This window comes from Notothenia rossii, assembly GCF_949606895.1.
Source record: "Notothenia rossii genome assembly, chromosome: 6".
Taxonomy (NCBI): Eukaryota; Metazoa; Chordata; class Actinopteri; order Perciformes; family Nototheniidae; genus Notothenia; species Notothenia rossii.
The window spans coordinates 76185072-76327289 of record NC_136909.1 but is presented as its reverse complement, the minus strand read 5'-3'; the positions used below and the strand labels follow the sequence as shown (position 1 = coordinate 76327289).

The following is a 142218-nucleotide window of genomic DNA, read 5'->3' as shown; positions in this document are numbered from 1 at the left end:
CCAGCAGCTTCTACTGAAGTCAGTCCCCAACTCCGGGGACTTCCGGCCGGGGATTTTGGGCGGCAGTATACGCAGTGAAGTTGTTTGCGGCCTGCCAGTAAACCCAAAGCAGAAGAAGAAGAAGTGACGTCAGCGGCTTAATTTGCCTAATCCACCCCCAGGAACTAATTTCCGGTGTGAACGCGATCTGTACTTAGTTCATCAGAACTAAAGAGTTCTCACGAACCTTTGTGGGAAAAGTACTTGGTATGAACGCGCCTTATAAAACCACTAATTACCTACATTACATATTTTTTATAATTATTTAAGGCCGGAGGTCTGTAACTCACCCGTTGATCCTTTCTCTCCAGCCAGCCCCTGCAGACCCGGTATACCACCATCACCTGAGGAACGGGACGACTGGATTAGGAAACAGCACAGCCTAAACAACAATAAAGACTTCCAATATGCTATGCTGTACTGACCTTTCACACCTCTGGCGCCTGTATCACCAGTGTCACCTACAATTCACATTAATAAACTGCGGTTAGAAAGATTATCTGACCTCAATAGTCATATAAAAGCCTGATGTGGTTACAACAAACCTTTAAGTCCCTGGAATCCAGCAAGCCCTCTATCTCCTGCAGAGTGAGAAGTGTGACTGTGAGTAACATTATAATAAATGAAATAAATTAACTAAGTATTTCAGTGTGACCGACCTTTAGGCCCATGTGGTCCTGTCTCGCCACGGAAACCCTGAGAACCTGGTTGACCTATATAAAAAAGAAATCGAATTTAAACGCCGGGAATTAAGATAAGGCACTGTTAAAAATATTATCACACATTTTAGATAATATACAACTCAGCTGGTTTTTCTGGAGTGGTTGTAATCAATGAATAACAGGGAAAACTGACCTGGTGCTCCAAGAAGACCAGGAATTCCACTTGAGCCTTGGAAATAGATTTAAAATTATTAGAAAGTAAAAACACTGGTAAACAACAACATTATAATAGCATTTGGAAAATGTGATAATTAAGGAGTAAAAATGACAATTGAATTAAGGATTGACATAGACATTAGTGTAAATCTGGGAAGGATAAGATTTCAGTGTGTCTGAGTTAGTTACTTTTCCTATTAAAAACTGAAAAAATGGATCGGCAGAATAAAATCTAGTTTAGGAAAACGTTGAGAGTTAAACCCACGAGGTGGACACATAATGTTTTTTGCTGCAAAAGATGTGTGCTATTGAAGCAATGTGGTGTTGTCATTTAAGTGTGTGAGTGTAGTGTATTTTAATATTTGTTATGCCTTAAAAATGTTGTGATTTGTTGTTTTCCAAGCAGTATAAGTAGCAGAAACTCAATATAAGTTTGAATTCATCGTTCACAAAAAATGGCTGGGATTTTTGTAATCTTAACAACTGTATATATATTATATATCAACCTGAAGGAATATCTTGTTGCTTTCAGTGAATGATACTGTAGTCTTTATTCACAGACTGACTACGCTGCCACCTGGTGGTTGTCACAGTGCATACTGTTACAGATGTACCTTGTGTCAGCACATAAAACCAATAGTATTCTGATGTCAAAACACAAACATGTTTTTTTCTAAGGAACATTGAGTAATATTCAATAATCTCACCTTTAGGACCGACAGACCCAGGTTCCCCGGGAGAACCTGCAACAGAACAAGACATCCTGACGTGACACATTCAAGATAAACTGGCTGTTATTACTGTATTATAAAAACTAAAGTTATTTGTCTGCTGGGAATCTGAGCCCTACCTCTTTCACCTTTCGCTCCAAAGCCTGCAGGTCCTGTATCACCTCTGGGGCCCAACTGGCCCTCGCGACCCCTGACGCCAGGTGCCCCATCCAGCCCATGATCACCTGACCAGACAATTTACAGATAAAATGTCTCACTGTTATTAAGCTAAAGAACATACTTGCATCATGTTGTTTGAGCTGAAGCGCTCTCTGTACCTTGACCTCCTTTCTGTCCTTTCTGACCCTCAGGGCCTGCATGTCCCATGGAGCCCGGAGCACCTGAGGTCAAAGGTCATAGTCAGTAAAGTAAAGTAAATATAAAACACTGGTAAAGACTCAATGAAAAGTTAGCCATCATTCCTCACCTGGAATTCCAGGGAAACCAGAATCTCCTGTGAAGTAAAATATACATTTGATTATAACTACAGAATTAGAAATCTGAAAAAGATATGTAGCTGTAAGTAATATATTTCCAGGGTCCCTTAAAAAGAATAAAAAATAAATGCACATGCTAAAACACAAATAATGTTGGTGATCTTAAAAATTATTTTATATATATTTGTTTAAATGTCACCTTTAGGTCCAGGCAGTCCTCTCTCTCCCTGCACTGATGACACTAGAAAAGCTGAAACAGAAAAGAACAGTTCAATAAACATGTGTGTGTGTGTGTGTGTGTGTGTGTGTGTGTGTGTGTGTGTGTGTGTGTGTGTGTGTGTGTGTGTGTGTGTGTGTGTGTGTGTGTGTGTGTGTGTGTGTGTGTGTGTGTGTGTGTGTGTGTGTGTGTGTGTGTGTGTGTGTTTAATAGTTGTCACAATATATGTGCAGTACCTCTGTATGACTGGGAATGCATTTCAGTTCTTAACATCCTCTGGACCATGATCTGCACCGAAGCAGCATCCATGTGTCCTCCGCTCACTCCGGTCCCGAAGGCAGCACCGCCACTGTGGCCGGTACCAGCAGAACCGCCGGCACCGCCACTGAAATCAGAACCAGTGCTGCCGGCAGAGCCACTTAGAACGGTACCAGAACTACCAGAAGAGCCACTGAAAGAGGTTCCAGAAGAACTTCCACCACCGAGACGGGTACCAGAACCACCAGCACCGCCACTGAAACCACCACCAGTACCGCCACCAGTACCGCCACCAGTACCGCCACCAGTACCGCCACCTCTGCCACTGACGCTGGTACCGCCACCTCCAGCACTTGCCCCAGTCGTTCCACCGGCTCCAGCAGAACCAGCACCAATGCTGAGGTCAAAGCCGTTTCCACCTCCACCAGTAGAGTCGCTAGCACCAGTTGCAACACCGATTTGTGTTTTGGATCCTGCACTTCCCCCTCCACCTCCAGCGCCCATATATAGCGTGTTGTCGGTGTGGGAGGTACCACCACCTCCACCTACACCACCTCCAGCAACACCAGCCCCAGCTGCCGCTCCAGCCGCTCCTGCAGCGGCTCCGAAGTTGTTGATGTTATTTGAAGTTCCTGACAGCCGGCTGGTACGAGCGGAGGACTCCGATTCCAGCGTACCCACTCGACTCTTCAGCTTTCTCACGTCCTCAGCTGAGAAAAGGATTCAAATTTGGTGAGGTTTCATTAGTGAAGGGAAATGATTCTCTCTTTCCCACAGGTTACACCGTCTCTCCCACAAAGCCCTTGGGTCGGCATTTATTGAAAATTGTATTCGCATAATAATTATAATAAAAAATGATAATACAATTATTAAAAGCATAACATTATACTTATTAAAAGTTAACTCCTAAAAATAAACTTAATTAATAAATGGGGACATTGACTGACTCCTAAACACAATGTATCAAATAAAAAATATAAAAGAAAGTGAATAACTTTTCAAGTCAAATTGAAATGATTATGTGATTTATGTCTCTGAAAATATCTAACCTTAAAAATGTTTTGTATCTACCTTTAACAGATCAGTTCAACGTGATGCACTTTCTGACAATAATACATACTTCCCCTGTAGACAGTATATATACTGTATGTACTCTACAGGATCAGATTTCAGGTTCTCTTTCTTTAGCACATTTCTCTACAGGAAAAATCCTCATCAACAACTCTCCTGCTGCAGGAATACAAACTGGAGCCTCTGATGTCATCAAGCAACCATTTGCTGGAGCTGCTTCACTGACAATGAAAGCCAGACCCACTTTATGGTCTAAAGGTCAAATTTCCAGGGAGGGGATTGAATTACATTCAGTGTCTAAGCAGCACAGTGAAAGCGCTGTGAAGAAACGCTCAGTATCCTAAAGCTAAAACACACTTTTTATTGGTTTAAACTGCCAAGCTGCTCCACAGAGTATCCTGTTGTTCTAAATGCTTTAACTTTGGGGAAATTTTTATTGTCCCCGATTAAAATCTCATTATGTTGAACAACAGCCTTACCCAGTGCAATGAGCCCAAACAAGAGTCCCAGCAGGAGCAGGGAGAGGAGGAGAAGACCCAGCAGCCATTTCCACCAGGAGCAACACGCGTCCGAGCAGCAGCAGAATCCTCCTCCGCCTCCGAAGATCCCGCTGTCCCGGTCGATCTCTGAACACAGATGTCATTTTTAGTTGATTTACTTTATTCCTACTCATTTGTGTGCCCGTACATCACCTACAATTTGAACAATTCACTGTTGAAGAACGCTGTGAAATGTGAAGCTGTAATAGTATGTAAAACACTTTTAACTGGTTCAGCTTACCTATACATTATATCTAATAAATGTATATTACTATTAATAAAACACTCTCAATGTGTTCAGTAATAAATAGAAGGAGTCCTTAAATACCAACATATTCATCATTAATATAAATATCATCATACATGCAATCAAAAATACCTGCATAGGTTGATTTGTCTTTCATCACAACTCCAGATGTCCCAGATGACCCATCTGACGTAGGGATAAATAAACATCATATATTCATTTCTTTATTAATAATTCAAGTTTATTTTTACGTTTTTAAGTTTACGTTTTTGATTACCACTCACAGTAAGAGTTGCCACTCTCTGTCTTCAGTGGCGCCGTCTCAACGTAGCTTGAAATAAGCTTCTCTTTCTTCATTGAATCTCCTGACAGCGACCCTGAAAAGATAAGAAACTGAATATTGGTGATGCTATGGAAATCTCACTAATGCAAAGTCTTTCCCAGTGAGGCGGAAATTCAGTTAAGGTTGATTAGGCTTTTTCATTTAGAAACAGACAAAACACTTTATGTCCATTACTTGCCTCAAAATGACCAGAAAGCAGGAATGCACCATGGTGTGCTATTGTTTAAAATATGATGGGTGTATGCGCCACAACACGCTGTGGTCATCAGGAATTTAAGGATCCAAAATTGGTCCAAGAAAAGTTGAGAAACCTTGTTAAGTTTTGAAAGAAACCAGTGTTTCTCCAGCAGGATGTAGCAGTCTCACCTCCACTCATCTGAACACTGCTGGTGGTGAACTGCTTCCCGCTGTCTTTAGCCATGATCAGCATGTCAACGTCTCTCTTGACCGCCACGTTCTCCTTGTCAGAGATCAGGAACTTATAGTCTCTCTTATAGGAATCATCAACTGTGGTTCTAGTGGCTGGCAACGAAAGAAAGTCAGGATTAATTGAGGATTCAGAATTGTTAGATTTGATTTATAAAAGTATTGTGGACTTACTTGCAGAGACTCCAGTGCTGGTGACTCCCCCACCACTTGACAAATTCTTCTGAACGCCATAACCTTTAAAAAATAAACACCCAACAGATAAAAACTCTGATAAGAAATGTGCTATTTTATATTATTTTTAAATAAAGAACACTGTCAGATAACATGCTGCCGTACCTCCTAGGTTAGTAGTCACGTTTCCTCCACTGGTGGTGAGCACAGTGGAAGAGGCGGGAGCCAGGTTATTCTGGAAGCCGTAAACTAAACAGATACAAATGGTTTAAGTTGATTAGGTAACATAAACTCATTATAAAAACACACACTTGCTCACAGGACGCACAGGGATAATCAAAAACGCAATTGCTTACAACAAAACAAACTGAAAAAGTAGCACAGGAACATCTTTTAGTTTGCTCTTTTGTAATCATCTCCAAATACTATAGCTCTTTCATTTTCTAAGAAGTAAAGATATTCATGTTTAACAGGTGGAAAAAATAACACACTTAGAAAAATGTTCCTGGCAGAAAAAGAAATATTTTTACTTGGAAAGACTTTTTTTCCCGGTTGTTTCACACATGTCATTTTTTCAAAGGAATGCAGAGAGTAGGCTGGCATAACCTTTTTCTCACCTGTTTGACATCATAAGCACAGGGGGAAACTATTTAGATCAGACTTAGAAAATCGATCCCCGGAAAATGCTACACAGGAAAATCTCTCTCACTTACTGTACGTCGTCTTTAATAAGGCACCACAGAGAGAAAAAACATACGCAAAACATCCATTACTACCTACAGATGGGTCCATACTTCACCTGCAGGTAACGGGTAATATTCACTCTATGTTAAGTCTTACCGGAGAGGGAGGAGGGGGAGGTGAGACCAACTGGAGCCGTTCCTCCAGCCATGTTGTTGTTCCCGGCCTGGTAGGCGTAGCTGCTGGTGTTGGCAGCCATCACCGTGGTGGAGGCGGAGGGCAGCGTGGTGGTGGACCAGGAGAAAGTAGGAAGTGTGGCGTCCAGTGTGTCATACTGGCCTGATCTCACACTAGTATCATACTGGCCTGATCTCAGACTACCATCATACTGGCCTGATCTCACACTAGTATCATACTGGGCTGATCTCACACTAGTATCATATTGGGCTGATCTTATGCCGGTATCATACTGGGCTGATCTTATGCCGGTATCATACTGCCCTGATTTCAAACTCATGTCGTACTGTGATGACTTCACACCAGTATCAAACGGACCTGATTTTAAACCAACAGCATACGGGACAGATTTCACACCAGTATCATAGTGGTCTGATGTCACGGTGACATCATACTGGCTTGAGTTTACACCAGTATCAACCCGCCCGGATGTCAGACCGGCGTCATAAAAGCCTGATGTATCAATGGTGTGGAACCCGGTTGATCTAACACCAGAGCCAAAGGAAGTTGAACCTGCTGGAAAGAGACAAAAAGAAATGACAAACATTAAGAAAAAGCATCTCTTTTTTCCTGAATAATAAATGCATTCATATTTTGCTAGTGTGCATGGATGGTTCAATCCATTTAATCAGTGCATATTTATGTTGATTATGTATGTGTATATGTATATATATATATATATATATATATATACATGTTTTTATAGATATTTTTTAATATATTTGTATTTTTTTACTCCTCTGGATTGTGCGAAACAGTATTTTGATCTCTCTGTCTGTACACACAAACGGAAAGATTGACATTAAAGTTGACTTTGACTTCAATGAGAGGCCTACTGCCCACAGAGACTAAGTGTCCCAATGTCTTTCACATACAGTGGTGCTCAAAGAGAAACATACTCAATATAACCACAAAGAAATGCAAAAAAGCTACAAAACAACACAAAGAGACTCACAAAAAAAAAACGAAAACTGACCTAGAAAGAACTAAAAACACAAAACGACTACAAAGAGATAAAAATAACAACCAAACAAAAAGAGTTTAACTACAAAGTCTGTGTGTCTAGCTCCAACGTATCCTCCTGGGACCCAGCCCATTGAAAAATTTCCACTATAGTGGACATTTTGTCAACATGGATCTCCTTTTACTCTTTTGAGCTACTCTATCAATCCCTGATGTACTGTACAGAGGACATCCTGGTCTTTCCAGTGATATGTCATTGGTTAAAATTGCATGCTGGGAAGTTCCTCTTTCTTTTCATCCAAAATGGCTGGCATACCAAAAACAAAATTCTATAGAAGCAGGAGGAGAAGTCAAGTATTGTTGAATAATTGTAAAATCATATATGTTCTTGTTTATTAACATGTGAGGAACTATATAATTAGTTCTGAAAGCAATGAAATAATTCAAGTTTTCAAATTAAAGCTCTTTTATAAATGTCCATTCTAGTGGACGTCAGGACCGTCTTCATAGACTTCATGACTCAATATTGTTGCAGGAGACGGAACTGAAGCAGACATTTTCTGTACCAGATAGTTCAGGGAGAGTCAGATTTTGAGCTCTCAGATGATGAGAGAGATGAGGATTTCACACCTGGGATAGAAGAGGGTCAAGAGGAAGGGGGGGTGGGAAGATGCAGGAGGCTCCATGAGCGCACAGATACAGACAGAGAGACAGGGACGAGCGGGAAAGACACGTCCCTCTGTGGGCCAAGAGTAGCACGTATGTCTTATTGTTGTTTTTATTTTAAGTGGAGCCATGAAAAATGAGAATTGCCTCAGGAATGAAAGCTTTGTTTCTACGAGCTTGGTCAAATGGAGACCACATCCATAAAACTAGTCAAGATGACCCTACAGCCCGTGCCGACTGGAGTTAATAAGGTACTTTTCTCAGTACATCGACTACAAAGCCTTTGAAGATCTGGAAAGATTCACCAAAAACCAAATTAGTTTTTTAGTGGCCAAATAAACAGCAATGTTCAGATCAATTACTTATTCATGTTTTAAATAAAGCTGAATGTATTATTGTATTAATACCACTCTATAACCATAATACGTTACATAGTCTATCTGTTCCTTTTGGCTGTCTTTTCAAACTAATATGGTCCCGACGGCCTCTACAGTGGACATACTGTAACATTTAAAAATAAAATAAAAAAAGTCTAAATTGCAAGATGTTTTTTTAACCCTAAATAGGTAGGAAACCACAAAAAAAAGAAAAAAAAATAGAAATTGGAAGACACTTTTTTCCTCGGGTCCCAGGACAAATCTCAGGGAATTGTCTGTGACCAGGAGCTTACTGTATTATCATCCAACCATACCTGAGTGTTATTTGAAATGTGAAAAAAGGATACTGTATTTCTTTTTTTATTGTGCAGCAGAGAATAAGTATACTGGAAATATACAGTAACCTCTTAAGTGTTAAATGTCTGTCTTCGGAATGCATTTATCTTAAGGAGCTGTCACTTTCTAACACAGTACAGGCACACACTGAGGTCAGATTGGGAAGGAGACAAGGTGTCTGTGCATGTTAACTATGCGCATGTTTGTGATGCTTGTAAGAGTGTAAGGGTGTTTACCCGACTGAGAGGCCACTGAGATAGTCTTGGTTTCCACGCTGGCCTTTTTAGGGACCGGCAGGGTGATGGAGGCGTTGGAGCGAGTGGGGCTGACGCTGCAGGAGCGCCCCTTCAGAAGCTTCTTCACGTCGTCCAGCTCCGTCCCTGTAAACCACAACCAAAACAAACAATGTTATTACAAATATAATACTGCATTACAGTATCTCCAAGCAATACATTCTAGAGCATTACTCTAGTTAAATCTTTAAAAGTCAGAGTTGGAATGCATACTTACTCAAGTTGGCCAACCTTAATTTGGTCAAAGTTAAAAATGTGATGATGAAACATTGCACTTTTTATTTAATTACATGAACTGGACAAACATATCGCCCTGTATGCAGTATAATTGAGAAAAACATTTGTTTAGGGTGGACAGGAGACTGTAAAAGATATTGAGTTTGTTTGTAATGTGTTCATGTTTAGCATTTTACGATTATTTTACACCTGAAAAACATTGCCATAAAACCTAAATAATAACTTAAAATACAGATGGCCTACTGCACTCTGCCTTGTGCAAAAACAATATATCAACAAAACAATCTCTCAGCTTTCTTGTCCATTTGACTAAATAGATTAAGAAAATAACCTTAATTGTGATTTATTAGTACAGTTCATATAGAATTCAAATGTACTAGATATCTCTCTGTCTGATAACTCTTAATAATTATACTGAAATGTATCGAATACAAAAATGAACAATGCAATATGTGTTACCTCTACCACTAAAAGCAGTTCTTAGACCCCATTTTTTACTTTTACTACCTATATGTGGGTGTGGGGGGGGTGCTAGTGAATGGACGGAGCTGTTAGATTAACATTAACATGCTTGTTATAGTTCTGAGTGCAATGCCTTGCGGCCTGTAGCACCATCGTTGATGGAGCATATTCTATGTGTGGGCTGGACCAGGAAATGAGTGAGCAGAGGGTCGAGTTGTCGATTCTTGTTCTGTTTTTCTGTGACTATCTAGTTGCACATGCTACTAAAGAGACGCGCTACCATGGAAACCAAACAATGGTGTAGCTGTATTAAAGTCCGAGTGGAAACAGTCGTGTGTAAATCTCATTTAGTCAGAATTAGGGAGAAATGCGGGAGAGATATGACCCCGGGAGGAAACCGGGAGTGGGCTATGAAATCGGGAGTCTCCCGCGAAAATCGGGAGGGTTGGCAAGTATGTGTTAGAGTGATTTGATTAATGGTTTATTATAACGGATGCAATACATTTTATATCGTACCTTTTGTAGTGTAGTGGAAGTTTACTTTTTATATGGTTACTGCTGGGTAGTTTTTGTGTAAAAGGCATCACGTAGGGGGAATCCTGTGTGTTTCTAAGAGTTTAAGAGTAATTGTTGTTCGCCAATCAATTAATATTTCCCATTGAGAAGTAGTGAACTCGAAGTATAAAGGAGAATCAAATGGACTTTACAAATATTGTACGAAATGTACATTACTATTTAATTCCCAGGGGGCTGACATGTGTTGAATGAAGGTGTCACTGAATCACTAAACGTTAAAAACTGTGGATTAAAAGATCGCATTATGAATTTATGTCAGCAGGGGGAGCGATCAGCGTCTGTAGATTTCTCACTCTCCTCGGTTTAGCCTCAAACGGGCGGTACTGCAAACAGTGACTCATGTGTGCCATTGTTGCCACCACAAATCTGCGCTATGACTTCTTCCCCACATGAACACAATGCAAACAAACCCATGATCCTCCTTGTTTAAATCTAACTCTTTTCTTTGTGCTTCTGTATTGTACATTATCTGAGGGAAGGGCAGATGTGTTACTAATTGATATTTCATGGAGATAAAGGTGAAGGGTCGTGAGATCCTGTGTTGAGCCAAAGCATTTGACAGGAACGTAACCCAGAAAAAAATTCTGTTCTGAGAAACTGCAGTAAAAGTTTTTCACTACCCATGTGCTGCTTAGAGCGCATCAAATAAAGATGTTCTGTTGTTTTATGAGGGATTGCATAACGAACAGTGAATAGATGAATGTGTCTCAAGTGGTCTTACATCTGCTGGCACTGGGAGAGGCGCTCTGTAATCTGGCTCTGATCTCGCTTTCTGGAAAAAAAATCACACACACACACACAATGGACAAAGGAATCCTGATTCAATAAAACAGTAAGCCAGAACAATTCAGAGTCAGATGGTCCAGAAAATAATGAAGGGAAGAGGAGGGAAGAAATAAAACTATTATTAAATACCTCTGCTTTCGCTCCTCCCTCTTTGGGTGCTGGAGCCTGGAGAGAAAACACACAGAAGAAGGGGACAAAAAACATAAACACACACACACACACACACACAGACACGCCAAGAGGATGAAGCTGGAAAAATACTGTTATAAGAAAGTATATAATCCCATTCACTTACAATAGACTCCATAATCTTTGCGTGCAAACTCTGGGGAGGAATTAGCGCTGGAACTTCCTACAAGCAAACACAATGGCAGCAGAGATATTAACAGCGCCCTCGTGTACCTCAGTTTCCTTAAAACTTCTGTTTCAGACACCCCCAATGCCAAGCTTGTTCTATTAACAGGATCTCACCATCATAGCCTCCTGAGCGGCTGGATGTGACCTTCCTCTCCCGGGAAGATGGCGACAGGCCTCCTGATGAGCCTGCAGTTCTCCTGGTACCGCCAGACGAGCTCGACCTGACCTTTGACACCGAGCTCACGAGATAACTGCCGCCTCTGCCTCCACCTCCTCCACCTCCTCCAGTTCCTCCCCCTCCCCCCCCTCCTCCTCCTCCTCCTCCTCCTCCTCCTCCTCCTCCTCCTCCTCCTCCTCTTCTTCCATACCCCTCTCCGTCTATGAAGATCCCTCCTCCATCACCTCCCGAGGAGTCTCCCCCGAGGTAAACTCCCGAGGAGGAGCTGAAGCTGCTGGCGTTCACTCCTCCAGAGGCTGCAGGGATGAGGCATACAAGCTATTTTTATTTTTCCTGAAACTGAATCACCTCCACAGGACAGGAATGTGCCTGAGTCATGAAGGGTTAGGATTTTAAGTGCTTTTACATACTTGTGTTTGACATGAGAATTCCCCTTTAATGCTATTTTTTTTACTTAGCATCTTTTCCAACTCCAATACATGCCAGAGGGAAATATTTCTCTTGTACTGCCCTATACTGTATCTGAAGGGACTTTACCAATGTTCTCAAACAAAACAAAGCTTTTTTCGACTATTTTAGTTTTGTTCTCTGTTTTTTTAATTCTTCTACCTACCTTCCAAAGACCACAGGCAGAGAAAAGCAATTTGCTCAAACATGTTACAATACATCTCTACTTGTTTATTTAAGAGTAATGACATATGTGCGCCTTCCAAGTATAAAAGAAACCTAAAATGCGATATGATGGATTGCGCATTAAACTAACTAACACTGCAGTAGTTTAAAAGAGTGGTAAATGATTATAGGGGTGTCTAATTATAAGTGTTGCACTTGAAGTCTAGGTATTAAATCAGATGTAAGAAAGTTCACATGCTTAGACAAGACAGGGTCATAAAAGGGACCATGCTATGTATACCCCGTGCCACGAGATCAAATTGCACTGTTATTTGCTAACACTCTCATAGGAATTTCCCGGAAAGATCTAGTAGACACTTGTTTGTCTGAAACAACTTGATTCTGATTTGCATAGAAAATCTCATCTGGACCGGAAGCACTGATCCATATATCAAACTATTTAGTTGTTGATTTATTATGGGTAACTGTTCTATCCGTATGTATTTTATACTAACTTTATACTAACCTCTAGAAAAAAATTTAAATCATAATTTCCTTTTTAAATGATTGATGGGTTTATGTCTAACTATTGGAAAATCTAACACAACATTTAAAGAATATATAATAATAATAATAAAATAATAATAATAATGAAATAATACAAAGAAAAAAAGAAAAATAATAATTAAAAAAACAAAAATGTAATTAATAAAAAATAATAATGATAATAATGAAAAAATGGAAATTACATTTGACAAGCTGGTCTCATTTCTTGTTTTCCATACTTTTGCATTCAAACTGACCAAACTAATCATTAAAACTTTCCCTTAATCATATTTAATCTTCCGTCAGTGTAGTTTTTGGTTAATTAGCTAATTATTTACATACCGTCGGGTAGTGTAATTTATTTGAAAGATCTTTAGTGCTTGAAAACATAATTAAAATGTAAAACAACGGAAAGTGATATGAAACAAATCTAAATGAGTACTTCTCTTTCTTTTTGCTGGGGAAACAAAATAAAAACATTCAGCTTCTCAAAATGTGTCCCAAGACAAAACCCACAACTTCCCAGTTTTAAACCATGAGTGGAAATTTGCTCTCACATGAGGAGAAATAAGTTCCACTGCTGTTCTGGGTTAAGACATTCTTCTCCAAGCCCAGCCCTCCAGCACCGCTGGACATATTCCTGTGATTTGATCCGCTGATTCCCTCTAGCAACGAGAAGACACAAAGCAAAACATGAGGAAGCTGTTACTCAACGGGTAATTCCTTCAGAAATGCTGGGCTATAATTATAGTATTATGTGTTAAGTTTATCATCAAGGCAAGCATGACTGGAAGAAAGAGAGACTCACTTGGTGGCAGAGAAGACAGTCTGGTGGTTGAGGTTACTGTTTCTGTCACAACTGAGCACATGAGAGAAATTAGACATTATTTCTGTATAGAGAGAGTTATCAGCAGTAACCTAGTGGGCGGGTGTTGAGTGACTGGCATGGTGACGAGTTTAACGCCTCTGGAGGTTAACTAATGTGCCTTCGATTGATATGATGATACTCATATGATGACGGTGCTGACGGATTTACCGCCTTGTTGCGCTATAGTTCAACTTTAAATAACTTCTTCTAATAGAGTATAACATAATTACTAACAGCTTTAAAAAAAAAAGGTAACACATCTTTCCTTAAGAGTGCTAAATATATTAGTAAAGGCCATTAATATTGGTGTTTAGCCTCATACAGCAGGACAGTTGCTTTGGATAATTCAACCTCTAAACTATAGGATAACACTCAGTTTTATTCAGTTATTTACATATTTAAAAAAGAAAATGCTTAAAAAGTGAATAATATAATCCTTATAAGAACCCTTACTCAACAACAGTGATAAAGCCTAGTAGTAATGACTTACTAACTAGGTATTACTGCAGACTTGATGGATTATGAGAAAGTGAGACCTTCCTGGCCTAAAGTAACCTTGACTGTGAATGACTCACCAGACAGATTTTCAGTAACAGCGCAACCTAAAAAAATCCTCCTATCAATGGTCTATAACTATGAAATAAAGCATTAGTCCCGTATATAATTTATTATCCATTTAAAAGTCTTTCATCGCATATTTTTCAAGATTTGTATTCTTACTTCTCTTAACTTTGTAAAACACCAGAAAAATGTGTTTGCACATTCATGAATTGCCCTTTTCTATTTCAAAAATCTCCTTGTATTTATTTAATTTGAAATACTAATTTCAAAGTTTTGTATCATGTTTCCGTATTCTTTATTTCTGTTTCTGTAAAATCCCTTGTAAGTGAACACCTACTAATAAACTGGATTCTGATTCTTATCAAGCTTTTATAAAAAATGCTAATTAAAAAGCGGTACCGATGTTTCTGAATGTATTTAATAACGTTTTTCTGTTTTGAAAGAATAGTCTGTCATATTACATTTCAGGTTCATTTGGATGACTTAATACATTCTCTTGACAATAACTCATTAATCACAGTGTCTGTAACAGTAAAATTGTCTGATGTATCAGACTTTTCTGGGGGGGGGGGGTCAAAGGATGTTTTTACTTTAACCAAAAAGAAAAAACGTCCCTTTTCCTCAGAACGTAAGGCTTTATCTTGCTCCGCTGTCATGTAGATGGTTAATTTTTTATCACAAGACATGGAGCAACAGCTCAACAGTTTTAAAGAATGTCCTGGAACATCTCCAGTAAGTTGGTCTTTGTGCTGAGATACTATTTTAAAGGTCACTATCCTAAACTTAACTTTTTATTAGTGTATATGTTTGTTCCCTTCCTCTCAGAAGGCAGTTAAATCATTGACAACATATAAACAAAAGGCCTCAAATTCAACAAATAAAATGTGTGCTAATCATGTCATGTTTATAACGAAATGGGTACGAATAACACCTTCAGTCCACTAGGAGGCGTCTTGTTCTCAGCATGTTGAGTTTTAACGGTTGCACATAATGTCAATTCCAATACAATTTCATGCTGCCTAGCTCCTGTCCGCCCACTCCTCTTCCTTTGAATCCTTCCTTTTAGGGACTTGTGTGTGTTTCAGAGTCAAGGTTAAACACTACAGATGATCATGCTTTTGCTTCTGTTCTGTTGCTCCTCGACTTTGAAACACTCACCAAAGTCAGTGAAGCCAAATCGGGCCATAAAAGTGAAAATTAAATTGACTTGTTTTGGCTTTCTTTTAAATGATCTATCAACTTTGTATATTGTGTCCAAACCAAATTATTGTCATATCGCCGCCTTTTACCTCTGACCTTCAAATTCTTTTTTTAAGTACTTTGTACCAACTGGTTTGAAAAGTGACACATGTTCAAACTTAACTAACCTTCTTTTAGAAATGACATAAAACAGGAGAAGAACATGGGGACACCAGGATGGGTGATTATATGTTTCTCTGAGTTTCTCTGAGTCAGACATATAATCAAGCATTTTCTTGGCTTCACCATACCCCTCTGTGTCAAAAGTCATTAGGCCAAGAGGAGCCAGTTATAACTTTAGGAAAACCCAGAGGATGACTTACACCCTGAGAGCAAGGATCAGAAATGGAAACTGACACCAGGCAAGGCATGCCATTTTGTTAGTGATAGTAAGCCACCTAAAAAAGAAAGACAAAAGCATCACCCAAGAAAGTGCAGAGGGTTTTGGCCTTTAGAGGCAGAGTAACACATTGCCAATCTGTCTTTGAACTTTAATATTGTATCATTTTATTTGTATAAACCGTGTTGTTTATGGAAAAGTTTCCATTTTGTTTGCGTGGCCAGAGAAGTTGTGTGGCGTTTCTAAACTCTGTAAATAAAACCCCAAATGTCTGCTTACATCTGAAGCTACAGGTGTGGCATTCTTTTCTTTCTTTCTTTTGTGATTTTGATTAACCAACCCTTTACCTTGTGTTTTTCCGGTGGACTTGTTTCAAAAACTTCAGAAATAAATTCAGAAATCTCACCCCTTTCTCCTGACAAGCCTCCTGAGAAGTCGATCTGTCTTGTTAACTCGTCCATCCCATTTTATCTGGTGAGATGATAAAATGTTGACCACTGTCATGCATGTTCTCTGCCAACTGTCAATAAAAGTCTGTTCATTTCTTCACTGTGGTTTAAAGGATATTTAGCAAACATCTGATGGGGAAAGGAAAACGTTATTCTAGGAATGATTTGGGTTCAAGACCAGGCTGCTTGAGTTGAATGTTTACTGCATTAATTGGAAATGTCTTTCCACTGGAGACAGAAAAATGTCACATGATCATATTTTAGAAACCACAATCTAATAAGACAAAGTTTTCCTTTAAACATTCTGATTTGACTGATCTTAAAACATGAATTCCGTAGTAGGCGTACAATAGATCAGGTACACAACGTCATCTATACAGTATTTTAAAAGTGTTGTTTAACTTTGAATAGTGCATTATCACAATGAAGGATCAAGGAGCTATAAAGCATCGTCTATACATTTCAATAGATTTCAATCGGATTCACTTTGTGTCTTTGAAGACTAACAACAGGACAAAGGGGTCCGGTGAATCACTGCACAGCTCTGAAAGATCATCCTCTCACCACACCCTGCCAGCCAGGGACATTTGACAGCATGTGCTCTATTTACTGCACCATCTAACCTCACTTTTTCAAATTTAAAAAAACTTAAATAATCAGAAGAATGGCTTTTTTCCATTTTCTTCAAATCCTGAATCACCACAATGTACAAAGTTCAACAATCGCGAAAAACTTAAAGTTTCTTCCCTCGCAGAGAAAAGCAAAACATAAGTGAAAGTGGATAAAAACAACATGTGTCAAAAACACTTAGGCCTACTTCTTACCATAAACACATTTATTATTGTATATCCTGAAAGTAATCTGGTCAGCAAATATAAAAGCTTGGTGAAGCTGGTGTTGCAGCCAGGTCAGTTCCTGGCATATATTTTTAGAGGGATGTAAATAGCACAGCAAAAATAAATGTAAAAGTATCCTGAGATCACTATAACAGACTGATTCTATACCACAGGAAGAAAAGGGATCCTGTAAACTCCCTACAGCTTAACAGAAAACCTATGAAGTATTTGTAGCTTTCTTTATGGGACTTTGCGCAAATCCATCCAACAACTCAAATAACTATAAAGCCAAAAAAGTAGCTCGACAGCCCATCACCAAAGTCCCAGAGTGCAGTTAGTTAGAGCAGAGATGCAACAGCCAGGTGGGAAGAAACCCCCACACCATCAACAACTTTTTTTTATATAAAAAAAAAGTCTCCAGGATAGTCCAGTGTGAAATCCATACCTTCAGCCAACTCGAGAAACAAACAATCAAATCCGGGTTCCTCTCAAGATGGAGCGACTGTTCGCGTCCACGGGATAGATAATGTGTTTATACCAAGTTGACACGCGGGTGGGATGTCCTTCTCGATCCTCGGTCCCTTTGTGCCTTTTAGCTCAACTTTCCCAGGCAAGTCAAAACAGAGACTTGGGCATAGGTCCCAGCCGCGCCCATTGGCAGGCAGGTGTAGCAGACGGCATGAAAAGTTGAATTTGGAAGAAAAAAAACAACGCCTGGGGGAACCAATTAACTTCACTCGGCTCTGCTGACTCCTCTCGACAGATAGGCGACTTTGAAAAAGAAAAAGTGGTGAACTCCTCCCTTCCTGCAGCAGCCACCACTTTTCGAACTGGCAACGTTTTGTGAGGAGGTGGGAAGGAGTGATTTGGGAGGTGTGTTTTTTTTCTTTTTATGGACTGGCTGGCGTGCAACCATCTTTCAAGGTCCGCTGTTATTGTGTGCAGCAGATCCATGCAGCTTGAACACATCTGGGGCTCACAATGGAAGTGGAAACAGATTTAAACTACATGGTTTCACACACTGTGGTTCATAGCCAAAAACTGAACACATTTTCTGTGCAAAAGCATTCAAACACACAATGCTTTTTTTTAACTCACTTCCAGGTTTTTCAACAAAAGTCTGATCAGCATGTTTGTGCAGCTGTTGAAGGATCAGATTTCTTTACTCTGAGAATGAAAATAACACCCCCTCAGGAGCTGTTTTTAACTCTCTATGATCATTATAAAAGCTCCCTATCCATTCATTTGCATTTATGCAATTCAATTTTGAGCCAAATTGGATGCTTTATTCCTTTACTGGCAGCCACAAGCACCACCAAGATCCCTCACCCACCACACCCTGTGTAGACATTCACCCACTGTGCATGACTCACAGCCAGCATGACTCCAATCTGCTCAAATGATGGAAAACAAATGGCCCCAAGGACAGTGTAACGGAGGAGGAGCTGCTCTGCTCACATCTATGTGCAAGCTTAAATAATGCCAAATCTAACAGAAAGGGGCTGGTTTAAAAAAACAGATTCCAGGATGGTGATAAAAAAGGAGTTGACTGGCTTGTGCAGACCTTTTGTCCTGAAACACACTCGTGTTTGGGTTGAGGATAACAGCTCTCCCACATAAGGGCTTGTGTCTCTGGGACAAGGATGTGTTTGTTTAATATGTGCCAAAAATTAGTATACAGCAAGTGTGGTGCATAGCAAAGAACTTAATCATTCAAGGTTTGCAACATGAACACAGTTATTATGGATTGTGGAAGTGAACCTTGGCAGAACATGTAGTGTAAAGAAACCACAAGATCTTTACAGATGAACATGAAGACATCACTCATCATACTGCATTACAAAAACTGATGGAATAGATAACTTTTCTTCTGTGGTTTATAAAGGTATCTGTTAGCTTCATCTGTGTCTACTCAAACCTCCCGCGGGCAAAACTTCATGCCAGTTACGTTGCTTTTATTTATTGTAAACTGTGAAAGATAACGTATAGGAAAACTCTAGACTAACTCAACTTTATATTTTGTTTTGAGAGCTTTAAAGAGACAAAGCTGAGGTTCATTTTTTCATGGGACTCCTGTCTTGTTCCAAGTTAAGCTGGTTAAGATAACACATTCCAGGAAGGCCCTTTTTGTGTGGCCTCACAAAAGATTTCATCTGGATTTATTTACCTGAATACTTGGCTGAGAGAAAGTGATGCAGGCACATTTTTGGACAGCACATGTAAGGATTAATTTTTTTACTTCTTTTGTTCTTTTCTACTCTCCTGCTTATCTAACAGTTAACTCAACCTGAGCTAAAACAAGATTTGGGTACAGAAAGAAGTTATTGTACTATAAATGTTTTGAATGGCCTGTGTTTATATAGAATTATTCAAAACAATAAGCTCGTTCTTAAGACTACACTTGTTCTGTTTGTGTAAGTTTGCTTTGGTTTGTCACTATTTCCAACGTAATGAACTACTATTGTTGATTTATTTTTATTTGTGTGTTTGAGTTCACTTTACCATATCAACTCAGGCACATCCTGCAATATTAGATTCCAATAAGGCAGTTCAGAAAGGTCATGTGCAAAACATTATTTTACTGCTCTCTTTTATCATTATCCATTTAGAAACATTTTTGCAGAAAATAAATTGGCACCACATAAAAGGAACATTTCCAAAACAGACAGCAGATAGAGAAACAGGGGAAAAAATGACCTACTAACCCAGAATACAAAACACTCTTTCAGCTAAACCAAATCAAGGGACACCATCGCAGTCAACCTCATTAGTCCATGGTATAATCTCATCTATTTCAATAGCAAACTGAGTATCGAATTTAAAGGTTTAATAGTATGCAGCTGACCCTGATGTGCATCTTTAAAACATGATCAGCCTTCATAAAAACACAATGTGGATTTATATATCTGTGATAAGCAACACCTGCATTATGAAAAGCTGGCATCCTCACTCAGTGTCTCACATAGCCTCTAGCTTCTAACCCACACTGTGCTGGAGCAGTATTTCATGTCAACTATTCAAAAGTTGAAAAGCAAAGAAAACACTCTGCTGACTCACAGACATCAATTATCTTAAACTCCCCGCCCTGCAGGATTCACCCTTTTACAATGTAAAAAAAAAATCCCTGTTCCCTACGGTGTGGAATATCAGATAGCCAAGTACTGATGCTCAAGTATAGGCATGATTTCATTTTAAGCCATGTTTTTATTCACACCTTTTTGCTCAAGGCTACAGTAATGTAGGATATGGAGACTGTCTAAAAAACAAGCAGAGATTGGTCTGTGAGTTCTCCATTAATCCTTTAATAGAGATGAACACTGATGAGAAGAGCTGAATCACCACATGAGTCAACCCTGGTAACAAGGAGAAGTCAAACAAACACTGCTTCAACACTTAATCTGTCAATACACCTACAAAGAAATCACTTTTTATTTTTATATTGCATCTACATTGATTTATCTTAGTTTTTTTAATTTTCATTTAAGATACTATCATTGTCAACATTATTATTTATGTTAAACATTTATTTTCTTTATTATTATTCTTTATTATTATTATTATTATTATTATTATTATTATTATTATTATTATTATTATTATTATATACTGTAAGTGAACTACTCTAATACTATTATACATTATAATATACTACAGTAGTTTGAGTTTAGGTAAGATAAACTGTTTTATTCCATCCATCCAATTATTTAGCATGTATACAATGTACCAACCCAAAGAGAGGGATGTGATGAATTATTGTGTTTTAGGTTTTAGGTACAAGGAATAACATCGACATTTTGGGTTTGAAAAGCCGTGGTTTGCACTGTAAAGTATCAAGCCGGTATCAACTACAGTTCCCATGATCCTGTTCGCCAACGCGTAATCAAATTATGTCCAATCACTGACTTTGGAGGTTTTCTTGAGCAGCAACAGGAAACAGAAACAACTCACTCCGCGGTTAAAGTTTTGATTCGTAATTTAGCGTTTAGTAAAAAATATGTTCGTTGCTCGCTAGTTTTTAGGGAGGCGTTCATAAATTCGTAAGATTGAGTGTTCGTGTTAGTTTTTTTTGTACGTGTTTGTAGCTATAAGTACGCTAAATCTCGATAGGTTCTAATATACGCCATCTACTTCTAAAGTAAAAACAGTCAACGTTAGCCCACATGAGTTAAAGTACATTCCCAAGATGGAGGTCACTCCTAAAGCAGAGAAAATAAAATCAGTGTATTCTTCACCTTGTGATTCAGTGGAGTCAAGCCCGGGTGAATATAAAGAGGAAAAGGTAGGTGACAATAACATTTGCTGTCATGTTACTAGTTGTTACTATTACCCAATATTTCATCAAATTGATGTATGTCGAAATGTGTTGACAATGCAATCCAACATCTGCCATTATCACTGTGTGCCGGCCCTGTCATTCACTCACTGTCACCCCTACAGCATCTACAAAAGCTGAGCTCCTCTCTGAAGGAGAGGCTGAAGAGATCAAGGCGCTCCTTCACCTCGCCCGTCTCTGTAGCCAAACGCCTTTGTGTTGATGAGGAGGAGGAGGAGGAGGAGGAGGAGGATGGCCGACAAGTTCCAGCAGATTCCAGGGAGACAGTTAATAACTCTCCACTGATCGTAAACAGAAAAAATGAGAGATCAGCGAGGGAGAGGTTTTTTGGACCCAATCCCGAGCCAACACATTCTCTTTCCAAAGAAATGGCACAACAACCATACCAACTGAGGAAGGAGGTTAAAGAGAAGACGGAGACTCTGCGCAGACTCAAGATGGTTCACATGTACAGGAGCAAGGTATCAGCTGCCTTTAATCTGCTCCTAACGGGGATATTATCAACGGGACTTGTGGGTTATCTGTCACCACTTTTTAATAGCGGTGTAGCTGGCACCTCCACATTAACTTTTCTCAAAATAACAAACATTAATTCTAGGGGTTAGGGTTATTAAGAGAATCTGGAAAAAACAAAATAAGTGCGTATTTAGAGAGTCTGAAAGAACCCAAAAAGGTGTGACAGATAACCCACAAGTACCTTATCATGTATGTTGCTTAACTAGACTGATAGTGGTTATTCGTATATGACACGTTCCCTGTCTCTCCCCAGAATGATCTAACGCAGCTCAAAACCTTGATCGACAAGTGGAGGAGTTGTGCTCAGGCCGCACTCTATGAGCTCCAGACAGATGGCACCCAAGACAAACAAAAGATCAGCCTGTCGAGCCTCATTGACCACTTCGGCCTGGAAGACGGTATCCTGCACTTCGACCGCATAGAGGAGGACTTTACTACCTAAAAAAAAAAAAGCTTTAAAACCGTTCAGATTTCAAATATGTTTATTAAGTTCATTGTTTCATTTGTTGCTGCTGTTCTATTGTTATACGCAGCTTAAGTTGTACATTTCATGTTAAGTTGCTAAGAGAAGTGTAAATAAAAGTATTATTTGTTTAAGAGAAGGCTCCGCTCAGTTGTGTTTCAGCTGATCAAGTGAAGGAAAGCTCTTCATCCTCAAACGCTCGACCTCGGCCCAGAGGAACGCCAGCTCCTCCCCCTGCGCTCGGGCAAACTCCTCCAAGTTCTTCCTCTGAACGATTTCCTGGTAACGCTTCTGTTCTCTCGCTGCCAGGTTTGCCTCTGAAGCTAAACACCCAAACATGTCACAATGTCAGTGTGAAAATAGTCTAAAATCTCCGTTTGCAAAGATGATAAAATCTTGTTTTTATTACCTAGCCCTCCGTAGATGTGGCTCGTCTCTGCCATCGTCACCTGCATATTGGGTAGCTTCTCTTCTACAGTTGTGTTCTTCTCAGCTTTCATTGCTGCCTGCCTTTTAAGCTGTTCAATCTTTTTTATGCGATGCTGCACGCTCTGGCGATGAGTCTAAAAGTGGAACACAATATGTATATTAACGGTTAGGTATTTAAAGTACACAATGCAAAGCTTATTCATGAGGTTACATAGTAACTTTTGTGTTACCTTTTCCTGGAAAGCTACAGTTTTTTCCAGAATATGAACCTGGTGTGACACACGGCTGCCATGATCTGTCTTGTTGAGATACTGAAAGAAAGAAAGGCAATCACTGACTTGTATGGACAGGGAACTTCAAATGGCTGTCGTATAACTGCTTCATCATAAAATGTTCAAGATTCAAAGGATGGATTTGTTTATATTCAAAATTTGTCTTCCTCCCAAGGGTTCGGAGGCTTAAACAATGACAGGAAGCTGCATGCCAGGCCACAGCAGAGCTACCTGGACATGTTGCCAGGGGAAACTGGCATGCAGACATGAAAACATATTTCATACTTTTCGAAAAATAAAATACTGATTGACTTTGATTTATTATATCAACCACCTCTTATTTGTTGTATCACTAACTCTTGAAACAACTTATAAAAGTGTAAGAAGGGGTTAATGGATCGTAACCAGGAGCAAAGTTCCTGTCATTTCTTTGTGGTCTGTTTTTTATTATACGCCTTACGCCTTGCATTGACATCTGCTGCTAAATGAAGCAGAGAAAGTTCTCTGTTTACCAATTTTTTAAACATAGCTTGATTGTAAAAGCAGGAGTAAAGTAAACATTAATTTAGTGTATATTTAACCAGTCTCCACCTAATCCGTAATAGTTTCAAAAGATGCACAGATAAGAAGATTTGATAGCTTGCGTGATTATTGTGTGTGTCAGCGATGACAGACACACACACATCCATCTGTACACAGCCATGGTAACAATTTTCAGCTCACTAAACATTGGATGCTGCCAAAACCAAAATACCTGCCTTGATATCAGCGACTGAGGTTTGGCCATAAAAAGCACCATAAATGCATACCTCATTGCCACTTCCTGCTGATGTGTAACTTTTTGAATATTTTTGACATATAATTACCATGAGTTATATTCAAGATACAAATCCATTCACTATCCAGTAGCACTATTCCTCACAGAATGTTAGTTAATGCTTATTTCCATGGTATTTGAGAATAAATTAGGTCCCTGAACAACAGAATAAGGATATTTCAGTATCTAAATAACCGTACGTCCTGTTGCTCCTCAGAAAGCCGTAACATCTGGGCGTCTCTCGCCTTGTTGTTGAAGTCTTCTATCTGCATCGTCAACATCCTGTGCTCCCACTGCTGCCTGATGATCCCCTTACGGAAATCTTTACACTCCACCATGGAGGCAATCTTCTGATCTCCCAGTGTCTGTTCATAAATAAATCCATTTGACACACACAATTGTATTACTAATATATTTGACCACCATTTCAATTTCTGGCACCTTTTATCAAACAGAAAATGGTTTGTTAGTATTTCATTGATATTGTAATGAAGTGTTCCTCAAGCATTTTTGGTTATAGATCAATCCTAAGATCATACGAGTGTTGGTGTGTGCTGGTATGTGCTGACCCTGATGGTTCTGTTGAGGTCCTCCACTACGGTCCTGTGGAGATGCACACAGTCGGTGTAGTCGGGGGTCAGCTCGGTGGTGTACACCTCCACCTGGCCCTGTTTGAGCAGCACCTGCACCATGATGTCTGTCAGGGAGCGGTTCTTCTCCTCATGCAGACTAGAAGGGAGCAGGATAACATAAACCTTATAGAGAATCATTGTCCCTTAGAGAAATAGAACAAAATATACTGTATTTCCTTTTGTATTCAATATACTGTAACACTGTCTGCTACTGTTTCATGGTACACAAAAGACGTGTGGCTCAAGTGCCATCCTATCAGGTCTTCCATAAGTGAGAAATCAAAATATAAAACTTGTCATTCTCATATACAAATGATATTTTTGTCTCCACTACATTTGTCTGACAGCTTAAGTTGCTTTAAAAAAAAAAGTTAATTTCAAAACGTTTCCAGCGAAAGTTATTTCAGATATTCAGCTACTTTTGTACCCTCTTTTGCTGATAGCACTTTTACATGTAGTGCGTATTTATCAGCGTGGTATTTGTACTTTACTAAAGTAGAATCTGAATACTTATTCCACCACTGGTATTTAAAACAACTACTATAATCAGAACGACTGACACCATCACAGTCATACCTTTCCAGTCCTTCAGATAGATGTTTGATTTCCTGTTGAGTGGCGTGAACCTCATCTCTCCTCTTGTGAAGGAACGCCTGCATCTCGGCGAAAGTAAAAGCTTTTACTTTGACCTAAAAAGCACAGGACAAACAGTGAGTGGACAACTACACAAAAGACAGACAACATGTAGTACAGTGAGGTTCATGAATATATAAAGAATAAGATGAATGTGTTACTTCAATTGGGTTTGCAAACACAACATATTGGTATTGTCAAAAGCGTTTTATTGCCATACAGTATAGAAATGGCAATGAAAGTCTTCTGACCCGAGCTCCTCCAACAATGCAACATAAATAATAAAATACAAAAAAAAAGAAGTCTAGATACATGTAAATAGAGAGCAGAATATGAAATTAAATAATGTTCAATAGGACAAAATTAAATACGGTTTATTACGGTGATAACTATTTATATGGAATTCATCCACAAAAAACACACTGGACGCTGCACTAGGTCAGAAACCAGAGGAGACCCTGAAGTCCACCGTAGACGGACAACTTTTAGACAGAATGTACTCTCCATTAAAGGCAGCTCATTGTGGAATAGCCCCCCAACTGAGATACGGGATTGTCCCACTCTCAATAGTTTTAAAGGAAAGTATGGTTGAGCAACAAACAGACGTGTTCACAGGGGTATCTCCTCTTCCACTTTATATATCATAGCTGCTACATTGTACTGCCATGTGGTAAATGCTTGTGTGCTGCTCTTGCTCTTTCTGCATATCATGTATTTCTGTTTGCTATGTATATAAATGTCATGTTCTTATATGTTGTATGTGACGGGACTACGAATGGAAATGAGCTCAAAGCTAAAATCCGGCTCATTTACACTTGTAAGCATTATTTTGTTTTAAAGAGTTCATCTATGTGCACTGTCCCGGTTCAAATAAACGATAAAATGAAAATAAATAAATGATAAAGTAGATCGCAAGATGACAAACAGATTTGTGTTTATCGAGGCACTTAACAGAGCTCAGGTGTTTAGCAATCGTGTGGCCTGTGGGATAAAACTGGTGGTTTTTACTCCAGTACCTTATTATTCAAAATGGACTTTCAATGTGTTTTTGTATTTCCAACCCATAACCTCTGCTTGTTTTACCTTGTGCTCACTTTTGACTTTTGTGTTGCGGACAAGGCAGAACCTCTCCCAGACTGGTTGGCTCACGGCTTCTGGAATATTCTCCGGAGCATCCAGCTCCTCCATGGCCTTCAGCATTTTGCCGAGTGCATCTGGAGCCATAGAGCTGCAGAGACGCTGCTCTTTGAACAAACTCAAGTTGTTGTCGGTCTCTGTCCTCATCTTTTGAACTCTGAGGCATAAAAAAAAAACGGTGAACACTAACTGAGCAGATGATTAACAACTTCAAATGTGGATATCAAGGAAAGTGAGTCTTACCAACCTGGGTCTACGCTTGAATAACTTGTATAAAAGGTCAACCACATGGTTCGGTACATCGAAGAACTCTTTACTGAATTCTTTGTCAAGAACCTTGGGAGACATGGAGGATATTATATTATGTGTTATCACTTGCAGCCAATATGTTTTTTTTACCAGCTGGCTTACTTTATCCTCAGCTACAACGCTTTCATAAGTCTCCTGAAACAATTCTACGTCTTCCTCGTGTCTCTTTACCTCCTCCACAAGCTCATCCTGTCAGAGAAACACAGCTCCATTAAACCACAGCAACATGTAGTGACGATAATGACTGTTGGTCTAGAAATTTGCATATCACGCAGGTTGGCTCTTGCAAAATAAGCGCGATTGATGGATGAGATGTAATAACAAAATATGAAAGAACATCACTGCTATTAATTCAGGTCCCGTGGATCACAAATTACAGAATGTGAAGCTGCCAGTCATACATTCCTCCAGCATTACTGAGTATCGAGGTTTCTAACCTTGTACGCCAAGGTTTTTTCAAGTTTGAGCTTGAGCTCCAGCTCTCGATTTCTCATTTCGTCTTCTATGAGGACCGAATAAACCAGATAAGTATTCTTGAGCTCTTCCTGCAAAAAACCCATCAAAAGCATCAGTAAACAGGATTTTGTCAAGTTGTAACATACACAAGATATCATATCGCAGAATGATCTCAAGGAGGAAACCACAATGAGGGCAGAGGACCCTTCATCCTTGTGAGGGAAATGAGAACAAGAAGGAATGTGATACAGATTGACTGCACGTGACTGTATTCTTAGTCTGTGGCATACGTTGGTGGGTGGGTGTGTGTGTGTGTGTGTGTGTGTGTGTGTGTGTGTGTGTGTGTGTGTGTGTGTGTGTGTGTGTGTGTGTGTGTGTGTGTGTGTGTGTGTGTGTGTTGGCTCACCTGATATATAGCCATTTCACATTTTACTTTCTTCTCAAACAGCTTTGTCAAAGTTTCATCAAACCTTTCGGTCGCTTCCTTGTTGGATGCCTGCAGTTTTTTCATTTCAGTTTCCAATGACTGCAATTACAAATGATTTGTATTGATAAGCAACCAGATGTTAATCATAGTTTTTATTAGAGCAAAACAGAAGAATTGTGAATGTTTCTTCAAATGACCTTTTTGTATTTCTCCTTCTCCTCATTCAGTTCTTTGGTTTTCTTCTCATAGTCTTTATAGACTTTTTTCTCCTCCTCATTCCATTGAATTTCGGGTTTGGTCAAAACAAACTCAGGCGGAGGTATTTCCTGTGGAGTTCATTCAAAAGAAACTATGTGCACTTCATTTTGATTTGTCTAATTCAACTGACACTTCCTAGAAAAAAAATGAAGTAAAAATACCAACCCTAAGAATCAACACTTTCTTGTGTGAGTGTTAAGTATTTAATTTCAGCTGCAGTGAGATGTGTTTTTTTTTAAGTTTCATAAAAAAAAATCTGCAGGTGGTGGGGAAGTGTTTTCTTTTGCTCATAAGGGTTGCAAAAAAATGATAAAATTCGTAGAGTTATTGTTTACTCAATAAAATATCAGGAAACATATTCAGACTACTGTCATATATGAAATCATTGAATCTTCCCATCTGAGAGGCTGGAGCAAGGGAATGTTGGCAATAAATTGAAACAGTTGCAGATGGCCTATTCACTAATATGGCTTCCATTTTGTATATCATGTATATGAAATTATTCATTAGGGATCAATGTAAAACATTATAAATGCTTAAAGAAAAATTCTAATCTTTTGACCCACTATTTTCAAGATGTCCTCCTTTTTGACTTCCAGCACTCCCTCCATCATGTCATCGAGAGCTCTGTCTTTGTCATTATCGTCCTGCAATATAAAGATAGAACTGAACTGTGTTTATAGCTTTCGGAATGTATCACAAAGACGTAGGAGTTTTAAATGTAATCTTACTGTTGTCAATATCAATTTAAAAAAAGGTTTTGTCTATTGAATTTCGTCTACGGAATTTGTTGAAAAGCACAAAATAGACAGCAAAACAAAAACATGGCGGCATACTTTGGCAGCCAAACGTTTTTGCTCTTCCAACTTCTTCTTCTCCTTCTCCTTTTTCTGTTCTGGGGTGAGGTACCTTTCTGCTTTTATCTGCAGTGGGACACAAGTGCACATCTCCTTTGGTTTACTGTGAAAAGCATCTCATATAATGATGACAACAGGCTGCTTCACATTTCAGTAGGAAAACAACCAAACCACAGAGCAGCTCGTGTACTCTTTGTTTCTTGAACTTTCTGTGAACTGTTTAGCTGTTTCCCCGAGAGGACAGTCACCTCGGAGTCGTCCACGGTGAGCAGCCCCTCCGGCCGCTCGCTGCTGGTCAGGCTGGGCTCCCACAGCGTGTCCTTCAGGTCCAGCTCCAGCGTGATGTCCCTGATGTTCGTGTTCCTGTCCTTCAGTCGGTTCAGCTCCTGCACCTTCTGCCTGTGCACGGCCTCAAAGTCTGTGTTGAAAGCCGTCTTGATGCGATAAATCACGTCCTGCATTCAGAGGCGGGTGAAATTTGGCAAACAAAACAAAAAGATTTACGATCGGGTTGACAAAAAAACATGTATGAGTCACACGTTTCTTATAAATCACTTATTATTTTATTCTCTAATAAAAAATGTTACTTCGTATAGTTACAACACCAGGTTTTATCAAAACTAGTCAACATTTATAATATTTTCCATGACTATTTAAGACGAAAAATGCACATACATTTACCAGAATTTAGAAATGTTACATATGGCAGTGGTAATTATAAAAATGCAGGAGATGCACATTGCTTCAAGAAAATTGAATTATACAACAATTTAGTCAAAACCAGGCAAAACGGATATACGTTATTTTTTGTATTAATTTATTCGGCAGTGTGCATTTAACCTATATTAATATTATGAGCAGTGAGCAGCTCTTCTACAGCACCAAGGGAGCATTGTGGGTATGTAGTGCCTTGCTCAGGGGCACATTGGGAGGGCCCAGGAGGCGCACTGGCACCTCTCGAAGTACCAGTGCACTCTCTGTACTAGGTAGGTTCTTGAAATTGGCTAATATTTAATGCAGTTATTATTATATTTAAAAAAAAAAAAAAATGTATTACGAAATGTAGGACAATGGGTTTCCTGTTGCGTTCAAGCTGTCGCCACTTTTAATAAATGAAATACATGTAATAACATATGTTTGTGTTATCTCATAATGTTGTGTTGCAGGCACTGTTTTGCAAAAGTATTGTATAACACAAAGGCATCATTATCACACTTTTGCTTTGATCCAGCAGTTTTTGGAACAGGAGCCAACCTGTAGCAGAATGATCTGGTTGATCCTCTGCTCTGTGGTTTGCAGGCAGAACTGATCGTAGATGTACGGGTTTGAATATCCTAGCTGAGCGGAGAAGCTTCCCGTTACGACAGGAGTCTCTGCCTCGAGGCTTTCTTTCCCCGGCTCTCCCTCCTTCGGGCTGGTTGTGTCGGAGTTCTTCTTCAGGCTGCTCTGCTGCAGGGAGAAACACTTTTAACGAGGGAACTGAAATACACTGAATCTATGGCTATAAGATTATAAACTTCATCTAAAGATTATTGTAGTTAAGTTAACTACCTCTTGGCCACATAGCCATCAATCTAGAAAATTGTTGACACTGGCGGACTGGCACGTGTTCAAGCATTTAAAAAAGTAACAACATTGAGAGGTCAAACCTAGTACTGGGATTCCATGCATCAAATTAATTCGACTCGAATGGTTTCGCCATAAAATGTATTTCAAGAAAGTGAAAACCCACATACTAAGAAGTTTGCACCATCACAGCTTTTAGAAAATGTTTGCGTGCTGTTTTCAATTAAAAACAGTGAACAGATCATCTAATCTACTCATCACATCTGCTGCTAATTACAGCGCTAACAAGAATCCAAACCACAGAATGTTTGTAGATGCTTACGGTGCAAGCGGCCTTTTCAAGCTTCCTGATGTTCTCCACCCTGAGCAGGTCCTCCACCTCCTTCTCTGTCCGCTCTCTCAGAGGGTAGTTCTTCACCTCATGTTCAGAGTAAAAGGCCTGCGGTAGACAGCCAGAGGAGATGTCTAAGTACAGATCACATCATGCTGTGATTATTAAGACACTTGTTCCAGAGCCATCTCACCTTAATGGCTTTGCCTTTGACCTTCATTGAATCCCAGCATTCTCTCTTCAGAACATCACGGAGGTAACAGTTTGCTAGAATCTCCCATTCGACTTCATTTCTCACCTAAAATGAGTTAAGCACCACAATGACCACAAAGCTAAATTAAAGGTCACCTATTGTGAAAAATCCACGTTTTCCTCTCTTTCATACATCAACATGTGCCCCCTCTGAGTAAAGAGATTCTGAACGTTTCAGGAAAAAAGATTTGCTCTCTTTTTGTCCTGATCCATCTAAAAACCTATCTGAAAATGAGCTGATCAGATTTGGCCACTTTATGATGTCATAATGAATTTTTGGCTTGTGTAACCCTAACCCTAACCCTAACCCCCCCCCCCCCCACACACACACACACCTTATCACCTGAATCTCCTCCTAGAGCACATTGTGTTCTTTTTAACCAAATATCTCTCAGAGGGGCGTTGGTGGTGGCTCCATATTTTCATCTGTATTTGGAGCCAAACACTTCAGAGAAATGTTTTTGTATATATCTGAGACCTATAATATATTGATGAAAAAGAGTATAATAGAGGACCTTTAAAGCTGCATTGGTTTTGTGTTTGTGTTTTACCCGTTTAACTTCTTGCTCCACCATGGCCCCCAGTCTCTTCTGCTCCTCTGTAAACAGGTTGAACTCCTTTTGTGGCAAACGCTCGAGATCCGGGAGGTTTTCATTTTCACGCATCATCTCCTGGATCTAATAAATCGAGAAAGACGGTTTAGTTGTCATGTTTAGTTGGACAAACTTTTCATAAACATTTTTGAGCAAATCGAGGGGCTTGAAGCACACATGTGAAGGTTCAAAGTAAATCAATTAAAAAGCGAATCAGACAGATCATAAATGATGCTTTAAATACCATTTGATCACTTAATATAAAATATATATATATAAAAAGATATCAGATATAGTATAATTATAATGCTTATTATATCACAGCTAAGGGGCGTGGTTCGGTCCGACGCGAAGCCCAACGGTATACTGTTTTTCTCAGACGCGGAGGGATACTGACTTGTTGTGAAAAGTAACTTACAATTCTACCCGTGGTATACGCTCAGTATATCACGGCTAAGAACCAATCAGATTTCTTGATTTGACTTGTCCGTTTTATAACAAATCTTTTAGCATAATTCCACATGTTTAGCTAAACATGTCTAACGATCAAGTATTTGTGCTCACAGTAAACAAATATGTATAAAACTCACTTACATTGTCACGTAACTCTTTGAAAGTTTTCTTCATGTTGCTTTTTGCCTCAGAATATTGCTCATTGTCATCTTTTATAACCTGTTAAAAAAAATGCAGATTAAAAAACAAAAATATATTTATTGAATCATTTAGTATGAATGTGTTGATTACGATAAATATTACAACAACAACCAAAAAAGATTATTTATAGTGAAGAAGAATGATATGCTCTCCAACATTACATCACCTCATAACTCAATGTAATGCAGCCTCTTTTAAACCGTGCATACAGATCACAGACTGATAGGAATCATGTGTTGGCATAAAGCACGCTGCAAAGTGCATCTACCCGCTTCTCATGCGTGACTTTCAACGAGGTGTAAAATCCACAATTCAAAGTCTGCCACGCCTTCAGTATCAATTTATTGTTATCAACAAATCTTGACACAACGAGGTGTAAAATCCACAATTCAAAGTCTGCCGTGACTTCAGTATCAATTTATTGTTATCAAGAATCTTTGTAAGGCGGCACTTAGTGTACTCAACATTTGTTTACAAACCCTTATCTGCTTTATAATTGCTTGACTACTAACTCTATATGACGGGACGATAAATCAAGCTGTCACACAGAGAGGGCGGGCCAAAAGCAACACAGCAAGATATCACACACAGGTACGATGTGCACTTTCTAAATCCCTCACCTGGAACATTGTAGAGTCACAGGAGAAGTTTCTAAACATAGTAAACATGATCCAAATCTCAGGCCATAACCGCGCATTTTACAGCATGTTAGTCACTCACCGCTTCTCGCCTGCTTTCCAGCCAGGTGGGGTGTGAAGGTGGAGCAGACAGCAGGCTGCTATAACTCTCATCCTGCTCCGTCACATCCAAAGCCTCTACCCCACCACTGACCTGCAGTGGGTAGCAGCACGTATGGAAAAAATGACCAGATATACATACAAAAAAAAACATTTGCTTTGACACATTGCTGAAATGTTACTTTAGTTAATACCAGGCCTTCGCATAAGAAATAAATAAAAGGATTTAGTATCTATCAAATTGTGAAATATTCATACTAGATTTATACCACATGCTTTAATAAAGACCACAGGGCTGAGCTGTATATCACTGAAACAGCTCAGAAAGAAAAAAACATTCTTACAAACATTTTCCATTTAATCGTTATATTTTAAAATGTGCTGGGAATGCCGCACACTTTTTATTACATTAACATAATCTCTTGTTCAGTAAAGCTAGACTATTTAATCATTAATCTAAATCTGAGAGGCTTTGATTACATTTCCTGTTTATGTTTTAGGCTGTAGTTCCTGGTGCTGTTCAATTGTATTGCCTTATACTCAGACGTGTTTCTAATATTTTTTTTTTCGACCACATTTAAACAGTATAACATTACATAAGATATCATTTATTGCAGGGCTGCTGTATTACACTGCATTAGTTTGAGTTTCTGGGTGTTTTATGAAATTGCAGCGTACTGTGTGGTATTTCAAAAGCAACAAACTGTGGTTTACTGCAAACACCAAAAGAGAAGAATTTACCTCACTTTCCTCTGTTCTTTCAGCACCAGTGTGAATCCCTTGGCCCCACTCAGGCATGGCGATGAGAATGCGATTCTCTGTTCTGAATATATTCTTCAAGAAATTATCCAAACACTGACTGTACTGAGCAGCTCTATTCACCTTATCAGCGTCCACACCTTTAAATCTGCCATGAGAAACACATTATATACAGCATTACAGTATAGAGCAGATGTAGGATTGTTGTTGTTAAGGAGGTCTAGTGATGGTCAGTTGATCCACAAAATCCAAATAAATGTAGAAATCAACATGAACTGTTCATTGTTATTTTCTGCATCATCAGGTTGCCATTTACTTATTTGTAAAACACAATCAAGTTTAAAGGTAGAATAACCTTAAAGGATAAGAATTCTGATTGTCTACATTTTATATTACCATCAACAAATCTGATAAAAAAGCAGCAGTGAAATTAGTTTTATACTGTATCATTTCTGACTTCCCTATGTCTGCAGTTCTCTGAACCAAACCAATTTATTCTTACTGAAAACATAAAACTTTGAAAAAATTAAAACGTTTTAAAGCTATCTCATAAAACCTCGGGGCACATTTTCCCAGCCGATTGAATAGACATACAGTAAACCAATAATAAGAGGAACAATAAAACAGTGTTGTTGAGTCTTAAGGGCTAAAGAAAAGGCAGAAGACATTTTGAAGCTGCACCCAGCAGAGGAAGATGTGGAATGGGATGCATTTTTCTGTAAAGTTTATATGATCTTTGTTTCCTGCAGATGATGACCATGATCCCTCTCGACCTACCACTTCTGTTCTATTCATTAATATTGTCCTGAAGGCCGAGGTTAAGAAAGGAAAAATACAGCGAGTCTACATCAGACTGTAAGAGTGGCTTCACCGCTGAGAGCAACACCTCCCTCTGCTGTTCACAGCTGTGCATTATGTAAGCATGACCGACTGCTTGCTTCTCTACCTGAGATCGGTGCACAGGAGGGAGCCGTCTCTAAAGCCCGCAGTGAGGAGAGTCTGGCTGTCAGCAGAGAAGGAGACACTCTGAACTCCACCCAGACGCCTTGAGTGACTTTGCAGTTCAAGGCACTGCTCCTGTAGGTGCAGCAACAGCATCGTAACACACACCACAGACAAGGTTCAAACACAGAGCTGCAAAGTCACATTTACTCACTTACTGTTCCTAAATACAATTTTGAGGTAACTTACATGTGTATTTCCATGTTCTACTTCTTAATAATGTAGAAAACGTACATTTGTTAATTACATTTTAACATTTATTTGACCGTTTGATCAATAGTAACTTTGAAGCTTCAGATAAATAATATAAATATGAAATAAATTAAGATGTAATATTTTAGGTTAAGATAAAACTTTATTGACTCCAAGGGGGAGAGAATAATGTATAACAATGTAAAACAGCTGAAACATTAAAATAATGAACACATTCATATTTCAATAATTATGATCAAATAATATATTCTGAAATGAACCATTTAGCATGATGAGTACTTTTACTTCTGGTATTAATATATTGGTACTAATGGTACTAATATATTTAGATTTTGATGCCTGAAATGCAAATCCAAATGCCTTGCATGACAAATAATACATAGAATGCAATACTTTTATTATTGAGTATTTTTACACCATGGCATTTATTCATTCTGTAAGTACAACATCTGGGTATTTCTTCCACCAATGTTCAAACGTTTAAAATATTTTATAAGATTTTTAAAAAGTAAGCCCATACCATGTTAGTAGTTTCTCTGATGCGTAGGAGGCCATCTCGGCCCACAGAAGCCAACCACAGCTGGTTAGGAGACAGAGCGAGAGAGGTGGGACCCAGAGGGTGGCCCCCCACTTCCTGCTCTGGTTCAAGCTGGACCACCTGTTGACTGGAGAGACTCTCTGTGTCCTAGGGAGGAGGATAATGTGTTAATCACTGCCGCTGTTTCTTTATATCTTTCTACATTTTAGTTCCAATAATAGCTTTCTCTAATTGTATCAATGATATTTCAGGTGGATAAAGACAGAAGTAAACCTGTGGAAGTTGAAATCGCTGAAGAGTTTTCTTCTCGCGGCAGTTAGCAAAGACCTCACTGACTCCCAGAACACAGGAATCAAGAGGATGGGGCACTTCGTATCTGGATACTTTGAGGATGTGAGCGGATAGACAACCATGCCGGTCTACACAATCTGGACCTGTCAGGAGTGGCACATCATCAATATAGTAAAAAATAAACAATTGGAAACAGACTCCCTTACTTAGGACCGAAACAACTTTGTTTCTATAGGTAAATACAAATCTGAGTTGTCAAATATGACATGTGGGGTTCCTCAAGGCTCCATCTTGGGGCCTCTTCTCTTTAACATCTACATGCTACCACTGGCTCAGATAATGAAAAACAACAAAATAAGTTACCATAGCTATGCGGATGACACCCACATTTACATAACCATTTCACCAGGAGACTATGCTCCAATTCAAACACTGAGTAAGTGCATTGAACAAATCAATGACTGAATGTGTCAGAACTTTCTCTAATTAACCAAAGATAAAACTGAGGTAATGGTTTTTGGAGCCAAGGCAGAACGTATAAAAGTTAGCGCTGAGCTTCAGTCTGCAATGTTCAAAACAACAGATAAAGCCAGAAATCTAGGTGTAGTCATGGACTCTGAACTGTGTTTCAACAGTCGCATTAAAACAGTTACTAAATCAGCTTACTATCACCGAAAGAACATATCTAGGATTAAAAGACTAATGTCACAGCAGGATTTGGAAAACGTGTCCATGCTTTTATCTTCAGTAGACTGGACTACTGTAATGGTGTCTTTACAGGTCTCACGAAAAAATCTATTAGAAAGCTGCAGCTGATTCAGAACACCGCTGCTCGAGTCCTCACTGACACTAAGAAAGTGGATCACCTCACTCCTGTTCTGAAGTCTTAAGCTGGCTTCCTGTGTGTCAAAGAATATATTTCAAAATACTATTGCTGGTTTATAAAGCATTGAATGGTTTAGGCCCAAAATACATTTCTGATCTACTGCTAAATTATGAACCATCCAGATCTCTCAGGTCTTCAGGGACTGGTCAGCTTTCTGTCCCCAGAGTCAGAACTAAACATGGTAAAGCAGTGTTCAGTTACTATGCTCCAAATATCTGGAACAAACTCCCAGAAACCTGCAGGTCCGCTGCAACTCTTACTACTTTTAAATCCAAGCTGAAGACTTATCTTTTTGCCGCTGCTTTTAATTGAAACTGAGCGGTTGTGTTTCGTTTTTGGTTAATGAACATTTGGCGCTAGTAACCCCAGGGAATCAGTGTCTGGGGACTTTATCCTGGCTGGTTTTCTCTGTGTACGCTGCTCGGGACGTATGTGCCGTACGAGCGTACACGGCTCATGGTCGGAGAAACCTTAAAGAATGGCATCAGTAAAGTGGAACTTCTGTGTGAACTATTCATATCTTAAACTGCACTGTAACCTTTTATTCATGTATTTTTTTTTCTTTTAATGTTTAATTTTTATCTTTGCTTTTGAAATCCCTTTTTCTGAATGTCTTTCATTTGTGTAAAGCACCTTGAATTGCCTTGTGTTGAACAGTGCTATATAAATAAACTTGCCTTGCCTTACTGTGCTGTATTTTTGTATAGATTTACAGGAACATTATTCAGACGATCCTACTGCATTGTTCCACCTGCTTTTTTTAAAAAAGTCTATCCCTGATCATAAGAGTCAAACTCACACAGATAACCAATAACACTGCCAAGATAATTCATCTTCCCATAATTAACCTGGCAGAGCTAAACATTAACATTAAAAAACTTCACAAGCCTCACTCAATCACCACCACATATAATATCAATCACTAATCCTAATTAACATCAAACTCACTATCAACATTGTGTCCTGGCTCGAGAACTTTGGGAAGTACAATTACAGACTATAAACAAACCCAGCTGTCCTATCACCACAGCCATCCCTTGAGTCAGCACTTTCAGCTATTGCCCTTAAGAGTAAAAGGTACATGCAAAGAAATATCTACATAACATCGTTTGTCAATGTTGCAATAAAATGTTTAAATCCGCAAGGACACGTTTACTCCCTTACCACACAGCACGTTACATATAATTATTAAACCATTAATCAGTCATCACCATTGAGTACCTACTGCTGGTGTTAATTTGTCTTCTTTTGTGTAGAATGATGTATTATATATATTTTTTAAAAACACTTAATGTGTTTTAAGTGTCCTGTCATGTACATAGCACCTTAAAAATACACTTATAATCCATATAACTGCCGACTTTAATCTGCAGCCACACCCTAGTTAATGTTTTCACCCTCCTCTAGAGGCCCGTCTGTCTCATGGCTCGTCTTGTTCAACATAGTTTTACAGGCTGCGTAAACAATGGGTGTGTTCCTGTAAACCGCCCAGTCGTTTTTCTCTCTTTCCCAGTGTTTGGGGCAACATGTCTTAACAGTTTAATAAAAATGTCCAGTTTAGTGCTGATACTCGGATATGGATGAATAATGAGATTCCCATCATTCAAATGTTAAGACCAGAAGGCAAGTGGAAGTCTAGTTAACTTCGACTCCATTATTAACTGCTAAAAGATGTGACTGTGTAAACTGTCACATAAAGGAAGTTACAAACTACTATAATTTCTACCGACTAGCTCAATCCCTGTAAACCTTTCCTCACCTGTAGGAGATAATTTACTAACTGAAGGTTGCAAAGTTAATTTGTATCTTTTGTTCAAGGCTTGAACATCACTCCTCTCATGTTTGCAATGCATCTTGGTCCCTCAAAGACAGCAATGTAATACTAGACACTAGACATTAATCACATTTTCTATTATTTAAAGATTTCTCTTTCTGAACCGGATCATTTTAAGATGCTCAACAAGTGCTAACCAAAACAATACTTCTAAAAAAATATGTTACGAATTCCTTAATGAATCTACTCCATCAGTTCTGTACCTGCAAGGTTCTTGGCTGGCAGAGAGAACACTGTGAGCTCCTGTCCATTGCACAGTGCAAGAACCTTCACCTGCTCACAATCTCTGACGCACTGAGTGGAAAGTGACAAGATGGATCCAGGAACAACTAGAAAGGAAAATGAAATGAGAAAAAGGATGCGGGTTACCTCACTCCCTAATATTTAAACATAATATTACCAAATCCAATGTTCCTGTTCAAGTATGTTTGAACATACAGGACAGCATTAACATGTCAAATGATTAAATCAAGAGTATCTACCTGTGTATCCTATGACTGAAAATCTATTTGATGGTTTTGCATCAAGTACATAGATGTGTGAATCTGAGGCAGTGGTAAGAAGGTAGTGCCCCTCTTGATCAAAACTGCAAAAAAACACACATGCACAAACACATTCATCAAGTAAATGCACAAAAGAAGAAGCATCTGACCATTTAAACTGAGATTTTTGTTTGCTTTCCTGACCAAAAGTGGAATATCAGTTACCTAACAGATAACTCCTGGTTCTACTTTGTGACTATGATGACATACTTTGTTAAAATAAACTAAGATGAAACCTTATTGCCATTGCACAGAATAAAAGTGCTAAGAGAACGAAATGTAGTTTACATTCAACCAGAAGTGCAAAAAAGAAGTGCAAAACAGTAGTAAAGTGCATAGTGATCTTAAGTATAGTATAAATATATACATCTGACAGTATTTACATTACGTACACAGTATAAGGCAGTATTTGTTACAAGCAACTAAACTCGTCATCACAGGGATGGAGGATACCTACACTAGGTGATCCACAGGAGTAGGGTACAGATGAACCTGGTGCACCAGGCGAGGCAGATGCTCCATGTTCAGGTCAATGAAGAGGACATTTCCTGAAGCTGTTCCAACAGCTGCATAATGCGCAATAGGACAGCAGGCCATGCTTGTTACCTAAACAGAGACAGTTATTCTGATAAAAAAAGTACCTCTTCATTCTGATTAGCTTCAGATGACATTACTGATATAACATTACATAATTATATTAATGCACACAATGTTTTTCAGATTTTATTCCAATTCTATTTCTACGATTTCAATCATATGCAATGTAAATAATGCTATATTTTACTTTTTTTTTTTTAATGTTATTAGTTTTCTTCAAATAGTTTTCTATCTGTGTTTTTAACTTTTGTGTTAACTCATACAGTTAACCTACCTGGTAATAAACATATTTCTGATTCTGATTCTGATATGATCTAAATGGTCATGTTGTGACACTGACCTCAGTTTGAAGGGACAGAGAACCGAGGATAGTGCCATCTGCAGACCACAGCTGCAGTTCTCCAGAGTCTCTCACCGACTGAAAGCAACAAAAACATCACAGCTCAATAAAAGACATTGAGCAAAATTACACTTGCAATCACAACAAGGCACTTCTTGAGCAACACAAAGGTTTTACCACACAAATGTTCCCGCCAGTGTGTGACAAATGCGCAGCCACAAAGTTTCCGCAGAGAACATCCAGGACCTTCACAAAGTTGTCAGACTCAGTTGGGTTCAATACATATATTTGTCCCTGAAAGACAAAAACACTGTCAAGTTCCCAGTAGTTATTTTCAATATATCTAATGTAAAATGTGATTATAAGGTGAGTAAGTATCTATATGTGCAATAATTTACACTGTGGTACATGTAAGTGCTTACTGTATTAGAAGATAAAAGTAATATCTCATGGTCAGGAGAGTACATCACAGTTGTGACAGGTCCTTCTAATTGCCACGTATGTGTGATGTCGATTTGAGACCCTTTGATTTGCAGACAGTGCACAACACTCTCCTGTAAAACATAAGCATTTTACATTGGAGTAACTGCAAATTCATGATGCCTGAAATTAGAAATCAGATCACCAATTGGCAGAAGATTTCATTATTATATGTCATTACATATTTAATCATCAGTCACCAGATGTAAATGAGAGCATTGTACCTTTCCGACAGCAATCAAACCACTCTTGTCGAGGGTTAAACCTTGAAAGTTGCCATGTCTCAGTTCAGGTGTGGCATCAGCAGCTGTAAAGAACATATAAAGATGTAAATTGTGTTTTCTATTGCCAAATAAATTGGTTAAGTCTCTCTTTTGAATTTCTTCTACATCCAAGTGTCGTAGTGTGTGTGTTTGTTTACTTGTGGGGTTGAAGAGGACTGAGGCAGAGAGGCTGTCTGGGTCAACAAGGAGCAGGAAGCTTTCCTCACAGCCTACATAAAGCTCTGATGTGGCTGTCCAGCAGATGGCAGTAGGAGTGACTCTGGCTTTGGTGCACAGTTTAGTCTGTGTAAACACATGTGAAGTTGGGTAAAAGTTTAAATGTAGTCTTTGTTTTTTGTGCCTGAAAACAAAATAGTTTTTCCATCAAGTAGATTTTTTAAATCTAAGAATTACAGCTGTAATACCAACAAAAACATTAATTGGTGAGAGTGTACTTCTTTGGTCGATAGGTGTATTAATGACAGGACAGTACCACAATGCTTTCTGCTTTGTTTCCCTTGAGCCCTGAGATGGCTGTTGGAGGCATCTCCAGACCAAAATAGGGCAGTTTGTCACTGACAGTATGAGAGGGGGGCACCAATCTCTCAATAAAGGAACCATCATTTGCTGGAAGCTCTATCACACTGCAATGCAAAAAAAGTGTGATAAACATACATATTATTGTATGACACTTTATTATGTAGGTGCTGCTTGTGTTTTTCAGTCCACATTGAACTCGCTGCTTATGGTACGAACAGTAAAAATGCAGATAATGTATGTTAAGTTATCAGTTAAATCAACTTTACATCAAAAATGTAAAGAAAATCTCGTTAACATATATCAATTTGGATTTTTGAATACTTGCTTGTACAGCTAAGTCTGCTTTACCTTGGTTTGAGGACATGAAAGCTGTCACTCTTCTCAATATTCCAGACTGTGAGGGTTGTAGTGCCCAAAGCACAAAGCTGGAGCCAATTCAGGGGGTTGAACACCAAAGAAATGACATCCTGCCCAGCTTGTGGTTGTGTACAAAGTGGCTCAGCAATTTCCCAGTTCCTGGATCACAGTCATGATTACAGTAACAGAGCTGCTTAGCCTAAATAAACATAACGGAAAATATGAAGTGCACAATATAAAGAGTATTTATTAGCTCACCACACTGTTATGGTGTAGTCTGGAAAAGAGGAACAGCATCCCAAATAAGGACCGCTTTCACTTAATGTCAGAGATTTGTAGTCAGTTTGTGCAGCTCCTAGGAGAAAAATCAATGGGAATTATTTTGTGTTTATCTGAAACATATACATGTATTATTGATGCACAAACAAACAAACAAACATAACGCAATACTGTTGGTAAAATAATGTGATCTTAACTGGAGGGGAAATTCTTACCTTTTAATTCATTCTTCAACTGTAACTCTGGAAAAGAGTACACAAATATAGATGGGGATAGCTTTTCTTCTGAGAAAGCAAAAGTTCCATTTTTGCTATTAGCTGTCAAGGCACCAATGCCTCTGCCAGGACTCTGAAGCACACTTTGCTTTTTTGTCTCCAGGTTGAGGAAACAAATATGACTCCCACATGTATAACATACTGTCTTGTTGTCGACAAACTCGATACATTTGTTTGTAAAACCTTGTATCCACCTGGAGGGAGCAAGACAGCCAGGTATTAGCTAGCATACATACGGGGGTTAGCTCTTATATATCTGTGGCCCGTATGTACGCTAATGCGTGAGGCACAAACTAGAAAAGAGTGAATTAACAGTGAATATGCGACAGAGAAGAAATACGTAGATTTAAATTTGAAGTGGTGACATACCTGACATCTAAACTTCCAATGTCATCCATTTTAATACAGAAATAACATGACAGAGTTCAATTAAACTTGTTTCCCCACAGATACAACCGACAAAAGAAAGAGTGAGTCTTTGCGTATCCCTGGCAACCAAAAAACCTTTAACGCTATTGGCTGAAACGTTATGCGCGCCCATTCCGGAAGTACAGGAAACATTAAATAATACAGCCACATCACGCTTGACGAGTACACTCGTCTTTTACACACCTTTTCTGACGGTACTGAGGTTACCAGCTGCAGTGCAAACATGTCTACTGAAAAGAGTTTCGCCAAAGGTAAGATGAACAGCAATTATTCGGATAACTGACGGAACAAGTCATATTTTGTTAGCGATCTTTACTATCATTACCAAAACCCGTGTTAATTTTCACTTCCTTTAAAATGTCATATTTTCAACTGCATGCATTGCTAAATATCAGTCGTAAGTAACCGAGTACAGTTACTCAAGTAATCCAATTAAGACGTGCACTGTACTTTTTTGCTATTTTGTAAATCTACTATTGCAGTAAATGGTGCACTTTTACTGCACTACATTTATTTTATATTTAAACTCTCTTTGCGGATTTTTACATCCCGCCAGACGTTTGAGATCCCTTTCTTTACCTCCTCTCTGTGTAGACGGGCCGTAATGCTGTCATGCTTCAAAACTTGACAAGCAATAATGCTGTCATGCTTCAAAACTTGACAAGCAAGATGCGAAATGTCTGCAGAGTCATGATGACTATGCATTATACAATCTGATCATCTGAGCCCATAAAGCCGACAGTAGCTGTCAGGAATGCTTTACAAATGACAAAGTCCTTTCATTGAATTGTGTAATTCTTAATTGAAGACTGTATTATTACAGCGTATATATAGACTGTGATAATGAATCAAATGTCAGGAGTTCTTCGCCACTGATAGTCCCTCATACATGTGCCTATAAAAGGCCAAAAGGAAAAAGTGTATACAGACCAGTCTTACATTGGTGAAAGGAGTAAATATGTAAGATTCAATATTTAAAGTTGAAGTAGCAATACTAATATGTAAAAAGAATCTACTACTTTCAAAAAGAACAAAGGTATTATCAGGCATGTTTGCTTAGAGTATCAAAAGTAAGGCGACCATGGATGAAGCATTTTAATGTCTTTTAATTCGTAAGTATGTGTGTCGGGGTGGTGGGTTTGAAAATTATATTGGATCTTTAAAAAAAGGAGGGAAATAACCGACACCACCTGGGGCCTTGCACCCCAGGACATAGACACAACAAGACAATGCAATAAATCAGGACACAGGTTCAAGAACTGAGGGGCATGTTTCAAAATAAAGTAATTTTTATTAAATGTAATCCAAAAAAAAGGAGACTCAGGAATTGGTGCTGCAATATAAAAATCATTGATTAGAAACAAGAAATATTCAGTTAAAATGATCTTTATTCCACAAATGGATTCAAAATTAAAAAGTGGAATGAGGCCAGTTAACGGGGTGTATAGGCTACTGCAAAACAAGCTAAACTAATCAAAACAAACTAAAGAAAATATAATAAACAAAAACAAATAACAAAAACAAAAACAGTGTTAGACAAAAACAGGCAGAACCTGAATTGTTATACAAGAGGTTTTGTAACCCTACTGAGCTTCAGGACAAGAAGCAGCAAGTGAGCGTCAAATACTAGCAGAACTGAGACCAATGTATCCATATAATAACTTATGCAGCCTACCTGTACCAGTGACCATGACCAAAGAGCCACCAGGTCCTTTTTATACTCTGCTCTAATGAGGGGAGTGTTTGGGGAGGAGTTGGGCCTTGAGCTGCATTCAAGAGAATGACCCACTACATATGCATTATACGTTATAAAAGGATTATTTGTGTGGTAGGTAAAAACAAAGAAACGTGTTACTGTAGCTAGAAGATGAATCAGAGTATAAAGCACTTTGAGGTTGAAGTGCAAAGTACCATGAAATGGATACGTAAATGAAGTGTATGTAGGCCACAATCATTTAAGTACAAGACGGTAACAGAAGTTCAGATTCAATGTTAATTTTTACATCATAATATAAATGGTAGAATACATAAATTAACATGTTTCCCTAAGCACTTTGTCATGTTCTTGTTCTCACAGGAAGTGCTGCACCTGGTCCAGTCCCGGATGGCAAAATCAGACTTTACAGCATGAGATTCTGCCCTTTCGCCCAAAGGACCAGATTAGTGCTGGTTGCCAAAGGGATCAAGTAAAAAAACATTTTATGATGCTTTACTTTACATTTCCATAGATCTATAGATTGCCATTGTATTAAAATAAATACCTGTAATCCAAGCTTTTGATTAAAAATGCAAAACCTGTTTTCCCTCTCAGGCATGAAACCATGAACATCAACCTGAAGGACAAACCTGAGTGGTTTCTTAAGAAGAATCCTCTCGGGCTAGTCCCAACCCTGGAGAACCCTGCTGGGGAGGTGGTATATGATTCTCCCATCACCTGCGAGTACCTGGAGGAAGTTTACCCTGAGAAGAAGCTGCTTCCTCCCTCTCCTTTTGGTAAAGCCCAACAGAAGATGATGCTGGAGCATTTTTCCAAGGTATCTTATATAAGGACTTCTTAATCCTGTTCTTTTTTGTAGTGTACATGTCTACTGTTAGGACCATGAGATAGTAGAATAATGCTTTTGTTTTCCACAGGTAGTACCTTACTTCTACAAGATCCCAATGGGGAGAAAGAATGGCGAGGATGTCTCTGCACTGGAAGGAGAACTGAAAGAGAAGTTTGCCAAATTAAATGAGGTAGGTTGCAAAGTTGAGTGCTTCTTTACGCATTCACCAGACATGTGATGTGGTAGATTGTCACAAGGAAATAGTTTAAGCACAACTGATTCTTTATGGATCGTAAATAACCATCAAAGATAATAAGTGAGTTCACCCAAGTGTCTGTCTTCGATGTCTGTACCTGGCTAGTTTTCAGTGTTTTACAACATAAACATAATGGTGTTTTTTCAGGACCTAGTTAACAAGAAGACCGGGTTCTTTGGTGGTGACTCCATCACAATGATCGACTACATGATGTGGCCGTGGTTTGAGAGGCTGGAGCTTATGGAACTCAAACAGTAAGTAACAACTTCTCAGGACATACAAAAATAAATGCATTTTATTTGTGGAAGCATTCCGAAAACATTCAAGGTAACCATAGAGAAGAGCAAACTGTTCAAATATGAGGTAAAGTCCAGAAGTAAGACTTGAAGAGCAGGGAATCTCACCTGAACAGATTATATACATCTTGTGTTTTATATGTTGTGATTTAATTACTTATTCAATTCCCGTTGTCATTTCAGCTGCCTTGGTGGCACACCTGAGTTGAAGAAGTGGACAGAGCGCATGACTGAGGATGCAGCGGTCAAAGCCTGCATGCACAGTGCAGAAACCTACAAGGCCTTCTACAAGACTTACCAGGAGGGGAAGCCCGACTACGACTACGGCCTGTAGAACAGAAGTGATCAAATCTAAAACCGTCCATTTTTGTATTCATATCCAGGTTTGGGATCATGTCCGTGTTTACAACTTTGTCATAGGAAAGTATTTTGCAGCAGATATGATGAGTTAACATTAAATGGATACAGGAATTTTGTTTATTGGAAATAAGGTTTGATTTGTTATAAAATAAATATTAAATATAAACCTTAATGAGGTACGGAAAGGAAAATATGACTCAATGTTTTTTCAATAATGTGGAACTTTTTTTTGTAATAAAAAATGTAGATGATATGAGTTGTCTGTGTGATACACTAATAAACAAAAACGAAATAATGTTTTTACTCCTTGCTTATCAAGGTTGTCCAATTTAATAAATTGACAACACAGTAGAAATGTATATAACAATATAACAAACTTTGCTTTTATAAAAAAACATTGAACATCACAAAATGTAATAGCTGCCATGAGATTGAAATTGATATAAATGAAAAAAAAACACAGCTTTACTGTTAGGAAAAAGATTCCCTGGTTAGACCGGCATATTATCAGAGGTATTTCTGTAAAATGTTACCCCAACAAAAACAGCTATTTGGGTATTTTTTGTTAAATGGTGATAATTTAAAGCAGAGGGATATCTACTGAAAATCTCTCATCCAGGTTACATCTGTAAAACAAGCAATATGAATTAAGTGGGGCTGCATGATTTGTACAAAATAACAACTGACTGATATTGCAATTGCGATATGATTAAAAAAAACTGGAGGAATTGTTATTTTTAAATCATAGTTATCAATATTCATTGGAAAGTATATTGATTGTATAGACGATCCATACCTAACATAGGGCTGTAAGACGAGTAGGATTTGTTGGCTGGGATATCTCTTACAGCTGCACAATACTTTATTCAAAATTGTATACCAACACGTATTTAGAAAAATACTGTGCTTCCTGCAATTTGAATATTGCACTCGTCTATACTTTGCATTTTGATATAATTTCGAATAATTGTGCAGCCCTACCACCTTTAAGCTTCAGAAGCGATCCTGCAGACTTAATTTAACAAGGCAACAGCACATGATTTCAAGAGAACTGTTGTATGTCCACCTTTTCATTTGAGTACTCGTCTGGTGTAACTATTTATAACATTGTTCTTAGTAACATTGAATGATATTTAAAGATCAGTTGGTGGTTTAGTTTTGAAGAAACCCTGGCCTAAGCTCACAAACTTTCCTCTAGCCTGTGATGTAAACCTCCATTTGATAAGGGCGGTGTGAACTCCTGTATGAGCACAGGTGCGTTTCTCAACATCTCTTTGAAATGCCTGACTGTTGCGGCATAAAGCTCCCTCTGCAAAAATAAAGAACGGAACAGATTGATGGGCTCTGCTTTCCTAATAACCTCAGGCAGCTGAACTTCTTCCGGCACTTGACTGTTCCCAATCAGAGCGTGATGAAGTCTCTTCTCATGTAGGCTCCTCTGCAAGAAGCTGAGCACATCCCGAAGCCTTTGCTCAGTATCCTCAATGCCCCACACAGAGGGCCTTTTACTTAGCAACAAGTGCAACAGGGCAGTCTTGAGGTGGTAGTTAGTGAGGGCACTTTTCCCCGTGAGTACAGTTTGCTTTCTGTGTAGAAAAGTCACAATCTGAAGGCAGTGTAAATGACAGGAGTTTTGTGGAAGGCGTTGAGCAAAATGTTTCAGCAATCTCCTCTCGTAGACAGCGAGCGAGAGGGTCCAGTAAGGGTCGGGAGAGCTGGCATAATCTGATGGAAAGTGTGGGACAAAATAAGCATCCGTACCTTCCAGCTGAACAACGGGTATAATGTTCATTACGATGACTTTCCACGAACGGAATCGGATCTTGAGCGCACCGGCTGCATCCAGGTGGCCAAATGTAACCTCAAAGTCGTATTTGTGAGAGATGCGGCCCCACGCTTTGGTTAAAGAGATCTGAAACCACTTCATGACTTGATCTTTGGTTAACAAATGAGTGTTCCTGGAGCACAGCAGTTCCTCAGGACTATGTTCCACTTGGACTGTGTCTTCCCCCCCATGCAACAGACAGAGCATGTCCTCCCCCAGGTTAGCAGAGCCACATAGACATCCCTCCTTGTCCTCCCGAAAGCCGTCCACTTTTATCTTACCACAGCCCTGCATGTCTGGAGGCATGTCACAGGAGGGGCTGCACCACAAGTCAAACTGGAAGGAGTACGGATCTGGAGGTGAGAAAGGCACTATAAGGTCGCACGTCAGTGGCTTGCACACCTTCCAAGACTCAAACATGCTTCCAATCCCGACAAAGTCCCCAACTTCCATGTCTGCCTCCCCGTCACAGACACTCCTGAGCGACTCAAGCAAGTCATCGGTAAAACCCTCGACAAATTCCCTCACTCTCCAGTTTTCATGAGACGAAGTGTAGTTGGATTTGTCGCAGAAGTTGCTCAGGACAACCTTATCCAGCACCATCGTCCTGGGGGTGATGGCACCACTCTCTGATAATAGGTCTTCATCCTCAACCGGACGTATTTCTGCGTCAGAAAGATTCACCCTGCACATCTCAATCGTGAAGAAAATGACGAAAGACACGGTGCTCCACAAGTACCAACTGTATCCTTCCTCTGAGCTGGATTGTTCTTCCTGCTTTGAGTCCAACTGTGAAAGCTCATTCTCCAGCCTTGCCTGCTCTAGTTCCAGCCTCTCCTGGTGCTCCCGCATTCGAGCGATCACCTCATCTTCCTGCTCTGGAGGTGTGGTGTTCTCTTGGGGAAAGAGCAAGGGGTGGTTTAATATGGCAGCAGTCACCACCATACACACTCGTGCAATGGCCCCCTGCATCTTCAGCTTGTTTCTAACAAACACACATTGAAGCACATCGCAGATGTCTGGGCAGATGTAGCTCAGATCCTGAAACAAACACAGAAACAGTTGGATTTTATTGAGAAGACAAGTGGATTGAAGACAAATGCAAATGTTAGCATGCTGAATAAAACATAAAGAACACGATATATGAAAAAACAATCCAGCTATTTATGTAAAACACTCCATTGGGAAGCATAGATTGACACACCTCTAAATATAGAGGCAGTGGGCTGAGTCACGCACTCGTCCAGTATCAGAGTGTGAAACATGGGAGGAAAGAACATCGGGCCCTTTTTGTTGCCCTTCTCTGATAACCCTATTTTGTAACTAACTTTGTGCCTGTTAGCATTTACATCCTGTTAACATTTTGTCCCAGCAAAAGAAGAACAACACCCTCTTCCTGAAAAATATCCCCAAAAGACTATATATTACATATGGCTTATAAGTGAAACATTGTAGGGAACACTCGCCTTGACGTTATTATGTTCCTTCCTGAACGTCATCAAATAAGCAAGAAGTAATGCAATGAACTATCCAGAACAGGAAATGACACAAGTCTCTTGCTTAGGTTCCAAGCTCTTGGTAAAAGTTAAAGAGACAACTGCACACTGCTCTGTTAAGGACACACTGAATTCATTTTTACTATCATTACAGTATAATCTTAAAGTACTACATATAGTGCCCTCAAATGGGACTTCTAATAAGAAAAACAAGAAAAGGGAACATCATGATCTCACTGTACGATCATAAGATTATGAGCTGTTCTGTCAGAGTTGACATTTAAAATGACAGCAGAAGTGGCAGCGTGTGTGTGTGTGTGTGTGTGTGTGTGTGTGTGTGTGTGTGTGTGTGTGTGTGTGTGTGTGTGTGTGTGTGTGTGTGTGTGTGTTCACAGAGCACAGGAAACTTCCCATGACTAACTCACTGGCTGTTCTCCAACACCAACAGGGCTCAGTCCATCCAAACAAACATTAATCCAGACAGAGAGGACTGTACTGCATTTCATAAACAAATTATTTTAGAGGTATTTATTACAGAATATGTAGGCAATATAAAGCCTGAATCCTTAGCTAGTTTTTTGTTTCTGAGTTGAATACTCTTACCACTATATAAAAATAGTCTGGTTAAAGTAAAAAAAAAGTACAAGATTTGCCAACAAAATGTAGAGGAGTAAAAGTATCAAGTATCATCATGTGAAAGTTCTCAAGTAGGCCTAAAGTACAATTACCTTAATTGTCTATAGCCTAGTACTTGAGTAAATGTACTTAGTAACATTCCACCACTGTTAAATATACTTATTTACTCTCCACTGCGGCTTTGTAGCTACTTGAAGAACATATAGAACTTCTACAGTACCCTGCTGAGTAAGCAGCCCTGCTTTAGGCTGCTTAGTACTAAGCAGCCTAACTGTAACGTGTTTCCATCACACACTATGACGTGTCTGTGTACTTGTACAGTTATTGCACAGTGCCAAAGGTTACCTCCTTGGTTGTCTTAGCAACACAATAGTGACTGAGCTCGGCTCATCATGGAAACGTCGCGGCAAAATAAATAAAACACCAGAAACATGAGTCACTTTAAAGCTAAACAAACAGTACTCTGTGTAACGAAGTGTAAAGATTTGACGACCACGATAAAGTCAAGTTTCCCTTTTAGCAAACATACGCAACAGGCATCATCTGGGGGACTTAATTGCACGCTTGAACGCACACGATACTTTGTCGTTGTACCGTTTAGTAAAACATTAAGAATACTACTATGGTGTAGAAATAGTTGATTCAAACCTACCTTTATGCCGTTTTCCCGTTACGTCCATCCTGATAAACGTATGTTGGGCTCTCCGGTTTGCGCATCCTCACCAAACTCATAAGGGAGGGAAACGAGGGAAACCGTTACTCATTTCCTGACTTTGTGCTCCACCCATAAAGGGAGACACCGCCCAGCTTCCTCTCCTCAACCAAAATAGCCATCTTAAACTAAGAGGATGGTGTTGTGCCTGAACATTTCCATTCATTACCTGGTATTATCATATTATTTTCTGAGCTTTTGAAATGTCAAGATGTCTATTTACTTCATCGCATAGTGAACTAATACAACCTTTTTTCACTGTTGCCTGATTTATTTGGATGAAATTATGCATCTATTACTTGGAATTTGTCAGATCAATTCTTTATCAAAGTAACCATTTGAAGCCAAGCCAGTGTTGTAAAGAAACTAAGCAGGCTACATTTACTCATGTACAATTTTGACCTATTTGTACTTTACATGAGAGTACCTCCATTTTCTGCAACTTTGTACTTGTACCTACAATTCAGAGGTAAATATTTTTACTTTTACTCCATGACATGTACTTTAAACCTTCAGTTACTTTGCAGATATGGATTAATGATATAAAATGTGACATTAGTTACACCTGGATTGATTTCACAAGCTACCCAGCAGTAAATAAAGTAATTAAAATGAGTTCCACGTTTACCAGCTATGATAAACACATTAATACCTCCATAATTATAATAAATAAATTTGATTTGCACAGTATATGATTGTGAAATGGGGCAATTTGCATAGTAAGAACTTTGAGTACAATTTTGAATGCAGGACTTTTACTTGTAACAGAGTATTGCTACACTCTAGTTCAAGACTTAGTTCCCATAAAATAATACTTATTGGTAGACATTTAGACACAGGAACATGGATGTGGGTACAGGAGAGGAAAAGAGATATGAGAATAATCAGGATTTAGCGCACTTTAGCACAAATTACTTAATAATAATAATAATAATAAAACAATTGCGGGAAGCAGTGTTTTTATATTGAGAGAGTGCAATAGTGGATATAAGATGTACTGTGGTATTGCAGTTTTAAATTAGTTGGAGACAGTTTCTACGAAAAATCTATTATAATATCTCAAATAGCCATGTCATAATTTCACAACATATTACAAACCAAAATTGATGTAACACTTTGATAATAAAACTTGTATTGAGTTTTATTGCACAATATACACAAGTTGCTTGACCAGCATCATTACATCAACACTGTCAGAGAGGCACAATTCTGAGTAGGCAAAGTAATCTTTTTTGAACAATTTCATACCAACAACTGCTAATATTAGTGGTGCAAGACCTCTTAACTCATTATTGAATAAACTACTTATCTTATATTATGAATGTTCCCCTGTAATAACATGTTGCTCACAGGATTCCTCGAAACTTTAATGGCAAGGCAAAGCAAACCCAAAGTGCTTTACAAAATAAAATAAAAGACATTTAAGAACAAATACAGTGGAAGCACATTATACAAAGGCATTTAAAAACAAGCATTTAAAAAGCAAAGATAATAAAATCAACACAACAGGTATAAAATACATGGATAAAAAGCCATACTGCAGTTTGAATCCTCATCCAAATGCAGCCTCAAAAAGATACATTTTCCATCTCGATTTAAAAGTATCAACAGTTGCAGCTGACCTGCAGGATTCAGGCCGTTTGTTCCAGATTTTTGCAGGAGATCGTTAATATAATTTGGTCCTAAAACATTTAGTGCTTTAAAACCAGCAATGCTGTTGGAATAATATCGAGGCTGCAGGCGGAGGATTTCAGATGTTGAATAATGTCCGCCAGGTCTTTATAATTTATCAGACGGAATTGTGTCATGATGTCTGAATTGACTTTAGGTGGACACAGGGACAAAACATTTGCTGTACCTGGTACAGAGGCACTGACTGCTTGTCTGATTTTCATAATTTTGTTAGTGAAGAAGGAGGCAAATTCATTGCAGGCCCTGGTGGATAGAAATTCAGAGGCTACTGACACTGGGGGGTTTGTTAGTCTGTTGACGGTTGCAAACAGGGCGTGTGAGTTGTTTTTATTTTTAGTAATGATTTCACTCAGACAAGAAAGACTGTCGTGCCTTTTTTATTTCCTGATTATAGATGCATAGTCTCTCTTTATATCTTTCCAAGTGAACTTGGAGATTTGTTTTTCTCCACCTGCGTTTAGCTTTTCTACACTCTGTTTTTGCCGTTCTCACGGACATGGCTTTTCTCCATGGAGATATTTTCCTGCCAAATACTTCCTTTATTTAAATTCACCTTTTACAAAGTTCAACTAGAGACAGAAAGACTCGGGTTAGGAGGACACATACACTCTTACATCATGTAAACATCTACACTGATACAAAAAAAAATCCAACGCTTTAAATATTTAAAATGCTTACAAAAAACACATTCAAGCAGAAGAATTTAATTTAGCAACCACCCTCTCTGCTATTCGTCTTTTGCCACTATTTTTCAGGGTTTGGATCAAGGTAGTTCGGGCCTGACGGCCCTTAACCTCCACAAACTTGTTTAGAAGTTCGAGTGTCTGCTCCTGAGCGTTACCAACGTTGTTCAGCTTACAATTCTCAATAGTAGTGTCTAGCATACAGCTGCGTGTTGCAACATCCTTCATAACCGTCCATCCAATTATTTCTGCAATGTCAGGCAGGTCGCGCTTAAGAAGTGGTTCTAACGTGAAACAAAGGAAAAGGCACTTATTATAACAAATCACAACACACATCATCACAACTTTATTGAAATTGTATGGGCATTTTGATTTAAAGATTTAAAAGATTTAAAAGTATCAAAGTAAAACGGAAATCAAGCACAATTCATACTGCAATCCTTCCTGATTTCAGACCTCTCCAGTTACTCAGATAAGTCTGGTTTTGTACTAGTACACAGTGGTTAAAAAAAACACCCGTGGCAATCAGAGCTGCAGGATTGTGCAAGAGCCATAAAAAATAATACAACTATAGAAAACGCAACAGGTAAGTTACCAAAGAAATGGCAAAATAGCGTATATGAGATTTACAGGTTTTAGTTATTCGACCTACAGATTATACCAAGTGGGAATAAATTGACGTATCACTTCATTAGCCATGACAACTAATACATTGCGCTGCTTCCTGGATTTTAACACAATATCCGAGTGAATAATGATCAATGTCAGTCCAGTCTGATTAACCATCAAGCAGTTATTTCTTCTAACAAACTCAAAACATAGAGAAATAGCAATTATATCTCTAATATTGTTGTAATATTACGTTTTTCTTACCTTGAAGGGACAGAATCTCCTGAGAAACAGAAGAAGAATGAATGTTAAGAAACAAATTACAACTCTGATAAAATAACAAACCGATACAACTACAACTACAGATTTCAAATATTTCTATGTCACAATAGTACAGGCACAAAACAAGCACACTAACATGGACACCAAAGCTTTCAGAAAACTAACCTGCACCTCCTACAGAAAGGGGCAGCTTTGCCAACATTAGAAAAGAGACAGAAAATTGTTCATCATACGTGCTACACATGTGTGCTGAGGTGAGTTAAAACAGGACAAAGCCAAAACATCTCATGAATGGACAAAAAGAGATCACATTGATGAATAACTTACCAAATCATTTCTTCCTTCCTCTGGGGTATTATTTCCTTTCAATTGTGAGAGAAATAATTTTAAAAAACAAGACACATTGTTAAAAAGATACGAAAGCAGCAATTCAATCTGAAGGTTTCTTGATTTAAATTTGAAGTGCACTGGACTTAAAGACTCAAAACAATTATACAGAATAGAACATATCAAAGCAAATTAAGAAGGATATATTGTATCCAGTTATGATGGACTTGAAACAATGCTAGGATTTGAACTGGTGTGCTTGAAAAGTGAAAAAAGAAAAGAAGAAAAGCCCTTCTGTCAAGCACTTTGACAATGTTTAATATTATGCTGCTGATATACAAATATAAATAAATGTAAGAAATAGAATGTGAACATTAGTATTATTCCTTTGCTTTCCTATTTTTATTGAGAAACACACTGTTTTAGTGCCCTCTGCTGGTCTTTACATATAGTGGTAAAGTAGTAGAAATACTCACGGTTGCGTTTTCTTATACAGAAGAATGCAAGAGGTCCAAGAACAATTATTAAAACAAAGATGACAGTTAGGCCAACTATCAACCCAGTTTTATTCCCCCCTGAAAACACAAGACACAATGAATAAATGAGATGGCAATGTAATAATTGAAGCCCCCCCCTAATGCAATAATGCCTAACTATGGCATACCTTCAGTTTTCTCACTGCAGACTGTGTTATTGGTGGCTGTACAGGCTACTTTGACACCCTCAGTACATCTGGAACCAAAATAAAAGCAAGTATGAGAGACAAAAAAAAACATTAAAGGATTATGCTGTCAGCCTATTGTGAAAAAGGAATCCACCATGTGACAGGTTTTTGCAGACATTTCTTTTAAGAAGCTATTCGTAAATCTTATAGTTTACATTTGAAGGATCAGAACTTACTCTTTACAGGGGAAGCATAATATACAGGCTTCTTTACTGCCGCAAAAGTGATCCTTTTTGCATCGACACGTTGCATCTCTGGCCCGGGTGCAGGACACATCCAACTCTAGATTGGCTAACAGGAGCGTAAAACACATTAGACATTAGAAAGACTTTGACATAACTTTGCATTGCTTTCAAACAGTATATTCCCTGTGAAGTCCGGTGATGTCCCATTATGTCTTTACCATTGAGCTGTGAGCAGGATGTGCATGTCTCACAGGATTCCTGGGAATGAGGGTGACTGTTGTATGTCTTTTCTCTACAGCTTGTGCATTTTCCAACTGGAGTCGTAGCAGTGCAGTGCTTCTCCACGAACGTACCTACAACATTAACACACATGAGCCAGAAGAAAATATATGCGGCCAGCTTATGATTTACACACCCACTATATGCAAACCAAGTCTAAGTTAGTATTGTAGCTTCTTTGATGGCAAAACAGACACTAATACAATGAAATGTCCTTAGTTTAGCTTAAGGTGCTGTGTCCAACAACACAAGAACTATCATTACCCATCATACAATTGTATTTAACACACATTTTAGCAAATAACTGCCTATTTAAAAAAATACAACAGAAATAGAATTATGCCAAGAAATAATGTATAGGGGCCCCAGATAGAAAAAAAGGGCCTAATCTTTGTGGTGACATCTAAACAGTTGTCCTAATACAAGAGATTAGACAACTGCATTGGTTTCTTGTATGTCAAATAATTGATTTCAAAAGACAATGCTGGTTTCTAAAGTAAAGGGCCAAAATATATTTCTTCTCAGGGATGCTTTGTGTCTAGAGGCCAAAACTATCTGATACAGATTACAATAGTCATTTATTTAGATTCAAGGCAAACGACATTAGTTTGCATTGGTCTCATTGAAGATCAAAAATAAAAATAAACAATAAGGTCATACTTCCTGCTCTTTTTCTTGAGGCCCTATAATGTGAAAGTGACCTCAAAAACATTATTGATTTATTTATTCATTCAGGATCTTAAGTAGCTCAGTAAATATTAATCCTACATAGTCCTTCATTATATAATGAGCTATGAATCCAATTTAATCCAAGATAAACCACCTTCTTAAAAAAAGGAAACAGCTAAACCTTAACCTGATTATTATATTTCTATGAAGTGTACATATAGCCCCTGACACTTACCAGCACCACACTGACAACAGGTCACACCCTCGTGCTCATACGTGCCATCAACACACTGCTGGGTTTCCCTTAGAGCATAGGACAAGTCCCTGGAAAAAAAACACATACATCTGAAAATCATTTCTTAATTTTCACATTTTCTCATAGAACTGTTCTTAAAGCACTTTAATAAACAACATAAATAAGCGTTTGGAAAATGATGCAACGTTTCTCCCTGAAACCTCAGACTGTACGTGTTTATATCCAAGAACGTGGTCCACTTCCGTCTTTATATGTAGCCAAATTGTATTTTAACATTGGTGTTATAGGCTGTGTATATATATTGCGAACAGTGGTTCGGTATGGTCAACTGATTTTTGTTTTCCTTTTGACCTGGATATAAGACTGGGAAACCAAAAAACAAAACTGAAACTAAAGTTTTACAAAACAATATGTCTATCACAATTTCAAAACGGTATAACTATTATAACGTTTTAATAAAATCGCTTTCCTTAAAGATAGATTTTACGTATCTTGATCTCAGGTGTTGTGACACACATCGATTTGAACCTCTCCTTTTTATAGCGACTTAACGCCTGTATATCGGTGCATACATAAACGCCCTCTCTGTGGTAACTTACACAGATCGAAGAGAAACCAAACCGAAGATGAAAAACCACGAAGGAAACTTGCTTGAATCAGCTGTCTTCATGTTGTATCTTTATAAAATGTTGTGACCAAATTAAAAAGTAAACGCCTGCTTACATTTACCGCCCTACTACCTACTGTGAAACTATGGAGGCGGGATTCAGTGTTTGCTTTCGGTTGAAGCTTTTTGTGAAGAATATATCGAGGCTTGTATCGTTTTGGGCCAGTGACGTAATCGATGACAAACGAAGCCTCGCTGCCTGTCGATACCACGTGACTGCTTCAGGAAGCGATTCCGATCGGTTGAACCGTTGAACCTTCATACCCTGCCATGAATGTATAATAAGAACCATGGAATGGAATGGAATTAAAAGACCTCAGACCCTCACTTATATAGAGGTCGGAACATGTCATAAGTATAAATAGATACAAGCATAAATAAATGTAGGAATAAAAACATGAATAAATAAATGAATAAATACAGGAATAAATATCGTAGAGTGTTTCAGTGTGCTGTGGCTCAACTAGGAAGCAGTTGACTCACGAACGCAGGGTCCCTGGTTCAACGACTGAACAATACGTCTTTTTTGTTGTTTATAAAGCTACAGCTAAATGAGATAATGTAGTTAATAAATGTATTCTTTGATATGGTTTAGCCTTTCTCAGGCTACAACATGGTTAAGTTTATGAATATTATTAAGGATTACAAATCCCTCTTTGCAATGTTTAGCAGCCTCCTTAGGCTTTTCAATCACAATCAACTGGAATAAAAACAATATTGTTAACATGAAAATATGATTTAATATTCGTTGTTTAGAGTTATTCTAAGGCTTTACTCATTGGGTACTCGGTATGAGATACAGCACACTGTTGAGATGTCTAATCTGCCTGTTTTACACACTTTGACCAACAGGGGGTTTGTGTTCAAATGAAGCCCATGATGAAGCCTCATGAGATAAATCCTTTTGCGAACCAATTGGCTGGAAAGCTTCAAAGCTTCATAAGGCTTCATCTCTCCATCACTAGTTGTAACTAAGTGCAATTTCTAAGATAAGTATACTTTTAATTTATTTAAGTATTTCTATTTTATCCTACTATATATTTCTACTCGGAGGAAAATAAATGTAGGCTACTATTCCAAGGTCTTATAGTTTCTTTGTAGGCTTAGATTATTAAGACAAAATACACAACAACTAATACTATAATATAATTGTGTAGGTTAAGCTACCCAGCAATGTAACTCATGTCCTCGGTGACCTCAATAGTGCGGCTCCTGTTAAAAGGACACACGCTCTTTCCATTTTTCTTTCGAATAATTCACAATGAATGCAAAGTCAGCATTACTTATGGTTTGAAGATTGCCTTACTGTGACTGTTTTAAAAAAAAATGTTAGCTAAACTCAATTTGGGCCACTAGATGGTGATATTGCTCTTGGTTCAGTATGAAGGCTTGAAGGGTTTGCTACTGCTGCTGATGGTTATGACAAATGAAATGTCTGTCTTTTTACCTTATACACTTAATTCATAAAGTCCTTGTGGAGTAATGAAGCTCCTTATATACAAGCCTTTTTCTGTTACAGGGAATCCTTTCTGTCTGTGTGCCACTAAAAAATGTATTTCCAACCCCCGCCCCATACGCTTAAAAAACACCATATTTGTTTGATCTCTGCCAAGTGCGGTTAACAGCAAAATTATCTTTGAAAAAAAGTGAAGAAAAACAGTATTTGGATGGGGAATTAGAACTTAACTTGAAGGAGACCTCCTGTGGGATTTGGTTGTTTTTGCAAGTGTATCAAATGTCAGCCCTTTGTAGTCGCAGTGAGTCCCAGTGTCAGATTTGTACCAGTCTGCATGCCTGCTCATTTGGCCCCAACTCCGAGAGCACACGCACGTGCGCGCACACACATATACACATACACAGGTGTTGTTTTTAAAAAAAAATCCCGAATTCAGTTTTTTAAGTTATAGAATGGCCATATTGAAATGTTGGTCACATGGCCATTCCACCACTTTGGTCCCCAGAGAATGAAGACGATTCACTAACTTGTCTTCTAGTCCTGGTGTGAGGTTAACTTTATACGCAACTAATGCTATCACCTGGTCAGAATTTAATTTATCCTAAATGTATGAATAAATAAGTGCAAAACAAAAAATATTCTCATCCATCTCAGCTTTATGCGTGTGCTAAACAGCAAATGTAAGCATGCTAACAAGTTCAACTCGGATAGTGAAGCTGAAAAACATTATAGGCTAAACACTAACATTGTCATTGTTTACATGCTAGCATGATATAGCTCAAACTAGCACTGAGCCTAAGTACTTACACACAGCACCTACTAACAGAGCATTCAGCAAGTAGATCGTTTTTATATTGGCATTTATTTCCCTATATAATCAGAGTTTAAAGGTTACATGTTTTAGAAAGAAAAAACGTGAAACATTTAATTTATTTCTGCAGCCTTTTCACTATAATGTATTTGTATTTTGAAAGAAGAAACTGTTTGCAAAATGAGCTATAAAAATTGAATAAAAATTCCCTTGAAGGATTTTAACATAAAATGGAGATCATACAGTTCAAATCTAGGGAGTCAATCCAATGGCCTAAATCAGGATAAATAAGTGGATGAGTTGGACATGATCGACTTGGTACAAACACATTCATTTTGGTGCCTCATTCTTTTGTAAGTGGGCTAATGCTTAATGTGAAAAAAGCATATAACACTGCTTCAATAGGCCGCAATAAGAGTACGACTCTCTCTTCCACTCTGCTGTACTGCAACGAAACCAAATAACGTCAAAACCACCAGCGGAGAAGTGCAGCTCGCAGATTTCAGCTATTTGGAAAGACATTATCATCCTCGGCCAATGTGTTCCGCCTCCTATCGCCCCCAGGTCAAATGCAGAATAAGGCAGAGTAATAGCTCCACTGAGATGGAGGGGGAAACAAAAATAAAATAAGACAATGTTTTTGTTGTTTGGAAGAAGCTGCTGGAAGGGATTGTGCTGCAAAGCCTCCCCCAGGGACACAGAAGAGGAGGGAGGAGACGCGTCAGGGAGGCGGAAGCTAACAGCTCTTCTGTTGGAGCAAAAGAAGCACCAGACAGAAAGAGAGGAGACTTCACTGGTTGTGATGCTCGTGCATTCTGTAGTTCATGAACGCTGTTATGCATTTTGTGTTCTAGAAATTGGGTCACAACAGTGTAAACTCTAAATACCAAGCAAGTATTTGGTAATGTTGCGACATGCATGACAGTGCCATGTTGATATATCCCCACTATAGTACACTATATTTCCTTAGGTTGAGCTTCTTCTTCATCAAGCTCAATATTTTAGGCCTACAGCTAATCTTGACATAATCCATGACCATGATTAATGTGTTTTCACATGAAACCGTGAATTTGAAATCAATATTTACTCTTTCATTGTTAAGGAGCTATGCTGCTGCGACTTTGGCCCTCTTTGACTCGGTATTAACATGTGACTTTTGGGATATGATCTCAAATGGAGGTGCACCTTAGACACATTGAGATCTGAATCCCTCAGAGGTGGTCTGGGTTACATAAGGCCACATTCTTTTGGCAGTGTGTATGCGAGTGTGTCCTTGGCCACATTTAAGGAGCGTCTACTCAAAAGGAGTGTCTGTTCCTCAAAAAGAGAGGTGATTTACAACAGCTTGAAAGATGATGAAAGGAGTTTCCTATTTCATTCTGCAGCGCTTTTTCGAAGACTTTGAAAATGAAAAAAGCTTTCCCTCTGTTCTCTTGTTTCCCCCCACAAGCGCAGCTAAGAAGTGGAGAGGTGAAGAGAAAATAAAGCTGCCTATCATCATTGTCACTTGGTGTACACAGTTTACACACCATTCATAATTTTGTTTATTTTAAACTAAAATCCTGAGCTTTATCTATATGCAGTCTATGCTTCTGACTGTGTTTATTTGCATATAGAGCAGGACAGTGAGATTGAATCAAAAGGTGTGTTATATAAAGCTTTCCACTTGAGATCGAATCACAGAAGTCACTTGTTAAAGCTAAGTGCGAAAACACTTTTATATAAAGTGTATGTAACAGGTTTCCCTTTTTTGCCTCTAATGGAATATCTAAAACATTCAGCTAAAAAGAACCAGGCTGAAGAGGCTTGAAGTATTCAGTGTTCAGAATCTGAAATTTTGTCTTTGGATTATTCAGGCAGGGATATCTTTATTTGGGATATCATGAATGCATGAAAGAGCAAAAAACGTATGTGAACAAACTGCAACTCGTAACCTGTGTACAGTAAAGAGAGAACCGGGGGACAAACCTGGTTCTTCACACACAGAACAGGAAGAGAGTCATGCTGCTCTTCAACTACAGGAAATAACCTCTGTGCTGATGACGCAAGTCTCAGGGGAGAACTCAGCAACTTCTGCAGATCTGAAGCATACTGTACACTCCCTAACTGCACAAGCGGCAGGCCTGTGTAAAGCAGTGTAACATGTTGCAGCACGGACACAAACACTGACAGCCATGCATTTCTTTGAGTGCTGTTTTGTGCCATGCATTAAAAGTTAGGATTGTGTTCATCACTTAATCGTAAATCTCTCCGTCTTTCTCTCCCATAGCAGCAGCTTATACACATGCACATAAACTAGATGAAAAGACGTAAATCTGTGAAGCTGCCACTAGACGATATGTCTGTGCAGAGAGATTCCCCCCCCCCCCCCGCAACACGTCCAGCGGTCTGCCTAATTAGAGCTGAGCGCATCTGTGGGCAAGGGAGGCTGCGTCTGCACATGGAGGGGGGATTTGGCCGAGAGCATTACTTCACTGGGCTGTCTGCTGGGGAAGACAATGGAGAGGAGTGCAGATTGGATGTCTGTGTTCAGCGCTTTTCGCAGCACAGAGGAAAAGACAAGCATAATGCCGGTTGAATGTCCCACAGAGATGGATTTATTGGGACTGACTGTGGTATTGAAAATCCGGTTAGGGACTTAACCAGAACAGAGCGGCCATAGTGAGAATCTGGGCTCAGCCTGTAGGTCAGGCCAAACTAAGTCCAGCCCTGCCTGTTCTGTCCTTTACCTGTCCTCTGTGTCCTCTGAGTGAGTCCAGGCTTTTGTCTAAACCATCATATTAAATGGTCTGAACCCTCAAATAAACAATCTCTAATTTCTGTGTCCATGCTCATGCAGAATATGTGAATGTTGTATATGTCTGTTGTCCTCATGGTTCTATGGTTTGAATATTTCAAGTGGAGTTGTATGAGGTACTTATCTATAGTCACTTTATTATCTACAGAAAATAGTGGTTGGCACACTCTAGCTCCGAAAAACTGAGAATTAATGCAGACATTATATCCATCATGCTCTCCTTAAAGCTTCTTTGAAAAAAGTTGTAGTTTACCCTCGCAGAACATGCCTCGATCGGTCAGTTTGTTTGTAGTTATTGTGAGAGTTAGTTCAGAATCACCAAAGTCACACTATAACAAAAGCCAACTTACCGATGAGGCCACGGCAAAAACATTAACTTCTGTGTCCTGCAAGATAAAATATCTGATTTTGTGGCTTTGAAGAAACCGCGTGAGTCTGAAGGGTTGTCTGACGGCAAGGTACAATTATAAAACTATGGTAAAAATAGGGTACACTTAAACTAACATTGCTTTCTTTAGGTGGGTAAATAACATTTTGCTGCCACCACCATTCCACAGCTGTAGCCCACTATAATATTGTCCTGTGCTGGTAGGGTACATGTTTCTTTATCACATCCGAGCCATCCATTTAACCTAAGCTCAGCTGGTAACTTTGAATCTTCATCAGAAATGTCCAACTTGTTCTGCAACTACTCGGCTCACTTTTGCTGGGTTGAGCCTATGTGGTAAGTGTGTGGAGAAAGAAATTGATTAGAAAAAACTTTTTGATTGAAAAATATATATCCACATAATGATTCTAACACACAATTGAGAGTGTGTTCAAATGAACCTGCTTTCTGCACAAATGAATTCCAGAGCTCAAAAATAGTATATAATATAAATAGTTTAGTAATGGTTTAAACGTTGGAATAATTATTGAATAAAACATAGACTAAATGATATGCTGTAAGCGCTTTTGCTCCATCAATTGATAGTAGGCCAACAAATGCAATTGCAATAAAACCTCCTAAAAATGAATTAGGTGCAAAGGTATGCAGAAAAACATGATATCTTTGTATAGTGAAACATTTGGAACATGACAGGTGGGGCTGTTTAAAGAGGTACTTGAGTTAATCTGTACAGTTGGTACAGAAAAGTTGGGCAACATTGATCTACATAATCTGACTTTTACTGAGGACATGACTAAAATCAAAAGACGGTGACAGACAATCACATACATGCCTCAGACTTTTTTTCAAGGGCAATAGTTTATGAGAAACGAGTTTGAATTCTTGAAAAATGTCTGACATTTTAGTTTATTTTCCACCAAAACCGAAACGTGTTTTGAGATCTGATCGTTTTTCAGCATATCCAATTTATACATCTCTTGTAGCATAAGTGAATCGACTTTTCAAAGAACAGAGCAGCATTTTACATGAATCTTTTCTCTCTCACCCACACAGAAAATACACATAAATGTGTAATCAAACACACATGCATACACATTGCGCTCACACACATGAACACACATAGCTATCACCTCCCACCCACCAGCCTGGAAAATATTAACCTTTTCATCTCATGTCACCTTTTCGTCTAACTTCATGCATCACGCTCACATGCCTACAGACACATGCCACACTGCACACATGTCCATTATGAACTGGTGTAAGCACACACAGATTCACACACACACACACACACACACACACACACACACACACACACACACACACACACACACACACACACACACACACACACACACACACACACACACACACACACACACACACACACACACCAATCTGATACACAAGCGGCTGCGGATATCTCAGAGGAACTTGAAAGAATTCAGGGAGTGGAGAGTCATTTGGTTAAAGAGGACCAAACTGCAGGAAACGAGAATCATTGACCCTCCCTTGTGACCAAATTCACAATCTGGGCCTGAAATCAGTTGGAGGAAGAAAGAAAGTTAGCTGAAGAAGGAAATGTTTGAGCACCTATAAATAGAAGGCCCTCGTTTGAAATGATTCTGAAAGGCACAGTCATTTATTATTCAACTCATATTCCTCCTTATTTATCAAATAGAATGAGTTCAAGAAACGTATAAACGCTACAAAACAGTTTCAGTCTAGATTTATTTTCTGACAATATCAGATTTAAAACCAGTGATAGGCTGTGTGAATTTATGAAAGACATATCAAGTATTTTAGGCAAACAAAGCATGTCTATGTGTTTACTGTAAGTATGGCATGCATTTTTGAAACAATACACAATTAGAAAAAGGGGCTGTGACACAATCAACCATTAAAGGGACACAAAGCTGTAGCTTTAAACTAATAGACCAAACATTAATGTATCCCTTTAAATCATGAATCAGTTCAGGTCGTGAAATTCATAGCAACTAATCTAATTGTCTTCAATAAGCACCTATATGCCATCTGCTTTGTGCACTGCATCACTGTCCTCAGACAAAAGGGATTCAAATACTTTATTAACCTCTATTTAGGTTTCTTAGCACAACCAACAAAGACAATCGGTAGCTGCTATGAGTGCATTAAAGAAAACAAACAGTATATTGTGAGCATGAAGAGGAGAGGCTTTTGCATTGAAGAGGTGCACAGGGCCTCATTCATAATTCAGAGGCGTCGCAGCGATATGAGAGGAGGACGCATCTGTCTGCATTACGCCAGCGTTGCCTCTGCGTTGCATCACCCTCCCGGGTGGTTCGTTTTCAAGAGTTTAATACGCTCCCTATCAGTTGCGCTCTGGCTGTGGCTAATTTCAGCCTCAGATAAGAGCCTTTCTCTGTCATCCAGCTCCTTTGCCCCGTCTAGAACAGTCTAGAAGTGCCTTCTCTGTCTGAAATCTTTGAAGGAGTGCTGACTGGCTGAGCTGCTGTTTGTCTATATGTTACTTAGTGTGCAGCATCACAAGTACGGATATTATGAACCCTGAGAGCTAACTGGAAACCCATCCCCCACACACACATGTATAGCTGTCTCCCCACACAAAGAGAGGCGCATGTGCCTTATTACACACACACATACACACACACACAGCTGGCTGCTGGTCTGTCTGACCTACTTTATTTCTGTAGGCTGCTCTAATGGAGGGAGCGAGCATGGTGTATTATCTGCCTGCATCTGATTTGCATTTCTGCCCTGTCACTGGCAGATGGCACCAGAGGTCGAGAGCAGAACTTTTTGGAGGCCCTGTCACACACAACACATACTGCACGTTCACAAACACACACACACAAAAACGCATGCAAAGACGCTTCGGACATGTAAATACTTAAATGTTTAGAAAAGTTGACCTATACGTAGTAAATGCACATTATATCAAGTAAAAACAAGCATTTTGTTGGGGCTGTCATCCACAACATATATTCAGATTCTAATACAACTCAATCAAATGTTTTAATTGGTATAATCAACAGCTCTGTAGAACTCAGTTGCTCCACAAAGAATCATGCTAAAGCGATAGTTTGAATCTTGGGTTTAACAGAGATGTGAACACAAGTTTCTTGAAACAAAAGTTATTGAGAATGGAAACATGACCAAAACCATCAATTGGTCGACTTTAAATGGAGCAGCCATACATATAGCAACAAATAGAGATGTGCAGGTGCATGCAATAGTAGTGCATACTGTATGTGCAGAGGGGCGGAGAAAGTGGCGCTCTGAACTGAAGCGTTTGGTTTACACCCTCCACTCTTGCACTGCTTGTGCTTAATAGGAAGGAAGTGATGAAACACACTCACTTATTTGTGGTAACGGTGAGTGTTCAAGCACAGATAGGGGCCTTTCTTTTTCACTCTATCACACACAGTAACATGCGTGCAGTGCACACCCTCTCACTAGAAATCACAGAGGAAGTGAACAGACATGAAACCTCAGCTCTTTGTCAATTTCTATCTGATGGAAGTCATGGGTGAAAGTGCATGATGTTAGATTATGTGAAATGACATGTTTCTGTCTCCTATATTGCATCAGGACATGTAAGACATCTAGAGATGAGAGCTGAAACTGAATGTGTGTTTGATGCTTTTTATTCAGTCTTATCAAATCTGGGTTTGTATGTTGCAGAAATGAACATATGGGGGCTTTAAGAAATGTCCTCTTGTCATGATTTAAGTGAATTGTACTGGAGCTCACGCCGAAACTAAGTTGCATTTTCACTGACAATGTATGTGATCTATGTGTTTGGTTGCACTGAAATGTATTTTAAATATATCTGCATTTTTTGAAAACATAGACTTCCGTAGCAGATTGCATATTTTCATGTCATGTGTTAGATGGCAAAAATGGAAATGTACATCTGGAGAACTGAGGTTTCCAAACACACACACACACACACACTATATGTGTAATGCCCACATTTGGGGACAGGAAACATCAGGGTGTGCTCTCACTCAACACTTAATTTACCTCTCTCTTTCTCCCTCTTTCACTCTCATACACATACACTCGCACACACGTGCCCGCGCGTCACCGTTATTTAAGGGTGTGGGTACATTTTCCATGCGGTTTAAGTGGTTAAGCTTTGCAATTGTAAAGTGTGAAAAAAAAAAATCAAAAAAAAAAATAATAAATTGGAGTGGGAGTGGGACCAATTAGAATGAGGCTTACTGAAGTGTTGGGCAGAAACTGGCAAAGGAAAAACCCAACCTTGTCACGCCGGAGGATACGTTTTCCATGAGCTGTGGTGCTCCAGTGGCTGACTCAGATATACTGACATTGATGAAATAATTGTCTTCTCTGAGCTCAAAATGAAGAGCAAAGGTCAAACGAAATGCTACTTGGGCTTACCAACTCCCACCTTCCTTCTTTTTCTTTCACAATTTTCTTTGACATGGCCATCTCCTCTCTGACTCATCCACCAGGTCTCAAGTGTATTGTGGCGAACCGCCGTCGAAATTCGCTCAATTTTAATATTGTTTTTCTCTCCCATATCCGGATTCCTCCCTTGTCCCATTTGCACACTCTTGCATGTCTCTCCTTAGCAAAGGTTACGTTCTACTTCAATGTAGATAGCTTTACATTATGCATATTGCCTATCAAATATAAATGAGACAGCTTTTTAAAAAGAAAATATTGTAAATTACACAGAGTATTTCAATCTTTTGAGTTGAAATAGTTGGACAGAAATGCCTGACAGGAATACGAATGGGTTCTTTCTGCATTCAATGTGGCCTTTGGTTATTTTTTAACAAGCGATAGAGAAGACTAGTCATTAACTCACAGGCAGCTAATTGTGTGGTTGGTGCTCCATTTTAAAAGAGTAAAAAATTATTCTGGTGTGTTACATCAGGGTGCTCCAGCGCCTTTAATACAGGTTCACACAAGGTCAGCAGCGGAGGAGTTTCTCATTTTTAGAACTTTTCTCTATGATCCTGATGAAAATCTTTTGATAATTCATACTTGCATTTGTGCCCTTTTTGTTTTGACAGCATCACAGCAGCGTCCTCACTCCAGGTGTTCGCTGTGACAGCAGGGATGGTCCTAATGTGTGCTGCCTCTTAATTTTTACCTCAAAACCTGTTAGCCGCGCAACAGTTTGGGCTTTTTGTGTCTTCTTTAATAGCCTGAAATGGATGCAAGTGGAACTGACATAAGCCTGTGTGTTTATCTGTTATTGTCTACCTCTTTGAGCATGTGCTATGGGTGTCCTCTGTGTGTGTTTTGAGATGCTGTGTGTGGGTACATGTGCATGGCATGGATGTGTGTGCTCGCTGTGTGTTTCATTTGATGCCCGCCTGCTATCAGTGTTTGTTTGGGGTTAAAAGCCCCTGTCTCTGAGGGTGTTAGCGGGGGTCATGTAAACCGGATCTGCTGCAGATTCGTTTGAGAGGCAGAAGCATAATCTGTAGCTGGCTTTGTGCTCTCAGATTAAAGTGATGATGTTTTAAACCTTTCTCACGGCTGCAATATGCCTTTGCTTCCCTCCCTGCTACTCAGTATGTGTATGACAGCAGATCCACCAGGCCGGGTTCAGAAAAAGGACACCTTCTTCGCTATTTATGAAATGGGGAGCTTCAGCACATTATCTGAGACGACGCACACATGTTCTATTCATCTATTAATTTGCCATCAGCGTGGTGTAGCTATAGCGTATCTTCTCAGTGTTTGAGGGGAAACAGCTGCTAATCCTAATCCCCCCTTCTCCCCCCCACGGGATTGTGTCAAATCACAGGCCCTTTAAAAAGCTCTGGCTGGCTGGTTGCAGGGCTGGTTGAGTGGCTGGCTGACTGGCAGCCTCTAAATGAGAGGATGGACCCACTCTCGTGACTGACATCCACTAGTCCTCCAGAAAATGTCATTTGTTTGTATAAGAATGTACATTCACACACCAGAAATGTCCATTGCCAATTTGTCTCCAAAATAGATTTATCCCTAAACATTTGCAGACAAGATGGTAAAGACCCTTTGGTTTACACAAGACCAAAACACAAAAATACAAACTTAAATATTCTTATCTCATCGCGTACTATCTCGGTTGCTGTAGCTCTGCCGGTCTAGGGTGTCAACTATTGGTTGGTTTTTTAAACCAATTCTTATCCACATGTTCAAAGGAATAGCTTGAGACTTTTTTGTTAGCTTATTTTAGCATAAAATCTGGAAGAGGGGAACAAAAAAGCAGTGGGAAAAAACTAAATTATAGCCAAATGGACTATGGCTTTTAAAAGAGCTTTTAGTCCTTTAAAAGCCATAGTCCATTTAGTGGAAAGAAAGATTCAGTGTAGTATAACGTTTATTTGCTGATTTTGTTTCCAATACACTTAGACACACTTTCATTTGTACCTTTTAAAAAAAATGTTTAACCTCAGCTAACTATTTTTGCAAATTGAAAGGGTGCAAAAAAGAACAGGCAGATGGAAACACAGCTACCACTGGAAGACTGAAACTGCAGAAAGTTGCACACCGGTCTCTGGATGCATCATTAGCTGAAGGTGACCAATCGAGAGTCACTGTGTTTGTAACAAATACAATTGAACAACAATTCAAGTTTGTCCAGAGTTTGGATCACTTACAACTCTCAAGATCAAAAAAAAAGTTATAAAAACCAAACGCAATTTTTCACCTCTCAAACTTTGAAAGCTTGCACGACCATTTCTAACTTTTATTCTCCAGCACAAACACTAATATCTCTCTTGTCCATCAGCCACTCTCACATCAGTCATTTCAGATAATGACTCTCAGCTGGAAGAGAGCGCAGGGACTCGGAGGCTGAGTAAAGAGTATCAGCCGACACGCTTGCGTCTCCCCCCTTGTTCTTGGTATATAAGTATGAGATGGGGATGAGGAGTGTGCGAGCAACTATCAGTCATCAGCGTGAGGATTAGGGACTGTCATCAGCGGCCATATGCCTCATATTACCCTCATGGTGACACTAGATGAGGAGAGGGAAGCGGGCGAGGAGGAGGAGAAGGAGGAGGCTCGGGGGAAGGATTACACTCGCTCTAAGATTTCAGGGTAAAAGTCAGGTGGAGAACAGAGAGCCTGTCAAAGTCTGATAAATGCACAAAAACTCTGCTGTATGAACGTACATTTTCAAATACACACAGATTTAAAACAATATGAGACATATAAGCCCTGCAGCACGAGCACTTTTCAAAACTGGGTTACTTGAACACAAAGCAGGTTCCTGTTGTAGAAAATGTGTGTGTGCACGTATGCTAATCTGCCTGTATGAAGAGCGCCATCGTAAAGCTCATTTGTCCATGTTTTGGGCCTGAGGCTATGCATTTCAGTACAATGGACACATATGCGCTCTTCATTGATCACATAGAAACAATAAGCACTTGCACCAGCATGTGTGTGTGTGTGTGTGGGTGTGTGTGTGTGTGTGTGTGTGTGTGTGTGTGTGTGTGTGTGTGTGTGTGTGTGTGTGTGTGTGTGTGTGTGTGTGTGTGTGTGTGTGTGTGTGTGTGTTGCAGCAACAGCAATACAGTAACAGTTTCCATGTGAGCCTCTTATTCATGAAGACACACATAAACACAGACAGACTGACAAGTATGCTGGCATATGCATGTCAACAAACACAAACACACACACACACACACACACACACACACACACACACACACACACACACACACACACACACACACACACACACACACACACACACACACACACACACACACACACACACACACACACAAAAACACACACACACACACACACACACACACACACACACACACACACACACACACACACACACACAGGAAAACAGAGCTGGTGTGACTCATTAGTTGACTCAGGTCTTGACAGTAAAAATAACATCTGAAAACATTTACCGTATATTCATTAACATTTGGTCCAACTCATGACGAGAAGCACTTTAATGGATTTCTATCTCATGCACCTTGCCAGCTAGTAAGTCTGTGCTTCTTCATGTATACGTACCATGCAGCTACGTATGTGTTTCCAAACATGTCCTTCTCCTTCCCAATTCCACTTCCTCATTCATTCACCATAGTTCCTTTGTGCTGTCGCCACGGCTATTTTGGTGCATTGCACACAAAAAGAGGATTGGCTGAAAGTTGAAACAAGTTTACAGCAGTGAAAATAATAACGCTTTTAAGAGCTCCAAAGTTATACAAGGACACCTAAGTAATAATATCCAACACCTAATGTATTCTTATTAAGGTTGGACTCGGATTTATGCTGTTTAGGTGGTTCTTTCATAAGCAGACTTTGATTTATTTTATGTCAAACCACAATGATTCTTTTGTTGCTTTAACTATAAAGTATTCATGAAGTTTGATGTAAAAGAGATTCTTACATTAAAAGCAATAACTTAAACTAAAATATACCTTTGACAATATGCTGATGAAAGCAGTATATGTGTTCATATTCATCCTGATTTACTTTAAACAAGTGCTGGATGGGATTCAAGCTTTAAAGAAGTGATTTTTCTTTTTTTGTATGTGCAAGATTTAAGTTTCTACATCTCCGGACGTTGATGGTAATCAGAGTGAATGCATTAGGAACCAGAGCTAGTTATGCTGTCTTTATCTCATTCAAAGTTATGAATATAAACATGTTTGTGTCTCATCTCATTACTTAATTAGCAACATTACACTGGCATGCTCAAAGACTGAGTGTGTTTGCTAGTTTTTACTCAGACCACCATGAAGATGGAGGCGAGGCAGAGAGGCACTTAGCATGTAAAACGACCATATGTGTGAGCATGAGTGTGGGTACAGAGAAATGGTATGCCTGTGGTCCTGGCTGTGCACATGTGAGTCTCTGGGAGGCAGAGTATGACTTTGTTCATGCTGTAGTATATTTGTGTGTGCGATGGTCTACACGTGTGGGTGTGTGCACTTTTTCCGCTGGCTGTCACTCGCACTGCTGCTGCTGCTGACTCTTTGGTAACTTACACTGCCTGTGTGAGAGTGTGTATTTCTGTGTGTGTGTTTAAGCTTTTGTTTAATTTCTACTTCCTGTTTTATTCTTGGCCTAATCCAAACGCAACACAGCTGTGCAGTCAGCCAGAGAAAGAGGGCTTGGGGGATGGGTTGCCAGGTCCTGGTGAGTGCAGCCATGCTCTACAACTGCTACCAACAGATGGAATGGAAATGGGGTTACCAGCTTGGGCTTATCTTCTCTTTGTAGGCCAGACTGACCCCCCCATCCCCTCATTTGGCCATAATACTATGCTTAAATCTCTATATTTTGGTGTTGGCTTTTTTTTGTCTTTTCACAGTAGGATACATTGCCTAATGATGGCCATCACCGCCAGAAAAAGGCAACGAAAGAGGAGTAGTGATAGATGATACATGCTAAATCAATATTTTAAGATAGTAAATCGCAATTATGAACTTTTGAAGTAAGAGACAAACAATCACCAACCAGAAATGGATCAAGCAAAGTTAATCTGTGCTTTTTGCAAAATATTTGGTTCTGTAAGACTGGTAACGTCATCGCAGGACGACCCTACTTGTATCTCTACAAAATTATGTTTCCAAACAACTTAACAGCCTTTTCAATAAGATAGGAACACATATGTAACACAAATACATGGTTTGGTTAAGGAGAAAATCATTGTTTGATAATTGTTAACACATGGCTAGTTGGTTGGAAACCTGCTGTTAGCAATGGAAAGCTAACTGCTAACTCTCCACTCTGGCGAGCTCCAGTCAGTCATAACAGCTCCTAGAGATGCTAACCTGCCTCTGGCATTTCATAAAAAGCTGAACAATTATATTTCCTGCTTTTCTGACTATATCATATTAAACTAAACATATTTAGTTTTAGACAAACAGGACATTTAAAAACATCACTTTGGACTTTGAGCAACTGGGATGGACATGTTAGCCCTAACTTTCAATCCACCTGAGAATTGGCAGAATCATCAAAAATGGATGTAATCATTAGTTGCAGCCCTACTTTTGTTTGTTGTTTACTGTTGTGTTCAATGACACAGTTATTTAAAATGGAAAATAAAGTGTGGCTGTTAACGGGCAAAACGTTTACACACTGTGGCCTTTTTTCACCACTGACTTCCGTCTCGATAGCTATCAGTAGACCAAACTACTTATCAAACATCAGCACAGCAACCAAACAACCATAACTCTCTTGATGACAGAAGGTCAACACAAGTTAATAGTGCAACAAAGCTAACATGCTACATATAGCTGCCACGACTTGGACTCTCTTGCTCTCCATCAACGGTCAATTGGTTAATGGCCGTATTTTCCGAGTTTGGTCAAACTAAGAAAGTTGAGCTCCACAACGATTTTTTGCAGATTTGCTTCTGATTGAAATGAATATGCCATTACATGTTACCACTTTAAGAGCAAGACTAACCACACCTAGCATCTCATATCTTTGACCTTTGATCTCAAAAGGGTTGGCATATAATCTCTAGATCTTTATTACAATTTCAACAAATGTAGAATAAAAACATATCTTAAGTGTCTTTTCTCTTTTGGGAATGGGTTTCTATCATCTACTAACATCACATTTCTTCCAAGAAGTGGATGTATAATATCTGACCCACTTTTTAGAGGTAAACTAAAATGAAAATATACCAAAGTAAATATTTCTCCATCCAAATCTCATTTCTACAGTTTAGTCTCATCTAGAGAGGTGGTTGATGCAGAAAAATCACACAAACTTGGTGCTCGAGACATACAAATGAAGCAGTATATTGATTAGATTAATATTTCAGATGCTGCTGTGTCTGTGTGTGATGAGGAGGGCAATCAAAAGCTAAAGATGTGGACTCTAGAGCTCCACTGAAGTCAGCACACTTCAGTCTTGCCTGCTTGTGGAGAGCCGAGGCAACTCTCTCTGGTCTCTCTCCACACAGCACATTCATTATTAATCTTCCAGTCTCTCCCTCCTCCTCAGCTCAGCCAATTACAGCCGGGCCCCTGCGACTGCTGCCTGTCTCATTTGACACTGCACTGGTTTGGCTTTGATGTCTCTATCAACACGAAAGAGCCGAGGACCGAGTCTTAATAGAGCAGAGGGGGATTATGTGACTGCCTGCCTCTGGGGGGTGGAATCTTTTTTTATATATGTATGTTTAATTCATACTTTATTTTATTATCAGGAGACTTAGGGCCATGCTTTAGCCAGGGTCTTGCCACTCTTTGCTCTGCTATCAGTGACATGGTCGTTAATCCTGTTACTCTTTCATTTGGGGAGCCTTGGAGCTGAGCAGGCTCCGGCTACCCGAGGCCTCGCGCTCCTCCCTCCTGGGCTGCTAGCCTTTTCCTTCCTCTGCTCATTTCATGTGGAGAACGCCTTGATTAACCATCAGCAGCCACTCTGCATGCAACGCTGCTGTTTGGCATGAGGTCAGGCAGCTTTTCACTCTTTTTATGAGAGTTCAGAAGTCAGTTAGCTCTTAAATCAAATTCAAGAAGTTACTAAAAAATAGCTACGCAAAGGGTTATGCATAAAAATAAGAGCTCATTCAATTAGCTGTCAAGTATGAATAAAAGCAAACAGTTGCTAAGATAAAAAGATTAGCTTTTTCCTCATTGACATTAAAGTAGTGTAAATGCTCAGCTCCCTGCTTGAGTCACTTATTTGTTTGAAGTTTGCTATTCAGCCTCAGTTGAACTTTTAATAATAATCCTTCCATCACTTCCCTACCTCAGGTCCCACTCGCTATTTGCAGCGCTGACCTTTAAAGCAGGAAGTCACTGTTCAAACAGCTACAGCAGCAACGACAACCTGCTTTACAGCATTTTTTCATCAAGAGCAGCACTTGTGCACATTTCCCTCCACCGACTCACAAGCATACGTTTAGGCTTCGAGCTAGAGACTCAATGCCTTTGACGTTTTACTGAACATTGGGAAAAATCCATTTTTGATTCTCCAGTTGTTTCCTTTACTGTGAATGGCAAAGGGAGAATATTACATAAAGCTGTGATGTAATTTTATGAGCATGACTCAAAGCACCGGGGAACCCCACGCAGAAGACACATCTCAAAGCGGGTTTCTTTAAGAAAAGACAACATTGCATACATTTATTAGGGATGTACGCCAATTCCAATACATGCAAATCACCATTGTCCTTTAAATGTAGTGTTGACATTATTGCAAACACTTGTCTCCCTGCTGTTTTGTGTATTATATTTTTATTATCTTAGGATAAAAAAAAACATTAACAATTACATGGGATGCCTTGTTCTGCATAATTTAACGTATACACAGTGGGAGCAGGAATGGCAATGCTTTAGACATCATCACAGCCTCTTCATAACCCCGCCCACCCCAACCCACTGCCCGCATGCAGTTTGCACTGCACAAAGACCAAAAGTCACGTGAGACAGCCTGCAAAGAGCACAAGAAGCATTCACAGTAAAGGAGGATAGGAAGGAAGGAGGATAGGATGGAGAGTAAAAGATGAGAGGAGAAGGAGGGGAGGAGGAGAAGAGAGGGAGTGAAACAAAGTGACTGCAGCACTGGCCTTGGTTTAGACAGGAGAAGGAGCAGCATAGTCCTAGTATTTCATTCCAACTTCTCCCACACTTCAACTCCCGTCTCCTGATTGTGGTACTCTTTCCATTGTCTTTGACACAAAAAAAAGTTTGTTTATATATGCATGTATATATGTATATACATATACATATGCGTATGTATATAGATATATATAAACACATTTTTATAGCTACAGCACCTTTTCCCATGGGGCAACAGTGTCAATACCTCGCGCATGGTACATGGCCGTGCCAAATAAAAAAAAATAAAAATAAAAAAACAATATATTGGTCAGGCTATTTACCTTTTTTTCCCTAAAATTGGCATTTGACATGATGATATTCTATTGCCGTCTGGGGAGGGAAGGGACAAAAGGTTCTTCTTTTGAGTTTATATTCAAGTTTTCTCCTTTTTTTCTGGTGTATAATTTCTTCTTCTCCTGTTTAAAAAGAGTTCACACTTTTGTGATTTGCGTGTGCTGCTCTTCATCAAAAGGTTCATTTTCCGGATCAGAGTCAGTGGTGTCAGAGTATCGATAATGGTCTGGCTCATTGTCGCTAACGTCCGGGGTGACGGATGCCGAAGTGTTTGCCTCAGAATTCGAAGGCTCCTCCACGGTTTTCGTAAAATACAACTTCACCTGCAATTGAATGAGAAACAAGACCTATCATTGCCGTTCCAGTAGAAATCAAAAATTCAAAAATGAATGAGATAATGAATCCCTCCATCCAGCCGATATCTAACTTAAATCCTTACCTTGAAGTTTGGCGAGAAGTAGCGGTTAGCTTTGTCTTTGTTGGCCTTGTCCAAGTCGTTCTTGGTGAGCGTCAGGATGAGGTAGTCCCTGTCCCTGTCCCGGTCGCTTTCCCTGCCGCTCTCCCTGCCGCTGTCCCTGCCGCTGTCCCTGCCGCTGTCCCTGCCGCTGTCCCTGCCGCTGTCCCTGCCGCTGTCCCTGCTCTCAGCGCTCTGCGGCGGGGCCGGGACCCCCTGCTGGCTGTCTGCATTGTTCACCGCCCCGTTCTCCAGCTTGTCCACGCTCTCCTCTGGTCCAGGGATGAAGTAGGTGTTCACCCAGAAGTGAAACATCTTGTCCTGCAGGTGAAGAGAGAAGAGGTGTGATGAGCAATTTGTCAAAAAAGATCATTAAAAAGGATCTCTTCAGTACAGCTGACGTTGTTCTATGGCTTTTGTAATGTCAACAGTTATTACCGAGCTTTTAACCACTGTTGTTTTAGCAAACAATACACAAACATAAGTAGTGGGGACCATTTTTGATGTGGAATTTTGTTGTTAGTATTTGTGGCAGCAAGTGGGAACAACTGAAAATAAACTACGGCTATTATCACGCCCTTGCATGGAAAATGAAACCCCTTCTATATTCACATTTTTATGTTTTCATGAGGTCCGTTGACAATACAAGGAAAAAAAGAGGAAAAAAAACAGGGTGGCGCCAGTATTACTCTTTTAAAAGCATAATTGTTGACACGCATCTAAGAGAGAGAAGGCTTTATGAAATGCCTGCTAATTGTTGCCTGACCCTAACAGTAGTTATAACACACAACGGATGAAAGCAGCTCGAAACGACGGAGAGACATTTGCTGTTAACCGACAATGAAAACCGCTTGAACACACGCCCACACAACTAACCTTCTTCATCATCTTATTTTGTTTATGGAAGAACTCCACTTTGATGTCTCCACAGACTGGCAGCGGCTGGGGGAATTCGAAAAACATGTGCTTGTCCTCGCGCCGTGTGTGACCGGGGTTCGACGTGTGAATCTTCACTTTGAGCTGGTACACCACGAACTGGGGATCTGCAAAAAGAGTCAACGTTGCACCGAAGTGGGGGAAGACGGTAAGATTTGTGAGGAGAGAGAGAGAGAGAGAGGGAAAACACAAGGAGAGTTAGTGAAAGAAGGTGCAGGGAGTGGATCAAGAAGGGCAGGGTTATTGCATGAGTTTGAGCACACCACCTCCCCCCTCTAAAGAAGTGTAAAACATGACAGGGAAAACATTTGCTTTGATATTCGATTAATCGTTTGAGTCCTTTTTCATGCAACAATGTCAGAAAATGCTGTTTTCAGCCTCTCAAATATGGAGATGTCCGGCTTTTCTCTGCTATAAATGATTTTAAAAAACACAACATGTATAGACATCACCTTGGACTTTGAGAAACTGGGATGGGCATTTTACACTATTGTCTGACATTTTATAGACCAAACGATTAACCGTCAGATGAATTGATAAAGATAATCGTTAGTTGCAGCCCTTACAAACATTCAAATGAAGGAGGTGAAAGGGAAAGACAACCAAATGTAAACACCCAAAGAGACCCAGAGCCAGAGGAGTACAACCCTATTCTGATAAACACTGATGGTTTTGCACTTGGACCATGTTTAGAATCATTTGAACCCTTTCTACTTCCTGTCAGGGTGGGGGTGGTGAAGGAGAATATTAATCCTGCTAGGCAACATGTCTACCTCACACTGCTCCTTCCCGGGTGGATCTCTGGGGTCATATAAAAAAAGGCAAATGAGTGAAATGATAATAATGGATGAAAGGCTCATTTACCCCAATGCCAATTCCCTTTCCTGAAGCCCTGAGGGATCGGCTCGCTCCTGTTTTTAACGGTACTGTCCCCTTAGAGAGAAAGAAGGACATTATCACAAACAGGCCTCACAGCAGACACAGGAGCTCTGCACACATACTTACAGATATTAGCATCTACATAGCTGCTCTTAAAAACATGATACAGTACGTGGCTTTCAATGGAGATGTGCATCTTAACACATTTGACCTGGTGTGTTTGAGAGATGCAGAAAGGGGACGGAGGAAAAGGGGGGAACTTGAGATCACAGAAATGTGTTATGTCGAGTCATTCGTAACCAAAATATTTAATCAGCTACTCGTGTTTTAAATCAATAAGGTTGGCGAAAAACCTGAGGCAAAAAAGGGTGTGTGTGTGTGTGTGTGTGTGTACGTGTACGTGTGTGTGTTAAGACTCAGAATAGGCTCTTTTTTTTTTGAAGAGTGTTAAGAGGAAAAGATAGGATCAATACAGTCAGTAGCTGTTCAGCACAGTCAGGTGTTAAAGAAGGGGAAAAAGCCACAGAAGTTATGGAAGAAGATGCATTTTTTCTGAACGACTGTTAATATATAAAGCCCCAAAAATGTGTAACTCAAACACATTTTGAGGAGAAAACAAGATTATATTAGATTTGTAACCCTTAATGAAACCATAGCAGAGAAATATTAAACCTATTTACCAGTCAACACACAGAATCACGTGTTGAAAAGCATGCACATAAAAAAGGGGAACAAGCGTCATTATCTGCTAAACGTTTTTTAGCCAAAGTCTAACAAATGTCTCCAGTTGAGACAAGACATTACATTTTTTTTTTTTTTAGAGTATGCGAAAAGCTCAAATAAATAACTACATTTTAAGTTTTAGTTTCTGCCCACTACAGTCCAACTGCATGTGCCACAGTTATGCTTACACACCATACGGCTCAATCTCTGAACAAACACACAGTGATATAAGTACTCATGACTAAGCGCCTGAACTCACTACGGACACTCATTAACACTTAAATGTTCAAATAAAATCATTGACTAAAGTGTATTTCCTTAGCTGACTTTAAGTTACTTCCTGGTTATGTGGGAGGGGAGCAAATACAACCTATCTGGCGTTACTGTGCTGTCAGAGTTGGTGCTCCACTCTGTTTAAACAGTGAATACTGTGCACAGCAGAGTCATACGCAGCAGAAAATGAAGGCAGAACCCGAGTCCAATAAACTCAATCCTCATGAGGAAGCTACACATATTTTAAAAAGATGCACGAAAGCTCAACTTTTGCCAGTTTCTGAAATTGTAACTGAAAAGCTCAATCAATCTCCTTCAGTGGGAGAAGCCAAAGAAATGACATCCTATGATTTTAAATAACATTTGAGAATTAAATCTTACTACGTAGAGCCTATCTGATTGAAATAGATTTTTTTCCCGGGTTTTTTTTAAGTGGGCAGAGAATCATTAAGTAGCGGCCCCTTGGGAGTCAAAAAGGTCCAAAACACAAATGTAAGCCTGGACTCCGCCAGAGCTGACCTGCAGCGTGGGGGAGCGCCACGGTAACAACACATCCTGGGCTCTCGCTGCGTTTCAACAGCATGCCTACGCCCTAGCTTGGAGTTAAAGTGACTCACTGCAGGTGCCCCCGCTGAACATGGGGAGAGTCTCGAACACCATTTTATGGAAGAGGAGCGCCACGGGCTTGTACTCCAGCTGGTTCTTCAGTAGGTAGCTGTAGTAGTAGACGTAGCGGCGCTGGCTCGGGATCGTTACGCCCTGCAACAAACAAACAAACAAACAGTGACAAGGTTTAGAGATTTCAGATTTTCTATAGATCCTACATCTTCTGTCCAGTGTTTGAAAATATACCTGAATATTTGCAGATTTTTTAAGATATGAAAATAGACATTTTGACATTAAATGGACAAAATGACTAATCAAGACAATAGCTAGCAGCGCCGTGGATTATTAATCATCAGTTTCAATTATTTTCATTATCAATTAATCTGACGATATTTTCTAGATTCATTTAATGGTCAATCAAATTTAAAAAGTTGATTATTTCGTTGTTTCTTCAGTAAAAAAATGTTAAGATATTTTTTACAAGCAGAAAAAAGCACCTTATTTAACCTAAATTCATCAAAGTAGTTAGTGATAGCTTTTCTAGCAGACACTAATCTATTCATCATTACAGCCCCAAATCGCAAACATTCATTTGGGGTCATAATCAGCTGCTGTGTGGGGGCATTTGACCCCAGAATGACTCCTCACCTTCTTGTCCCTTGTCCTGACTTCTCCGTAAAAGTCGAGCGCTTCTTGGGCATCCAGGAATTTGCCGCGATGGAGGAGATAGGCGCAGATCATGACTCCGGTGCGGCCCTTCCCGGCCTTACAGTGGATGGCCGCCACGTGATTGTCGTCCTCGCTGAGCCACTGGTCCAGGTCTTCGCAAAAGGGCTTAATGAGCTCCAGCTGAGGAGGGTTGTGGTCTTCGAAGGGGTACTGTGCAACTGATGCGAGACGGGACGCAAAGAGGTCACCAGGGAAGAAAAGAAATGTGGACACAGAGCAGACAGGTCAGGGGAGCAGCGACAGGGAGGAGCACACAGGAGACACTTTGTGGATTTTTAAAATCGACCTTCTGTGTCATCAGACTTTTAGGTCAGTTGGTTTTTTTCTCATGTAAAGCAGCCTACCTCTGCAGTTAAATTTGGCAGCATCGTAGTGTCTTTCTGCGCAGCTGAAATGGAAAGAACAAACTATAGTTAGAGCACCCACAAAGAGGAAGTTATTAAGTGAACAGAGCATTCAGATCGGGTGTGAACAAAATGTGGAACACTTACAGGTTGTAGATTTTGTAATGGTTTTTATGCTTTGAATCCAAAAACCTGTTGGGAGAGAACACAATATATTTAGAATAGAAAACAATATTCTGTGTTTTTTCTTACATCTCCCTTCTCTATGATCACACAGTAACTCACCGTACTACATCGTCTATATTGTTTCTGTACACGCCTTCGAGTCTCTCTGCTGGAAAGCCCATAGCAATGATGTTTGGGTAGATATCTGTTCAGGGGGGGGGGGGGTTAAGGAAATGTACATTGTGCTAACTGTGGAAATCAAGTGTATTCAGAAAAGGAGGCATTAAGGCGGCACTACAGAGGCACCCGGCACCACATCTTTAACTTCAAGTAGGTCTGACAATGCTTTCAACAGCTATACAACAAAAACAAACAATTGTTTACTTTCTCTAAAAAAAAAAAATCTATAAGAGTTTGCCATAAGAGCACAATTGCAAGAATGCAGAAGCAGGCAGCAGAGCGAGAAAAAGTTTCGGCCTATGTCAACATTTTGGTTGTGGATAAATGGGAGCAGAGAGGAGAGCCGCTGATCAGTGTGTGTGTGTGTGTGTGTGTGTGTGTGTGTGTGTGTGTGTTGTGACAGATGGCCTTGACAGTGAGAAGCAGGCAGAGAGGAGTCACAGAGCTCCTGCACGAGCCAGGCCCACATGTGGACGCACGAGGAGAGTCTCCGCTCCCTGACCTGCATTTATTTTTAGAGTCCAAAGTTATATTGGGATGATCGCAAATGTTCGGCTTATCTCTCTTTCGAGCTCAGCCGGAACGATTTGAATATCTATGAGATCGCAGACAGCCCGCATGAAGACAGAGGTCTTTCTTTTTTTCTCCTTCAGACAGACAATCTCTGTGCTATGCGTGCACCGGCAGCAAGGGCTAATTGTTGCATTTCTATGACGTGAGGCAACGAACGAGACGGTTCACAAACCACAGATTCCACTGCCGACTTCAAGTTGCACCACCTTGTTCGTGCTACACCTGCCTTTTAAAAAGTTGCCTTACATCTTCAAACGGGGCTCCATATTTCAGCGCAGGATGGAGATGGAAAATGTCGCGGCCAATTACACGGTGACATACATACAATCTCAAAAAGGGCACACATCAGTGTCATGTTGCATATAAAAGAATAATTGAGCTGGCACGCATGTCTTTGAGGCGCCGCTGCAACGCCTACCTGTAACTGAAGTCTGCTTGTCGCTATAAGCTGTGGGATTTCACACTAACCACTGACTGCAGGGCGACCTTTTCTTACACGTCCTGTGCCACGGTGACAAAAATAGAAAAAAAGCTCAATATTTCTAATTGGATGTTTCATTTTGAGCACAACTTATTTTCCCAGAGACAAATCACTTTTTAACCGGTCCGAAAAATTTGACACGCGCATCTGACAAGTCTGGCTTAGCTAGTGTGTGCACACATTCAAAAGTATCTGCACATGCAAAAACCCACAAGAACCACATTTCCATGGCACACACACACAGTTCACATGTAGACCGAAATATCCATGTTGGCCCATACACCCAAGGATTAATTCAATTTCAAACATTTTTAGCTAAAACAAATAGACATATGACAATCTTCATTAAACCCCTGTAAAATGAATTCATTAAGGGCCCCAGCGCAGCTTTACGCAGCTAAGGTATGCTCAACACAGGCTTTTTTTATGCATGATTTCGAGCCCAAAAGCAAATCTATGGTATTATTTGCATCCTGCCAAGATACTTCCCTGTAGCTCACGCCAGAGAAGCCTATCTGTACATACTGTGCCATAATCCCATCCACTAATGCCTCAAAGACCTAATTAGGAGCCAAATGCAGCTTTTCCATGCTATTTGACGGGCTATGCTAACCCTTGGACCTACTGGCAAAGTGATCCCAGTCAGGCTATTCTAAGTGTTTTTAAAAAGCTCCAGAGCTCCCAGGAGAGCCTCAGCCCAGGGCATGGGGGGGGGGGGGGGGGGCGGGGGCTTGCTCTCTGCAGCTGGGAGGAAACGCACATACGGGACCCCCGACGGAAGCTCCAAGTAGGAGGGGGAAAAAAAAAGAAAGAAAATCTACCGTTTCAGGCACGCCTTTTCTTTAAAGCCAGCCCTGCCTCAGCTCTATGCATACGCCAAATCCACAACTGAGCAAGAGAGAGGGGGGAAAAGGGAGAGTGGGAACCGGCAAGCGCCGAGTGAGGAGGGGGTGGGGAGGACAGGAAAGGAGGAGAGCAGAGGAACGGGGGCAAGCAGAGGGAGGGAGAATTAGAGTGGGAGCAGTAAAGAAAAATAGCGAAGGAGAGGTGGTGGGTTGAGAGGGTAAGAGAGGGAGAGAGCACTCAGACAGCAACACTGATACAAGATCACTGGCAACTCTATTTTAAGGGCAATTCCCAGAACTGTGATACTGCATTACATAACTGCAGAGAGCCCATATTGTTTTTAGACACCATGACAAAAATGATAAAAGAGATGGTTAGAAAGGGCCCACATCTGAACAAGAGGAGACTTATAGCCAAAGAAAGATGCCACTTTTAAGTGTCGGGCCCCCTTCACACCTGCACAAAGCTCCAGAGGCCACAGGCTTCACCACATTAGAAAACAAGGTGAGAAACATCTGATCAAATATTGTGACATAAGCATTTCAGCATCTGCAGTCACACATTTTGTTTGATATGTAACATCTGAGTCAAGGTAACTAGCGTTTCCATTGTTCTACAGTAGGAAGAAAAGCACTTTTAAGCACTGTTAATGCAACATACTGATAATAGCCCGAGGAAATGATGTCCTTAAACACCAAGGCTCGTTCAAATAAGGCTTTGTTCAGGTCCAGAAATGGCTCAGACTTCAAATGATCTGCCAATCTGCCCGCATAGGGATCTCAATTAGTCAATGAATCAGTCTATGTCAAAAAGCAAGACAATTCCAACTAATTTCCGAATGCCCAAGCTGACTTCTTCAAATATCTTGCAATCAACAGTCACAACACAAATATTTTCATTTAATATCATATTAATATAATAAAGCAAATCAATGTCAAATTTAAGTAGCTGGAAAAATAGTTTGCAACCAATCATTAATGCTAAACAATATCAAAATTAGGCCTATAAAAAAAAAAAAAAGGTGTTTTGAGACCCAGATAAGTATACATCACACTTTAACCATGACCTACTCTCAGCATGGCCACACATTTTGCATTTAATTTTCCATGGTCAACCACACACATCATCTGGTAATTTAGTTTATCACCAGCCAAAAAATCAAAGCACCAACTTCAGTACCAGCCATACTGCAGTAGGGAACCAGGTCAACTATCATCAGTGGTAATAGATGAGAAATGAGCCCTGCAGAGGGGCCTGAAATAGCAATTCTTAAAGCTGAAAATGATTGTATCTCCATAAAAGGAAAAGGAAAACGTTAATTAGATTTTCACAGATGTGTTCAGGATCCAATGACTACTCACCCACAGAGGACACAGGTGAGGGAGGCAAAGGGGTTAGTATCTTCAGAAATGTCCATCATTAACCTAGAATATAGTCAAATAACTACTAAATAGATAATATGAACTTAATAAACATGAAGTAAAACGACATCCTGAGATAAATACCTGCCTTAAAAAATGACTTCATGTCTCTTAGAATTTCACAACCTCTAGCTAGGTCTTTTGGTGACAGGTATGCAAGTTACATGCCCTGTCGTCATTTCTAACCCATACTAACGTCCATTTGAACGGGGTTTTCCAGCTATAACATGACTATGACATGTATGCGTGCTTGTTTGACAGATCCACCATCTTTCAAACATGCCGGGTGACAGCAAAGCTGCGCTGTCTGACCAACTAGCCAGCCTGCTAAGTAGCAGAGGAGCTAACTACCTTACGTTACTGACACTTCAGCCTACAGTTCTCCTATTCAATGCAGCTATTACACATTACTACTCATTGTTCCGGGTGAAAATAAGAAACACAAGGAAGGATACATGTTAAGTCCAGGTCGAAGCCATCCTCTTGATATCTCCTTTTGTTCCGGCTGACCATTTCTTTTATAATCGCAGCCATTGTAGCAGGTGACAGGAGTCTATATGGGGTAAATGATGAAAACAGGTATTTCTAGTATTATCTGTCTGGCCGTGTATGTCGCAGTCAGAGGGTCCGCTCTGTGAATTTTGCAGGGTCCTCGCAGAGAAGTGCTAGCCAGCAGAGCTAGCCGTGGCTGTCGGTAGGATTAGAAAGGCTTCCTCTGGATCATAAAGACGGGCCTTGCTCTGCTCCTCCGTGCAGGCCCGACTTCGCCAATCCTGCAATTCGTCTTGCAAACAGTCCCGAATAAAATACATGCAGTTGTCCTTTAGATGCCAGACACCGTCCAATCCGATGGTTCAATCGCAGCCGCCGAGATTGACAGTGAGAGGACCGAGTATTCGCCGGTTCCCAAAAACCCGTATCCAAGTCACTCAAACGGAGCTAGCTCGCTAGCTAACGAGTTAGCCAGCACTAGCAACAATAGCTAATGCCACCTCCTTTTTCGATCCAAAAGCCTCCTAACGATTCAACATTGTCATCGACTGATTGCCAAGAACACATCTGAAAAAAGTGACAGGCTCCACCTTAAATGTATAAAGACTATACAACGATCAGAAATCTGCACACATTGGTTTGACAGTTCCGTCCCGGGGAATCATCTTCTTTTCTCGTTCCTCTCTCCAGCTGAACTCTCAGGCTCCCATCATGGCCTCCACCGAAGGAAAAAAAGAAGGTAGAGCAGGCTGGGATTTTAGAACAAATATCCCGCCGCCTTCGCTTTATAGTCCCACGCTTTCATTAAAATCGGCAATGCAGCGTTAATTCATTTTGTCTCAACAATTAATACTACATTGTAGTGAATAAACATTACATTTGTAATTTTTTTAAATCCATAAACAGCGGAAAAACCGAGTTATTCTTTTACCACTCGCGGAAGGATAAAGTGAGTCCGCATGCGACGCTCCCTTCTGTCAAAGTGATCACGTGTGGCTGTAATTAGGGAAGTTTCCAACATAATGTCACTTTTCGCGGTTTAAACTGTCATATCATGTTGTATGACACATTTTTTTGTAACCCCTTAATGTTTTCAAAATGCATTATGTTTAAACTGCAAATCCATATCCTCTGTAGTACCTGTATTGCCTTCTGTATTCGCTGTCCTCAAATACATCCTAAAGTAGTAAACCAACGTTGATAATTGCAGAAGCAATAGACTGTAAGGTTATTTTTCTAACATGGTTGTCATTTTTTTTTAAATGTGCTATATAAATAAAGCAAGATTGAGATTGACGCACACTATCGGTGAATAAAACCCATTGCATCATACATAACTAAATTAAAGCCACAGCTTTGAACAATAACATGTTCATGATTGTATAATCATAGGATAATAATAATAATAAATATATATAATAATAATAATATTAACAATAATAACAATACAACAAAATATAATAATACAAATATATAATAATGATAATGATAATAATAATAATAATATGATATATATAATATAATAATATAATAATAATATGTACTCAAGACTTTACAAGCAGACAAAGAAATTATCCAAAAATCTTCTGAAGTAAGCTGAGGAAGGCTAAGCAGATCTGAAACAATGTGTCAACTAATCAATCCACATACTGTTAAACATCATTCATTTTGATGATCAACTAATCCATTATTTTTAATAATAGTGCAGAAGGTTAACCGGTTCCCAATGGGCCAACTTCTCATTCCTTTAAGATTACATTTGTTTGATTTTAGTTGCGAATACATACACTTGGACTAGACTTGGAATGTATTCATTTGAAATTCAATTAACCGATTAAACAATTGCAAAAAAATAAGCATTTATTGCATTTCCACCCTATCAGAACAATTGTTTTGCCTTTCAGAATCAGCCCTGGAGGTCCATTATTGCTGAAGCCAAACAGCATCAGCCACAGAATGAGAAGGGATACACATTCAAAGCATCCTCTAATAAACTGTGTGCAAAAAATAAGACTACATCTAGAACCATGAGGCCATACTCAACCAATGCCTATGCAACCTGAACACCTGAGTGGAACGTTTTTTTTTAAACATGGTCAGCCTACATACAGATATTTTAGGACTGTGGTATACAAGAGACAGTAACAGTAGCCGTCCTTTCTTTATTTAAGTACAGTAGTTTGAGATTTTATAAAGCACTGAGGGTGCAGTTCAGCAGATTGAAATGGGGTTACCTGGAACAGCAGGTTAAATGATCTTATCTTATGTGAGGATCTTATATTGGCAAAATGAATCAGTTCACTCAATTACATTTAATTTGAAAGCGTATAGGATATTCTTGATCTGTTATAAATGATCTGGCTTTAAAAAAAAAAAAAAAAACTCTGTGTTTTACAATATAAACAAATGTGCACATAATGGATTTATTAAGAACATATCCACAGTCAACAGTGACTTCTACTTGTAGTTCCCCCAGTCTTTCAGCAGAAACTAAAGGTAGACACGGAGGACCATCTGTGGGTTGGGTGTCAGTGAGGGGAGTTATCTTGAAAAGTGCAGTTATAAAACTCTCCCCGTAATAGAAACCCACGGTGACTGTGCTTTTACATTTACAGTAGTACCTCATTCTGTACTTTTTTATATTGTCCTGTACCACTTCTTGCCACCAGAGGGCAGCACTGCACTTTTGGCTTTGCAGCCCCAGAATGCAACACTTCCCACTCGACTTCAACCTTTAATCTATGATTGATAAGTAAGAACCTTGTACATAAAACAGTTAACTAGGGCGTGTTGCATAACCTCGCTTATTAGAAATAATCTTGCACAATATTCCAGTGTCAGGAAGTCACCAATGATTCATAATGACTAACAGATTTCTTTATTACTGCATTTGTCTTCCTAAAAGTATTTATTACATGAATTCACATGCCCACTTTATAAAATCACTCAAATCTCAGAGACATTTCAGACACTTCAGGCAAACATCAGCAACAGTTTCTGTTTTATGATGTTGACATTTGAGAAAGGCACTTTCACATTATACAAACATCTCTGATGTATTTCACAATGGTATGAAACATTAACATGTTGAATTAATCAACATCCATACATGTAACACAAATAGGCACTGTAGGTAGTAATATACTGCAACTATCTTTCATTCAGGTCATACAAAGAACTGGACAGACAAGCATCCCTCAATTCATATGATAATGATTTCCCTGACCCGGAATGTGTTCCAAAATTACAAAAAGAATCTCAAGTTACCTTTAATTTATTAAAATATATAGCTTAAGTTAATATGGATATAAACACACAATGGATTCAAAAATCACATAGTTTTAAAGGAATGTAAAAATCTAACTGCATAATACAAAACCTTTTGATTTGGTGAAGACTTGTTCGAAACACCCACCCCCAGCCAGAATAACTCATTATTTGTAGCAATTTAAAATGAGTATTTTTGTATAAAATAATCTAGAACACCACTGGAGGGTAGACTGTATATATAACCCCCTTTGAGAAGTGATGCAGTGCTGCTGTCACTGTGTTGATTACTTGTCCTTCTGCAGAGAGGTGTAGTACTCGACCAGCACCTTCCAGGCCTTGGGGGCCATGAACCCATTGGGAGGGTTGTCTCCGCTGCGAGCCATGTTCCTCATCTTGGTGCCAGAGATGAACTCAAAGTCAGCATGTCTGAGAAAGTGAGCATCGAAGAAAGAGTAGTTAAAGAGAGAGTGGGCAGGACAAGTTAGTAGAATCATACCATAGGGACCTACATAAAACACACTGAAATACAAAAGAGTGGGCCTAAGAAATTAGATAGAATTTATAATAAATACAGTGCATCCGGAAAGTCTCTTCACTTTTTCCACATTTTGTTATGTTGCAGCCATATTTCAAAATCTATTAAATTCTTTTTTTTCCTCAACATTCGAGACACAATACCCCATAATGACCAAGTGGGAACATTTTTAAAATATTTGTTGTAAATGAATTAAAAATAAAACACTCAAATATCACATGTACATAAGTATTCACACCCTTTACCTAATACTTTGTTGAAGCACCTTTGGCATCAATTACAGCCTCAAGTCTTCTTGAGTATGATGCTACAAGCTTGGCACACATTTCTTTGGGCAGTTTCTCCCATTCTTCTTTGCAGATCGTCTCAAGCTCCATCAGGTTGGATGGGGAGCGTCCAGAGACGTTCAATCGGGGTCAAGTCTGGAATCTGGGCCACTCAAGGACATTTACAGACTTGTCCTGAAACCACTCCTTTGTTTGTCCTTTGCTGTGTGCTTAGGGTCGTTGTCCTGTTTAAAGGTGAACTGTCGCCCCAGTCTGAAGCCCAGAGCGTTCTGGAGCAGGTTTTCATCAAGGATCTCCCTGTACATTGCTGCATTTATCTTTCCCTTGATCCTGACTAGTCTCCCAGTTCCTGCTGCTAAAAAACATCCCGCCACCACCACGCTTCACTGTAGGGATGGTGTTGGCCAGGTGATGAGCGGTGCCTAGTTTCCTCCAGACATGATGCTTGGCATTCAGACCAAAGAGATCCATTTTGGTTTCATCAAACCAGACAAATTGGTTTCTCATGGTCTGAGAGTACTCTAGGTGCTCCATGGGGGCTTCCTTCTGGCCACTCTACCATAAAGGCCTGATGGCGGTGGAGTTCTGCATAGATGGTTGTCCTTCTGGAAGGTTCTCCCATCTCCACAGAGGAACACTGGAGCTCTGTCAGAGTGATCATCAGGTTCTTGGTCACCTCTCTGACTAAGGCCCTTCTCCCCCGATGTTCAGTTTGGTTTGGGCAGCCAGCTCTAGGAAAAGCCCTGGTGGTTTCAAACATCTTCCATTTGCAAATAATGGAGACTACTGTGCTCGTTGGGACCTTCAATGATGCAGACATTCTTTTGTACCCTTCCCCAGATCTCTGCCTTGATACAATCCTTTCTCTGAGGTCTACAGACAATTCCTTGGACCTCATGACTTGGTTTGTGCTCTGATATGCACTGTCAACTGTGTGACCTCATATATACAGGTGTGTTATTTTCTAAGTTATGTCCAATCAATTTAATTTAACACAGGTGGACTCCAATCAAGTTATAGAAACATTTCAAGGATGATCAGTGGAAACGGGATGCACTTGAGCTCAATTTTCAGTTTCAAAGCAAAGGGTGTGAATACTTATGTACATGTGATATTTCATTTAATTATTTTTAACACGTTTGCAAAATATTCTTTAAAAACGTTTTCACTTTGTCATTATGGTGTATTGTATGTGGGACATTGAGAACAAAAATGAATTCAATCCATTTAGAAATAAGGCTGTAACATAACAACATGTGAAAAAAGTTAAGGGGTATGAATACTTTCCGGATGCACTGTACATATTACAGTGCAGAGGACAATATAAGGATTCATGGTTTTATTTCAAAAATATATAATGTTTTTGCTTGAGAGATTTGGGCCTACACATGTGTGCATGAGGATATCTTGTAAAACTGATTCAGAATTTCACAGAAAGTCACAAAAGTGCAGTTAATAAGGATTTACTGCACATTTGCTCCGGTTTGTTTTGCACTTGGGTTCAAACCGGGACAACCATGTCAGTAAATCTAAAAAAAAAAAAAACATGGACCAAAAAATGAAACAACTGCAGATTTCTTCTTCACGTACCTCTCTTTGTCGTAAAAGTCCATCGCCTGCTTTGTCTTGTTGTAGGCGGCGACCCTGAAGGGGATGATCTCCACGGAGGTTAGGCCCGGCGCCATGGTGAGGACCTTGCTTCCGTGGGTGGGGTCATACAGGTCCTGCTTAGTCTCCGGGTGAGGCATGCCAGCTGGGTCCCGGCCAACGATATAGAAGTTTGCCCCGGCGACCATTCTGGCTCTACAGTGCCACTGAACCTGATTACGGAATGAATAACAATCAGGTTAATATTTAATCACACGTAAATATATGGTGGAACTGTAGAGAGTGACCGATAGTAACCTCTGGCTAAAGAATAAGCCAGCGCTACTCACCTCTGTGGGTCCAGCGTACATCATAGGTGAGGGGAAGATGGCAACTATGGTGCTGGAGGGGTCGAGGACGCCCTCCTCCAGCACAGCAGAGTGCTGCTTCATCCTCCAGGCCAGAGGCACGTCGTCGTCTTTGGTCCAGCCTCCCAGCGGGTGCAGCAGCAGCACGGGGTTCTTGTAGCCGCGCTCCAGCAGACGGCGCTTGGTGTCCTGCATCAGCAGCGCGTGGCCGTTGTGCACCGGGTTACGCAGCTGGAATGCAAATACCGCATCTAAGGAGGACAATGTGGAGGAGGGGGACAAAACTAAGTTGAAAGAGCAGTATTTGTTGTAATAGCAGCATTGTTGTGGTACAGTGGAGCCGTCGAGCTGATGATTGGTGCAGCTTGGAATATGTGGAGCTTCTTGTGCATTTGAATACTTTTCACACAAAACATGCCTATAATACTCACAACACATTTAGCATTTAAGGTCAACTATTATGCAAAATCCACTTTTTCCTGTCTTTTATACATAAACACGTGTCCCCTCAGTGTAAAGAGATTCTGAAAGTTTCAGGAAAAAAGATTTGCTCAATTTTTGTCCTGATCCATTTAAATAAAAACCTCTCTGAAAATGAGCTGATCAGATTTTGGCCACTTTATGATGCCATAACGATTTTTTGGCTTGTGTAACCATTAGCCAATAACCAACCAAGGTAACCCCCCCCCCCCCACCTTATCACCTGAATCTCCTTCTAGAGCACCATTGTGTTCTTTTTAACCAAATATCTCTCAGAGGGGCGTGGGGAGGGGTTCCTTATTTTCATCTAAATTAACAGACAGACAATCAGCACTTTTGAAACAGGGCTGAAACAGAGGGGATTATGGGATGCTGCAATGATCTGTTTGGTATTTGGAGCCAAACACTTCAGAGACATGTTTTCTATATATCTGAGACCTATAATAAAGTAATGAAAAACAGTGTAATAGGGGACCTTTAAATTGCTTGTGGTTTGTGATAAAAGGGTGTTTATATTCTATATTTATCTTATTGTCAACAAATCCCACAAAAAAGACTAAAACCAACAATGAATGCATCTTTTTTAAGGTGGTTTGTATTAAGTAAGTGTAAGTAACTGTTTAAGTGTAGCAAAGCCTAGCTTATTCTTTCAATGTCATTAAGTTCCAGAATAACAATTACGAGCTCGGAAAGGTTTTTCCTGTTCATTGGGTTTGTTGACATTAAGAACATATAAAACAGTGTCAACCAAATTGTGCACATCACAACAACATGCTAGCACCAGTAACAAAACTGCCACTTGAACCAAAGAGCAGCAAAGCATTGAAACAGAAGACCCATATCCTGTTGTGCTGCAGATGAATAAGTGACAAGACTTTGAACATAGTATTCAAATCTTAGTGAGCAAGAGACAGTTCTTTTTCATTGTTTTTTACTTTTCAAAGAAACTATACGTCTCCATTGATCACTGCACACAGATCACAAAAATCATCATGCAGCTAAAAAATTACCATTTTACTTTTTGCATCTGGTCCTTTTCAAGTTCTTCTGAAAGACAAATGGTGCACTGCTAAATACATTGCTTTCATTTGTATGTTTATTTGTGTGATTCCCCGGCTGCGAAGGATATTTTGTTTCTGTAATGGTATTGATCTTAAGTGCCACCTTGGTAGCTACTTGCCACACATTGTAAGCCCTTTTGCTTTCTCTTGTAGTCGCTGTAGGTCTGTGATTAAGTCATTTCTAACCTGCTTTCATGTCTTTAAACTTCTGCTTCAGCTCCTGTGGAGTAAGGCGGTACTGGTCGAGCCCATCGTTCCATTTGATTCGCTCCAGCACTTCCAGGTCACCGCCTACAAGCCAATCACCTCCCTCCAAAATCATCTGCACAAGGTGATAAAAGGAGAATTAGAATAGCATAATAGAATACTAGAATTATGATTTACTTTCCAAAAATCACACATTGAAATATTATCACTCTATAACCCAGGCAAACAAAGTGAGTTTGCAGATCAATAATGTGGAAGGTATAACGTTTATAACTACGTGTTGAAGACATTTGATGAAAGCCTTATCACCTTAATGTGAGGGTGCTGTGGACAGGTGGTGCCCCACTGCCTGGCGCAGCGTTCCTCCTTGCAGTGTGGGTAGAACTCGGGGTTCCTGAGAATAGCGACGCGTGAACCCTGGTACTCCAGAGCGACCGCCGCACAGCCGTCCAGCTGCTGCTTAATCTCCGAGGTAACAGGCAGCACAATGGGCACTGACAAGTTGATGGCCCCACCTTAGACAAATGACGATACGGTTAACTTAAGCGGTACACAAAAGAAAATATTGTGCCAGAACTAATATTTAAGCAATTTACTGCTATCCCGGACCAGGACTAGTAAATACACTTTAATTAGAACAAATATACCCCTATATTGAGTCAAATACACTTGGACACCACATGCTGCAAGTGAGAGGACATTAAAATTAGGTAGCAGCCACGTTTTTTTTAAAACTGTGGCCGAAAAGTAATTATAAAGCACTTTAAATAGTTGCAAAAAGTAAAGACAACTGTTGAAATAGACAAGTGAAAGAAAAAGTATGTTTAAAAGCATGGGGGATAGATGATAGTTAACTCAAATGTAAAAAAAAGCCTCTATATAATGGCTCTGTGTTGTCCAGCCAGCTTTTTGTTATTTTTTCTGTTTCTGTGGTAAACGTTTTTCTCTCTAGGAACATATCAATTGTTTGCATGGGTGTGATTGAGTAGCTTGGTTTAAAAATAGGGTGCAACTTTTTTCTGTTCAAACATTCATCGCATTAGTTTTCTTGCATAACGACAATAGCCAGGTTGAAACTGGTGTGTGTGTGTCCTGGCGATTATAAGAAGAGTAAATATGTGTCCGCTCGTCTTTCACCATCCAGCAGGTTGCCGAAGTGTAAGACCTGCAGGAACTCTCTCTCTCTCATGAAGCCCTTCAGCGGGCTGGCCCAGCCTTCTGACAAGACCTGCACCCACTGTAGATCCAGCTGTGGACAAAGAATAAACACCCAATAGATTCAGCATTATAGACGTTTAACGCCTGGATTTAACTGCCCCGATGGTGGAGTACCATCAAATCAGTAATTACACCAGGAATAAAAGCATCAAGAAAATGTGGAGGTTTTAATACTGGACGACATAGGGTATTAAAACAGCATTAAACAGCCGTATTGCTCTGCTGACATATTTATGGTCAATATATTAATTTCTCACTAAACCATAACAAGATGGTCTTAAGCGACATACACAGCTTATGGATAAATAATAATATGTTTCGTTCTTATTTCAAATACACAAATAGAAAAGTGGAAATTAACCATTTGATCCCCCCACAGAGAATATACAATCAAAAATAAGGTTAATTTATATGTTGTCAAGGTTGAAGTGCTGCTCTGATTCAATTATCATTATTTCCACGCTGCTGCATGCCTGCTAGGCTTTTATGTTTTCATTAGTACCCAGAGAAGTTAGAGCAGACTACTGCCATGTCCAGTATTGCCCTCCTTGTCCATTTGCAATATTATGAGAAGAATCCTGTATACTCGAGCAGTGCGTTACCTTGGTGATGCTGATGGTAGGAAGCGTGTTCGCGTCAGCCACAGCAAGATTCAGTTTGTTCTCTTTAACAAAGAGTTCATTCACCTCCTCCATGATCTCGCCTGGTACAATGTTCTGTATGCAAGGACACACACATATTATTAACATCAGAATGAGATACTGTGGGTAATGTAAGACTGCAACTCATTTAATTTTTATCTGATTAATTTAATTAAGTATTTCATAGTAATACCAAACGTTTCATAGTAATACAAATCGACCCATTCCCATAGTGAAGACCAAGTGAAGAGAAGTTGGAAGTAAAGAATGGTTTGCATTTGAAAAAGACAATGTGTTTGATATTTATTCAAAAAATGTGCCACAACTGGCCAATGGTGTCCCATACTGGTGCCAAACTAATTATTGGCATTGCATGTAAGGAGATCAAAAAGGGTAATACTCTTGGGAATGCAAGAATATTACCAGTTGCCTGATCATTCATATTGCATATCCAACATTGTTCTACTGCCATCTTTCAAAGGAATGCCGGTGGTTATGCAAATCACACACAACTTGTGTATCAATGAACATTTTCTTGGGAACTCATTATGAAACACATATGCATGTATGTGTGCATGCTTGTATTCTGATCCAGGATATAATAGTCTTCTCAGCCATAGTGAACACGAGGCCATTTTCAGAAAATATTTCCCCAACTGGTTTTGCAGAATGTTTTTATTTAAATGTAAGTCACTTCTGTCTTAGCATATATGACTTTTCTTTCAGCAAAGCTTTGCTCTCGGCAGCAGAAGCAGTGTTGCATGTCGGGGCGTGGCAAAAAGTCACTCACTGAGTGCAAAATTATAACTTAAATGTTACTTATTCTCATCTGTAAAAGCTGTAATGGTGAACATCTTTTAATATACAGAAGGCACCTTTCTAGTCATCCAAAGCACATTTAAAATAAGATAATAATCTTTTAAATGTTTATTCTGATATCATATGTTTGTATTCCTTAAGTAAGCTGTGGTTGAGTTCTTTCAGTTGATTAGCGGTAATTATGGTTTTCTCTGGGATTAATGCTTAATCTGCTGTTGGCAACCAAACAACTCCAATGGTTGTTAAAAGCCCTGCCTTTTCAAGTCTTGTCTAAATGTCTAAAATCATTGTTTGTGAAAGCCTGATAATATAGCCCATCCCTGATTACATTAAACCAGTTTGGGACAATGGATACTTATTTAAACAAGGATAGGCTATATAATCTGTGTACTGACGGCCATTATGTAAGGTCACTTGTACAGATGTCTCTTTGTCACATCCCTCAGCTAAGACCTGTGGGGTTTAAATATAATATTTGTCCTGTCCCAGGGAAAATGGCATACAGAAATGTAAACTGACAATGAGGATGCCACACCCACCTGCTCCCTGAGCAGCTCCAGCACCTGATGCAGGCACTCGTTCACTGTGAGCTCTCCGGTTTTCAGCACAAGATCCGGCGTATCAGGACGCTCATAATCTGCGTCAATCCCAGTGAAACCTGACAAAAAAATGTGAAGCCATGAAAAGAAATGTCATTGAAATCCCATCAGCCTTCATATTACATTTCTATTTCAGTGTGAACAAGGGCTTGGCAATGCTTGAATCATTTTTCAAGTGGCGAAAAAATTGGCAGGAGGTTTCCTGAGGTGAGCATTGTTGCACAGACCTTTGATCTCTCCGGCGCGAGCCTTCTTGTAAAGTCCTTTTACATCCCTGCTCTCACACAGCTCAAGAGAAGCGTTGATAAACACCTCAAAAAATGGCAGCCCTACACCTGCATGGATCTTCCTCGCCTCTTCCCGATCCTGTGGAGGAAAATAGTAGATATGTTTCATTAGAATGTGGTTTAAAGTTGAATTACGTATTCCACACGGCTGATATTATATGGACAAATCTTTCTGTTTAAAAACCTTTCAACTGATCTTTTGAACTATTTAAATATAACAGATATGCATCAGTAAGGTGTTATTTGACAGCCATTTTAATTTAGTCCTATTCCTGTTTCTACCTCATCCGGTTTTTTCATCAAGTTTTCGTTGACTGAAAATCTGGGCAATTCTTCTTATTTAAGTCAAAACAAATTGTACTATAGGAGATTGTAAAAGAGTATTTTATTATAGTTTTAGTCAATGAAAGCTGTTGAAATATAAGTCTCCTTTAGATATCAGATTATAATGAACACATTAACTTGTGTTTTATGTCTCCAAAGCCCTAATGAGTTAATTGTCCCTATCCCTATTCCTATTGAAACGTAATCCTGATATATCATATTTCATCTTCTCTTATCGTCATTGAAAAACAGATTAAGGGAACGTTTTTATTGCTTAATCTACTACAGTTGAGCATTCATTGGTCAGACATATTGCTAGTTTATAATCAATGTGATCAAAAAAAGGTGGTTGGCAAACAATATTAGTCACAGTTTTAATTCAACATTAGCAGCACTTGACTTTGGGCTCTTAATGTTTTCTGACCTTGCTGAAAGGAGAGATGAAGCTGGTGACGCACACCATCCCGGCGTCAGCAAACAGTTTGGCCACCTCAGCAATACGCCGGATGTTCTCCTCGCGGTCTACGGAAGAGAAGCCCAGGTTCTTGTTCAGCCCTTGGCGGATGTTGTCTCCGTCCAGTGAGTAGCACGGAATAGCGTGGGACACGAGGAATTCTTCCAGGGCAAAACTGATAGTAGTCTTTCCAGCACCCGATAAACCTAAACAGAAAATGGGACAAGACAAGCAAACATGAGCGCATTGTTTTTTAACAGTCCATATCAGATTAACCTTTATGGAACCACATTGTGAGCAAATGACCAATAGGTGGAGACGGTAGAGATTTACCGGTGAGCCAGATGGTGCAGCCTCTGAAGCCCCCCCTGGTGCCCACCACCTGCCCTCTCTTGGTGCGGCTGACATGGTGGGCCTGGTACACCACATTGGTCGACCTGTTGAGATCCTAAAACAGAAGATAAAGACAAATTAAAGTGGGGGACAGCTTGAGGTAGAAAAAAGCTAAATAGAACTTTACTAGTTGTAATAATCCATCTGATTTAAACATCTGTATGCCAATCCAAAAATGTTGTCAAGTAAGTAGGTATGGGCGATATAAATGAAAGGTATTATCACAATATAACAGAAGATCTATAACAGTCGCGAAATCAGAACATGACAAAACCTGCAGCCTTAGAAACAAGGAAAACATGACACTTTTATAACATTTGAGAGAAAATGTTGTCTCATATTACGATTTTGTCCATATTGTTTATATAATTTGTATCTGTATAAGTCCCTTTTGTGAGGGCAAACAAAAAAAACAACACTAAAAAGTTGGTCACAAAAAAAAGAAAATGTCTCATATTACGATTTAGCTATTTAATCAATATATTGCCCAATTTGCCCAGCCCTAGATCTAGCCATAATTATGTTTGACATGAGATTTGTCTTATGGCACAACGTGGCACTTTAGTGATAATCAGAGCCAGACTTGTTTTACATGCTCTGTCCAACGAGACTGGGTGGATAAATGGCTGTATTGACTTCTCAAGGGGAGGGGTAGTGGAGTGAGGCATGATGGGAGGACTGACTGGACAATATGTCCAGTGTGTTGCCTGCAGCCCAGCGATGATGTGGCAGTGCTCGTGCCCACACGTTCGCCCTATGTCCGCACCCACCTTCCCCTCATACCTGCATCCATGCCATGGCTTCACTTTTCTAATCTATCTTCTTTCGCCTCTCAAAAACGACTCTCCCCCATGCTTTCCACTACGTGTAGTTATCTTGACATGCAGGCTATTTGCCCTCAGAGGGTTTCAGTTTCCAATTTATAATCTGTGTTTATGTGGCCCTTTATTACACATGGTCATGGACCTATAAATCAATGACCTTGACTTGATCACACAGAATTTTGTGTGTTTTAATAATAGCGACACAGATATAATATATATTATGTTTGTCTTTTTAATGGAGGGAATCATTGCATTTGCTGGGTTTATTAATTTATCAAATCTGTACCAAAAACGTAAAGAAAAGTTTTTTAAAAATGGGAAAGAAAAGTTTTTAAATCCATAGTGCGATGGGATGTAAAAGTATACTACTGTCATTATTTGTGATTACGTTTCTTGAGGAGCACCATTTGAAAGTAACCCACTGCTCCCACTAACAGTTAATAGGTAGTACAAAGGTACTTAAAATGCTTTTATGATGGGCCTCATTTCCCCCAAAGGACACATTGCCTACAGACAAACAGGACTGTTCTTCTACAAAAGGGAGAAACGTTCTCTCAGTCCACCTCAGATTCCCACTGCAAGCAGACTGCTCCTAATCCTCTCTTCCTTCCTACATTCATGGGAACATGATGTATATATTTTGTCTGTGCACTTACATAACAAAAAGACACTTCATAACTGTGTATTCATCAAAGGCTCCTTGCTTTAGAAATGCTTTTAAGCACAACTATTACTTGACTTCACGATACTAATCATATTTTATGTAATTCCATTCTCTCTTTTTTTAAATGTTGCTTGCTTTTAGATTGAATTGACCTACTGAAAAGGACTTTCCACTGCATTCCTTTACAGTGAACTTACAATAAACTCTAATTCGGAAGACCTTACATAACTCTTTTCCTCTCTACAGCTTACATCCTCCTTCTCAGGAAATCACAAAAGATCAATCATGATGATATTGTGGTAGTAAATGTCTCGGCTGGAAACTAGTGAACATTTTCATCACCAACTGGTCGGTCACTTCAAATATGAATTGTTTTTGCCATAAAATTACAGGAATGCCCCCATTTGCACATCTAAATTGATATGTATGTTGAATTGACAACCAGTCATTACTCACTTTGAAGTAGCTGGAAGCAACAACCGAGTGAACCCATGAATTTCTCTTTGGAAATAAAATAATAGTAAACCAATACATTCTAGTTTGTCTATTAAAGAAGTTGCTGACTCTAAGAAAAGGACTCACCTTGTCTGCTCTAGTGCACACTATGGATGTATCAGGTGCACACGTTGAGGATTTTGCCGACAAAATACAAAGGTCTTTGTGCATGGAAATGTTTTTGCTTACAGTTAATGGCCAATGTTATTCTTATAGTTTTTAAGATGACCTCACATAATGTTCTACAAGTAAGCAGCATTCCTGTGTGGAGCATCAGACTGCCTTTTCACAGTGGCCTCTTTCTCCCCCTCACTAGCGTTATGAATGGACCAAATTGACATGGGAAAGTTGCTACAACAACCGGCCTATTCAGAGTCAAAGCAAGTCTGTTACCATCACACCTGGCAGTTAGTGCATTACAGTAAAGAGGCAGAAAAGCGAACAAGGCGTTGCAGAAAAAGGTTTTTAAGCAGCAATGCAGGGTTACTTGTAATTGACAAGTAATCGACAAGAAATACTGCTTTTTCGTGAAACCGAGTTTCACCAAAAAGGAAAATGTTAATGTGTATTAATAAGATTTATTTGACACACAACTCCTCGGGAGGAGTGTTAAATCTCGGGGGCTGGCGGCTTACAGACACTTGGCTGAACTTTTGACAAAAATCTCTAGGTTTATCTGATGACAGCTTGCATTACAGTTGTTTCTCCCTCCCCGTTATATCCACATCTACTCACCGTACGAAGCTTTTTCACGCCGGACATTTTTCGAGAGTAACACCGCCGTACGACTGCTGCAACACCGGGGACTCGGACCGCTTCGGACAGGCCTGGATGAGGGAGCTGGAACCTCCAAAATGTGGTAATCGAGGAAGACGGAGGGGGGTTTAAAAAGGGACGTCCAGCTTCCAAGACACGTAGCATTCCGCTAGACCAGCCTCCAGGCTTTCTTCTACTCCTCCTCCGAAGCCTAGAAATCTGAATACTTCTTTAATGTGGCGGTCTCCAGTGACATGACCGCACTGGGCACCTAACCCGACCCGTCTGGGACAGATGTCGGGCGGGATATTTACTTATATTGTTACTGTGTAAACTAAAGTTACACATGCACTGTGTACAAGGAACGTTTTTGCTCATATTTCTTCGAGTTTATATCACTCCCAGTTCAGGTTACAAGAAACACACGGTTACGAGGCAGAACAGTAACTTCAGCAGGGATATTACAACGTCCGTTGATTTACGTTAGCTTTATTATATTGGGGCAAAATGGAAGAACGTTTACGTTACTCTCCGGGTTATACAGTTTCACACTAACGTAATGTTATTCAGCCGAAGTCTTTCACACAAAATTACGTTCCCCATCTTGCCGGTTAAACGATTTGATAATAAGCTAGGAATCAAAACTGACTGCCAAATCCCCCAAACACGCAATGGAACTCTGTGCTCCAGTGAGACAGGTAGATGATACAAACATGTTATGAGGCAAATGCTTTAACTGAAGACCACATACTGCAATAAGGGCAGTCATAGTTGATTGAATACATTAATAATGTATCATGGCTAAACACACAGGGTTATTTGCTTTATGATTCGCAATAGTGACACTTGTTGGCTACAAATATGATATCCTACACAAAAAGTATTGGCATCAAAACATACTTTATGTACAAAAGTAAAAGTACTAATTTTCCAGCAGGCCTATGGCCCATATCAGATGTTACATTTTTGTATTATAGTTATAATCAATGCATTAATGTCAATGTTCACTTGGTAAAGGTAGGGATTATTTAAATTACTTGCTATACTGCTGGGTAGTTTAACATATACATAATAATTTATTTGTCAATTTATATTCTGTATTCTAAATACATACCTGCAAAGTAGCTAAATCAATTTATTAAAAAAAATGTAGTGGAGTAAAAGCCAAAAAATATGCCTCAAATGTAGTAAGTTGGGGTAGGTAAGTTTGAGAAACCGGCTCGAGATAAACTTTTTGTTATATTCCATGGAATGCTCTTAACATCTTGAATATCTTAAGTGCTTTGACAACAAATCCATACAAAAATGTAATCTGTTGAAGCCGTAGTATCCAGCCCGGCTAAAATAACTGGATGGCCTACTACCTGCCTGTCAGCCTTCCATCTGTGCACACATTTTCTTGTGCCCTCATTGGTCATGTGCACGTTCGCGTGTGTTGGAGGAGGGGGAAGGAAGTGGCAGATTTTTTCCGGCTGTGTATTTTCAAATTCTAGCACACTCGAGCTGGTTTCTACAAAATTACCTACCCCACCTTTAACCTGTTAAACCCCGAGCCTGTTTTTCAGATTTCAGGCTCGAAAATGACATTCCCAGAACAAATGACCATATCTTCCCTTCTAAAAAGGGTTAAATTAATAATATTTGTTCTCAAAGTAATGATAAACCTGTGCGTTGGATGTAGAAAAGTCAGAATCAATATAGATGTTTTTTATTTTAAAGAAAATTCCGATTGAACATGGTAAAAAACTGTAAATTATAGTGTCCGTCCAAAAAATATTTTGTACTTATAGTGAAAAGGAAAACTAACCTTGGATGATGGGTTAGTAGACTAAAAGCTATAGGAATCCAAAGTACAACATATAATAAGTACCCTGTATCAAGATTGATTCAAAACAAGTGATATTTGACCTTTTAGAGAGGTTTAGCAAAAAAAACCTCTTCTGGGGCCATTTGGGTGGATTTTCCATATCTCTGGCCCACCATACTGGATTTTGACAAGTGACATCTCTTTCTCACCTTCAGAGCCAATGGAATCGAGGGGAACTCCCACATAGTCCTTATTCGGTAATGTGTGTGTGTTAGACTGCCGCATAGCAAAGACCGGAAGCTGCGATAACTCTGGTGGCTTCCATTAGCAGCTAACTTTTCCTCTCAGATTTTTACATAAAAATGGAATTATGGATTATAAATGAAAAAGATTATTACACAGACACATTATCAACCTATGGATTAACGGATTCAGCCGCGTTTTTTCCTCGTTTTAATGCCATTGAACACGTCTTTTGATCAGATTGACAGCTACGGTGAGACAATCTCCCAAAAAGCTCCGTAAAGGTACGTGTTATGATGTCTGTGTTTGCTTCCCCTGTCGCGAGTTCGGATCAATCAGTGATGATACTATATACCTAAATAATCTGTGGAACCTCAGCTTTAATCGGATATCCTGTATGTGCAGCTACGATAAGTAATAAGGGTACTTTTATCTTGAGTTCTGTGCCAAAGTCCGTTAGCATTTTTCGCTCAGGGGTCATTTGGATGCTTCTTATGAGACTTGTGTTTTGTTTTGGTAAAAATGGTTTGTATCGTCAGTTAGCTGAGATTATTTCCGTTAATCTGGTATAACACATTAATAGGTTCTTAAATATTAAGATCCCCTGAGACACAGTGTTGTGAAAAAAAAAGTAAAGTACCCGCCGGCGGGGACCTTGGGGCTTAACAGGTTAAAGTATAAAGTAACATCATGGGACAATGCTCAAGTGAAGTACAAGTTCCTCACAATTAGACTTAGAACTTGAGTAAATGTACTTAGTGACATTCAACCACTGATTATTATGCATGAAACTAAATTACACTTTACCGACGGCGACCACTAACAATGACAAAAACGCATAGATGCATCGATAATGAATGGAATACTCTATCAAAAATATCTAAATGAGTTTACTATTTTTAATTCAATCCTACAATAACATGAATAATATATATTGTATTAAGAGAAAATAAATAACACGCGTTCACAAAACAAATAATTGACCAGACAAAAGTAGGCTACGATAAGAGAAATAAGGACCAGAGAACTTGTAAAGTTAGCCTATAACTTAGGTTACAGTTTAATCAAACCATGATCATTACATTCTGTAGGGGCAATTTCTTATGTTACCTTATAGTAAAACCAAATGCTTCTACACACTACTGTAATTTATTGATATGTGTTGTTTTCTCTGCATACACTTATGAGGGTTATTATTCTCAAGCGCTTCAAGGCCACAGACCTGATTTGGCAGACTATGTTGAAACTACTCCTCTTCACACAAAGTTTGAACTTCTATATTTTGATAACCGTTATACTTTCTACAGCTCAAGGACACAGGTGTCTAATATCGATATGAGACATCCGTGTGAAAGCAGACTTCTGAGGCGTTCCGCCTATACAAAAACTCTGTCTGCCCGCCCTATCCTGTATATAAGCTTTGCCATTCTGTGACTATTGTGCACACTCCTGCAGACTATCCTATACTCTGTGAGACCTGTACCTTTGAAGCGCTTCAAATAAAGAACCAACAACTGGACAACTCTGATTTGCTGAAAGAGCATTTTTCGATCATGACTAGTAAATCTCCAGATTATTGATAGATAAAGAAGTTTTCCACAACAATTCAGAGTAGCCAGAGCAATAAAACAGAAACACGCCTGCCAAAAATATTTGAATAGGAAACTAAAAAGGACTTGTAAGGAAAGAGTAATGTATTAAACACCACCATTCATGTCTTCATTCAGACAGACCACACAATCTTGTACTCTTTCAAACCAAGAAGAAAGGATTTTGGTAAAAGCTAAATAAAATGTGTACACTGCAAACACAATTTAACTGCTGGAGAGAGAAACCTTGGCAAAAGCAATACTGTAATGGTACAGGTTGTATGGAATTAAAAGCTAGACCGGGATCAATTTCTGAAACCAAATCTGCATTTTCTCAGCCTTAAGGTGAAGCGAGTTAAAATGTTTTCTTATATTTTTCTTCTTACAGATAAAAGGCCATGCCAAACAATGATTTGAACATGGTTTAGGCATTTAGACTCTGACACTCCTATATAGGGACCACAATGTTCACACCTTTTGCAATTAAAATACATTGAAGCCACTATAATGACCTATTTTCCTGGATCTTCCCTGTCTGCAGAGTTAAGCAGGACTCTTGAATAGCTGACACTCAGTCTCAAAGTCACAGCCTTGGAGCAGCTCCCTGTAGTTCTCTTTGACGTCTTCATATCGAGGCATGGGGGCCTGCTGGTCGCTCAACCCGGGGAAAGTCACAGGCTTCTCGTTGAGCAGCGCCTGCAGCCTCAGCTCTCCGGCTCCACAGTCGTACAGCACCAGGAGGAGGTTAGCTGCATAGGGCAACATGTGGCTGGTGCGGAAGGAGCGTTGGGTCTGTGTGGCGTAGTTTGTGGAAGTGATTGATCCGTTGTTCTTGAAGAAGCCCAGAAGAGTGAGCAGTGGCAGGAGGGTCTCTGCATGGCCCACCTGGACTGTCACAGCTTCAGTCATCTGCTGACCTGACCTGACATACACAACATAAAACATCAGTTTCAGGTGTTGAACACACAATTTGCTCAGGGACAATTAAGCCTGATGCTGAACCAACCAGCAAAAAAGTCATGTGGACACCTTAAACTAGATGTTGTAGATATTAGTGCTGAAACGAAAGGTGTTATAATCTATTAGTTGGTTGCCGTGATTTGTTTAATCAATCAATCTATAGAGACATTTAATTTGACAAAAAACCTAAATAGTAGATTACATGAAACAGGGCTGCCAACACTCACGCATTGAGCGTGAGAGTCACGCAATTAACCCATATCTCACGCCACACTTGCCTTTCCTCACGCTAAGTTTTCGTCCAAAATAAATGTATATAAAAATAAAGTGAAGGAACAGCAAACCGAGCGGTCTACGAAATGAGACGTTCTTCTGGCTTAGTTCAGTATAGTTGGAACGATATTGGGAGATTCTGATTTCACGGATCAATAACTCATGAACAAAACGTTATTCACACAAATGACGTCTCCTAAGTACCGTGGTAAGGCTGACAACGAACTACAATCACATTTTGATCAAAAAAAGCCAATACGCGCCGTCCTCCGAGATGGACACATTACATTGGTCTCTATCCGCAGCCGGAGAAGAAACGAGTGCTCAGGGACCGTCTGCAAAGTGCAACTCCGAATACAATAATATGAATACAATAATATTCAATCGTTATTATACAGCTTATTACTACCAAACTCACTACACACATCAATAGTCTTCCTTTGTGTCATACTACAGCAAGGAGTTTGGAAGAATATGCTTTTGAATAATTGTGGGGAATATCTATAATGTAAAATCTTCAATAAATATGGCATCATCTTAACTTGACTATTTGCATTGTTGTTATTAGCATCTGGTTAGCTTAACGGATATTAGAAGCTGTTTCTCTGTCCTGTCAGACTGAGAGAGATAACTACAGCTCAGTGAGGTAAGGGACTCTGTTTAGATAGTTAACTTTAGTCTAGTTATCTCAGTGGGTCTCATACGTTTTGGTCACCATTTATGAGAATAAATGAAAAACAGTTATGAAATACTATATGAAAGTAAAACAAGTTTAAAAGGTGAGTGATTTGTAAAATATCTATAAAGAAAAAGAAAATCTGTCCATAAATTCATTTTGCTCTTAAAGTGCACCAGGTTGATGCATTTAACTTCAATATTTAAAAAAATAATAATCTTCCCGGGGGAGCATGCCCCCAGACCCCCCTAGAGGAGGTGAGGACCCCCCCCCCACTTATAAAATAGCACTTTACCTCTGCTTACACCTATATGCCATTTTATGTGCTGTGAGCTGATTATCGAGCCTTCATTGTAAGAGTTGCGGGTACACTGCGTATGTGCGTATTCCACTGTAGCGCCCGGTACATTAACGGGAAACCCTAGTTTGTACATGTTCAATACATTTGTAACACTGTACACATGAACGTTTCTTTTTTTGGTTCACCAAAAAAAAAAATCTCACTCCAAGCTGAACTCAAATGTTGGCAACCCTGCGTGAAACCTCCATACTGGTAAGTAACTAAGGGTTTGCATGTCTTTCATCAGGATAATTGAATAAAAAAAAAAAACAGTAAAGCAATGCCCGTTGCCAAGAGCAACAGCAAAACAACGGTAGTCAGAGACAAAACAAATTAAACGCAGATTATTATTAAATCTATTCAATTTAAGGTGTTAAACTTGAGATTTTATGGGACTGAAATGAAATCTCGCTTGAAAGAAGTTCAGAGTATGCAAATACAACTTGGAAAGTTATCTATAAATAAATAGATAATTGTTTGATTATTAAATGATCTGATGAGGCACTCTCACTTTACTCACACTCTTCATCAGTGGTGGTTATGCAACTAAAGTTACCTCCCATGGCTTTATTCTTAGAAAAAAAATATGACAAGTTAAGACTTCAAATCTGTTAGTTAAAAGTTAAAAAATGAACAATTTGTCAATAATCTTTTGGAGTAGGAACTCTGTGTTCATCTGTGCTTGTTTCTAGTAACTCTAGGACTCAGATTGAAGTGTAATTTTTAGCCTACATGACCAGCAGAGCTTGGGTATAGTGGGCTTATTGGCCCGAACAGTGCAGTTCATAGAAACACTGATGGACAGAGAGACCTGTGTTTTTAAAATTGCATAAATAAACCAACTTGTGTAAATAGACTGGCAGAGAGCGCTGACCTCTGCCAAGGCCAATTGTGCAATTACATGGATTTTTTCAGTCAGAACCTAATTATTCTGACACTACACGAATGCAGCACAAATGCACTTTTTTTTGCGAACTAAATTATAATGAAACAATTTGTCCCTGGATTCACATTCACTTCAAAATTAAATGGATATTATTATACCCAACCAAAAGTTAGATTTTATAATACATTTAATTTACAATAATATAAAACTGAAAAAAACAACAAGACCATGACATTGGAGAATCTGCTTTGACAGCAACAAAAGTTGTCTACCTATATTTTGCTTGAGCTTTTTATTTAATCTACAAATCATTTCAGCTCTACCTATAAGAGTTACACGTGTAGTGTCTTGTTTTATAACTCAGTGTCTTACCATGCAGTGATTTGAAGGACAAGACTATTGATATTCAAAATGTTTCCTATTGTTCACACATTTAGTTAAAGACGTAAACCAACAAATAATGTATCTATCAACAAATATGATCTGTGTGTTGAATGCCTGATATATATTAATTCTAAACACTTCCATCGCTGTTCAAATGTATTAAAAATACATTAATGAGCCACACAGTTGCACTGTTGCACCTTCGTTTGTTTTAATTAACAGCGGCAGTGTAGTTTAGGGCACTCTCATATACGGTAAACTGTCCTGTTGCTGTAAATACGTCTCTAGAGCAACCAAATGTGTATTCATCCACAGATAAAAATAGTACCCAACGCATTCCCTGCAAGTTGTACGTCTTTAGTAAGGATGTTGCTATTTCCCAGACATTTAAATTCAAGTTTAAAATAAGATTAGTCTGAAAGTAAGAAAACTTAAAATGTAGCACAATTTAATATATATAGAGTTAGACATCGTCTGAAAAAGTATTGAATATGTTTTAGGAGCATATGTTTGTACTCACCTGTTCTCATCGGCTGCTCTGTTCAGTCGACTAAACACGTCATGGAAGAGAATGCAGCTCGATTTGCTGTTAATATCATAACCGTAACCTCTTTTCCAGAATTGCTTTAGGTCGTTGGCATACTCCATAACCTGTTGAACCAGAAATTACAAATCATTGCTACAGCTTTCATTCTTTTGTAATGGGGTATAACATTTCAGTCTTCCCGAGTGATAGGTCGGCTTGTAACACAAGACACAAAGCACTATTTGTGACATGGATAACGGCAAAAGGTTTCTCGACAAATGAATTACGTTACAATGCAGATAAATCATTACAGACGGCTTTTGTACAACCTTTTTTTTCTTTTTCATTTAACAGTTTTTATTTGTTTATTTAACAGAGACAATACCGTTTTACTAATGTAATCAACTCAGCATAAGTCATTTGCAGCAGTGAAATTCAAAATTAAATTAAATTCAAGTTAAAATAAATCGATTAGACATATTTCCTACCTTTGATGACACTGTTCCTGCATTAAATGAGGGTCTAACACTGATAGTGCTAGGTATTTTTAAACTGATAAGATAGGTCTGTTTGTTTGCTTAAACTTGGGTTATTTCCCATTGTCTTTTATCTAGATTTTATGTTCCTTGCGGACTTGCATTTAAGAACATGTTAAAGTGGACCTATCATGCTATATTTGAATAATATAGTGTAGGACCATACCTATATAAAAAGGCATATTTATACTTTTTATTTTTCAAAATACCAAACAGGTCATGCATTTTAGCCATTCCTCATTTCGCTCAATTTAACACTGTCTTTGCATGGGCTGATTCTGTGAGAACAGCACCATCTACAGGCCTGGCATATGTACTACAGCGTCTCCAGCACTTTCGAACGGCAATGTCCGTGGCTGTCTCCTCCTGATTGGTGGAGTTGGCCCAATAGCCGTAGCGCCACTTCTGTGACTTCACAAAAGTGTTCAAATCTGGATCAGTCTGTATCAGATCCGTTGCAGCCCCTTTTTAAGAGATCGGGGAATGGAGGAAAATAGAGAGGGTTGTGTTTTCTGACACTTGGTGAGTTCCCTGGAACACCGGGGACACATATTCATGTATAGAAGATGTACAAAAGTGCATTTTGCATGATAGGTCACCTTTAAGTTATCATGTGTACAGTTTATATTGATTTGTACACATTTGATTTGAAAAAAAAACAACCTGAAAAAGTAAAACACTTCACAAAGTTATCTATTATGATAAATAAACAAGAGTAATTTCACTCAAAATTAGGTTAGTGACTAATAAACATCTCCTCCAAACAATTTTTCAGTAGCTGAGTGACGTACCTGTGCATCCACCTCATCAAAAAGCTGACACCAGGGGGAGTTCACGGTCTTGATGGCAAACTCATAAGCACACAAATAAAATGCAGCTTCGGCCATATCTGCAGCAAAATGTTGATAAGTAAAATCAGAGAGGACAGTCGGCCATTAAAGCTCGGTTAAGTAACATCAGAAAAGCAAGCTAAAGTAAGAAAGAAAAACCCACCCCTGTCCCAAATCTTTTTTCATACGGAGAAGGTACCAGCACTAGCTCCTAACAATAAAAATTAACAACAAATACATTCTAAAACAGATCAACCCAACATAGATTTAAACATTTTTTTTTTATTTGATTACTTGTAAGTTTGCTGAAAATGTTCACCACTAAAGTACAATACCAACTGTGTCCTGCATTATTTTTGCAATAGTGTACCCCCGTCTTGTCAAGGTGCCCTGCTGTGTCTTAATCTAGTTCTTCCACATTTATTGGTTGACTTTGTGCATTCTACCAGTGGCAGGTAAATAAGACTAGGGGTAGCTAAGTCTTCCCTAAATAGTTTTTTCCTATATTATTGTGCAAAACAATGTTTTCTAAACGTCTCACAGGCATGTTTATTAAATAAAGAATCTGAATACTTGCTCTACGACTGACCGTCATTGATGGTATTGTAGGGGACTCTGAGTCTGTCTGCAATCTTCTCCGTGACCCTCCTCATTTCTGGTCCCTGTCTGAACTTGTCCACCTCTGACAGAGCTGTGGGGTTCTTATCAACTTCCTGCACAAACCTGGCGCAATGGTCAAAGAACCTCATGAGAGCATCATTCACTGCGTGGTCAAACTCCTTATCTGTGTAGGAACAAAGTTACATATTACTCTGATAATCTGTTAAAGTGGTGAATACTTTTATATTGTATTGGCGGTAAAGTTAGTTTGAGGTTGGATATTTACGTAAACATTTCAATAGAGATGATAAGGTCTGTTGTTAACACTAGCTCAAGAGATTGTAATGCTTTGTTCTACGAAATAAAACACAGAAGCTTTTTCTTTTCATAAAAACGACAGTTACTAACCAGGGCCTAACTGTGTGATGACTACTAAACGTCATCACGCCGAACATGAGTCTGTATTTAGCTTAGCGGTGGTGATTGAAGATATGGGACGATAGTTGAAGTTAGTTTATAGTCTAATGTTAGCTTTTTATTTTTGCCAATTTCCTTTACGCTTAAAAACCGTGTTAATATGTGGAGATTATCCTGCTGAAAACAGTGTGTAAGTATCATAAACATGTGTTTGCCACAGATCTTGTATTCTGCAACTTTCCAAAATCCCATTGCTTTTTGTCGAAAGAGCCCATAAGATACTGCGGTCAAGCCAGCCGTCTTTCACTTTTGCGAGGTCAAACCAGCCGCCCCTGTATTTCGAGTGAGCGATTAGTTACAGGTTTACGGTAATGCAATAAAACAACCCTGGGAAGCTGGATTTCAAAGTAAAGGATGGCATGTGGTTCATTTCTATTATTTGCGATTGAGGAACAGGGTAATTTATGAGAATAATTTTAGGACTTATTGCTTCATAAACTTGTTGCACAAATACTATGAACTACTTTTACTGTGTACTTTTTGAGAATGGCAAAATTCCCTCCAGAGAACAAGAAGGAGCATTTTTGTCTAACTTTGACGTGGGATAAAAAACATTTCTTCCATAAGTAGTTTATGAAACTGCCATGTTTGTACTTAATACTTCTAGGACTACTTGCAAACATAATATGAACAACTTTTACTGTGTACTTTTTCAGTAATTTGAGTTTCAAAGTCCTCTCCAGAGAACAAAAATGAGCATTTTTGTCAACTTTAATGTGGTCTAAAAAACATTTCTTCCATAAGTAGTTTATGAAACTGCCATGTTTGTACTTAGTACTTCTTAGACTACTTGCAAACATAATATGAACTACTTTTACTGTGTACTTTTTCGTAATTTGAGTTTCAAAGTCCTCTCCAGAGAACAAGAATGAGCATTTGTCAACTTTAATTTGGTCTAAAAAACATTTCTTCCATAAGTAGTTTATGAGTCTGCCATGTTTGTACTTTTTATTTATTTTTTTTATTTTAAATAAACAGACATTGCTCCAGATAACAAACCGTACACCAAAACATGTAACAACAAACAACTAAACAAAACGTAACGGGGGAGGGGGGGGGGTTGGATGCAAGGATGACTTCCTAAGAAAGCAGATTGTGACATACACAGGACATTACATACACAATACATTATACATTACACAGGGGATGCCATATTGACAGGGTTAGATAGGGGAGCTGCGGGCAGTGAACCGCAATCCTCCTGTCTCCCCTCAAAATCCCCCAGCAGAGAAGCTGCACGCTCCATGTTCAGTAGGTCCAGATACTCCCTCAGCCATGAGTCCCTAGTAAAGCAGGCTGGTTTGCGTTCCTTCCAGTTTAATAGGATGAGTCTTTTTGTGGCTAAACAGCCCAATGTCCAGAGCCGATCGGTAGTCCTTGCAAGATTGCCATCTGGCTTGAGACCCAGTAGACATGCAATGGGACATGTAGGGAAATTCACTTTTAAAGATTCAGACAATAAGGATATTACTTCTGACCAAAGTTTTTTTTACCGCTGGGCATTCCCAGAGTAGGTGCAACAATGTACCTCGCTTGCCACATTCATGCCAGCATAAGTCTCTGTGTTTATTGTCCATCTTGCCATGTTTGTACTTAATACTTCTTAGACTACTTGCACAAATAATATGAAGTACTTTTACTGTGTACTTTTTCAGTAATTTGAGTTTCAAAGTCCTCCAGAGAACAAGAATGAGCATTTTTGTCAACTTTAATGTAGTCTAAAAAACATTTCTTCCATAAGTAGTTTATGAAACTGCCACGTTTGTACTTAGTACTTCTTAGACTACTTGCACAAATAATATGAACTACTTTTACCGTGTACTTTTTGAGTAATTTGAGTTTCAAAGTCCCCTCCAGACAACAAGAAGGAGCATTTTCGTCTAACTTTAATGTGGTCATTCTTGTTCTCTGGAGGGGACTTTGAAACTCAAATTACTGAAAAAGTACACAGTAAAAGTAGTTCATATTATGTTTGCAAGTAGTCTAAGAAGTACTAAGTACAAACATGGCATTTTCATAAACTACTTATGGAAGAAATGTTTTTTAGACCACATCAAAGTTAGACGAAAATGCTCCTTCTTGTTGTCTGGAGGAGGGGACTTTGAAACTCAAATTACTCAAAAAGTACACAGTAAAAGTAGTTCATATTATGTTTGCAAGTAGTCTAAGAAGTAATAAGTACAAAAATGGCAGTTTCATAAACTACTTATGGAAGAAATGTTTTTTAGACCACATTAAAGTTGACAAAAATGCTCATTATTGTTCTCTGGAGAGGACTTTGAAACTCAAATTACTGAAAAAGTACACAATAAAAGTAGTTAATATTATGTTTGCAAGTAGTCCTAGAAGTATTAAGTACAAACATGGCAGTTTCATAAACTACTTATGGAAGAAATGTTTTTTATCCCACGTCAAAGTTAGACAAAAATGCTCCTTCTTGTTCTCTGGAGGGAATTTTTGCCATTCTCAAAAAGTACACAGTAAAAGTAGTTCATAGTATTTGTGCAACAAGTTTATGAACCAATAAGTCCTACAATTATTCTCATAAATTACCCTTTTCCTCAATCGCAAATAATAGAAATAAACCACATGCCATCCTTTACTTTGAAATCCAGCTTCCCATGGTTGTTTTATTGCATTACCGTAAACCTGTAACTAATCGCGCACTCGAAATACAGGGGCGGCTGGTTTGACCACTCAAAAGTGAAAGACGGCTGGCTTGACCGCAGTCATAAGATGCTAACGTCCTGTTTGGCTAAATAAGTCATTACTGCACCACTCTATTTGGTGAGTCACATATGTCCAAAAGATAATATATATTTTAAACACAATTGTCAGCATCGTTAAAAAATTACCACCATAGACGGGGCTTTGCAGTCACTTTTATATTGCAGTGTCTGACAATTTATTGACAGTCCCTAATTGTAAACTGTTATCTCACACAGAGCACACAGGGTTTCATGTAAATCTAAATGAAACACTGTGTGTTCTGTGTGAGATAACAGTCCCCTGACAATCTGTGAAACTGAGGGAAAAGATGCTGGATGGAGTGAAAGTCTGTCAAATATCAACCCTTAAACAAATATCACCTCGGTTATTTGATCACTGTCATACCTGTAATCGCCCACAGCTCTGTCAGTCCTGCCTTGAAGGACAGCGTGCTGTTGACACACCTGTGCTTTGAGCTGGTCATGAATTTGATGAATCCTCCTCGGAGCTTCTCCTCTGAGATCAGAGAGGGGAACAGCTTTGACAGCCTGATGGCCAGATGCTTGTGATCCTCCACACCTTTCTGCACCAGTCTGCCGTCCATGTCCTCAGTGTACCACATCTGCCACTCGCTCTTGATTTCCTGCAGCCAGCTCTCTTTGCCCGAGGCGCTGCTCATGACCAGCTCGTACAGTTTCTGCATCTTCTTGGCGTTTTTGCTCGTCGGGTACCTCGTGCCATGTCTTATTATGGCCGTCAGATGAAATGGTTGACATTGTGCAGATGGAAGCTGTAGGATAGATGTGTTTACAGCGAGTATGTCCTTTATGAGATGCGGGTTCACTTCCTCATACCTCCCTTTCGTGGTGAAATATTTGGCGATTGCTGGTATGTCCAAATTGTCCTCATGATTCACATAGTCACGAAAACAGACGCCAAAGCTAGTTGAGATCGTGATAAAAACAACAATGTTTATCCACAAAACGACCGGCATGATGAGATGTAGGCTACTTTTTGTTTGTATGGCCGCGTACTCTCTCGTACCAGACCCCGCAACTGATGCCGCGTCACCACGTTGGACTTTCCAACCAATCAGAGCCTGTCCCATAAATTGCACTAAGTTTACATAATAACAAATAATGAAAATTGATCAGTTTTGATCACGTGACTGCTTGTACTTTAGTAGTTGAGGTGACTCACACTGTAGCAATTATTTGTTAGGTCAAAGTCCTGCATGTCTAAAGAAAAAAAGGATTATCATAAAGTGTAAGCTACTTTACTAAAATAGAAAATACAAATACTTATTAAGCAGGGTCCATGTACGTTTTGTTAGTTTGATTTTTCGTTTAAACCAAAAGCCAAAAAACGAAAATACCAGACTTTTTCCATATTTTCGTTTTTGATTTAAAACGAAAAAACGAAAAACCAAAGTCGTTTTCCCGTTTGTGTTGTCTGAATCAAAAGACGGATAACGAGAAAACCTAATAAAAAAAAAAGTCTGTACGTTTTGTTAGTTTGATTTTTCGTTTGAACCAAAAAAACGAAAATACCAGCCTTTTTTCGTTTGAAATCAAAAACGAAAAAACGGGAAACCAACGCCGTTTTCTGAATCAAAAAAGGAATAACAAGAAGACCTTATTTAAAAAACGGTCCGGTTTTGGTTTTTGATAACAATTTCATTCAATTTTCCGTGAATAAAGAAAAAAAGTCCGGTGGACCAGAAGTTAAAGAACATATTTCAAAATAAAAGACACGAGGCTAGGTAAATGCTGTAAAAGTTCAATCCTGGAACCCAGAAGTCTGCCGTGATGAACCTTGGCCCCCCTGCTTCCGGCGGCCATGCTGACGAGGATACGTTTATTTCTGCATTAACATGCAGATATGCGTTTATGGAGAATACAAGTAATCTTTGCATAACTTTATTTGGCTGACTTCCGGTTTGTACTGTGTCGGCAAATCCAGTGTCCAGCTTGTCACTGTGTGACAACGTCATGTTTGTTGCATACCTGCAAGATTTACCTGTGACAAATGTCAGCGATGTGAACAGAACTGTCGCCCTACTTTCACCTGCACCCAGCAGCAAGCGGGAGAACGATATCTCATACAGTTCACACAGTAATGGAACAGTTGTTAAGCATTATTTTGTCCAACTAGTCTCTCTACATTATGAATTTGATGTTTGTCTAAACTGCTAAGAAGCTGACAGCTGAGTTAGAACAGAAAGACATGCAGGCCATAATCACTAGACGCTCAAAAGAGGAATGTGTGTGTAAGGCTTACATGTCCATTAGTTGATTAATAAACAAGACATTCAAGTCAAAGTTGTAGGCATTTTCATTTGTATCACGCTGTAAATATGGACTATGAATGAACACATGCAATGTGGAAACACACAAATAGGTTTATTCTCAACACTCATAACATGTATTAGACACAATGACTTTACTGAGAGTGAAGATGACATGAACATAGTTACTGTATGGTACTGAAGACATAATACAATATATTGCATTTACCTCTTCCTCTAACTCTCTCTCCAAAAGTGGCCTCCTTTGTTGTGCACAACAAAGCGTTCAAGCTCAGGTTTCTAAGTGATCTAATTGGTTACATGGCTTTTAACATGTGCATTCTGGGTGCAGGGGCTTGATAATTGAGTGTGGTATATCAATGGCAGTGTTTTGCAAACAACACACAGGCTGTCGGTTTTGAATAACGTGTCAAATGTAAATAAGAGTGTGTAGTTATTTGGGCAATCCAGTGTCCAGCTTGTCGCTGTGTGACAACGTCATGTTTGTTGCGATACCTACAAGATTTACCTGTGACAAATGTCAGCGATGTAAACAGAAATGTCGACCTACATCATCATTTCTATATATTGCTTAAACCCACAGTGTGTAAAACCAGGCCCGGTAGAGAACATGGCTGGGATGTCCGCAATCCAAAGCATAGAACAATGTCAGAGAAAGTAAAGTGAGAGATTAGTAGTTATGTGAAAGCAAGCTATGCACACAGAATAGCTTATGTGTTGATGTCTCTGAGAGCTGAGAGCTGCTGGATCTGTCTGCCCTCAAAGTGGATCTACAAGGACTTCACCGCTGCTTCTGCACCATAAGTATCCCTGTGAGATGCCACTAGTGGACTCTGCTCTCGGTAAAGTTCAAGCTGGCAGTCCCTTGTCATATGAACATCACCATGACAGCTAGAAGTCACACCGCTGCGCACCATGCTCCACCACGGCCAGATCTACCACTGTCTGGCTACAGACTTCAACCATCTGCATGCGTTTTGTTGTTGTTGTGAACATCAACAGCTGCCCTCAAGGGGATAGTTCTGGTCTTTTGAAGTGGGGTAGTATGTGGTATATATCCATAATCAGTGTACTAGTATCGTGTGGAGAAACATACAGGAGCCCCGGCACAGCAGAGCCGTACTGCTGAGGACGTGGGAAAAATAAACATTTATTTTATCCACCCAAAAAGGCTATATCAGTTTAAGTACGTTATTTAATTAATGCTAAAAATAGCCATTTTTGTTCAGGTGGGCCTTCATTTTTGGGTGGATAAAATAGGTTTTGCTGCTGTGTTTTTAGAAAAATGTGATTATTTGTGGCCTATTACAGCTTTGTGCATTACCAAGACACAAACTGGTACTTTTGGCACAATTATTAAACTCAAGTTGCCTTTCATCTATTGTACAGATATGCTAAATCATAAGCACATCGTCTGCTTTACACTAAGTTTGATATTCCAAAATACACTTTTTGCAAATAACTACTCACTCTTATTTAGCCTACATTAGATACGTTATTCAAAACCAACAGCCTGTGTGTTGTTTGCAAAACACTACCACTGAAATACCACACTCAATTATCAAGCCCCTGCACTCATAATGCACATGTTAAAATTACTTTTACAGCATTGCCATTATATCCTCGTGTCTTTTATTTTGAAATATGTTATTTGACTTCCGGTCCACCGGACTGCTTTTCTTCAATCTTCAATCAAAACGGAAAATTGAATGAAGTTGTTATCAAAACCAAAACCAGACCGTTTTTTAATTAGGTCTTCTTGTTATCCATTTTTTTTAATCAGACAACAAAAATGGGGAAACGGCTTTGGTTTCCCGTTTTTTCGTTTTAAATAAAAAACGAAAAAAGGCTGGTATTTTCGTTTTTTGGTTCAATCAAAACGAAAAATCAAACTAACAAAACGTACACGGACCTTTTTTTAATTAGGTTTTCTCGTTATCCGTCTTTTGATTCAGACAACAAAAACGGGAAATAGGCTTTGGTTTTCCGTTTTTTCGTTTTAAATCAAAAACGTTGGCTTTCCGTTTAAACGAGAAATCAAACTGACAAAACGTACACGGACCAAGCAGCATCGCCCATTTGACAATTATATAAATGTAAAATATTACTCAGTGGTGGTATTGTAACCATGCATATACTGTAGCTTGTGATTTCAGACACACGATTAATAAAGTTGTATCCATAAAATACATCAAATGTGTAAATAAACTAAGAGTAAATGTACTTAGTATACATTTTAACATTATTGCTATCTGGGTCATTCCAGAATTGGAGGACATTTCATGTCCCCCATATAAAAAATCTAATAATCCATGCCCAAAATGCTAAAACATGCACTTGTTGTGTTAAACATACTTGTCTTGAGACAAAATGTGTATAACATTGTAGAAAAAGTGGTTTCAAAATATTATTTAAATTATCAAATAGCTCTCGAACATCCCCTAAAATGGCATTTTTCTCTTGTCCCCGCTTCTTGGTGACCAACTTGCATGTCAAATATAACATTTAAAATAGGGATTTTATTTACTTTTTTTGGTATTATTCTATTGATATATGTCTCTTGTAATGGTAAAATCTATTTGTTAAATCATAAACATATTTTAAATAACAGTAATTTTGCACAGAAGGTGTGTCCCTGAACATGCGTTCAACCCTGTTACCCAAACCTTTTTAGATTGGCACAGGAAGTGAAAAAACTGTAAATCAGATGACACAGTGGAAGTGACATCAGCAAGCCATGTGCTAGTGCCATGGGTAGACCAAAACTAAGTCCTCTCTTTTATTTTTCATATTTTTACAATCTTTTCAGTCGTAAAAGAGTGTGGCACTCTGACCCACTCAACCCTGTTACTGATATTACCAGAATAAAGCATATTAATTTCAAAGTTATCTTTCTTACATTAGATATCCAACTTTGTCCTTGCCTTGAAAGTAGCATTACATGCTACATCTAGCAATAATTCCTGAGGTTAAAGGCTCAAATTAGCATTGATTTTCAACCCTGTTACTTTCAACCCTGTTACTATAATTAGAGTAACAGGGGTAATTCTTCATTGGAAAATATACATTTGATGCCAAGCTGGGCAAATCACTTTTTTTGATGGTTTATTATCTGTTTTTCCTAAATACATACAAAAAAATTATAAAATAAAAGGTTCATTTTTCAAAAATGTTGGTGTCTAAATTGTCCTCCAATTCTGGAATGACCCATCTACCATTTAATGACCCACTGAAGATTACCTTGGCTACTGTACTGTCTATTGTATTCACCATCCTGCAATTTTTATATAATCTATTATTTTTTATTTTGCAGATAATATATTCCGTTTTTACAAGCTAATCTTCTATTGAAAGAAAGACAGCCAGAAACATTTAGTTACATTCTCAGTTTTCAATCCAGTGCTTCAAAAAGTTAGCGCATCCTGAACATGTTTGATTAAAGCAAGCAGCAATGTAATCAACTTAGAAAATCAATATTTGAAATGTCTAAAGCAGTACGTTAAGAAGATGCTCATTCATCTCGCAACATGTTCAGGGTAGTGTTTATTTAGCTTAGCAAATATTACATACAAAGCCACTATAAACCTATTTTCCAGGATCTTCCCTGTCTTCCTAAAGTTAAGCAGGACTCTTGAACAGCTGACACTCAGTCTCAAAGTCACAGCCTTGGAGCAGCTCCCTGTAGTTCTCTTTGACGTCTTCATAGCGAGGCATGGAGGCCTGCTGGTCGCTCAACCCGGGGAAAGTCACAGGCTTCTCGTTGAGCAGCGCCTGCAGCCTCAGCTCTCCGGCTCCACAGTCGTACAGCACCAGGAGGAGGTTAGCTGCATAGGGTAACATGTGGCTGGTGCGGAAGGAGCGTTGAGTCTGTGTTGCGTAGTTACTTGAATTCAGGGATACGTTGTCCTTGAAGAAGCCCAGGAGGGTGAGCAGTGGCAGCAGAGTGTCTGCATGGCCCACCTGGACTGTGACAGCTTCAGTCAACTGCTGTCCTGACCTGACATTCACAAGGTTCAAGGTTCTTTATTGTCAAACTAACATAGCTACAGAGTAATTATGTCGTTGAAAATCTTAGGTCACAGCCAGGCCCAACAAATGGGCTTCAGAATTAAAGATATGTTCTGCTGTGACACAAGGATCTGCATTACATAAATATAAGTGTTTAGTATAAATAAAACACAAGATAATACTGACCCCTTCATCAGGCAGATCATTTGACTATAGCATCAATAGGATTGACACATCCTGCTCTCATGTGTTATCTTCTTAGTGCTGCAATATTTGCGTTTTGGCTGGTGCTGTGTGCATTTACTTATTAATTCAGAGAATTTGCTCAATCGCCATTTGCTATTAAAAAAGACAACGTAATAGTCTTGTATTTAAAACATGCATGTGAATCTGAAGTTAACAGAGAAAATACAAATAAATGGTTGTTGTGTGGCAAATTAGTTGCTGGTATTTAAAATCTATATTTTTCTTTCTAACATGAAAGCAAATTAGCTGCATTTAACAATAACTCATATTGATTTGGGTGATCCTGGCTCTGGTATTCCCTGGAATTGTATCAAAACTACTGCCAATATGGCTATAAAACAGAAAATGAAATCTTTATCTTTAAGAAATGTAGGGTGTTAGACAAGTGTTTATACCACAGTTAGATTATAGTCTATATGAGTCTAAGGGCACATTTTAAACCTCTATACTAAACTATACTTTATGGGACAAGCTGAGTAAAACCAATGACCCAGATGATTATTTTTCCTAATCCAATGAATGCATTAATGTAACCTACATGTGTACGGACTGCAGGTTATTATAGCGTACTTACTTGTTGTCACTTGCTGCCTTGTTAAGTCGGTTAAACACGTCATGGAAGAGAATGCAGCTCGACTTGCTGTTAATATCATAACCGTATCCTCTTTTCCAATATTCTCTCAGGTCACTTGCATACTCTATTACCTGTTGGTGCAGATAGTATAAATGTAAACTGTAAGTGGGCGGCTTTAAAAAATATATATTTTAAGAAGGGTCAATTTAGCATTTTCTGAGATGACATGTTCAACTGCATGAGTAAACCTTAGAAACGAGCATTAGGGAATCTAAATTATTTTTATTATGCTGAAGCTGCCGTGTATATCTGTCCCAGATCAGACCGAGCTGTTTAACCTAAGTGTCTGTTAATTGTATTTTATGAATAGATTTTCATCATTGTATTCCTTCCCCCTGATTTCTTACTTTACTTTATTATATTTTTGTATGAAATTATGTAATTTATTTAGATGTGTATACGATGCATTTTCACAAGTGCACATTTTTAGTAGCATCTCATATTCATTGTGACATGTCACAGCAGACAAAGCGTATCTTCTTGGTTGTGCACGCTGGCTCCCTGTCACACTGTCATGTCTTCTTGGGACACTTGAATAGAACAGAGCCATCAGTAATGTTGTTTGTGACACCTGTGCCGTTCCTGCAATCACGAGAGCCTGTGAAAATGGTCTATTGTGCAGAGGAGCATCCTGTTTGTTCTCACAGTAATACAATACCCCATGAATAAAGGAACATGCACTTACCACATTTGATCTACATACAATTGAATGCCAATTTCTCCTACCTTTGCATCTTCCTCATCGAAAAGTTGACACCAAGGCGAGTTCACTGCCTTGATTGCAAATTCATAAGCACACAGGTAAAATGCAGCATCAGCCATATCTGCTGGAGAAGGGTGGATATAACATGTTTAGTGGTGAAAGCATGGAGGAGACTCAGCCCTTTACCAACCTGAAATGCCAGAAAAATACTTCCTTCTATAGAACAAAAACACTACAATTGCTCAGAAAGTTTATCTTAATCTTAACATGGAAACATTTGAAAAGACACTTTATTATTGTATCCTTTGGAAGACTATGATACTTATTCAAGGCTATGAATAAGAGCTCACTACAACCTACAGAGGCCTCAGCACTACCAAATTAGCAAACAGCTCCACCCAGTGTGGAATCTGATTATTGAAATGTTGAGAACACTAGCCTCCCTAACACTTTACAGTCTAAGTGTAAACTCTGACGTGCAATTACTGATATACAGTGTCTAATTTAAATGTGGTTTCAGCCAGTGACACAAATGTCATTCTGTAAATTGGTTTGAGTAAGCTTGTTTTGCATGTTACATTTGTTTAATGTAAGAAATATTTAGCTGCAAGTTTTGTATGAAGGGTTCTCGACAAAAAAAGATATTGTGTTATTATTATTTGGATGATTATGATAGCACATGGGTAATTTCAAGTTATGAAAAAGGTTACACGATTTTTGAAAATATGTACACAACACTCTCAACAGTGTAGAAAAGTAGTGTTTCTGCAGATATGACCTTGTTTGATGAGACTGTACTGGACTCCAAGACGGTCTGCGATCTTCTCCGTGACCCTCCTCATCTCTGGTCCCTGCCTGAACTTGTTGATCTCTGACAGAGCTGAGGAGTTATTATCAACCTCCTGCACGTACCTGGTGCAATGGTCAAAAAACCTCATGACAGAATCATTAATTGCATGGTGAAAGTCCTGATCTGGGTAGAAAAAAGGGAAACGTTATTATGAAAAGGTATGTTGCAAATCATGATACATTGTATTACAGTCATACCTGTAATCGCCCACAGCTCTGTCAGTCCTGCCTTGAAGGACAGCGTGCTGTTGACACACCTGTGCTTTGAGCTGGTTATGAATTTGATGAATCCTCCTCGGAGCTTCTCCTCTGAGATCAGAGAGGGGAACAGCTTTGACAGCCTGATGGCCAGATGCTTGAGCTCTTCCACACCTTTCTGCACCAGTCTGCCGTCCATGTCCTCAGTGTACCACATCCGCCACTCGCTCTTGATTTCCTGCAGCCAGCTCTCTTCGCCTGTGGCGTTGTGAAGAACCATGTTGTAGAGCTGCTGCATCTCCTTGGCGTTTTTGCTCGTCGGGTACCTCGTGCCGTGTCTTATTATGGCCGTCAGATGAAATGGTTGACATTGTGCAGATGGAGGCTGCAGGATAGATCTGTTTACAGCGAGTATGTCCTTTAGGAGATGCGGGTTCACTTCTTCATACCTCCCTTTTGTGTTGAAATATTTGGCGATTGATGGTATGTCAAAATTGTCCTCAGGAATTACATAATTAACTACACAGCAGGGGATGATGAGGACATGAATGACAGTGAACTTCCAAAAAAAAGTCATAATTTTCCACGCAAGAAAATGCTTAAAATGCAGCTATCCCCAAAATGTATCTAAATCCAAAACAACTGCGACAGTGTTTAAAATAGGACTGAGCAGAGTCCAGTCAACTTTGTGTCCTCAGTGCAAAGTAAAGTAAACATATTATTTCACAATAGCAATTGACGACCACCGAAATGTAAATACTAAGAATGGAAAATAAAGTCCTCGTTCAAAACTGGCTACATTTCATATTCTAATAATGATAAAATAATCTGTTTTTCTGAGTGCTGAAGAGGTATTGCACACATTTTCTAGTGGGGTTTTATAATAAACGACATGGTCTGAGCTACAAGTTTCAAGGTTCTTTATTTAGTCATACGAACATAGCTACAGTGTAGTTATGCAGATGAAAATCTTGTGTCACAGGCTTCTCCAACTAGGGATGTCCCGATCACCTTTTTTTGCTCCTGATCCGATTCCGATCATTTGATTTTGACAATTTGCTGATACCGATTTTTCCCGATCCGATCTTTATGCAATGCATCAAGAGAAAAAAAAGAAAAAAAGCATTGAAGTTGTCCCTTCAGGTTATTTTTTTATTTAAATTGGATATTCTATCCAACATGGATATAGCTTCTTTTTTTCACAGCAGCATTGGATCAGTTCAGTTGTGCAGCATTGGATCAAATCAAAATAAAGCTTATCAGTACTCGTTAGCTTACTGCTACAATTAGACACTGCGCCCTGCCCACTCTGTTGCCAGATTTGAGAGAAATAAGCAACCAGGTCTATGAAAACAAGCCCCAAAGAAGCAACACATACATGACGTTGTGTAATTTGAAACCAAAACTAAGGCCTCAGGATGACTTTAAGACTTGAACATGGTCCTTTTTGTTTTGTAACATTGAATACAAAATTAAAAAAAGTATTTATAAAAAAAAGATCCCGATCCCCGATCCCCGATCTTCAACAGTGCAACCAGTGGTGGAGCCAGGACATTTTCAGTGAGGTGGCCAGGATGGAACCAGTGATCATTTTGGGGTGGCATTGAAATCACAATTATATGAACATAAAAATACATCTCAGTGAGATGTATTTTTATGTTAATATAATTGTGAGATGATCTCACTATAAAACTAGAGAATGCAATTCCTGAAGAAATTGCTAGTGGGAATGCTTTATGCTGAAAAGCTCACGCTAAACTGCTATGCTGAAATGTGAAGAATTTAGATTGAAATGATACATGAACACTGGGGGCTTGAATGTGTGAAGAGAGAAGAAAAGAAAGTAAAAAGGCTTGGAAAAGCAGCGGAATATTTGAACTGCAAACTTCTGAACTAAATTGATGGCGAATGATCTGTCGCCATGGCAACGACATTTGATGACACCCCATAATACGCTTAGATGCGTTGATGGCTGCATCGTTACCAAACCTGTGAAGTTTTGGGGCGTTTGGAGCAGTTTCACTGAAGTTATGAGAAAGCCGTGTTTTATGGCGAGCATTGTGTTGCCATGGTAACGGCCTTTGAAGAAATCTCAAAACTGTCCCGTATATGTCTTCACGGCTGGACTGTTAGCACACATGTGAAGTTTGAGCACTTTTTGAACATTTTCATAGGAGTTATAGACACATCATGTTTTATGGCGAGGGATGCGTTTCCATGGAAACGGCATATGGTGAGATCTGAGATTTGGCGTAGAGCTGTTGAGGCATGGACCGGTGATATACAAGTGAAGATTGGGGGACGATTGGACCGTGTTGATTGGACTTAGAGCAACATCATGTTTCATGGCGAGTGGTCCGTCGCCATGGCAACGGCATTTGATGACACCCCATAATACGCTTAGATGCGTTGATGGCTGCATCCTTACCAAAACTTCACAGGTTTGGGGCGTTTGGAGCAGTTTCACTGAGGTTTTGAGAAAGCCGTGTTTCATGGCGAGCATTGTTTTGCCATGGCAACGGCATTTGAAGAAATCTCAAAACTGTCCCGTAGATGTCTTCACGGCTGGACTGTTAGCAAAATGCTATCTGAAGTCTGCTGCTCTGAGCATGTCAGTTGGAGCGATGACATCATCGTGTTCCATTACACAGGTGTTTATATTTGAGCTAAGAGGTGTCCAGAGATCAAAGGCTTCATTGTTCTGAATGAGAGATAAACCTCTTACATGTGAATGCTTTGTGTTAGAACTGTAACAGATATCTGTGAAATTTCAAAACGTGAAGCATGTCTAGGAAGTTGAGTATCTGAAGTGTAATTTTTGTGTACTTTCGGGTTAATAATGTGGTCTTTTTGGCAGTTTAACTAAAGGTGTGCGGCTGCTACCGTGAGGAAATATCTGCCTGAAATTACAATGGGGTTTAATGGAGGAATGTTGAAAGTTGTTGTCACTTCATGCCCAAAAGAGGCATTTTGTTTAATTATTTTTTGCTTAATTATTTGTCATTTTTCAAGCTACGAAATGTTTTCTTACGTTTGTCATGATAAATTATGTCTCAGGAATATAGGGTTTGGGAATTATGGCCGTTTTAAAAAAATATATGAAGGCAAATTTCAAGATTTTCTACCCTCTAGCTGTGACATCACGCACTCTAGTTAATGTTAAAATCTGAAGAAAACCTCTAAAACAAGGTCTGAACAATGTTTAATATCTCTAAAAGTAAGAATCAGATTTAAAAGTTGTTTTACACAAATAATGTCAGAAAGATGTATAACATTTTAAAGTTAGAAGAAGAGGTTTCTGAGTGAAAGTACGAATGAACAGTTAGCAGTTGAAGTCGCATGAAGATTTGTTGAAGTTAAAGAATTTCTCCATTGACTTCAATGGTTAAAAATGTGATGTATTATGGGATGTATCTCTGGAATTATGAAAGTTATGAATGAGAAAAGTAAAAGCCATCGATTCCCGACCGAGTTGAATGTTTTGATGTTTGAACGGAGTTTCTGCGATGTTCAATGCGGGAGGAGAAGCGCGGCAAAATAAGTCGGCGGAATAATAAACTTTTCGTGCGTAGAATAACAGTTAGTTGGAATGCTGTTAACAGCATTCCTACTAAATAAGGGGTTATTTAAGGCACCTACAACACACCTCTACATTATTTGGGATTAAGTGGTGGAAAGAAGAAAATAAAACAACATAGATTAGCTCCATGGCATAATGCGGAAACCCGCAAAATAAAGCAAAAGTCGAGACAACTTGAAAGGATATGGCGTTCCACTAAACTTGAAGAATCTCGTTTAATTTGGCATATTACTCTCAATGAATATAAGAAAGCACTGCGTAAAGTGAGAGCAGCCTACTACTCTTCATTAATAGATGAGAATAAGAATAATGCAAGATTTCTTTTCAGCACTGTAGCCAGGCTGACAGAGAGCCACAGCTCGACTGAGCCTTCTATTCCCATAGCACTCAGTAGTAATGATTTTATGTGCTTTTTTAACGATAAAATTATTACTCTTAGAAACAAAATCAATGACCTCTTGCCTTTGACCAGTATAGTGTTATCAACAGCTCCCGGAAACGTAAGTTCTAATATTACACTAGATAGTAAACTAGAATGCTTTTCAGCCATAAACCTTGAACAATTAAATTCAATGATTCTCTCTTCTAAACCATCAACGTGTATCTTAGACCCGATTCCAACTAAGCTGTTAAAATAAGTTTTTCCATTAATTAGCACTTCTTTATTAAATATTATGAATATGTCTTTATTATCAGGCTATGTTCCACAATCATTCAAAGTAGCAGTGATAAAACCGCTTCTTAAAAAGCACAACCTCGATCCAGAGGTTTTAGCCAACTATAGACCTATTTCTAATCTTCCGTTCCTCTCAAAAATTCTTGAGAAAGCCGTCGCAAAACAGCTGTGTGATTACTTAAAAAACTATGATTTATTTGAAGATTTTCAGTCTGGCTTTAGAACACAACATAGCACAGAGACAGCTCTGGTTAAAGTCACAAATGACATTCTAATAGCCTCAGACAAGGGACTTGTCTCTATTCTTGTCTTGCTCGATCTTAATGCTGCATTTGATACTATCGACCATGATGTCCTATTGCAAAGACTAGAGCACTTAGTTGGCATACAGGGAACTGCTTTAGGCTGGTTTAGGTCCTATCTATCTGAACGCTCTCAGTTTGTACGTGTCAACAATGAATCTTCCATGCAAACCAAAGTTAGCCGTGGAGTGCCACTGGGCTCAGTGCTTGGACCTATTTTGTTCACACTATATATGCTTCCGTTAGGCAATATTATAAGGAATCATTCTGTAAACTTTCATTGTTATGCGGATGATACTCAACTATATTTATCAATCAAGCCTGATGAAATTAATCATCTAAATAAAATTCAAGACTGCCTCAAGGACTTAAAAACGTGGATGACCTTACATTTTTTGATGTTAAACACGACCAAAACTGAAGTTATTGTACTTGGCCCGAAGAATCTACGAAACAAATTATCTAAAGATATACTAACTATGGATGGCATTAATTTGGCCTCAAGTGAGACTGTAAGGAATCTTGGTGTTATATTTGATCAGGATTTATCCTTTAACACCCACATCAAATCAATTTCAAGGACCGCCTACTTCCATCTACGTAACATTGCAAAAATCAGGCATATCTTGCCTCAAAACGATGCAGAGAAACTAGTCCATGCATTTGTTACTTCAAGGCTGGATTATTGTAACTCCTTATTATAAGGGTGTACAAAGAAGTCAGTCAAGTCGCTTCAGTTGATTCAAAATGCTGCAGCTCGTGTACTAACCAGAGATAGGAAAAGGGACCACATTACTCCTGTTCTGGAAGGCTTACACTGGCTCCCTATAGAACATAGGATAGAATTTAAAATTCTTCTTCTCGCCTACAAAGCCCTTAATGGGCAGGCGCCATCTTACCTTAAAGAACTCATTATACCCTACTGTCCTACTAGGGCATTGCGTTCCAAGAATGCAGGGTTGTTGGTTGTTCCTAGAGTCTCTAAAAGTACAATGGGAGCCAGAGCCTTTTTTTATCAAGCTCCACTTTTGTGGAATCAGCTTCCAGTTTGTGTTCGGACGGCAGACACCCTATCCGTTTTTAAGAGTGCGCTTAAGACCTTCCTTTTTGATAAAGCTTATAGTTAGGGCTGATTAGATTCAGCCCCTAGTTTTGCTGATATAGGCTTAGTTTATCGGGGGACATCGTACTTCTTCCTTCTCTCTGTCTATACCTGTCTACTCTCATGTTCCGATTAACCCAGCTTCCCCAAATGTCTTTCTTTTTGGTGTCTATATACGCCGGGATCCGGAGTCATGGATGATCCTGCGGTCCTGTGTCATGGATCGCGAGTCCTGGATCTTGAGTCGTGGCTGTGGTCCTGGATCATAAGTCCTGGATGGATATCCTCGTGGATTCATCTTCCTATTATACACACATGCATTTCCAAACATTTGGACTACATATGTTGCAAATGTATTATCTTTTCAATTTACACACGGCATCTATTGCATGTCTGTCCGTCCTGGGAGAGGGATCCCTCCTCTGTTGCTCTCCCTGAGGTTTCTCCCATTTTTCCCTTTAAACTGTGGGTTTTCTCTGGAAGTTTTTCCTTGTACGATGTGAGGGTCTAAGGACAGAGGGTGTCGTATTGTCATACTGATATTCTGTACAAACTGTGAAGTCCACTGAGACAAATGTAACATTTGTGATATTGGGCTATATAAATAAACATTGATTGATTGATTGATTGAATAGATCAAATAATATTCAGTGTATCTAACTATTTTTTTCGTATTCCCGCAGGCAAAGTATCAACGAAGCTTACATTATACAAATGTAGTGCAATATACAGACTGTTTAGCTTATGGTGATCAGCAGCCCTATGAGCTCATTCTCTCATCATCAGGAATACAGAGACACACACACATCATTTAAATAAGAGTTTTTAAATTCCATTATTGGTTGAGAATAAGTAAATAACAATAAACAATAGCCCTTAACCCTGTAAGGCCCCCGGTTGTAATTTTACAACATTACTTTAAGCTATCCTAAAAAGACAGTAAATGTTTTTTTTTTTTTAAAGACGACATTTACATAGTCAAACGGTCCTTTTGTTCAGCCTCACAATGCTATTGGGTAGGAAATGTATTTATAGGTCCTGCCCTCTGGCCATACACGCCAGGGATTTTGGGCCCCATGGAAATATATCACATTGGGCCCCACCACCAGGCTCAGCCCACGCCAACCAGGCACACTTACTGTAACCACACCTCCAGAACCCAACCGACTCATTTATGCTTTAAATAACTCTACCTGTACAGGCTTACATCTATCTTGTAGTCCAATACTAACTGCACAATATTTACTGACACTGAGCTGTGAAAATATAACACTTATGGGGGGACAGGGCTGCTAAGTCTAGAGGTGGATCTGTTGGTCCTGGCACCAGGGGGAGGGACAGACCCGGCGCCAGAACGAATCTAAAGGGAGGGCATATGATTTTCATGGAAGGGCACACAAAACCGTCACGTGCTGCGGGCCTGCGGCACAATATATATCAAACAGCAAGGCCAACAGCATTGCGTAAAGACACACACTTATCGCAAATACATACACAAATAAAGGGCAACATAGAAACCACTTTTGAAACTGTTAAGTGTAAGTGACATTAATATGTCTGCATGTAACTGCACTATAACTGTTCCACAGTAAGAGGGCGCTATAGGCGTAAGGAGGCGCAGCTATTGTAGCTGAAGGCGAAGTCCCTCCCTTTCCGGGGGAGCTCATGGGACCCCGGAAGCGGAAAATTATACATTGAATTCAATGGAGAGAGAACACGTATCTTTTGATCCCGTTTGAATTGTGCCACGAATGACACATATGATGTTTGTCAATTTAAAAGAAAATTTTGCAAGTCAAAAAAATTAAAATGTGTCGTAAAACTGTGAAGTAACACATTTTTTTGTGTTAAGCCGCTCAGTGAACTACATGTCTCTGGTCCCGCACAATACGCGTCACCAACACAAAGATGACCGTCACATTGGCACATTTCACCTCATTCTTTCAGAATGAGAATAAAAGTATAAAACGAGGTGAAAATTACTACAAGTCTGGGCACGTTGAGAGCTGTACATACACGAAAGGGGAGTTAGTCGGTTCTGTAAGAGCCAGCATGCAGGACCGGCTTTACAAGGTTTCGGTGAGTAATATGAGTGCAATGTTTAACGTTAATGTCAGTCAATAAGGAGGAGAATGAAAAAGAAGATGATGAACCACAGACCCGGCATATAATGACTGCAGTGTGCAGGGCTGTGTTAATTTATGTTACTGTTATCAATAGCATTAGTTGACTGAGAAAACCGTCAAGAAAAAAAGTTTAGCGATGTTACGAGTCGACTAGCATAATATGAACCACGGCTGTGATTGACAACCTGGACAGCCAGTCAGAAGCTAGAATGCCAACATAGAGAGCCAATCAGAACCTAGAACGGGTGTACTGTATACGGGTGTGTATGCTGTGGATAACATTAGTGTTCACAAGAACAAGGTACACTCCCGTCTTTTGTTTTAGTTGCTCTTCAGATTGAAGCGGCCAGTTTTATATCGACTATATGTGTGATCTCCTTTCTACATCTCGTTGTGTCATTTGACTTTATTTGCTGTGTGTAGATTCAAGGATTTTGGTTATCTTGTCAATTTGTTTGGTTATCTAGGCACAGCTGTTTGTGACTCCCTCTGGTACACTGGTATGTGTTTTCCTAATGTAGAGAGCATTGATTAATTCATAAACTACACACTGAGTCTAGGTCCTGACCAAATCCTTTTTTGTTGATCAAATGTTTTTCAAAAATGTAATACACATTTAAAAAAATACAATGTACAATCACAACCAATAAAACACAAATTACAAAAAATTCAGAAAAAACAAACAACAACAATCAGACAAGAGGACAAAACTATGGAAAAATAAACCCTCCCACCCCCAGATCTGGACCATCCTCGTATTGCTCATTCAATCTATTATAGCATGTTAACAAACATGGTACTTACTTTATTTGTACAGATCTACATGGGAGAGAATGGCGCGATGCAGAGCGCTGTCTGTGGTTGTGCACGGGGGATGTACAAATGCAGCCACGCTGCAGCATTGGCAATATTTGCCATGTGGCAGATCAGCTCCACAGAAGTTGAGTGCCAGTGGAGGAAGCCTGGCACTTCAAAAGTAGTCCAGCCGGTGTCTCAACTCTACCAACAGCAAGAGGAGACATACAACCCACTGGCCAGAGACATCGCCACTGAGAAAGTAGACTGGTTCAGGTCTGCACTGAGGGGCGCAGCGTGGCATGGCATGGCTTTTGTCACCTGAGCCAGAGCTGCAGCCTCAACATCAGGCCATTTTCAACGTGCCGGAGCTGGTGAAGGAGCATGGGGGTCGGGGGCTTGAGGCAATTCTTGCCTCAATGCGACTGAGCAGAGACCAGCAAGCTGCCATCCAGACAGCCACCGTAGGACAGCAGACAAATCCTCAGTGGCAGTTACACAGGCAGGGCAGGTTGACAGCCAGCAATTTTGGTGCTGTGCTGAGGTCGGGACTTTCATCCACTCCATGCGCATCCCTCATGAAGAGGGTGCTTGGAGGGTACAATTTAGACGGGAGTCATGGCTGTCAACTGGGGAGTTGTAAACGAGGTGTGTTTGGCCAGTGTGTTTGGCCTTTTAAGTGTGACACAAATGTAGTGATAAATGCTTCACCTGACCACTGTTCCTAAATAAAAAAAGTTTTCTGCATCGTCAGTCATTTTTTCCAAATAATTACCAATATTTCACAAATTCTTCATGTCAACTTAAGAGCACAGCTTTGTGTCAGCTTTGCTTGGTTCATCTTACTGGGGGGCAGCTACATGGATGTCGGTGCAGTCCACAATCATTTTGCAGTTGAAGGCAGAATTAATTTATTATTGACTCAGAATGAAGCACAACTTCATGTCATACAATACATTGACTTTATTTGTAATTGTGTAAAAAGATATGAGCATTTATTAGCAAGCAGGACCTGCAGGAACAGAGAACGGTGATGGATGGAGCTGGGAAGAGAGAAGAATAAAGAAAACAGATCAACTTTATTATCGGATATTAAAAATTCAATTTCAAAACAAGTTGCCGCTCCTACAGTTTTATAGTATGTAAAGATGATTTCACATGACCTATGCAAAATATCACTCAATACATGTGTCTCTCTGGGGGGTGCATTGTGCCTTTGATGTATATAAATAATATACCATAACCAAATACTATTACGTACAGTGGAAATCAGGTTGCCAGAGCAGGTCAGTCCAGTGTGCATGTTCCTCAGGGTCTCAGCAGTTACAGGTGAGGTAAAGAAAATAAGAGAAAAAGGTCAGTAACAACACTTTAAAGTAACAAGACTGAATAATTATCTCTTTTAATAAATTTCTCTCAGTAATCACTCAACTACTGTCTTTCCAACAAACAGATTGACTCACCCTCACTGTCATCACAATGACACATGTCCAGAAGAATGTCATGCAAAGCTCCCTGCCTGCCTGCCTTCCTTCGACTCTCCCTGAACTGCTTCCTTAGCACCCGGTGGAGGGCGCAGTAGGCTACTCTTCAAATGTTTCACGAAATACTTACCATGATGACTACTCTTACTGTTTAACATTTTGGTGTACTTCATGTAATAAAATAATAACTTCATGGTAAGGCTACTAAAAATCACAAGGCTAAGTAATGTAATGCTAACTAACATGCTCGCTACTCGTCGCTACTAGCTAGGTAGCTAACTTGACTATGTTCCATGCACAACATGTATGATATTACCTGATATGTCTGATCCAGCGACTCCTGGTCCTTTCATCAGACGGGAAGCGATAGAACGAGCAAGTGGTATGATCACTTTTGTGATTACAACATGGTACAAAGCACACGGGCATCTTGTAAAAGTGAATGTATTGGAGCAATCTCTTATATTTATTGGAGGGAATAAATCAGTTATGAAATCTTCTTCTTCGCTTTAATTACGAGTCGCAACCACTTGGAGCATTATCGCCTGTGACATCACATGCGCGACCCAGAATGGGATTTGGGATTTGTAGTCTTTGTAGTCGCGTATTTTTCATAGTCTTATATTTCAACAGTTTTATGACAAAATGTGACTTTTTTGACATGGAAATGATTGTTTAAGATTGACAAACATCATATGTGTAGTTCGTGGCACAATTCAAACGGGATCAAAAGATATGTTTTCTCTCTCCATTAAATTCAATGTATAATTTTTCGCTTCCGGGGTCCCATGGACCGGAAGTAGATGGGCGTGACTTCGCCTCTCTATAAGGGATAGTTCCCTCCCCTTCTATCTCTCTCTCTCTAGCTCTCATGGAGAGCAGGTCAAGTGGTGCAATGCACATATGAAAATAAACCACGCCAGTTAAGGCTAAAGAAGACCTCGTCGTCATGACCAGTTTATTGCTATACATGTGACTCTGTCAACAGGTTATGGGCCCAGATCACGGAAGAGCGAAATAATGATAGCTAGTTAGCTGAAAAGTTTAGGCTAGTTTAGCGGCGGGAAAACCGCGGGACGCTAAAGCTAAGCTAACGGGCAGCTAAGCTAAGCTACAATCAAAAGATGGCGACCAGAGGCAGAAGCAAGTGGCCCACGTTTGACGGAAGGGCAGAAGAATACGTGCATTGGGAAGAGCGGATGTTTTGCTGTATGCACGGAGTGGGGCTGAAAAAGACAATTTTGATGGGCCTCACGGGAGAAATAACGGAGGCAGCGCGAGCCCTGGATACTAAGTTGAACGCCGACGCATACTGCTAGCTAGCGAGCTAGCACCACTCCTAGACAACATGAGCTTGGGGCTGATATTCCGGGACACAAAGGACAAAGGCCGAGAGAGTCTAAAAGTGTTAAGCGAACACTACATCCGCAGAGGTGGGCCCCGGATTGTATCCCTGTATATAACATTGACCGCGCTGAAGAAAGCTAACACAGAGACGGTGACTGAATACGTCATCAGGGCGGAGCAGATCATCACGGCGCTCAAAAGTGCAGGAGAAGCACCGAGCGATGGATTAATGATGGCGATGGTTATGAGGGGACTAACGGAGATGTATAAACCATTCACACTGTTGGTGACGCACGGTTCAGCGGACATGTCGCTGGGGGAGTTCAAGGCCAAGTTGCGGAACTACGAGGCCTCAGAAGACTCAGACCCGGTCGCCGAGGAGGCGGGAGAAAGGGTAATGAAGGCCCGTGCAGCGCCAAAGAAAAAGACCGGACCCCCGACGGAGATGGCGTGTTGGCGATGTGGAGAAAAGGGTCACTGAAAAGATAATTGCTCAAAAACTGTTTGCTGTAGTTTCTTTAAAACTTCGGGACACGCAGACAGAGTGTGTAGAAAGAAGCGCGAACAGAGCGCTCGGTACGCGCGCGTGCAAGATGGCGGCTTTGGACAAGATGGCAGCAGCGGTGGACGTGAGTCGAGACGACACCCGGAAAGCAGCGGGAAGAGAGGACTTCACCTTCGGGGCGCAGACAGCATACGCCAGCTAGTCAGCGCAGCAGCAGCAGGCCCAAAGGAAGGGACTGATCGTGGACACAGGTGCGTTGTCCCACATTATCAACGACGGGAACCGATTCAAGAACTTTGACAGCACCTTCGAGCCGGAGAGACACAGCATGGAGCTGGCAGACGGGAAGCGCACTTTCGGGTTGGCGCACGGGAGAGGAGACGCACAAGTATGCCTCACAGACAGTGAGGGGCGCCGGTGTACAGTGACGTTGAAGAACGCCCTCTACATACCCTCGTTCCCCCAATAACTATTTTCTGTAAAATCTGCTACTGCAAATGGTGCCAAGGTGTTCTTCAATGAAGGTAACGATGTTCTTGTGGAGCCTGACGGTACGATATTTAAAATTGAGGTGTACAAGAGAATGTATTATCTACAAACAGAATGTAATGAAAATGATGTGTGTAATTTCAGTCATGATATTCAGACATGGCATGAGATCATGGGTCATTGTAATTACGAGGATATACTGAAGCTGCAGGCGGTAACATATAGGCATGCACATTAACGGTGAAAAGCATAGACCTAACAAAGAATGTGATGTGTGTATAAAGGGAAAGTTCACTCAAACAAGGAACAGAGGTCCCACAGAAAAAAGTCAAGACACCACTTGAGCTAGTTAACACAGATCTAGCCGGTCCAGTAAATAATGAGTCCATAGGTGGCTTTAAATATATGCAGTCTTTCACAGATGTGTGTACACGGGCAGTGTTTGTTTACTTTCTCAAAGCAAAGAGTGACGCACTTCAGGCCACAGAGAAAAAATTCCTTGCAGATGTAGCTCCGTATGGCAGCGTAAAATGCCTGAGGTCCGACAACGGAACAGAGTTTACAAATAGAAAGATTTCAGTCACTGCTGAGAAGGAACAAGATCAGACACGAAACGTCCTGTCCTTACTCCCCGCACCAGAACGGGATAGCTGAGAGGGAAGAGAGCACTCTTTTCGAAATGGCTAGGTGTAAGCTAATAGACGGTAACTTACCTCAGAGTCTATGGCATTATGCGGTCCAAGAAGCAGCTTACACCAGAAATCGGTGTTTTAACAAGCACACGGGCACCACCCCATATACAGCACTGACAGGAAAAAGGTGTGATCTAGCCAGGATGCACAAGTTTGGGTCAGTGTGTTATGCTTACCAACAGGACAGAGGAAAACTCGAGTCCAGGTGTGAGAAAGGACTTTTTGTAGGGCATGACAAGGGCAGCCCCGCTTTTCTAGTCTATTATCCCGGTAAGGGGAAAGTGCAAAAGCACAGGTTAGTAAAGTTTGTCACAAAGACAACATGTGAGAACGAGACACAGACATAGGAGCCAGAGCTGGACTCCAGAGTAGGGTGTGAGAAAAGAGAGACGACACAGCCTATTGTACTGAGCACAGATATGCAGACAGACGGTCAACAGACACCGGAGGATGATGGCGAGAAGCACCCTAGGGTGACGTCACGTGCCTCATGCAGTGGGAGATATCCCCCCCGGGAACATAAACCCCCAAAGTATCTGAAAGACTATGCCCAGAGGGAAAGTGACGAGGATGACAGTACATTTACCAGCATAGATTACTGCTACAGAATAGTGAGTGGTGTACCTCAGACCTTTAAAGAGGCCATGATATCCCCTGAATCAGGAAAATGGGAGAGAGCGATGGATGAGGAGATGAGGTCCCTGGAGGACAATCATACTTTTACTCTAACAAAATTACCCGAGGGTAGACAGACAGTGGGAAGCAAGTGGGTGTACTCAATCAAGGAGGGTATTGAAGGGCACGACAGGTACACGGCCAGGTTTGTAGCTAAAGGCTACAGTCAGAGGGAAGGAATAGACTACGGTGAGACATTCTCCCCTACAGCTAATCTGACCAGTGTACGGGTAGTTATGCAGAAGACAGCCGAAGACGACTTGATTTTACACCAGATGGATGTGAAGACAGCCTACCTGCACGCACCCATTGATAGGGACAGATATGTGGAAAATATCCTGAATCGTTTGTACTCGCCCTGACCTATGTTTTGTAGTGATTAAGTTATCACAGCATTTTGCTGAGGAGAAGAGAAGAGCACTGGATTACAGCAAAACATGTTTTCTGTTATCTTAAAGGTACAGCAGATAAACAGCTTTGTTACAGAAAGAGCAGCGAGGGCTTAGGGCTTCAAGCCTATAGTGACGCGGATTGGGCGGCAGACGCCACAGACAGGAGAAGTAGGGGAGAGCGGGGCTGGTTGGCACACTTTTCACTCTCTGTCATATTTCTCAGTCATGCTTTATGTTAAAATAGTCTAGCCAGTACCAACTGAAAGATTAAGATCTCAGCTATAAAAAGAGATACATTTTATGTTCATAAATGATTCCTAAAATTATTGTATTCATGAATAAAGTCATGTTGTGCACTTGTGCCAACCAGCCCCAGCACGGGGTTGGTTGGCACATGCAATGGGGTTGGTTGGCACACACTTAAAATGCTATAGTTACAAAGAATTAAGTGACAAAAAAAACTAATTTGAGTATTTAATTCATACGAGAACCAGAAAACATAAACATTCAACACAATGTTTGCCCATTTTTAACCAAATAACAGTTTGTATAGTGTGTGTGATGTGAAGTCTATGTGTGAGTGTGTGTGTGGGTGTGTATGTGTATGAGCGGCACTGAAGCCAAACTTCCCCAGGCCGGTTATTCCCATAGACCTCTAAACAAACGAGACCATATTAATTTGAACCAAATAACAGTTTTTATAATGTGAGTATGTGTATGAATGTGGATGTGCGTGTTTGTATGTGTGTGAGTGTTGGCGTCTGTGTGTGTGTGTGTGGGCGTGTGTGTGTGTGGGCGTGTGTATGTGTATGAGCGGCACTGAAGCCAAACTTCCCCAGGCCGGTTATTCCCATAGACCTCTAAACAAACGAGACCATATTAATTAGAACCAAATAACAGTTTGTATAATGTATGAATGTGGATGTGCGTGTATGTGTGTGAGTGTTGGTGTCTGTGTGTCTGTGTGTCTGTGTGTCTGTGTCTGTGTGTGGTGTTAGAAGTGACAGAATTAATGCAGTATGATTTAAGATTATACAAATTAGTGTTTCAATGCCTTTATCTCAATCAGTCACATGAATCACAATTCTGGCAGATAAAGTTTGGTTGACCTGCAGTGCATAACTCGTGTGCCCACTTCTTACAAAATAGGCACTGAAGCCACACTTCCCTAGGCCGGCTATTCCCATAGGACTCTAAACACACCAAACAGTAGTCATCATCCTCAGACTCCGACTCAGATGATCTAATTTTCTTACTCTTTTTAGGAGCAGGAGCTTTGGATGGAGCTTTTGGTTGTGGTTTCTTGCTCTTTTTGAAAAGCCTCTTCTTTTTTGTTCCGGCCTTTTGCTCTTCGAGTTGTCTTTTGACTGGTGTGTCAGTCAGGATGGCGGTCTTCCTCTTCCTCCTGACGGCACCACCAACTTTCCTAGGTCCAGCTTTAGGGAAAGGCCGCAGGTCTTCTGGGGTGCAGAGACCTCTCCCAGTGCCTGCAGAAAAACCACTTGGTCCAGGCACAGCATCATCAGTATCTGGGTGAAGCTGTTGCACAGCATCATCAGTATCTGGGTGAAGCTGTTTCACAGCATTGTCAGTATCTGGGTGAAGCTGTTTCACAGCATTGTCAGTATCTGGGTGAAGCTGTTGCACAGCATTGTCAGTATCTGGGTGAAGCTGTTGCACAGCATTGTCAGTATCTGGGTGAAGCTGTTGCACAGCATTGTCAGTATCTGGGTGAAGCTGTTGCACAGCATTGTCAGTATCTGGGTGAAGCTGTTGCACAGCATTGTCAGTGTCAGGGTGCAGCTCATCAGGGGCAGCAACAAGATTCGCAGTTGGGACTGGGTTTGCCCGGTCTGTAACAAAAGATGGGGCAAAGTCCTGCTCTGGAAACACATCTCTGTTGAAGGGGAAAATTCCTGTCACCCTGAATCCTGCTTGGCTGTTCATTGGGCTTGCAGCCAATGGGTATGCTGTGGCGACAACGCCAGGCACATCATAGATTGACATGGGTTTGCCAGGGTTGTTAAGCATCCATGCCTTGCAAGCTGTGTTGACATACCTCTTTAGAGGCCCATACACTGTGCGGTCAAGAGGCTGTAGCCGGTGGGAACAGTGGGGGGGGAATGACAGCATGACGACACCATTCTCTTTGGCATAGTTCAAGCCACCGATGGAGAGATGGGACTCATGGTTGTCAAGCATTAGAAGACATGGCTTCTCTTTTGTGCATTTTGTGTTTGCCACAAAATGCTTCAGGAATTCAATGAAATTGTCCTCTTTCATCCATCCTGATGGGTTTGCACCTCCTTTGCAACCCGTAGGACCATTCTGAATAAAATGGTCCCTGAAATGCACCCTCGGGAAGACAAAATATGGAGGAATGCTGTTCCCTGTGGCTGAAACGGCACAGGCGAGGGTCACGAGTGTCCCTCGCTCAGCAGAGGTAATTGACCCCACTTGCTTGTACCCCCGCCTGGCAATGACCTTGTTCGGTCTATGGACAGTTGTTATACCTGTCTCGTCCATATTCCAGATGTCACCTGGAGGAAACTTGTGCCTGCGCATCACCATTTCAAGGTTGTCAAAGAAGGCTGTGACATTCACCTTATTGAAGCTCGTGGCACGAGCAAGGCTTGTGGCCTCTGGCTTCCTGATGGAAAGAGAAGGGTGCCTCTTCAAAAAGCCAGTAAACCAATCACAGCCGGCCTGCTGTAGCTCTATCCAAGACTCAGGCACCTTGATGTTGCGTGCCACAGCAAGCTGAAAGGCTAGCTTTTTCACCTCCCTGGGTGAAAGGCCAAAATATATGTCGGCTGACTTTCACAGATATGCAACCAGCTCCCTTTCCACATCTGTGGAAAACATTTGTCGGTTCTTAATGTAACCAACAGCTACACTTAGCTCTTTCTTGCCTTCAATTTCGTCCTGGCTTATTTTTTGGCAGTATCTGCTAAGTGTGCGGTATGGTATTTGGAAGTCCTTAGCTGTACTCCTGATGCTTTGGTTTTGTGTCTTCACCTGTCTGGCTGCCTCTAGCATAACCTGTGCTGGTGTCTTTCCTCGCTCTGTTTTTCTTAAAAAATTCCTGACCATTTTAACCCCTACAAGAAAATTTTAAATGTTTAAAAATGATTCCAAATACAAAATTAATATTTGCAATACATTTAATTTAATATGCAATACATTTAATAGATCTTGAGCAATGAACATACAATCCTGATAAAAAAGACACAGATAATGTATTATAATATAACATAAAACATAATATAATAGTATTATATAATATTCATTATGTTTAACATTTGTAAAATGCATAAGTTAATACAATTGTAAACAAATGGCTATACCGGGGTTGGTTGGCACATGTGCCAACCAACCCCAAAATCAGTGTGCCAACCAACCCCACCCATATTAGGACACACCTCTTAACTAAAATGATGTTAGCCAGCTTGCACCACTCACCACAAACTTTCAAATTTCATATACAAATATAGCTGATTCCTATGTCTATCAACTGAAATGAATATATTTTCTATATCTCTATGTAACACAGCTCTATAATGTATTCAGTGGGGGGGGGGCATTTTTTTTGTTTTGACACGGCAAAATGTAAAAGTTGTCCTCACCTCAAAAGATAGTGACCTTCAGATGTTTTGATAGAATTAGAATGTTCAGGTCAAGAGGTCAATCATTTTAATGTAACATTTTTTGGACAGTGCCCTCTACAGGCCTGGGAAATAACTGTGTGCCAACCAACCCCTGTGCCAACCAGCCCCGCTCTCCCCTACCACAGGGTATTGTGTGAGTATGGGTACAGCCAGCTCACTGGTTTCATGGAAAACAAAGAAACAGCCCACAGTGGCACTATCAACTTGTGAAGCCGAATATATGGCTCTAGCCTTGACAATACAGGAATGTATTTATCTGGAACAACTGCTCGAAGGAATGGATACCTATGTATCAGGGCTGCACGATATGGGCCAAAATTCATATCTCGATATTTTTTAGCTGAATGGCGATATACGATATATATCTCGATATTTTTTCCGTAAAGTAAAAACAAAACAGACAGTCCTAGTTTGAAGCCAAACCTCACACAGGCACTTTATTTAACGTTTAGAAGCTGCACATCAACATGCATGAAATAATTCAGGAACAAAAACTACCAGCATAAATAAATAAAGATACCATTCTTCCTTCTTTCTTGCATCCTCCCTCATTCCCTCAATTACTGCTTTCTCCCCCGCCTTACTTGCTTCTTTACTGCCTTCCTTCCTTCTCTCCCCCATCCTTCCTTCAATCTTCAAATCCTTCTTTCCCTCCCTCCTGTCCTTCATTCCTCCCTCACTCCCTCTGTTCCTTCTTTCTCCCCCCCTCCTTCCTTGCTTCTTTCCTTCTATATTTTCTTCCATCCTTGCTTCTTTTCTCCTTACTACCTTCATTTCATATTCTTTCTGTCCCTGATTTCTTTCTTCCATCCTTCCTCCCTCAATTCTTTCTTTCTCCCCCTCCTTCCTTGCTTCTTTCCTTCCTTAAACCCTTCCTTCTTCCCCTCACTCCTTCTGACCTTCCTTTCCTCCCTCCTTCCTCCATCACTCCCTCAATTCCTTCTTTCATCCACACCTTACTTGCGTCTTTAGTGCCTTACCACTTAAATAAAATAAATTAAAATAAATAACTTTGTGCAAAATGTGCACATACAGATCAAAAATAAGACTGGTTTGTTCTTTTAAGTAACTGAGGTAGACAGTTCTTTGTAAATTAAAGTAACTGAGGTAGACAGTTCTTTGTAAACTAAACATGTTAGCAGATTTGAACATAAATCAATCACTTAGTGCATCTTTTATCTGGGTGCAAATCTCGCATAACGAACATAAGAGATGAAAAATAACAGGCCAGACCAACTACTACTGTATATCTTACAGATTCTGTGCCAGAAAAACTAGCCTGTCAACAGTGTCAGGCTTCAGAGAAGCCCTGTGGCAGGTTACAATGTTTCCACTGCAGCTAAAAACCCTTTCTGAAGGGGAGCTGGTAGCTGGCACACAGAGGAATTTCTTGGCTATGCAGCTCAGTTTTGGAAAGGCAACTTCATGCTCTTTCCACCATTTCAGTGGGTCAGCATCACCGTCTACACAAGCGGACTGCAGGTAGCTAGACATTTCGTTGTCTATTGCTTCCCTCTGTGTGAGTTGGGTGCTGGTGGTTGTGCTGTGCTTGAAAAAGCTTGCCAGTGATTTCTTCTTTTTAGTTGCGGGTGGCACTGCCACTGCTGCCTCCCGTTGGTCTGCAGGCTCAGGCACCTGATCCTCATCTAGCAGAGACTCTGTTTCCACCATGACTTTGTCTTTCAGTGCATCCATTCTCTCTGTAGGGATGTATGTGGACCTGAATCGTGGATCGACAAATGAGGCAATGTCCATCAGTTCACTGGTGGAGGGGTCTGCATATTTTTCGTTGAGGTAATCAACGATTTTGGTCTTGATGGAGTTACACAGCTCACTATCCCCCTCTTCAGGTGCCAGCAGACTAGTATTGAACAGGTGCAGCACAGGTCTGACATAGGAGAGGGTCACGTAGTCCTCTCCTGAAAGGGCGTCAGTGAAGTCCTGAAGTGGCTTCAGTGCTTTCTGAACTGCCTCCAGGACCTCGATGTCTTGCCAGGTAAGAACGATGGGTCTGGTTTTCTTGTCGGCAGACAGGACTTTAGCAAGTGCTCTTTCCTGCTCTAGGACCCTGTTGATCATCTGCAGCCTTGATCCCCAGCGGGTGGCTGACTCTGTGATAAGCTGGTGACCTGGCAGACCCAGCTGGACCTGCACTTCAGCTAGTTCTCTTCTTTTCTTCCAGCTGTAGGAAAAACTACTGACATTTCTCTTACAGAGAGAAATAGCTCTGGTGATGCGGGAGTCATCCATACCATGTCCTGAAACACACAAAATTGAAAAACACCTTTTAATTTTTTTTTTACATGTAAAGAGGCAGCTCACTCAAAGGCAAAATCACAACTATTTGTGTTAATGCTGGATGTGTTGTGTAATGTGTAAACTACAGGCATGTTATTTAAAATTATTTTGGTAAAAACTACCAGCAAATGAATGCAACAGCTGTATAATTTCAGATCTGTGCAATTTTTAATAAGAAATGTATTTTAAAATCCACTATCTCCTCTCATTTGTTGCCCTCATCGACTTTCACAAACCTCACAGTCTGACTGTAAATGCACACAAACACCCCCATCAACTCCAGTAGGTCTGACAGTTTATGGAGCCAACTTTAAATTTCAGAAGTGGTACTGTATGATCCACAGTTTAAATAGTTTATCTTGTGGTCAATAGTTAAGACTCTTTGTGTGCATTTACAGTCAGACTGTGAGGTTTGTGACAGTGGATGAGAGCAACAGATGAGAGGAGACAGTGGATTTTAAATACATTTTTTTTTAAGATAGCACAGGTCTTAAACTATACAGCTGTTGCATTCATTTGTTGCTGGTTTTTACAACATAGCTTTAACCAACACGCCTTTAATTTACACATTACACAACACATGCACATAGTTTATCCGTTTAGTTATTTATTTTATTAACATTATTTTCTAATTTCATATTAGTTAATTCAATATTGCACTCACCGATGGCCAGGTGAAGTCTGTGTCCAAAACACTGCATCCTCATCCACTTGTTAAGTCGCGCTGCTTTAACCACATTAGTCCCGTTGTCTGTTGTTATAGCGACCAGTCCCGTTGGTTTGAGCTTCCAGTTTACGAGGACATCCTGCAGGGCTTCAG

At 39.7% G+C, this 142218-nt stretch overlaps 11 protein-coding genes across 18 annotated transcripts in view; 2 read left to right on the top strand and 9 right to left on the bottom strand.

Annotated features, from left to right (window-relative positions):
• The window catches only part of col17a1b (collagen, type XVII, alpha 1b), a 27800-nt gene extending 9981 nt beyond the window's left edge, over window positions 1–17819 (bottom strand). The window contains exons 1-27 of one of the 2 annotated variants that reach the window (XM_079689721.1): window positions 17445–17819; window positions 16121–16185; window positions 13515–13565; window positions 13264–13371; window positions 11485–11844; window positions 11309–11365; window positions 11143–11178; window positions 10949–10999; window positions 8896–9039; window positions 6240–6830; window positions 5565–5648; window positions 5400–5462; window positions 5166–5321; window positions 4741–4833; window positions 4589–4642; window positions 4150–4296; window positions 2578–3309; window positions 2324–2374; window positions 2115–2141; window positions 1966–2028; window positions 1768–1872; window positions 1625–1660; window positions 895–930; window positions 699–752; window positions 585–620; window positions 465–500; window positions 330–383 (exon numbers count right to left, since the gene is read on the bottom strand). In XM_079689721.1, the coding sequence (XP_079545847.1) occupies window positions 330–383; window positions 465–500; window positions 585–620; window positions 699–752; window positions 895–930; window positions 1625–1660; window positions 1768–1872; window positions 1966–2028; window positions 2115–2141; window positions 2324–2374; window positions 2578–3309; window positions 4150–4296; window positions 4589–4642; window positions 4741–4833; window positions 5166–5321; window positions 5400–5462; window positions 5565–5648; window positions 6240–6830; window positions 8896–9039; window positions 10949–10999; window positions 11143–11178; window positions 11309–11365; window positions 11485–11844; window positions 13264–13371; window positions 13515–13565; window positions 16121–16175 (3280 nt within the window). In that variant the 5' untranslated portion in view covers window positions 16176–16185; window positions 17445–17819. Of the gene's footprint in view, window positions 1–329; window positions 384–464; window positions 501–584; window positions 621–698; window positions 753–894; window positions 931–1624; window positions 1661–1767; window positions 1873–1965; window positions 2029–2114; window positions 2142–2323; window positions 2375–2577; window positions 3310–4149; window positions 4297–4588; window positions 4643–4740; window positions 4834–5165; window positions 5322–5399; window positions 5463–5564; window positions 5649–6239; window positions 6834–8895; window positions 9040–10948; window positions 11000–11142; window positions 11179–11308; window positions 11366–11484; window positions 11845–13263; window positions 13372–13514; window positions 13566–16120; window positions 16186–17444 lie in introns of both variants that reach the window. The other variant, XM_079689720.1, reaches the window with a different exon arrangement.
• A 2915-nt stretch (window positions 17820–20734) lies between these two features.
• sfr1 (SWI5-dependent homologous recombination repair protein 1) lies at window positions 20735–22450 on the top strand. The gene is made up of 3 exons (XM_079689758.1): window positions 20735–21278; window positions 21437–21793; window positions 22102–22450. The coding sequence occupies exons 1-3, from the start codon at window positions 21183–21185 to the stop codon at window positions 22288–22290; spliced, it is 642 nt and encodes a 213-aa protein (XP_079545884.1). The 5' UTR covers window positions 20735–21182; the 3' UTR covers window positions 22291–22450.
• cfap43 (cilia and flagella associated protein 43) lies at window positions 22313–42380 on the bottom strand. Of its 4 annotated transcripts, none has more exons than XM_079689724.1 (38): window positions 42237–42380; window positions 41808–42061; window positions 41572–41668; window positions 41305–41472; window positions 40910–41060; window positions 40575–40719; window positions 40378–40460; window positions 40096–40227; window positions 39851–39967; window positions 39674–39751; window positions 39194–39342; window positions 38677–38780; window positions 38398–38523; window positions 35457–35617; window positions 35166–35330; window positions 34377–34507; window positions 33413–33578; window positions 32655–32765; window positions 31875–31952; window positions 31239–31364; window positions 30629–30733; window positions 30427–30543; window positions 29793–29987; window positions 28787–28993; window positions 28518–28604; window positions 28248–28328; window positions 27621–27749; window positions 27403–27522; window positions 26978–27085; window positions 26643–26729; window positions 26479–26567; window positions 26178–26388; window positions 25038–25150; window positions 24399–24558; window positions 24030–24194; window positions 22971–23051; window positions 22721–22874; window positions 22313–22634 (listed from the first exon to the last, which is right to left on the bottom strand). In XM_079689724.1, the coding sequence occupies exons 1-38, from the start codon at window positions 42263–42265 to the stop codon at window positions 22459–22461; spliced, it is 4956 nt and encodes a 1651-aa protein (XP_079545850.1). In that variant the 5' UTR covers window positions 42266–42380; the 3' UTR covers window positions 22313–22458. The 4 variants fall into 4 exon arrangements, 3 of the variants coding, with proteins under 3 accessions (XP_079545850.1, XP_079545848.1, XP_079545849.1); XM_079689722.1 differs by having other exon boundaries at window positions 32655–32784; window positions 33414–33578; XM_079689723.1 differs by having other exon boundaries at window positions 29793–29984; window positions 32655–32784; window positions 33414–33578.
• A 10-nt stretch (window positions 42381–42390) lies between these two features.
• Window positions 42391–46007, top strand: LOC307044479 (glutathione S-transferase omega-1-like). The gene is made up of 6 exons (XM_079689757.1): window positions 42391–42547; window positions 44374–44482; window positions 44608–44830; window positions 44931–45032; window positions 45246–45352; window positions 45578–46007. Exons 1-6 carry the CDS (start codon window positions 42520–42522, stop codon window positions 45726–45728), a joined length of 720 nt encoding a protein of 239 aa, XP_079545883.1. The 5' UTR covers window positions 42391–42519; the 3' UTR covers window positions 45729–46007.
• Window positions 46008–46049: 42 nt separating this feature from the next.
• itprip (inositol 1,4,5-trisphosphate receptor interacting protein) lies at window positions 46050–51029 on the bottom strand. The gene is made up of 2 exons (XM_079689738.1): window positions 50364–51029; window positions 46050–48620 (listed from the first exon to the last, which is right to left on the bottom strand). Exon 2 carries the CDS (start codon window positions 48549–48551, stop codon window positions 46935–46937), a length of 1617 nt encoding a protein of 538 aa, XP_079545864.1. The 5' UTR covers window positions 48552–48620; window positions 50364–51029; the 3' UTR covers window positions 46050–46934.
• Window positions 51030–51548: 519 nt separating this feature from the next.
• Window positions 51549–72899, bottom strand: LOC307044476 (tumor necrosis factor receptor superfamily member 6-like). 3 transcript variants are annotated; one of them, XM_079689747.1, is made up of 10 exons: window positions 56729–62160; window positions 56109–56197; window positions 55144–55278; window positions 54917–55031; window positions 54681–54748; window positions 54493–54591; window positions 54017–54051; window positions 53855–53879; window positions 53672–53690; window positions 52921–53082 (listed from the first exon to the last, which is right to left on the bottom strand). In XM_079689747.1, exons 1-10 carry the CDS (start codon window positions 56797–56799, stop codon window positions 53070–53072), a joined length of 669 nt encoding a protein of 222 aa, XP_079545873.1. In that variant the 5' UTR covers window positions 56800–62160; the 3' UTR covers window positions 52921–53069. The 3 variants fall into 3 exon arrangements, with proteins under 3 accessions (XP_079545872.1, XP_079545871.1, XP_079545873.1); XM_079689746.1 differs by lacking the exons at window positions 53855–53879; window positions 56729–62160 and adding an exon at window positions 70259–72899 and having other exon boundaries at window positions 51549–53082; XM_079689745.1 differs by lacking the exon at window positions 53855–53879 and having other exon boundaries at window positions 51549–53082; window positions 56729–62153.
• Window positions 72900–74312: 1413 nt separating this feature from the next.
• LOC307044473 (phosphatidylinositol 3,4,5-trisphosphate 3-phosphatase and dual-specificity protein phosphatase PTEN) lies at window positions 74313–84960 on the bottom strand. Of its 2 annotated transcripts, XM_079689741.1 has the most exons (10): window positions 84180–84959; window positions 80344–80428; window positions 80206–80250; window positions 80059–80102; window positions 79634–79872; window positions 78997–79138; window positions 77369–77437; window positions 76445–76611; window positions 75554–75889; window positions 74313–75437 (listed from the first exon to the last, which is right to left on the bottom strand). In XM_079689741.1, exons 1-10 carry the CDS (start codon window positions 84256–84258, stop codon window positions 75252–75254), a joined length of 1392 nt encoding a protein of 463 aa, XP_079545867.1. In that variant the 5' UTR covers window positions 84259–84959; the 3' UTR covers window positions 74313–75251. The 2 variants fall into 2 exon arrangements, with proteins under 2 accessions (XP_079545867.1, XP_079545868.1); XM_079689742.1 differs by lacking the exon at window positions 77369–77437 and having other exon boundaries at window positions 84180–84960.
• Window positions 84961–87078: 2118 nt separating this feature from the next.
• On the bottom strand, window positions 87079–99686 carry LOC307044472 (bifunctional 3'-phosphoadenosine 5'-phosphosulfate synthase 2-like). The gene is given in 14 exon segments (XM_079689740.1): window positions 87079–87912; window positions 89899–90128; window positions 90246–90514; window positions 91991–92126; window positions 92321–92526; window positions 93149–93260; window positions 93832–93945; window positions 95229–95347; window positions 95516–95654; window positions 96324–96559; window positions 96687–96801; window positions 99465–99549; window positions 99551–99618; window positions 99621–99686. Coding segments are annotated over 14 exon segments (2001 nt in total). The 5' UTR covers window positions 99651–99686; the 3' UTR covers window positions 87079–87770.
• A 2877-nt stretch (window positions 99687–102563) lies between these two features.
• LOC307044471 (multiple inositol polyphosphate phosphatase 1-like) lies at window positions 102564–113515 on the bottom strand. The gene is made up of 5 exons (XM_079689739.1): window positions 112727–113515; window positions 109125–109319; window positions 108497–108594; window positions 107164–107294; window positions 102564–104046 (listed from the first exon to the last, which is right to left on the bottom strand). Exons 1-5 carry the CDS (start codon window positions 113427–113429, stop codon window positions 103668–103670), a joined length of 1506 nt encoding a protein of 501 aa, XP_079545865.1. The 5' UTR covers window positions 113430–113515; the 3' UTR covers window positions 102564–103667.
• Window positions 113516–118143: 4628 nt separating this feature from the next.
• On the bottom strand, window positions 118144–121957 carry LOC307044474 (multiple inositol polyphosphate phosphatase 1-like). The gene is made up of 5 exons (XM_079689743.1): window positions 121268–121957; window positions 120999–121193; window positions 120244–120341; window positions 119458–119588; window positions 118144–118626 (listed from the first exon to the last, which is right to left on the bottom strand). Exons 1-5 carry the CDS (start codon window positions 121842–121844, stop codon window positions 118248–118250), a joined length of 1380 nt encoding a protein of 459 aa, XP_079545869.1. The 5' UTR covers window positions 121845–121957; the 3' UTR covers window positions 118144–118247.
• Window positions 121958–140055: 18098 nt separating this feature from the next.
• The window catches only part of LOC307044469 (E3 SUMO-protein ligase ZBED1-like), a 3162-nt gene continuing 999 nt past the window's right edge, over window positions 140056–142218 (bottom strand). Inside the window, exons 1-2 of the mRNA XM_079689737.1 lie at window positions 142063–142218; window positions 140056–141358 (exon numbers count right to left, since the gene is read on the bottom strand). The exon at window positions 142063–142218 is cut by the window's right edge and continues 999 nt beyond it. Coding sequence (XP_079545863.1) covers window positions 140352–141358; window positions 142063–142218 — 1163 coding nt within the window. The 3' untranslated portion in view covers window positions 140056–140351. The remainder of the gene's footprint in view (window positions 141359–142062) is intronic.

Coding starts and splice junctions, on each gene's coding strand:
- sfr1 (XM_079689758.1), top strand. CDS start 21,183: ATGGAGGTCACTCCTAAAGCAGAGAAAATAAAATCAGTGTATTCTTCA. Junction 21,279..21,436: donor GTGAATATAAAGAGGAAAAG/GTAGGTGACAAT, acceptor TCACCCCTACAG/CATCTACAAAAGCTGAGCTC. Junction 21,794..22,101: donor TTCACATGTACAGGAGCAAG/GTATCAGCTGCC, acceptor GTCTCTCCCCAG/AATGATCTAACGCAGCTCAA.
- cfap43 (XM_079689722.1), bottom strand. CDS start 42,265: ATGGATGACATTGGAAGTTTAGATGTCAG. Junction 25,151..26,177: donor AAGTCAAAAGTGAGCACAAG/GTAAAACAAGCA, acceptor TGTGCTTTTTAG/GTCAAAGTAAAAGCTTTTAC. Junction 24,559..25,037: donor CTATCTGAAGGACTGGAAAG/GTATGACTGTGA, acceptor GCTCCCTTCTAG/TCTGCATGAGGAGAAGAACC.
- LOC307044479 (XM_079689757.1), top strand. CDS start 42,520: ATGTCTACTGAAAAGAGTTTCGCCAAAG. Junction 44,831..44,930: donor TGCTGGAGCATTTTTCCAAG/GTATCTTATATA, acceptor TGTTTTCCACAG/GTAGTACCTTACTTCTACAA. Junction 45,353..45,577: donor GAGCTTATGGAACTCAAACA/GTAAGTAACAAC, acceptor TTGTCATTTCAG/CTGCCTTGGTGGCACACCTG.
- itprip (XM_079689738.1), bottom strand. CDS start 48,551: ATGCAGGGGGCCATTGCACGAGTGTGTATGGTGGTGACTGCTGCCATA.
- LOC307044476 (XM_079689745.1), bottom strand. CDS start 56,799: ATGAAGACAGCTGATTCAAGCAAGTTTCCTTCGTGGTTTTTCATCTTC. Junction 55,032..55,143: donor ATCCTGCTCACAGCTCAATG/GTAAAGACATAA, acceptor CGCTCCTGTTAG/CCAATCTAGAGTTGGATGTG. Junction 54,749..54,916: donor TTATGCTTCCCCTGTAAAGA/GTAAGTTCTGAT, acceptor TTTTGGTTCCAG/ATGTACTGAGGGTGTCAAAG.
- LOC307044473 (XM_079689741.1), bottom strand. CDS start 84,258: ATGGCTGCGATTATAAAAGAAATGGTCAGCCGGAACAAAAGGAGATAT. Junction 80,251..80,343: donor AATATAGACGATGTAGTACG/GTGAGTTACTGT, acceptor CTCTCCCAACAG/GTTTTTGGATTCAAAGCATA. Junction 75,438..75,553: donor ACTTCTCGCCAAACTTCAAG/GTAAGGATTTAA, acceptor ATTCAATTGCAG/GTGAAGTTGTATTTTACGAA.
- LOC307044471 (XM_079689739.1), bottom strand. CDS start 113,429: ATGGGACAGGCTCTGATTGGTTGGAAAGTCCAACGTGGTGACGCGGCA. Junction 108,595..109,124: donor CTACAATACCATCAATGACG/GTCAGTCGTAGA, acceptor ATTTTGCTGCAG/ATATGGCCGAAGCTGCATTT. Junction 107,295..108,496: donor TTGATGAGGTGGATGCACAG/GTACGTCACTCA, acceptor CTGGTTCAACAG/GTTATGGAGTATGCCAACGA.
- LOC307044474 (XM_079689743.1), bottom strand. CDS start 121,844: ATGACTTTTTTTTGGAAGTTCACTGTCATTCATGTCCTCATCATCCCC. Junction 120,342..120,998: donor GTACAGTCTCATCAAACAAG/GTCATATCTGCA, acceptor CTTCTCCAGCAG/ATATGGCTGATGCTGCATTT. Junction 118,627..119,457: donor AAGGCAGCAAGTGACAACAA/GTAAGTACGCTA, acceptor TGTGAATGTCAG/GTCAGGACAGCAGTTGACTG.